This window comes from Ascaphus truei, chromosome 3 (genome assembly GCF_040206685.1).
Source record: "Ascaphus truei isolate aAscTru1 chromosome 3, aAscTru1.hap1, whole genome shotgun sequence".
Classification (NCBI taxonomy): domain Eukaryota; kingdom Metazoa; phylum Chordata; class Amphibia; order Anura; family Ascaphidae; genus Ascaphus; species Ascaphus truei.
The window spans coordinates 54,414,252-54,558,430 of record NC_134485.1 but is presented as its reverse complement, the minus strand read 5'-3'; the positions used below and the strand labels follow the sequence as shown (position 1 = coordinate 54,558,430).

General features: G+C 42.0%; 1 long non-coding RNA gene across 2 annotated transcripts; it reads left to right on the top strand.

Moving 5' to 3' along the window:
• Positions 1 to 52,139: 52,139 nt before the first annotated feature.
• LOC142490909 (uncharacterized) lies at positions 52,140 to 124,885 on the top strand. 2 transcript variants are annotated; one of them, XR_012800145.1, is made up of 3 exons: positions 52,140 to 52,250; positions 52,697 to 52,740; positions 124,782 to 124,885. It is a non-coding gene; the product is annotated as an uncharacterized LOC142490909 (long non-coding RNA). The 2 variants fall into 2 exon arrangements; XR_012800144.1 differs by lacking the exon at positions 124,782 to 124,885 and adding an exon at positions 91,669 to 91,753.
• The last annotated feature ends 19,294 nt before the right edge of the window (positions 124,886 to 144,179 follow it).

Genomic DNA, 144,179 nt, shown 5'->3' with positions numbered 1-144,179 from the left:
TCATTTATTTGGTATCACATGCTTCGTCTTTCGCAATAAGTGATAAATGTTAAGATTTGTCAGATTCAATCTCTTTCTTTTGTAATTTCCTATCAGGGAAAATGTGATACAAGGCAGAGATCCAATTTCCCTTTTCTATTTAGCATTTATATTGACAGAATTAATTATTTTATTATCATCTGTGACTTGCCGCTAAGCAGCAGACACCATTTAACCCACTAGAGTAAAGGCAATGTATATGGATATTATAAACTCCTCGCCTCTCAATAAGAATTCTATTTCCTCTACCTTTGTCTTGCAGGTACCAATGTAAAACATTATGAAACAAGGCAGGAGCAGTAACAAGACCCTATAAATTACTACATTTATAAATGTAAAAGGAAATTAAAATGTTCCTTAGCCATTTATCATGAAGCAAATGTGTGTACAGAGGGGTTCATAAGGTGAAACACATTCATTTTGTACTGGTGGGACATTTTAATGTTTCAGAATTGCAGTGGGAATTCTGAATGTTGTACATGTACAGTACATTTGTCAAAAACAACGAGCTAAAATTCTTCCATCAAGCACAACATTAATAATAGAAAACATCACTATCTGTTGTGAAAATAAGGAGCTCATATATTAATTGAAATGTATTTATTTTTCTTTGCCGTATTTATTTTGATAATAAAATTGTTAGAGATGATGTAGGGACATTTTAACATAATTACAAGAATACTGGCAAAGAATGCATTTTAATAAGCAGCCTTTCCTGTTGGGTCATATTTTAATTCCTTATGGTTCATACTGCCAGATGTGGATTTGTGTGCTATTCATAATAGTTTTGTTACCAGAGAGGTGTGGAGCTAATGGTATCAAAAGCCAACTTTTCAGGGGAGAAGGGCAGGAAAAGTATACAAATGTTCTCTGCATCAACACTTTTGCCGATATGTGAGGTTTTTTCTATACCGTTTAACTTTATGAATTTTCATATAAAAAAAGTCTGTGTAGACAATGTCAAATGGAATAAAAATGTCAGATGGACCCTGATGCCAGGTGGAATGCTGCATTACTTGGCTAATACTATAAAATAGTGTTAAATCCAGATATCAATGAACACATTTAACTTGTGAAACTAAATCCCACGGTCCCATAGTTCAACAAGGAATCCGGTGGCTCCTCCTTCTGTTACTATGCACCTTCTGACTGGAACAACCTACAGCTGCAACTGCCTGTTGTAGACTGATTGCCTTGAGAATTCTGCACTAAAACCCATCCAATGCCGCAAGATTTCTGCAGCCAGACTAATGGCCCATCGGATTAACACAGCGGGGTCCCTGCATTTGAATGGGACTCAAGCAGTGTACATCCTACCATGCTGCGAGTCCCATTCAAATGCAGGGACCCCCTTTGTGTTACTCCGATGGGCCATTACAGCTTTCTGTAGACAATCTCACGAGTTGCTGCGAGATGGTCACAGATTTCCCTTGGCAAGTGGTCTAAAACTGGCAGTTGCTTCTGTACCAGAGTCTCTGCAAATCGCCTCCAGTATAAGTCATTTCAAGACTTCAGCTGTCTCTCATTTTAATCTTGTCTGTAACACTTACATACACACCCATAATGATATATTATCTCTAACTGTCCTGAAATGTCTGTAAATTCAATGTATAACTTTTGTTCATGTAATGTAACCATGTATTTGTCATCATAACTCTGTGCCCAGAACATACTTGAACATGAGAGGCAACTCTCAATGTATTACTTCCTGGTAAAACATTTTATTTATAAAACTCAATATTCTCTTTGTATTTGAATATGTAACAAGTCCATAAGCTCTGCAAGCAGCCTCCAATGTGAAAGTCATTAGAAGACGTAGCACAGGCTGTTTATCAACATTTTAGCCAAATTCAACCTTAAAATTGCTTCTTGTTCAGAGGAAAGTGCCATCTGGTCAATCAGTTGACAAATGTATTTTACATTATCTAACATAATAAAATGTCATTGATAAATTATTTGCAGGTCATGAAGGTTCAACCTACATAGATCACGAAGTCTTCCCAATACAGGTTACATTAGCATAATGTATACATGCTGCAGCTAAATGGCTGATCTTGAAAAATATTGACACTTAAATAAGTAATTTTGTCCCTTTCTGACACTTTGTGAGTTAGAAAATCAGTCTAATAATCTTGACTTGCGTACCAGTGAACTTTGAAGTGTCAAGTCTAGTTGGACTATTGAGGGGGTCTTGCTATGGCTACATGGAAGACACCAATGTACTTATAATATTCATTTGAAAAAAAGAACTATAGGAAGGGGAACATCCCTAATGAATAGTCACAATGTCTTCCACCAATGCCCCATCGTTCTCTTCCATTAATTATATAATTTAATCACAAATCATATCACAGACACTGTTGTGGGATTCTCTGAAGGAGGGTTTTGCATTTATAATATGATTTCTTTTCCTCTCTCCTAGTAATACACAAGGGGTAGTGTTATTAGTGGGATATTCACAACTGTATTTACAAATATTCAATGCCACCACCAATTTAGACTCAGAGAAGTGTTAAAAACCTGCTCTGTAGTTTTCCCCTAGGCAAGTGTCTAACTTTGTATATTATCACCCTGTACATTAATGAGTGGGACCCAAGAGGAAAGACTAGACACTGCTCTCATTAAAAATTCAGCAATTGTACATAAGCCTCATCAGCCTTCTGGTACTAAAATAAATACAACTGAAAAGGAGGTTTTATCAACATCATTGCTCAGAAAAAATCTGTGTGTTTCTGCCACTTTAAAATGACTAAGAAAGATTTGCCATCCATACCAGAGTAAGCATACATTGATAGTGTGAGTAAGAGGGGATAACCGGTCTTTGTATATACTCACACATTAGAAACACCAGTTAATCACTGTCAGGCTAATATGGAGTTTCTTGATCACAGAGGAGGAGGACTCTGTTAATGAGTATTTTTCTTAATCTACACATACCTTAACCTTTTGTTGAACAAGGACCTCAACTATTTGTGAGAGAAGGTAGGGTCAGAAACATATTCCTCATCGAAACATGAGGGATGGATGCTGAAATGGCCTAGCTCTTATACTGCAAGATTCTGAGGAGGTGAAGGGAGAAGGAATGGCTGAGGCATTGCACAGTATTAAACAACATCAAACAGTTGAGGAAGAGCAGGAATAGCATATCGGATAGCATGATGATGTACAGTACAAAACAATGTTTTATGCGACTGTTGCCACGGCAGTAGGGGTAGTTTTAATAGAAATAAGAAGTGAGTCTGACACTAACAAGTTAGGCTAAGGCCCTGGTCACGACGCTGTAACGCGCGCCCGCGCTTTTGGCGGCGCGTTCAGCCGATTCCCCGGTCTGCAGCTCACTGCAGGAGCAGAGACCGGGGGGGGCGTGGTGGAGGAGTGACGGGGGCGCGGCCATGATGTCACCCGGCAGGTTCGCCCTCATTGGCTAAACTGCCGGGGGGCGTGCCTAATCGCTCGACGCGAGTCCTGCTCTCAATTCTATTGAGAGCAGGAGTAGCTCTCGCGCGAGCGCTGCGGCCCCCCCTCACAGCGGGCCCGGCGCCATTGCGGGGAGGGCTCTCGTGCGCGCAGCGTCCGCCACAGCGGACGCTGTAGTAGGCAGCGGGGGCAAGGCCACAAGCTGTTAGGCAACAGCAGCAAATGCTGCATCATTTGTCATCAGCATAATCATGATCAAAAGTGCATTACTCTGGTAGTGGCACTGCATGGAGAGAGCAGAAAATCTTATCATCCTCAGCAGCAGCACACCGTATTACACAAGATAAAACTTGAGGAGGAGGAAGATAAGGAGTAGCATTAATAAAGATTGAATACTTTTTTTTACCAAAACAGCCATCAACCACCACGTAGCTGCTACATTATGGATAATTGAAGGTTTGTGGGCATGCTGTATGAAAGCACCCTCTCAATGTTCCAAATGTCAGCAATACCCCGGTGGTTTGTTTCTGGAGAATTGCAGCCAAGATTTGGTTCCCCCCTCACAATTTCATGACATCACCTGCTTAACGGCCGTGTAGCATGAGCAACGGGGGAGTGGAATTGCTGCTGTTTGTTTCTATACAGTGACCCAGGGTGGTCTGAATGCCTATCTCAAAGTTACTCATGTAAGTGCATCACTTTGTGATTTTTTTTATATAAAGCAAGCCTGGCTGAAAGACGAAGCTAAGATTAACTAACCAGTGCCACTGTTCCATTTGTGGTAGTGCTCACCACCACCATCAGTAGTGCCACATGAGACTTGCTGGCAAACATATACCAAATTAGGTCACCCACTAATATCAAAGAGCAGGATGGATGTCAAATACATTGCATATCATGCCACAATTCAGTACCAGCTATGCCATTGTGTTCATCCTCCTACGAATAACAAGAATGCTAGCATATACTGTATGCACACATGACGTGACTGTGACTGAGTTAGAGCATGAAACTTAGAGCTGTAGATGAGTATGTATGTATAATTTTATTTATATTGTGCCAACAATGTACGCAGTGCTTGACAACATTACAATACTAGGGAATACAGTTCAAACAATAGGCATAATCGCAGTATGTAAATGATAAAATAAGGCACAGGAGACCCTGTTCCAAAGTAGGAGTAAAAGTAGGAGTAAAAAATATTTATTAAAAGAGCAAGGGGAGGTCAAGTCCACTGGGAGGTCAAGTACATCTGGAATGTAAGTGTAATTTATTTCAATAAGATGTTTCTTTAAAGATATGATTTTTCAGCTGGGAAAATAAAAAAGTGCTTGGCTATTGAGTGGAAGAGAGTTCCATATGGACTATAAGGAAAAGAGTGAAACAGATTTAAGATGTGAGAGGGCTGTGCAGGTAAAGGTGCAAAGAAGAGACATCCTTTGGTCAAGCATAGGAGGTGAGTAGGGCTGTAACAGGAGATCGACTTTAGCTATATGGAGCTGCAAAGGAATGTAAATCCTTAATAGAAAGGAGAAACATGTAGTTTGAACAGAGATTAATGGAAGCAGCCAGAGAGATTTCAGGAGGTAATAAGTAGAATTCTAAATATGATGGAAAGGATTCTAGCAGCAACATTTTGAATAGATTACAAGGGAATGATGTGTGAGGCAGGGAGGCCAAATAGAAGAATGTTGCAGTAATCAATATGGGAGAGAAGGAGGGCATGCATTCATGGTTTAGTGATTAGTGAACAGAGGTAGAGGCATATCTTTCCAAAATTGCTATGGTAGAAATGGCAAGATTTAGTAGTTTACAGTATACAGCAAATTAAAATATAATTTCTGAGCACATTCACATGTCTCAGACAGGTCTGCTACCTTGCTTTTCATCATTATCTCTTAGGCTACAGCCCCAGTACCCATTGTTGCACGCGCGCCTGGCAGGGTGGCGGCGGATGCACGTGAAAAATCTGCGGTCTTTGGTCTCACCACTTTGCGATGGGACATGCGTCGAGTGGTCATGACCATGACGTAACATCCTCTTCTGTGCTCTGATTCGCTGCTATTTCCTGTGCTATGATTGGCTTGGGAACTCTGCCCTATGATTGGTTGTCACAGTTGTGATGCTGTCGCTAGTTCTAAAGACAATTTTCTTGTCTTCAGAAAATCTAGTCGTGCAACACGGCTGCAAATTGCGCACCAAGGCAGCTAGTGGACTCGGCCCCATTGAGGCGCGGTTCTTGTTCCTGCAGTGCATGCTATAGGGTGCGCTGCAGCATGTACTGGGGACCCAGGGCTTGCCCCCGCTGCCTACTACAGCGTCCGCTGTGGTGGACGCTGTGCGCACGAGAGCCCTCCCCGCAATGGCGCCGGGCCCGCTGCGAGGGGGGGCCGCAACGCTCGCGCGAGAGCTATTCCTGCTCTCAATAGAATTGAGAGCAGGACTCGCGTCGAGCGATTAGGCACGCCCCCCGGCGGTTCAGCCAATGAGGGCGAACCTGCCGGGTGACGTCATGGCCGCGCCCCCGTCACTCCTCCGCCACGCCCCCCCCAGTGTCTCCTCCTGCAGTGAGCTGCAGACCGGGGAATCGGCTGAACGCGCAGCCAAAAGGGCGGGCGCGCGTTACAGCGGAGAGACCGGGGCCTTAGCCCTAGCCTTAGAATACAATTCTTCCACTGGAGCCAGGAATTCTGGGAAATGAATGCACACATGTCCAATTTAACATGGACCCCTATAAGAAAATACCGGCCTTATTACACAGCTTTTCAGCATGGCATGGGTTAAAATAGTGCATAGCATTTAAAATCTACTCACAGACAACTGTTTCAACCTTTTTGGTCTCTTCAGTGTGATGCCGGTTATACTGGCTTTGCAATGTGAAGATGGAATAGTTTCAACCACACATTATTACTAATGAATAATATATTGATATATACCGTGGGAAAGGAGGGGGGGAAGGTAAGGGAAGGCAAGTGGACCCCTGCTCAGCTAGAATGAGAATACTAAATTATATGGATAAGGTGCTGGACTGAGAGTTGTATAGTTAATAAATCAGAAGAGAAAAGAACTCAGTAAAATATAGCACTGTAACGTACGTGCTTGCCACAAACTGGTACCGGACCGCGGGGCTGAGGTGGGGATGTATAAGCACCGACCTTAAGCCACGGAGTCAGGTCCGGAGTGCGGATTCCGTAATCAGACAAAGCCAGGTCAGGATTGGAGAAAGTAGGGTTAACGTTATCCAGGCAGGGGTCAAGGCAGGCGGCACATGAGCGGTGGTCGAGGAAACAAGCCGAGGTCATCAACAGGAAATCTTGGGTGAAAGTACTTCAGGGATAGGAACTGGAAATCCAGTGCTACAGCATAGAACGGCACCCCCTTGCCGGGTACAGCCGAGAGTGGTGGAGACCACTACTGCACCGACACACTTTATTCAAGCAAATACCCAGTATGTACCTGGCAGATACCTGGAATGCGCCGCTCCTCACCTCTGACAAGCCCCGTTGCATTTGCCTCCCAGCCTGGGTTCATGCCTGGCTGACGGGCGGCTGATCTGTTAAATGATAATGATTAGGATTTAATAGGCTGCAATGCTTCGCGTGTCTACCAGATGGCATAAATTCATGAATTGTAATGCAGTATATATATATATACTGTGCAGTATTGCAGCCAGCGGGAATAAAATGCTTCAATCCCTGCCTGGAAAATAACCCAATGCACTCGGGCAGAAAACAGTCACAAACCTCAATACACCCGGGTATACCCGAATTTGTGGGACTAGCCGAGCTCGAATAAAGTGTGTCGCCAGTGTAGGAACAGGAACTGCAGAATCCACTGCTACAGCACAGAACGGCACCCCCTAGCCGGGTACAGCCAAGAATAGTGGGGACCACTTGGAACAGGAACTGCAGAATCCAGGGCTTCAGCACAAAATGGCACCCCGTAACCGGGTACAGCCGAGAGTGGTGGAGACCACTGGGAACAGGAACTGCCAACAGGAAGGCCACAGGAACCAGGGGTGCAGACACGCCACAGGAAACACTGAGGACACCAGTGTAGCCGCTTCAGCGTGGCGGCAAAGTATGCCAGGAACAAGGGAAGCAGTGCCGGGGCTGCTAAGCAAGAAGGCCTTGTGAAGCAGGGGACTGGAAGCAGGATACCAGGCACAAGGAGGCATAGCAGGCCAAACAGGGAGTCTGTGACAAGCAAAGTCACTTGCAACTTGGATTGCAAAGTCTTTGTCCAGCAACTTCCTGAGAGCGGGGCAGGCACTAAATAGCACAGGAGGCCAATCAGGCCAGAGCAGCACAGGAGGCAGAAAGAGGCAGGTGATTGCAGAAGCAGGGAATAGTTTGTCTGGAACCTGCAAAGCTCCGGATGGATGGGCTCCAGCCAAAGCCAGGAGTGGATTCCTGACAAGCACTCAATTATCGCTAGTGGTGAATGTCAATATTAAAATAATCTTTATTTGAATTAACTCTTAAAATAAATAGTGCATAGAATGGGATAAAAAAAATAAAACCTGACTAAGTATGTCAGATAACTGGAACTATGCCAGTAGTAGCGGGTCGCTACTAATAGATAGACCCCTATTGTCGGTCTACAGGAGTGGCAGTGTCTAGTTATTCAATTTGATATGTATGAATAATTGTACTCCCCCCTGGCCAAGGAGGGGAGTAAGGTGGTGTAATGGCCGCAGATCGTATATTTCGTCTAGTGCTCTATAATATAGCCTATAACAGCAGTAAATGCTGTGGTGATAGGTAATTGTATTAACCTCCAAATCAGAGTAGCATAGCTATGCTAAACAAATGGGGTACAGGTCACCTGCAGCTGTGCTGCTGATCCTCCCAGAAAAAGTAAGTGGCTGAAGCTTGCTGTGTTAGCAGCAATGCTCAAGCCTTAGCATATAGAACTATGAACATCCGTGGTCACAGCTAGAGTGAATAATATACTCTGGTAGCAGCGTGCTAAAGAAGGCATTCATACTCTTACTAATATGGAAATAGTGGTGTATAGCAAATGCCTATCACCCCCAATGTACCAGCTGTATGTCCCTGTTGGACAGAGTTGTACACGGAAGTGAATCCTGCATCTGCGCTGCTAAACTCCTCAGTCAGTGTTAGAGGTTCGTGCTGTAATGGCTATGAAACTATATCGATGGCGTTCAAAGCCATTCACCTCAAAATCGCAGCCTTAGAGTATCTATAGTACCACCACTTGTCAAATAAAGGAAAGCTGACACTGCCACAATTTAAAAAAAGCCCCATCGACGATCGTTTCGCGTTTTCCGCATTGTCAAGACTCTTGGGCCCAATTTCTGACACAATGCTTCCCACAAACCTGCGTTGGAGACGAGACAGTCGGAAAGCGGGACCCATGTTAATCAACGGCGGTTTCCGTCGGATGCGCGAAAAACCACGGCAGATAGTGAGTTTTAGACGGCATTATGCGCCATCAGAAACCACATCCGATGGAAAGCAAAACGTCGAAAAGCGAGGACTACCTGTATACATCAATGTAAAAAAGTGCCCTATAATCTACTGCACCGACACACTTTATTCGAGCAAATACCCGGTATGTACCTGGCAGATACCTGGAATGCGCCACTCCTCACCTCTGACAAGCCCCGTTGCATTTGCCTTCCCAGCCTGGGTTCATGCCTGGCTGATGGGCGGCTGATCTGTTAAATGATAATGATTAGGATTTAATAGGCTGCAATGCTTCGCGTGTCTACCAGATGGCATAAATTCATGAATTGTAATGCAGTATATATATATATACTGTGCAGTATTGAAGCCAGCGGGAATAAAATGCTTCAATCCCTGCTTGGAAAATAACTCAATGCACTCGGGCAGAAAACAGTCACAAACCTCAATACACCCGGGTATACCCGAATTCGTGGGACTAGCCAAGCTCGAATAAAGTGTGTCGCCAGTGTATGTCTGTGGTGCTCACCTGCAGTCCTCAAGGCCACCCCAACAGGTCAAGTTTTAATGATATTGCAGCTTCAGCACAGGTGGCTCATTACAGTCTTTGCTTCTGCACAGGTGGCTCAATCATTCCCTGCTTCAACACAGGTAGCTCAGCTGGGATACCCTCAAAACCTGACCTGTTGGAGGGTTTTGAGGACTGGAGTTGAGCACTGTTGCTCTACACGATACATTTAAAGCAGAGATAGCTACTGTAGGTTGGAAGCACACGAAAAAAATTAGGAACTGAAATATTCGGTGGACTCTCTAGTTTTTATGGAAAAAAGCAATAGTTAATTACCTGTACGGTATGTCCAGATCCTAGAGATATTAATAAAGCTAAAAAATAAAGAAAAAAAGCACTTTAAATTGCCAACCAGAGGAGAGATTATGGCGTAGTTTTCAATTGCAGTTTTTAGTTAATTAGATGCTTGGGCTGCTTTTGGCAGCTGAAATGAACAGAAGTTCAAAATATCCTTTAATACCCCACTTGGAAGATACAGATTCTTACGCCTAACTATACAGTACATAGGATTCATGAACATATTGAAGCTGTCAGACCCTCCCATGGATGACAGTTACAGTATCTGGGTTCAACTAAACAAGAGCATCAACTTGTTGGAAACAAAAAAAAAACTATTGGTAATGGGGTCCAGAGCAGGAGGAATTATGGGAAATTTTGCAAAAATAATTGGAACAGGAGCCAGAGATTTTATTCCCCAGAATATTGGGAACTGACTTCAAAAATTCTCCAGAAACACCATGATTGTTGGCAACACAGCTTATGCCCCCAGATCATTTACTGATGCGAAAACCATGTATGCACAGATTGAAAATTAGCTTTTAGAAATATTGTTTGCCTGTGATCAATGTAATCAGTACATTCATGGTCAGACAGTGGAAATAGAAACAGACAAAAAGCCCTTAATAGCCTTATTTGGTAACTTACTAGATGACTGAACTTTGAGGTTTCAAACAATGATAATAACATTGCAGGAGTATGATTTAGTTGCAATGTACAGGCCAGGAGAATGCATGCCCACAGAATAAGCACTGTTCAGAGCAATGGCTCTATTATAACAAAAACAGAAATGCACGTTTATGTTGTTCTAATTGTAAAGTAAATCCCTGTACCTAGCCCCCCAACTACAAAGAATCAAATGCGAAGCAGAGAAGGATGAATCACTAAAGGTCTTTGCAGATGTCATATTGAAAGGGTGGATTGATGAAAGGGGAAATTGTTCTAGAAGTGAAAGAGACTAAATGAACTGCAGACATGAACATTCAGTGATAGAATGAATCATTTTAAGGGCAGTAAGATTGTAATGCCAATCAGTCTTCAATAAATTGCTACAAAAGGCCCATGAAAGTAGTTTAGTAGTGCAAGAAAAAAGAAACAGCATGGGAAGTGATGTGTTGGCTGCAAATCAATTAAGACATTGTTCATGCGGAATATATATATATTTTCCATGCTTGAAGCACAATTATTGCCAACAATCAGAGCCACCCTGTTCCACATAGAGTTGATGAGGACGGAGGTGCTGATTTATTTACCTGGAACTCAAAGGACTATTTAATGGGCACATATTATTATTTTTATTAGCTTAGATAAGCACAATAATAAATACTAGCAACTCAGTCAAGACAGTAAAGAACCTTCTGAAAAAAAACTTTGGAATGTGGGTGTGATTTGCATAAAGCTTTATTAGTTTACAGAAGCTCACCTCTGGGCACTAGTTATTCTTCATCCCGACTGTTGATGTAGAGAAGGAATGAAGAGGCAGAGGCCCCAGCATGGAGTCGTAGGCTCATAAAGTGCTGCGATGTCCTGATTGGCGTGAGCTGGGGGGGGTGGCTAACCACCCCCCTTCCCCCTCAGAGCGTGGAAGGCTGCTTGTCCCCTCCCATGCAGGGGGAGAGGGTATAAAGAGTGGGGCCCCAGTGCAGAGAGATAGAGCTAACGGAATTCCCACCCACCCCCAATGTGTTGCTATTGTATTGAGCTGTTTGGAATGTTATATTAGCTTGTCCGGGATGGGAAGGGAGCGAAGATAGCAGGGATACACCATGAAAAATAAAAAATAAATGCATACAATAGTGTAATAAGTTCTTTTCAATCTGGATAAAACATGTATGTCTTGGCTCTATAGCAATGCCTACTTACAGCAGGACAAAAGGTAAAAAGCATTGATCTACACAGCAGGTAGAAAGGTGTCAGGATCTTCAGGAACAACAGCCCAGGTTTACAGCATAAGAAATCAGCACCTCAGCTCAGACGTCAGTAGATGTGAGTGGATCAGAGACATGCAAAAGAAAGGCAGACCATAGTGTCGATCGTGCATAAAATTTATATAAACAAACAACAAATTTTAGGAATTGTACTCACATTTCATTGCTGCAGCTGCTCTTTCTACTGAAGGCTTCAGAGTTGCTGAGTTCCCCCACCGTTTGCCTCCAAGACCGGATGCCGTCACCCCAACAGCGGATGTGACGTCAGACGCCATCTCCCACCCGGTCTGTTGTGAGTCTAAGGAGAAGATCCCCGGTGAGCTGCTCCACACTGAACCAGCACTCCATTTGCCTCAAGTAAAGCCTTATGTGAACTATGATTATGTACACAATGTGAGTACAATTCCTAAAATTTGTTGTTTGTTTATATAAATTTTATGCACGATCGACACTATGGTCTGCCTTTCTTTTGCATGTCTCTGATCCACTCACATCTACTGACGTCTGAGCTGAGGTGCTGATTTCTTATGCTGTAAACCTGGGCTGTTGTTCCTGAAGATCCTGACACCTTTCTACCTGCTGTGTAGATCAATGCTTTTTACCTTTTGACCTGCTGTAAGTAGGCATTGCTATAGAGCCAAGACATACATGTTTTATCCAGATTGAAAAGAACTTATTACACTATTGTATGCATTTATTTTTTATTTTTCATGGTGTATACCTGCTATCTTCGCTCCCTTCCCATCCCGGACAAGCTACTATTGAAAGGAATCTGTACACATTCCTGGAAGGTTGAGAATTTGATCAGTGATCACCTTGACACATTTTATTTTGAATTTTAATTTTGTGCACTATTTTATCACAGATTGGGTGTGGTTAGCGCCGGTAACAAATCACTTTAAGTTCACTTGGAATGTTATATTAACATGTTTTTGTATCAAACAGGAGCTGTTTGTCTCCTCGTCACAGCGGAGCTGCTGTGCCAGCCAAGCTCAGGAGACGGAGAAAGGGTGAGGACTTTAGGGTCCGTCCCTCAGCTGAGCCCCTAGAACAGCTCAGCAGGCTGGAGGCACCGGCTTTAGGGCCGGGCCGGCCTATGCCCAATCAACGCTGGTAAAAGGCTGGGCGCCAGCTTTAGGGCTGGGCCTAATCTGACCCTAGGGGTGGGAGGGGGAGGGAATGCAGCCCAACATCGGCTGATAAGGATCTCCCCCTCCCATCTTACAGTGCTTTGGGCGGGGGGGGGGGAGCGCGGCCAATTGCTTGCTGCTGGGCAAGGATCTCCCCACCATGCACATGCTCCGGGCGAGGGTAAGGGAGCACGGCCAATCGCTGGCCGCTGGGCAAGGATCTCCCCCCCATGCATATGCTACGGGTGGGGGGAGGGATGCGCGGCCAATCGCTGACCGCTGGGCAAGGATCTCCCCCCCATTTTGCATAAAGCATGCTTGGCTGGCGGGCCGGCTGGTAGGATTTTAACAGCGGATGTTAAAAGAAAGCTGTGACCTTTTCTTCCAACATTGTGTGGTCTCCATTATTTGGTTTAGCATCACAAAGGAGGGGCGGCTCATAAAGCCTTCATAGGTCTAATCATTTACAGAGTACCCACTTGTGTACTGGGACCTTTTGCTTGAATGTAAATAACAAATGAAAATGTGTATGCTACTGATTGGGAAGTAGACATTGCAAGTGACAGCTGGGTGCAAGCGGCATTTCATGGATATATTGCAAGGAAATTGACGGGACTATGTATAAAACTGGCGATATTTGCACCTGGATAAGAATTTTCTTTAGTGTCAGTTCGTGCAGGGGTCAACTGAAATGTCAGAAAATTGCTAATCCTGTTTAATGTATTCAACATTGATCTCTTAGGTGAAAATGACTGTTGGCATCAATTTTATAGCTAAACAGCTGTGATTGCAACATCGCCTTATAGAAATTCGAGTTTTTCAGAATCTGAGCAAGCAGTAATTCTCACAGCTACAATACAGACTACATATATAAATATATTAAACTGTGTAATTCCACAACACCTTCTTGTGCGGGAAGGTGTGTTGTTGTATAGCACAGCTTAGGACTTTGGACCTAGATGCACCGGAGTTTAGGTGGCTTATGCCATTGATTGGAGAACATTTTGAATAGGTGTTCCCCCTGTGCTCCTCTTCACATCCATAACATGTCACAATGCTGATGCACTGTGAAGTGCTTTGAGTCCCATTGGGAGAAAAGCGCTACATAAATAAAGTTATTATTATTATCTTGCCTGGGTGCTTAAGGATACGTGCAAATAATATAGGTGGAGGTGGGCATACCAGTCTTACAAAGCCATCTAGTTAGACTGTAAGCTCCTCGGGGCAGGGACTCCTCTTCCTTAATGTTACTTTTATGTCTGAAGCACTTATTCCCATGACCTGTTATTTATATTATCTGTTAATTATTTGATTAACACATGTATTACTACTGTGAAGCGCTATGTACATTAATGGCGCTATATAAATAAAGACATACAATACAATACAATCTAAAATGTATTCAGGACAGAAGAAACTGAATTTGGTGATTCATAGTCGAGAAAAAACACTCCTGGGGCTGTAGAGTAAGTTACTGGAAAAATGTATTGGCACATGTAGCACAAAATATAAACACTCTTACGCCTTTCGCGCCCGCAGGCGCTTTATCAAAGAGTAGAGACTCCTAAATGCCTGTCTTCCCCATTGTAGCATATCTGCATTCCAACAAATTACCTTCTGGCCAATGACTGGGCAGCAGCACAGATGTACAATCAAATATTTAAATGAGAATGGCCATGATTGTATGTGGATAGCTGTTAAGGAAACGGGAGCAATTAACATTAACCATGTAAATGCTGCATGTCGAAAAGAGAAAGACTGACAACTAAACATAAGTAAATTACAAAACAATGATCAATACATAGCATACAAGAAATATATAGTCAATATATAGTAACTCAAAAAGTTAAAAATACCGTGCTAAGACAAAAGATGAAACAATTATCACTTAGAGTACACAATATTGACTTTATATATAAATGTTCTACTGTTGTGTAGTGATTCATTTGTATGTTAATATTTTTCTCTCTTATAATGTAATTTCACTAAAAATAATAAAAAGACCCTGCAAAAGACCAGCAAACCCAACATGCAATCTTAAACTAACATATGTACTCCTTTGAAAAAGTCACTGTATAGTGACGAAACACTTCAGGAATCCAGGAACGACGTTACGACGACACAACATTATCAAGCAGGAGTGCGGTGCCGGCTGAATCGCGCTTGGAGCTGAATTAGAAGCCGCGAGATTTGGAATACTCTGCGGGCAGAGTCGGTGGTTTCCGGAGTACAGCTGGAGACGGATCCCGGTTCCTGCAGGCTGCTGTATGCACCTAGAGCGGATCTTCACTGCGGATTCATACAGTTGGCGGTGATATTTGTATTCACATCTATCTATCTATGTACCAAGCATACATATTCTGAAGTTTTCCATTCAAAAAAGTTAACAGCCAGTCTTGTTATTATAGTGAGATTTTTTTTTGTTTGTCCAGTAAAATTTACTGCTGGTATTTTTATTTCATTTTTGATACATGCGTGCATTGTGTGACACTGCAATGGAAACTTTTTAATGCAATTGTAAAAAAGATTCCTCTTAAATAATAAAACTTTATTATTTTTTGCTTTTAACTGAATATACCGATTCAACAGCCTCAAAGGCAATAATAGCACACTTGTTTTGCTAGGACAATTTTGTCCTATACCTGTAAAAATAATATAATATAGAGTGCAATAAGACAAATCTTTTTTATCCCCTTGGATATTTTTTGTGTGCTTCCAATTTATCCTCAAGCACCTTATTACTACTACACACTACTACACACATACTTTTATTAAATAACATTTCATACAAGGATGAGCGGTTCAATAATATTTTTTTGGTAACTAATGCAATTGTAATAAATATTTATAGTGTTTGCAAATAAAGAAACTCTAAATTTACAGATGCAGTGAGTTCCTGCTAAAGTAAGTTTATATACGCACTCCTTCTAATAGTTAATTCACCTGAGTGGTTGCAGTCTACAATTACAGTAATACTATACCAATTTTCCACCCTATTTTAATTTAGTTCAATTGCACATTTGATTATATTCATTGATTTTATTATCTATATTGAGCGCTGTTTTTTTCATGTATATAAATATATATATAAAAATACAAGAAAAAAAACAGCGCTCAATATAGATAATAAAATCAATGAATATAATCAAATGTGCAATTGAATTTAATAAAAATAGGGAGGAAAATTGGACCCTCAGCATCTCCTGGAACCTCAGAGGTATGAAGCCCCATGACATTGGTAGCAGAGCCAGATCTCCCAGAGGGGGGTGAGGGGGAAGCAGCGCTACACACATATAAAACAAAAAGGAAAAAGCGCACAATCCTAGTACATAATAAATGTATAACAAAATGTATTAAAGTAGGACAACGTAGGTCCGCTAGCAGAGATAATAAAAATACATAATATATAAAACAAAAGATACAGATAGGACACCAGATATACTGATTCTATCAATGGAAAGGAGTAAATATATAACAGGCTGAATATAGTCTCTGTAGCTGAGAGTGAAATATATGTGAGATGCTCCCAGATTTCTGGCATTCAATGAAGTACCGGCCAGAGTCTCATAATGATTCCAGTCAGTAAAAACAAGGTAAAAATAATGCACCCAATCCAGCAATAATTACGCTGATCCTAATGCTTCTTGATGAAATATTTACTAACCTTCCTGCTCCTGGAGGGGAGACTACCTATTAAGCGGATCTGGGATGTCCGCCAATAGCGCACCCATCAGCTGGGACCTCAGTGAGCACAGCAATGGCAGAGAAGGTGGAAAAAGCAAATGGTCTTCTGTATTGAGTGTAAAGTAGAGCCGGAAAAGCCCTGCCACTGGCTTCCAAAGGATAGCTGCGATGGCATTACGTCATCACCCTGGGACGGAACACACGTGGTGAGCTCCTGTTCCTGCTGCAAGGAGCCTCAATGTTGGTTGCGGACAGCAAACAACCTGTTTTGGAAGGGCTAACAATCATGGACTTCCACATGAATCATCCTATTGCTTACCACGAGTTCTGAACATTTGGACGGGCAGCTGGCAGCTAATATCATCTTTGCTGTGGGGGACACTCCGTGCTGATCCGTGGTGGTGATATACACAATGCTTATATTTTATCTCTGTTTGTGAGTGAGCTTGTTTCCCTCTCCTCAACCTTTATATTAAATTGTATTTGCTTTTTACGCTATGGCTGCACGTTTTCTCTTTTGTTTCTATAGATTTATCTGGATGTGGTTCTCCACCTTAAAGCTGCCCCTAACCCATAAAAGTGCAACCACCGGACTGGACATTACAGGAGTGGATTAGTATACATTATTTTTCCATATCTTCTGTTGTCATCTATATTTATTTTTTGAGTGATTACATTTTGTATTAATATCATTTACTATTACAATATTTACTGGCGCTACTATTCTTTGTTTCATATATATATATATATATATATATATATATATATATATATATATATATATATATATATATATATATATATATATCTGTACCGTGTTGGCAGAGCTTAATAATCAAAAAAAAAAACAATAGTCGATACCGTTCTGTGGCTAACAAAATGTGTTTATTTGTGCAAGCTTTCGAGATACACTGATCTCTTCTTCGGGCGATGTTAAAATGGGTTAAGCCAAAAAAATTACTTTCAAACAGGGCAGCTAGGAATGTTATCTGTGAGTGAAGCCTCCCCCTCCCCCTATGCAGTATGTGATTTATGACTTAAGGTGTTAAATGGTCCCTGAATGTTAATGATGTTAGAGTAAGTGTGTGTGTGTGTGTATGTGTGTGAATGTATGTGTAAATCTTAATTTATAAAGCATACACCCTGTATACAACGCTTTACAAAAGGTGTGTGTAGAGGGGGAGTGTATAACAATTGTGTGGGTAGGTGATGAAATGTAAGAGGGTGTTGCATTTCTGTGCATGTGTGTGGCTACTATGTAGTCCCTATTGGTATACAGGGATAGAATTACATTGTGCATTTGTATGTGTAAGAGGCAGGTGTGTGTGCATTCATACAGCGCAGTATTTATAGACATGTGCCTTAGCACTCATGGGAAGAGAGTTCTCTTGTGTCAGGGTAGTGGCTCATGAAGCTGCGGACTCGGTTTAGGCCCCTGGTGAGTGTCCTAAATACAGTAGTTTAATCAATTTGTATTCAAGCAACCGTCTCTCTTTCGGTGTTCTAAGATTACCTTTGAGTATGGCCACCTTCAGATCATTCATTTTATGGCCAGAGTCAGAGAAAAGTTAGCCGACAGGACTGTCTCTTGTTCCGTGTGTCATGCTGTGGCGATGTAGATTCATTCTCTTGTTTAACCCCTGTCCTGTCTCACCTATGTAGTAGCAGCCCCCTGGGCATTTCATGCACATGATAAGGTACACGACATTGCTGGAGGAACAGGTGAACTTCCTTTGAATTTGTACTTCAGATTCCTGTGTGGTATTTGCATTGTGTCCGCTGTGTGGATCATTGCGCAGGTTTTGCATCTTGCGTCCTGGCATGGTCTTGTCCCGCATTCAGATGTATTGTTGAATACTTTACTTCTCACCATCATTTCCTTGAGATTAGGAGGTTGTCTGTATGATAGTGTTTCAGGGAAGACCTGTGTCAGTCTTGTTTCTTCCTTGAGAATGGGTTGTTGTTCCCTGGCGATCTTGTGTAGGGCTTCAAGGTGTGGGTTATATGTGACCACCAAAGGTACCCTGTCACTTGTCTCTTTCTGTCTGTATTCAAGGAGATCACTTCTTGGTATTCTGGTGGCTTTGTGGATTTGCTGGTCTACAATTCTGTGGCTGTATCCACGGCTTAAGAAATCCGATCTCAAGGCTGTAAATCCGCTGGCATCGGTCTGCTGTTGGAGCATATCCGGTTTTATTTTATTGCTTGACTGTAGATGGTTGTATGCTTAGTGTGTGTGTGGGGTAGAAGCTGTTGTCCCTCAAATAGCTGTCTCTGTCTCTAAGTTTGTGCTATATAGAGGTCTGTAGTTGGCTGTTCTTTGTAGTAATGGTGGTGTCTAGGAAATTTACTTTGTCCGGGGAACGGGTGAGTTTGAGGTTGATAGTCGGGTGGAACGTATTATAGTTCTCATGGAACTGTATGAGGTCCTGTTCACCAGAAGTCCAAATCAGGAGGATGTCATTGATGTACCGAATATATGTAAAGGGTTTCAAGTGACAGGTGGATAGAAAATCAGTTTCCATTTTTGCGCAGAACAGATTGGCATACTGTGGCGCTGTAGACGGACGTTCACAGAGGTACACAATTGGAGACTTTATAAGGTGAAATTATAACGAGGCTTTATTGTGCCTTTTCCTTAACATTAGGAAACCATCCAAACAAGGGGGAAACAAAGCTTCTATTCACTTGGGAGTATTTCTAGTGAAATACTATGCAATTTCACAACTCCCTTAGTTAAGCATGTCTCCCAGCCCCAAACACATAGCATGAAATGAACAGATATAAAAAGTCATGTAATAAAAGTCTTATCTGTTCCTTGTAGTTTGGAGGGAAAATCTTCTCTATTCCTGATTCAGCTCCCTTCCCTCAGGGTGTGTCAGCATTCAGGTTTAGAAGTTTTCCCTGTGTCTTGAAATCAGCTACTGCACCGACACACTTTATTTGAGCAAATACCCAGTATGTACCTGGCAGATACCTGGAATGCGCCGCTCCTCACCTCTGACAAGCCCCGTTACATTTGCCTTCCCAGCCTGGGTTCATGCCTGGCTGACGGCAGGCTGATCTGTTAAATGATAATGATTAGGATTTAATAGGCTGCAATGCTTCGCGTGTCTACCAGATGGCATAAATTCATGAATTGTAATGCAGTATATATATATATATATACTGTGCAGTATTGCAGCCAGCAGGAATAAAATGCTTCAATCCCTGTCTGGAAAATAACCCAATGTACTCGGGCAGAAAACAGTCACAAACCTCAATACACCCGGGTATACCCGAATTCGTGGGACTAGCCAAGCTCGAATAAAGTGTGTCGCCAGTGTATGCTGTGTCTTCTGGCAGAGCTCAAGACAGGTTGTGAGAGTAAAGAGAATCTCTCCTCTCTCTCCAAAGTTCAGCTCAGGTATGAGCTAAGGAGACCCACACTTCCTGTCTCAACAGACAGGCTTTTGTAAGCAATCTAAATCAGGCAGGTGGTGTTTATTAATTGACTACCAGCAGTTAACCACCACACTGCTAGATTAAAGGCACACTACTTGAACAGGGATTACTCCCCTGTTACATACCTCCCCTGTTTGTGGGCAGCTCGGGCTTGCCACGGCCAAAGCCCATCCTTCCACTCTCATTCTAGATATCTCTGTGACTTGAATGAGAGTGGATGGAGGAAGAGAACCCTCAGTCCTGCTGGGATTGGAGCCCTTTCTCCAGTTTATTCGTGTCTCCTCCTGAAGGTGCTTGAGATCAGCACCACTCTGTCGCTCGAGGAGGACTTTTTCCAAGTATAGTCTTTTTTCTACGTGCGCGGTCATGAGATTTCCCTCGTGTCGGGTGCTCGTCCTATTATAGGCTGTATGGCAGCAATTGCAGAGCATTTAAAAACAGCCCTTTGAGTTTTCCGCTCTTGAAGCTGTCTCTCTGCCCTTTTCCCACTCAATTGGGTTGCTAGTTCAGCCTCTTTGAGATTAAGTAGCAATTCCACACCCACTTCCAGAGAATGTCCCCTCTTTTCAGCTTCATCAGCTAAGGATTCTTCTGGTTTTAATTCAGCACGTGTACCTTCTTTTGTTGCCTGCTGGGTGGCTGAAGGTTTTGCTAGTGCTTGTTTAGGTGGTTCAAATTTTGCAACCTTGTCTTTCAGATGAGCGGTATTCCCAGCTCTCACTGCACCCTTGTCTTCATGGGTTTTTAAGGCTGTGGGATACTGACGCTCAGTCAGGGTCAATACTTGTCCTTGTAGGACTGTAATCTCATCCGCGAGAGATCTTGTTTTTTGAGTGCGTCTTGCAAGTCTCTTCTCAGGGAATTTATCTGCATGCTTTGCTTTCTCTGAGCTTGCTTCCACATTTTTATTGCATTGTGAAGCACTATGAACTTCTTTGCTTGGGCCACAGTTACTTGTTTTTGTTTCTGGACCTTCTTGTGCTCCCTTTTGTGCCGCGTCACCTGGGTTCAAAGCTTGGCTTTTAGCGTTGCTTTGGTGATGCTCAGGGTAGCCTTCAGTTTCTCATGCTGCTTTGCGGGGACATACTGGGTCATCAGACGTTCCTGCAGCACTTGAATTTCTTTAACAGCCTGCAGATTGTCATCCTGCAGAGTTCGCTGCTTCTCCTCTGCCTTCTCGAGGTGCGTACGCAGACCTTGCAGTTGGTTCTGCAGTCGGTGCTCTGCTTCAAACTTCTCACCTTCCAAAAGTCTATTTATATCTTTAAGCTCGTGCAGCTTTTCATTTTTTTCCTTGATGTCGTTTGTCAAATTAAAATTTTCTTCTTTGAGTTTTACGTTTTTTCTTTGTAATCTTAAATGTTCTCCTTTATCAGTCTCTGTACTATTCAGGGCCTCCTTGCAGTCCTCCTTCCATTTACACACATCTGCTTTGAGACTGACAGTCTCCTGGCATGAGACATCCTTCTCTAGGTTGAGGGTCTGAAGCTCCTTCTGGGAGACTTGGAGATTTGTATTAAGATTGGCAATCGTTTCTTTAGAAATGTCCAGCTCCTCAGTGAGAGTGTGTAGTTCCTTTCTGGAAACTTCCAGGTCTGTGCGGCAGCTGTTGGTCTCATGATGTGAGGCATCCAGTGCTCTGCGGAGTATCTGAACCTCTTTCTGAGATACATCCACCTCTATCTGGACACTGTTGTCCTCCTGTTGTGAGGTATTCAGCTCTATGCGAAGAGTGTGAACCTCTTGCTGGAAGACTGTCATCTGCTTCAGTGCCTCCTCATACTTCCGCTTTAGCGTAGCCAACATTTGATCAGATTGGCTCTGCTTTTCATTCATGGCGGAAATAGTAGCATTTGCAGTATCTAGCTCAGTCTTGAGATCGTCCAATTCTGTCCTGGCTAAAGAGTACATTGCGAGCACATATTCCTGTAGCTTCACGTTATTTTTCTGTAGCTCTGTGTAACCATCTTCCTTTTGTTTCAATTGTTCACGGAGCATATCACAGTTATGCCTGGCATTTTTCAGGGCATCTTCAGGGCTGGTCAAGGGATCGTCACTCACTGGTTCCGGCTCCACTTCCCTGGGATGGTTGGTTGAGGGTTCCTCACTGTTGGCACCGGACAAACACTTCTTTGGGGTACACGACTTCTGCCTTGGGCCCTCTGGATATTCGGTTAACCGCAGGACGAATTCTCCATTTTCTCTAGGCTGCAGGGCAACTCGGTCCCCCTTTACCTCCACAGGATCTGCGGACGTGTCTGTTCCTTCCACGGTAAGTGAAGAACCGCTTTTTTGTTTTGGATTTATCCGTCCCATCAAGAATACTGGGGTCTCCTTCTTTATTTGATACTTTAGCAGCTTCATTATATACGCCAGGCTTTTCTTGCAGTTGCTTTCGCTGACAGAAATATTGGGTGATCTGCTGCTCCTGCTCTTTCTCCTGCTGATCATATTCGTCATCAAAGGGAGCGGTCTTTTCTGTTCGTGCCGAGTTCAGGCACCCCCACCATTCTTGTGGTGTTTTGTGGGTGTGACTCGGTTCGGGTTCCCCATAAGAGATGTCGTCCTCTTTATTGGACTGGAAGGGCCACTCTTCCGTGGGGTAGGGTTCATTACAGGAACGCTGCATCTTGTCCTCCATTTTTAGGCTATCAGGTGTAATTTTCTTCCTGACCTCAGGAGGTGCTATTGCAGCTGTTGCCACTGTATTTGCTAGAATCCCCAATTGTGGTAGTCCTACAGATGGGCATATTTTGCTTGTAGAGGTCGTAGCTCTCACAGTCATCTCTGTAGACTTTTCTTTCTTGGGTAATTTTTTTTCAATATCATCAGTACTGTGCATGCATTTTCTCTTATCAGGTATACAAGATATGCAGTTGCTAGGTAAAAACGTCTATTTGCTTTACACCATTTACTTGCTAGGTTTAATCTCTCATTAGGTATGCTGAATGTGTGGTTGCTAGGTAAAAACTTCTGTTTGCTTTACACCATTTACTTGCTAGGTCCAATCCCTCCGCTTCAGCAACAGAATTTGGTTTTCTGCCTGAGTTCAGTATTTTTCAGTCTCATCTTTGGGTATTATGGCATTCACACTTCACACTTTGGGTGTCTATTTTGCTCCCAAGATATATAGGCAGACTTTTTTACTTGCAGGAAAAAAAAAACATTCTTTGCAGTGGACTATTTCTTTCATTCCCGGCAGGGTGACTCAACACTCAGCAATTGGCTTTGAAATACCTTTTACACAGTTCAGCAATCCCTTTTTCCCCTATAGGGCAATTTTACACTCAGCATTTGTTTGCTAAAAATTCCCCTGCTTCAGCACAGTCTTGTATCAATTTTCACACTTTTCTGCATATACTCCATTCACAGCTGGTAGCCCTATGCGGTGTGGCAACCTTTATTTGCAAAATCAGTACTGCTCGTGGGTCACCATCTGTATTCACTGCTTCAGCGAAACTTTTGAAAACAACAAACACCTATCCCTTTTTAAGGGCTGACTCACTTCTTGAACCCTGACTATGGCTGGAAGGCAAAACCCCTATTTCAATGACCATATTACACTTTGTGATAGGCAAATAAGGTTTAGCTGCTTCAGCAGTCTCTCTCCTCTTGGGATTGGGGAAAAGAGTCTATCTGTGGTTTTGTAAGTTTCAGTGCAGTATATACGTTTCAGTGGTGTGTATCACTTTAACTCTGGTCTCTGCTGCATGAGATTTTTTTTTTCTAAGTTGCTCAGATTGTTTGTAGGCAAAAAGCATTAAAAAAAATTTCACTTAAAAAATCTCTGGTCCTTTTTAACTTCAAAGACACCTCTCATCCCACTTCTTACACCATATGTAGACGGACGTTCACAGAGGTACACAATTGGAGACTTTATAAGGTGAAATTATAACAAGGCTTTATTGTGCTTTTTCCTTAACATTAGGATACCATCCAAACAAGGGGGAAACAAAGCTTCTATTCACTTGGGAGTATTTCTAGTGAAATACTATGCAATTTCACAACTCCCTTAGTTAAGCATGTCTCCCAGGCCCAAACACATAGCATGAAATGAACAGATATAAATAGTCTTGTAATAAAAGTCTTATCTGTTCCTTGTAGTTTGGAGGGAAAATCTTCTCTATTCCTGGTTCAGCTCCCTTCCCTCAGTATGTGTCAGCATTCAGGTTTAGAAGTTTTCCCTGTGTCTTGAAATCAGCTATGCTGTGTCTTCTGGCAGAGCTCAAGACAGGTTGTGAGAGTAAAGACAATCTCTCCTCTCTCTCCAAAGTTCAGCTCAGGTATGAGCTAAGGAGACACACTTCCTGTCTCAACAGACAGGCTTTTGTAAGCAATCTAAATCAGGCAGGTGGTGTTTATTAATTGACTACCAGCAGTTAACCACCACACTGCTAGATTAAAGGCACATTACTTGAACAGGGATTACTCCCCTGTTACAGGCGCCATCTGAGTGACCATAGCAGTCCCAGTTGTCTGGAGGTATGTGTCATTTCCAAATGTGAAGTAGTTATGGGTCAGAATAAATTCAATGCATTTACTCACTGTCTCTGTGAGTAGATTCTGCTGTCCCAGAAAGTATCTGTAGGCTAAAATCCCATCTTTGTGGGGGATGTTTGTGTAAAGTGATTCTACATCCATGATTGCTAGTAATGTTCCTGTTGGGAGTGGGCCAATGGCATTAAGTTTGTTTAGCAGGTCAGTGGTGTCCTGGATATTGCCGGGTGTGTTCCTAACAAGTGGTTTTAGAATGCCTTCCACCCAGCCAGAGCTATTTGTAGTCAGTGTGCCAGATCCAGAAATGATCAGGCACCCAGGGTTACACTCTTTGTGAATATTAAGGAGCATGTAGAATGTGCCAAGTTTTGGGTTAGCTGGTATCCGGTCCAAAATGTTTTCTCTTGTGTCGATTCTGTTGAGTTCTCTCATGTATTTTTTTTGGTTGGATCCTCCTGTAGTTTGGTGTAATACTTTGCATCAGATGGTTTTCTGTGCACTTCCCGCAGGTAGTCTGTGGTGTTCATTATGACCATTGCTCCTCCCTTGTCCGCAGGTTTGATTGTTATGTTGTGGTTGGCCTTTAGCGATTCTATGGCTCTCCTCTCGATCGGTGTCCGATTATACGTTTGTTTCCTTACTTTGTCCAGGATGGTGGATTTGGCTCTGTGTCTAAAGCTTTCGATGTACCGGTCCAGTTTGGGGTTGTGCCCACTCTGTGGGATCCAGTTGGATTTTTGCTTCTTCCTGCTCATGTGCAACGGCCCTCCTTCTGCAGTGTTGGTGCACTCTTGGTCGTGTTTGTCATAGAAGAACTTATAAAATGCAATCTTCTGAAGACCTCTTCCAGGTCACTGCACAGCTCAATCTTGTCCATGGGCATGATAGAGCAGAATGCGAGCCCCTTTGATAATAACTAGGACTTTATTTTTCTGTTGTGGAGTGCCTGCTTCAATCCTTCCTGTATTCCAGTCCCCAGCGGTTTGCACTGATACTACTTTCAGTGGCGTGCCACTATATACACACACTCTGACACTCACTAACATTCAAGGACTCTTGGGAGACGGAGTGGCTCAGTGAGTAAAGACACTGACTAAGACTGAGATTGCTGGTGTCGGCTCCTTGTGACCTTGGGCAAGTCACTTTATCTCCATGTGTCTCTGTAAAGCGCTGCGTAAAATTAGCAGCGCTATACAAGAATATGCTATTATTATTATTATTAGTCATAAATTAAATCACACACTATACAGGAGGGAGGGATGGGCTCTAGTCACATTCCAAAATGCACTGTTTTGGGGTAAACCCCTTGCCTGCTTTATTCAATGTAACATCGCCAGAAGAAGAGATCAGTGTACAGTAGCTCGCACAAATAAAAGCATTTCGTTAGCCACAGAACGGTATCATCTATTCATTTTTGATATATATATATCTAATCACCAACCTGATTCTCCAACTTCAAGGACCATGGTGAAAGAAATGTCCTTATATTCAAGCATTTTAATTAAGTCATATGAAATACAGTGGGACCTTAAATACTTCCTTTCTAATCTGAAAAGTAACAAACTGGTCAATTCTCAAAACTGTGATTTGAACACATCCATAAGTAAAATAATAAATAAATAAGCTATTCGCAAAATTTTATTTTAACAGTTATACTGTAGAACAAATAGTCCCACACGTCTTCAATAAGACTAACAACAAAAGAGTTATATTCAAGCTAATTTCTCCTGATTTCAGGAACAATGTGATAAAAAGATCTAGATGCAATAAGAGCCAATGGGGAATTTAGATTGAATACATTAGATCTAACATTCCATTTTGACAGGATACAAATAATATGGAATTAAAGAGGTCAGATGGGGTAAAGCTTTAATTGAGGGACTGATCTTTGCAATTTGCAACTCATTTAATTTTGACCCTTATGTTTAATTCATTAAAATATGCAATTGGGTCAAATAGCTGAAATTTTTTTTTCCATGTATAAATTTGAATATAAACAGCATAACTTAAAGTGTTAACAATGTTTGTCTGCTCTTTTACACTAGTTACTTTCTGCACATTAGGACTTTCTCCCAATTCCCCTCCTTTGTCTCCTATATTGTAGTTGAGAAGAACGGCACTTGACTCATTTGACGTATGATCCAGTGTGGATAAAATCCTCTATTCTATTCACTCTTATGGCTGAGATCCCCTTAACATAGCAGCTTGGAATATCATGTTCATTTGTCATCCAATTAAAAAAGATACTTGATTGGTATACATGTTCTTTTTTTTTTTTACTATGAATGTAGATTTTGTTTTACTGCTTAATGGTAGAAAATGAATACTTGGAAAACAAATCGTAGTAGTTTGCTGAATATGACAGGTGCAAAAAAAGCATAGTGCTCATTACTAGTTAGGTTAAAATTAGGTGCTTAAAAGCTGTGGTGTAATTTAGGTCATTTATCATTCTCGTCAAAGGCCCCTTTGTACAACTGAATTTTGAAGAGCTTAGTTTACTGTTTGACTGTCACAGCTGCTATCACTAAAAGCAGATGTTTTCTAGGCAAAAAGAGCTTAGCTAATTTCCATGGAAAGGCTGTAAAAGGCAAGCAACATTTTGGCAGATATTCCAGAAGTGGATGGAACTGCTTCGTGCAGGTGCAATCACAGCCTACCTAGTGATGTATAAATGCAATAAGGGAGAAAGCTGATATTTGTGGGAGAATTCTAAAATATATATTTTAAGACAGCGGCAGGAAATACAGCAGTGCTAAAATTAAAAATAACAATTATTTTAATGTCCTGTTTCAACAATTGTAATTCTTACATAGGTAATTGCTTAACCCTTTCCGTTGTATCCCGTGGAAAAAATTATTCCATCCTGAAAAAGAAGAATATTTTGTTTCATAAAACTGTTTCTTAAGGATGTTATATTATTATTTAATTATTATTGATATCTCACTAAACATTTTTTTTCAAAATCTTAGCTCTTGATGTTATGCATTCTATGTTCATTTTGTTTTCATGTCACTAGGATGAAAAAAGGAAGTATATTTTAATAATAACACAATATTTGAGAAATATGATTTAATCTTTAACTGATGATTATCTTTTTTTTTCTGGATAATTTTTAAACAGAACAAGTTGGAAATCAGGAAGAGACTTACAATTTCGTGTCATGCTTTAAAAATATTAATGATGATGGGGCGTGGCCTGGACGTGGAGCTCGGCTTATTCCAGAAGACTGACAGAGGAGTGGGGGAAAGCCCTAAAAACAGCACCAAACCCTAAGGAAATATCCCCGAACAGATCAGCAGGAGGATGGGGCGGTGTGAAACGGCCTGACTACATGTGAGCCAATCGGGAAACCGCCGATCTGCCTGCGGAGGAGACAGAGTTGTCGCGAGGCAAGGTGTAGCAGGCATCTTGCCGGGAAGAGCGGCCTGGCCCACCTCCAGAATCTGACGATCAAGATCTCCGGTGTGTGGCGAGAGGTGAATGGGGTTCCGACAGACGGGTAAACAGCAGGGCGAGTGACCACGTGACGGAGTCCCGGCACGGCAGTGAGAGCGCCACCGGTGGCGTGCACAGCAGCAACGGTGAGCCGGAGAAAGAGAGGGGGTGGCCATTTTGTCCCAGTACTCAGCTGTAGTGCCGACGGAGCCTGTGGACCATACCCCCCTCTCAGGCCGCCGACCGATGCCTCCTTGGAGTTAGAGGGACTCTGCCATAGCATCCCCTAGAGAGGGAGCTATCACTGCCATACAGCACGTGTGTGGATCGGGTCTGACCGTGACACCCAAGATGGTGGCTGCAGGCCTATGAGTCACTGATACAGAATGCAGGCCGTGGAGGTACCACAGACCTTGGTGGACAGACACTGGACCTAGAGATCCCTAGTCCCATAAAGAGCCTGCAGTAGAAAGATCCTCATCACTTTGGAAGTGGAAATACAGATAAGAGTCAGAGCGCTGGGTCTAATAATACCAAATGGAAAAATGAGGAACAGACCTAAAAAAAACGATGCTTTATCAATAGCAATGATGTAGTAAAAATATTGTAAAGCAAATGTCTCTGATTCCTTCGGTGGTGTCAGCGTGTGGGGGGGATTAAGTAAGTAGGTAAAATGTCTTCGGTGTGTTGAAAATGGACTCAGCCACGGTGGGGGGGTTAATAAGCTTAAGAAATCCAAATAACAAGAAATTTCAATGCCATGTAGGCAATGGGATACTCACAATGTCCTCAGATAGCTACCCTTACCGCACCCTGTGTCCCACACCATGTATCAGCTGGCCGGTATCCACGATTAGCTGCCCATGTCCGCCTGTTGTAGCTGAAGAGTGATGGAGGACCCCCACACACAATCCGATCACCTTGCGTGCTCCAACCGGTAAATAGCCTAGCAAAAATGGTAGAAATGGTGGTCACTGCTCCCAGAATATTCGGAATTAACCAAGCGCCAAGTTAATAAAAAGTATTATTTATTCATGAAAAAACAAGAAAGCATACAGGTGTACAGCTCTAACGCGTTTTGTCTCAGCAGAGACTTTATCAAAGCGTGGGAACAAAATCCCAAATCTGATTGGCTCTAGTATACCATGTGACAGAGGCTTTGTGGAAAACGGACGTGACGTCATCCAAAGCCTGTCACATGGTACTTCAGCCAATCAGAGTTGGGATTTCGTTCCCACGCTCTGATTGGCTACTGTACCATGTGAGGGCGGCCATCTTTCTTTCATTCTGATTGGCTGGCGTCATTGCCGTTATCAAAATGATTTTTTCCCCCCAAAATCACATGGTTTTCACGGCCCAATCAGGGTCGTGGGAACCATATGACAAAAATGTGACGTCTTAGGCCTATAAAAGCCTATGTTGTCTCATTTTTAAGCCAGCCGCCGAGGAGGACGGACCTCCTAGAGGAAGAAGAGAAGAGGGCGTGGCAGCAGATGGTAGGAAGAGCCCAGAAGAAGCTGGAAGATGAAAGAACACAGATGAAGATGGTGAATGAATGGATTACAAATAAAAAACAAACTTCGTTTATTATTTTATGGTTTATTATTTTATGTTTTTTTATTTTATGGGTTCCTGTGCATGGATTGGTTCGAGAGTAAGCGGTTCAACGGGAGTCGGTGAGTGGGTCAAGTAATGGTAAGTCAACAAAAGAAATGTATTTTTTTTAACTTGTACATGTTTTTTTTTTTAACATGTGATAGTTTTTGTTTTTTTAAAGATAATTTCTTGCCACTGTATGTATGTATGTATGTATGTATGTATGTATGTCTAGATCGATATATACATACAGGGTGAGAAATGGTTTTGTTGGAAATGCTTGTTTTGCAGTATTTAAATTGTATTTTGCTATGCTGCTATGCTTTCATGTGTGTAATGTACTTTTTATTTAGATAGATGTCATTTTTGGTGTTGTATGCTGTACTTTAGGTCAGGGTGAGGCTTGTTTTTTTATAGTGGATTATTTTTGGTACTTATATTTTGTCAGATGGTAACTTTTTTGGAGAATGGTTTTGTTTAACAATTAAAATAGTTAATTGTGTAATTGATTTGGATGGTATTTTAATTGTTTTGGGATTTGAATAATTAATGGTAATTTATTTCTGTTGCCTTGCTTGGTTTAAATAGTATACTTGTTTAGATTTCATTGTATTTTGTTTGGAATATTTTATTGTTAACATTGATTGGCAGAGTGTACATGGTGCACAGATTTTATGCATCATGTTTACAATGTAAATTAAATGTTTTGATTGGCATTTGATGATATTGATTGGAAGATGAGAATGATTTTATTAGGAAATAGGATTTTGTTTTATTGTGGCTATATAATATTGTAATTTTCATATGCAAGGTGATGTATTGATATGGAGAAGTGGTATTTTTATTTGTGCATGTTTTTGTTAACCCTTCGTCAGGAAGTACTTGGTACGAAACGCATAGAGGTCACGACAGGTCATCCTGCGCGTGTATGCTGGTAAGCTGAGACGGAGCCTGCAGGAGACAGCAGCGGTTTTATCCATCTCCGCGGTGCCGAGATCGGGACCCTGTGCAGACACCGCGAGTCTGCTGACTGTCTCAGTGTGAGTGTCCGTTTCCCCTTGCCAGTGCCCAACCCTATGGCGGTTTCTATACAAATCTGTTGATAGGTTGTTTTCATGTTTGTTTTTTTTCTTTGATGTTTTTTATATAAATTTTACTGTATTTGTATACTGCGCAGCTTAGGGTTTAGTCACCATTAGGTGTTCTCCTTGGTAGTACTTAGCCGTCCAGCTACACAGCTGTTCTGAGGTGGGGTTGGATCCCCTCAGTTTTTGTGTATTTTTAATAAATCACCTTCCACTAATCCCTGGTGCGCATTTGTGCATTTTTTATTATCTTGTTTTTCAGGGTGCCTTCCCCCCTTTCTAAGGGGGGTTCACCTAGATTTGAGAGTTTCTGGGAGACGCTTTATGTACATGCTGCAAAGGGATCATCCACACCATCACACAGCACGAGCGCTGAATATCCTGTTTTTTCTACCTTAACAGATTGTATACCTGAATTTCTGGAGGGACATCTGACTGTGATGCACCGGTAGCAGTGAGGTCTGATGTACTGAAGTAAACATTCGGCGAGCAGCTACTTCTTGGCGCATGGGTTTACCCATACAATGCTCAATTTGCATTGACAAATTGTGAGTGTGCATTTGTCTTGTGATTTTTTATTAAAATGTTGTTTCCAGATTTTACACATGGATCGGGCGCTTTTTTTCTCTTGTTTCTCCAATATATATATATATATATATATATATATATATAGCAACTGTAAATATTACTTTATGTTCATTTGCATGTCTTAGACAGGTCTACAGCCCTGTCTTTCCCCATTGTCACCCAGCATACAGCGCTTCCACTGCAGCAAGGGATTCTGGGAAATGACATGCAAATGAGCACTCAGTGCCACCTTTTGTCTCAAGCTCGTATTACACAAGCCAATCCTCAAGCCAATGCATGCTGTTTTAAACACACCTTTTAAACAGAGGCTGGGATGAGATGCAAAGCCATTAGACCTACTCACATACATGTTTCAACCTTGATGGGTATCATCAGTGTGAGGCTGGTCTTAATGGCAAGCAGGTTTGAGACTAGACTAGGTAATCACCACTGTCATTAAGGTTATGGTGGGTAAAAAAAGTGACAAAAACCTTCCACAGTAAAGCATAAAGCAACTGTAAATATTACTGTATGTTCATTTGCATGTCTTAGACAGGTCTGCAACCCTGTCTTTCCCCATTGTCACCCAGCATACAGCGCTTCCACTGCAGCAAGGGATTCTGGGAAATGACATGCAAATGAGCACTCAGTGCCACCTTTTGTCTCAAGCTCGTATTACACAAGCCAATCCTCAAGCCAATGCATGCTGTTTTAAACACAGCTTTTAAACAGAGGCTGGGATGAGATGCAAAGCCATTAGACCTACTCACATACATGTTTCAACCTTGATGGGTATCATCAGTGTGAGGCTGGTCTTAATGGCAAGCAGGTTTGAGATTAGACTAGGTAATCACCACTGTCATTAAGGTTATGGTGGGTAAAAAAAGTGACAAAAACCCTCCACAGTAAAGCATAAAGCAACTGTAAATATTACTGTATGTTCATTTGCATGTCTTAGACAGGTCTGCAACACTGTCTTTCCCCATTGTCACCCAGCATACAGCGCTTCCACTGCAGCAAGGGATTCTGGATATATATATAAATTCCCTGTGTCCTCCGTTGCCAACAAAATACATAGCCAATACATTGCAATTACATTCTGATATCAATTAACCCCTTAATCACCTTATCGGATAATAACCGCAAAGGTAATTAAGGGGTTAAGCCACCCTGGCCCGATACCCACCCTTCACCCATTCATTTGTACAGTGGCTTCATTATACAATTATATATAGTTAACTCTCAATGTATTACTTCCTGGTAAAACATTTTTATAAATAAATAAATATATATATAATATAATAGGAAGATTGCACGTTTGGTTGGCCCCCTGGTTAACGCGAGTATCACGTTGCAGTGTTACGCCCACCTTTTTAGTTTTAATTTATATATAGCTCGTTGCTATATAGATATGTGCTATTGTTGTTGAACCACAAATATGGTGCCAACAGACCCAAGCCCTCCTGAATTTGCGGGTGTTAAACATGTTTTATATTTCTTGTTATATGTTCTGTTTTTTCCCCATGTGTTCCCTCACCCCTTCCGCTATGATTATATCTCGACATCTGTTCTACAGTCTGTTCATACTCTGTGGTCCCTCTCCATTATGACTCTGGCAAAATACCAGGTTCCGGTTGACTACAGAGCCAATATCATTTTCAGGTAAAAATAAATATATACCACAATAATGACCTAGGCGCAAAGAAAGAAAAGAAAATATATGGTAGTATGTAAGGACAATTGACACCTTTTAATGGTAAGATATGCACTCACAGAATAGTAATATTAAAGGGCCTTTTATCCACCCTGGGATCTGGACCGGATAACGATCTCCCACTCCTCATCAGACTTCTTGTTCCAATCAACTATGCATGTAGCTGCTACAGGGTTCCAATTGCATGTCCTCCATCTCACAGGTAAACTATATATACAGTATAGGGAAGGTAAGAGACACAAATATATTGTAACACTTTTTTATTAAAAAACATTAGTATACCATGATAGGTATTAAAACTCACATTGTATGAGCCCTTTAAAAGCAGTTGAGAATGTTAGGAGTATCTCACACTCGTCCTATGAACCGGATTTCACAATGTCCTGCAGTCGGTATCTCAATATACCCGACGTGTTCTGCGGAATCTCTGTAGTTACAGCTGGTCTGTGGACTCCTTCTGGTGCTTGCTATTCTGCACCCGATCACTCGGTACACCACTTCCACTTCTGCGTCTCGCAGCTGCGAGACTTGCATCTGGGTATCGTAAGACTTGCACGCTCCTCCTCCATTGACGTCACTTGACGTCACATTGGATCGCTCCCAGAGATGTGGAGGATGTGAGAGACATTCTACAAGAAATGGAGATGGCGGGCATTGTGACAGAATCCCGTAGCCCCTACGTGTCACTGATCGTGGTGGTGTGTAAAAATAATGGGCTGGTCCGATAGTGTCGACTATCGGACCTTGAACAACCCCACAGTACCCAACCAGTATACTCTTCCGCAGATTGAAGAAATTCTCAACGCTCTGTCGGGAAGCCAGTGGTTCAGTGTACTGGACCTGAGATGTGGGTACTACCAGGTACCAATGAGTGCAGAAGATCAAGAGAAGACAGCATTTGTTTGTCGCCTGGGCTTATACCAGTTCACCCGCATGCCCCAAGGCATTTGTGGTGTATCGGCAACGTTCCAGCATTTGATGGAGAAGACCATCGGCGACATGAACCCACGGGAGTGCTTAGCCTACCTTGACAATATCATTGTCTTCGGCAAGACAAGGAAGGCTTGAAGCTGTCCTTGGACAAGAGCCGGTTCTGCCTTACATCAGTGACCTACGTGAGACACATAGCGTCCGTGGATGGGATAGCTACCGACCCCACCAAAGTCGAATCCGTGGTGAACTGGCCAAGACCTGAAAATGTAATGGAGCTCTGCTCCATTTTAGGATTATGCAGTTACTATTGCCGCTTGGTGGAGGGATATTCGAGTAAAGCGAAGGTCCTCAACAACCTTCTCAAGCTTTACCCCGAGGATACAGGGCATAAATACACCTCTGCGCGACTGCTGTTCGATGACAAGTGTATGGCCACCTGTGAAAAGGCATTCATCGGCCTAAAGCAAAGCTTAACGGAGGCACCCGTTCTCGCTTACGCTGATCCCGAGCAGTCCTACATCCTTCATGTGGATGTGAGCTTCAACAGCCTAGGTGCAGTCTTGCAGCTTTACCCCCAGCAAGCAGAATTATCCCATCCACAAGTTGGAATTCCTTGCTCTCAAGTGGTCAATTGAGGACAAACGCCATGACTATCTGTATGGAGTCACCTTCGAAGTGCGTACCGACAACAATCCGTTGCCGTACATATTGACGTCCGCCAAACTGGATGCCACCGGTCACAGATGGCTGGCGGCTCTCTCAAACTACCGGTTTACGCTGAAGTACAAACCCGGGCCCCTGAAAATCGGAGCCAATACTCTATCCAGAAGACCGGGTCTGTGTACCACCCCGGAAAATGACCTTTGGGAAGAAATCCCTGGACCAGGGATGTGGGCTATGTGCTCGACTGCAGCCATTGTGAAAGATAAAGAACTCAGAACTAAGGGTCGCGGACTCCCTGCGATGCCAATCCAAGGCTATCCCTGCCACCTTTTGCCACCCAGATGGAATGAATATCACCCCAGACAAGATCATCAGCAGGAAAATCTGGTGTCGTACCCGATATGGGATCCAGTAGCTGGAGCTATCCATCAGGCCATCCAGCAGTACAAAACCGTCATTAGTGAAATGTGCTCCCAGCGACACGGTTGCAATACTGATGTGTGAAATGGACAAATTCGAAATTGACAAGGGTTTACTCTATCAGGTGGTTCAATACCATAACCACCCAGATAGAAGGCAACTGGTTCTACCCAGGAACCTACAGCATATGGTTCTTCAATCGCTTCATGATGACCATGGGCATCTTGGAGTGAGCAAGACCTTCGGCTTAATACGCGACCATTCTTCTGGACTCGGATGAAAGAGTCGGTAGAACACCATTGCCGCCGATGGTCACTGTGCATCCAACAAAAGACACTCCCTGCCAGAGCCGCTCCAATGGCTCATCTGAAGAGCTCGGGTCCCCTGTACCTCGTATGCATGGACTTTCTATGTATCAAACCAGATGTCCGCGACATCGGCAACGTACTAGTGATCGCAGACCATTACATTCGCTATGCCCAAGCCTTCCCCACCAAAGATCAGAAGGCCATCATGGTGGCGGAGATTCTGTGGGAGCGGTACTTTATACAGTGGCGACACCCTTTATTCTAACTCGGCTAGCTCCGCGAATTTCAGATTATCCCAGTTATGTGCGGTTTTGTGTCGTTTTCGCCCGGAGTGAGTTGCGTTATTTTCGCGCCCGTGATTTAAGCATTTTATTCCCGCTGTCTGCAATACTGCAATGCCGTGTAAAAACTCATGGGGGCGTTTGCGAGCTGTTGTCTTTGAAGTCTAATACCTTCGCGGTTCAACCTACGTCAGTACACAGTCTGTGCGTGCGCGCGCAGTAATAGTAAAATTGCATATTTAAAGTACATGCATTTGCGTGCTGTGCTGCTGTACGGTACTGTACTGTATGTCTCTTTTGAAAATTGTTGAAATGCATAGGCGTGTACAGTACTGTAGCAGTGTAAAGAGAACCCTCGCTACTGACATTGTTTGAGTAGCCCTTTTGGCAATATTGTATTTCCTTTCACATGTCAGTGCTACACACTGTATCAAGCATTTAGAAGCATTTAGAAACCATACACTGTATCATTGCATATACTTACCTGCCCTGTTAGAGGGTATAGAGCTACAGTAGCCTAGAATTTATTTGGGATACATACTCCTTTTTAGTCTACCCTTCCTCCACCTTATTTGTAATTCGCCGCTAACATAGGATTTATGTACTGTATTGAGGACCGTATATTTTAATTGAGGATCTCTCCCAATAAATTTGTTTTTAACTTGATTTCATTGGACACATTACATCTCTCCCACACCATTCCTTTGAACGTGTGTCTGGTTTGAATCACATTGCTGCTTGACAGCAGTAATTTGCTGCGCTTGTAACTTCGCCCACCACTGCTTGCTTACTGTACAGTACCTGAGTGAGTGACCAAAAATAAATTTAAAATAAAAATTTTTTGGGTTCCAGGTTTCTGCTCATTCTGACTTAGCCGTTTCAAAGCAGCGCGGCTTTCTCTGCCATTACGGTCAATGATAGGACCCTCCTCGCCGGCGTGACCCTTTCTCGCCGCCATTACTGGTCGGACCCTATTGGGGTCAAGTGAGGGGGTTCCTAACATCTATGGGCAAAATGAATTTTATTTCTAGGTGCCCTAGAACAGAAGTTCCCATGCCAATTGCCCTAGTTCCCACGCCCATTGCGCGATCATTGCTCTTTTTTGACAATGTTGCCAATCTTGCGGCTTTGCGGTCTGGCAGTAAAAAAACAGTGCAGTAAGCCTCGACATTTGTTACACTGTCAAAGCAAATGGAAACAATGTAAGACAAATCAACATGTTCATTTATCGGTGGAGTAAGTACAAAAACATTTATTTACAAATACTGTACAATGTTGAAACATTTTAAGTAACATCTCCTTTATTAAAGAAACACAGTATACAGTACAGTACAGTGGGATGGTGCACAACACTGTCAGTCAGACCTGCACCAGTACAGTCCTAGAGGGCAGCAAACAGGGCAGGTTTTCAGGGCAACCTTGAAAACCGTGCCTGTTTGCGGCCCCCAGGGACTGGAGTCATGCATGTCCTGTGTAAAAAAACACACAACAATGCTTTGCTCATTTTCTGCAGTTACTTTAGTCATTGTGTTTTTAATCTGTCCCTAAACAAGCGTCAATCGGCTGACTGCGCCTGCGTGTACTCTAATCCTTTTAGAGATGGGAGCTTGCTGCTTACAGCGCATGAGTCACCCTACCAACCCCCTCTCTCCACAGCGTCGTTAATCTTCTGAATATTGCCATTGTGTTCTTAATCCGTCCATAGCCGAGCTACAAAGCCTCAGTGCGCCTGCGTGTAATCACACCATCCCTCCCCCAACCCTTAGAGGTTTTGTTTACGGTAACGCTTTGGAAAAATCCCTTCTCGATTTTGAAATGTAAATCCGATTTGCACAGCATTGTGAGAATTGAGAGTAAAAAAACCATTAACTGATTCATGTTGTTTTGTCATTCATTCTTACAATATACTGTACTGCCGGGGGGGGGGGGGTGTGTGGTTGTTGTCAATGATTACGATAACCAGGAATGTGAATATATATTTATTATATTTCATCAGGGAAAAAAAATACAAAGATAAAAATAATCATGAATAATATATACTGCAGCCTTTATTAAATTCTTCTGGCATATTGAAATCGGAGAAACATTTACAAAACTTTGTAAAACATGGAGATACATGAAAACTGGACATTTATATGAATATTAATTAATAATATATATATATATATATATAGAAATATTATTTTTTCCGTCTGTACAGTATCTTGTTCCTCATTCTGTGAACAGTACAGTACTTCATTGAGAGAGGAGAGGTTTTGTGTAGAGTATACGTGGCGCTTTGCATATACATTTTGCAGGCACAGGTCCCTGCCTGTCCGGTGGAGCTAACAATCAACTGTTTGTTTTTGGTGCCTGAGGCACGGGGAGTTCAAGTGACTTGCTTTTTATGTACTGTTTTTGGGGGTTGTATTTGGGGGTTTATTGATCAAATTATTATGATGAACTGCCTTTTGAAATTACAGTACTGTTAACTATTTTAGCCACACACCTCCAGAGTCATTCATTTTCTGCAGTTAGTTTAGTCATTGTGTTTTTAATCCGTCCCTAGCCAAGCGTCAATCGGCTGACTGCGCCTGCGTGTACTCTAATCCTTTTAGAGATGGGAGCTTGCTGCTTACAGCGCATGAGTCACCCTACCAACCCCCTCTCTCCACAGCGTCGTAAATCTTCTGAATATTGCCATTGTGTTCTTAATCCGTCCATAGCCGATCTACAAAGCCTCAGTGCGCCTGTGTGTAATCACACCACCCCCCCCCCAACCCTTAGAGGCTTTGTTTACGGTAACGCTTTGGAAAAATCCCTTCTCGATTTTGAAATGTAAATCCGATTTGCACAGCATTGTGAGAATTGAGAGTAAAAAAAACATTAACTAATTCATGTTGTTTTTTCATTCATTCTTATTCATTGGTGTACTGTAGGGGTGGTTGTCAATGATTATGATTAGCAGGAAAGTGAATAAATATTTATTTTATTTTATCAGGAACCAAAAAATACAAATATAAAAATAATCATGAATAATACATAATGCAGTCTTTATTAAGTTCTTTTGGCAGATTGAAATTGGATAACCATTTAGAAAACATTTGTAAAACATAGGGAAACATGAATAATGCACATTTATAAGAATAGTATTTAATAATATATACTGTAATGTACTGTATAATATATATACTGTATACTGTATATATAGTAATATTATTTTTTCTGTCTTTATCTTGTTCCTCATTCTGTCTACAGTACAGTAGTTCATTGAGAGAGGAGAGGTTTTGTGTACATCAGTACTGCTGTTTATATACTGTACATTTTACTGTACAAACAGATTAGACGGGACACAAAAACCCACCTCCCCCCAGGCCACCCTTTTTTCCTGAAACAACAAGAAAACAAAAAATTAGTGCAGTTACTGTACTGTACTGTATGTGCGTACTGTATTATGGCATTGTGTGATGTGTAGAACTACTGTAGATGGCTGGTGCTGCTTTCTCTGGAAAGAAAAAAATTGAGCAGTTAGTAGGCAGTTACTGTAGTACTGTCAAACTAGTCTACTGTATACTGGAACTACTGTATAATCTGACTACTGTTAAATTCTATGTAGTGTAACCTGATGGCTGGTGCTGATCTCTCTGTAAAGAAAAAACTAACTACTGTATACTCTGACTATCTGGAAAGAAAAAAATCTGTGCCATACTTACCTGTATCATACTGTACTTACAATACTACTGCACAGTACTACTTTCCTGATGCTTGCCCATTACGCGCGATGACAATCGGCAACACAGTGGCAATATGGTCTATATATTTATTGCAGCGTTCCACGGTGAGTACATCGTTCCAAAAACTCATTATGCCTTTCAACAACTCATCCTTTTTGGAGGGTTTCGCCACTTTCCGGATATGGTCCTTCAGCTGATGCCAGACCATTTCGATCGGATTGAAGTCTGGCGATCTGTCATTGGAAAAAAAGGACAATTGGTTTAAGAGCTAGAAACAGTGGGGAACAAAAATGGGACACGGTCTACTGCACTTACTCCGCTGGCGTCTTCACCCAGTTGATGCCGCGCTCAAGGATATGCGCTGTTGACGCGGTGTGCTTCGGATCGTTGTCCTGGTAGAAGCGGTGACCATTGGGGAACTCGCGTGTGATGTATTGCACTCGGGCACAATGTTGTCTTGGAAGAAAGCTTTATTCATGATTCCTATAGCACGAAAAGAAAAGTGCTCAAAAAACTGCACAATAGTACAGTACAGTGCATACAGTAAGGCAACACTAGTAAAGTACAGTGCATTAGATGACATTATATTTGATAAATTTTACCTTCAAAGATGACAATGCAACCCGGTCCATGCCTAGAGATGGCACCCCACATGCAGCTTCACAGGGTGTTTTGGCCGCGGATTCAAAGATATGCAGCCTTTTTGTGAAATGCAAAGCTTGCAAATCTCTCCAGTGACACAGTAGACTCATCAGTAAAGATGCAATCCTGGAAAGTCTCCCCACTGTCGATCCATGCCTGGGCCTGGAGCACTCTTTTGATTTTGTTTGCGTCCTGTATCATGGGGTACGCTCTGTAATGACAAGGAATAAAAAATGTTAGCGGCACAGTACAGTACAGTTTGCTAAACAACACTTTTACCTCCTGTAAGGTCCAGTACTAATGTCACACGTCCATATTTCCATCCAATGCTGCGTCTCATCTTCTTTATGCTGCTCTCGGATACAGTCAGATTGTGCTTTTCCTGCAGAGTGTTTTTAACCCTTAATGCACTCCTCTCATCATTCTCCTCACTTATTTTGTCCACCAGAAGAGTTGTCTCCCTACAATGTAAAGAAAATATATTGTTTTATTAATATGCAGCAATATAAAATGTATATAAATATAATGTTGTAATATAAATATACCAAAAATATATACTGTTGTACTATAAATATACAAAATATATATACTGTTGTAATATAAATATAAATATACATCCTATTTATACCGTTGTACGATAAATAGAAATATACAAAACATGTATACTGTTGTACTATAAATATAAATATACAAAATATATATACTGTTGTACTATAAATATAAATATACAAAATATATATACTGTTGTAATATAAATGTAAATATACATCCTATATATACCGTTGTACGATAAATAGAAATATACAAAAAATGTATACTCTTGTACTATAAATATAAATATACAAAATATATATACTGTTGTACTATAAATATAAATATACTAAATATATATACTGTTGTAATATAAATATAAATATACATCCTATATATACCGTTGTACGATAAATAGAAATATACAAAAAATGTATACTGTTGTACTATAAATATAAATATACAAACTATGTTGTAATATAAATCAACAGAAATAACAACAGTATTAGATACTGAACTGTACTGTAGATGTACTGTACTGTATGAACAGTACAGTACGTACAGTTTTCTATATTTTTTTTGTTGTTAAATTTTATAAATATACTTACGCGTTAGTTATCCTTGGTGCCCTTTTGCGGTCTCTGTTTTTTCCGTATGCATGATAGCTCACGGTGGTTGCTGGCACAACGAGGTCAGAAAGTGGTCAGAAGTAGCTAACCAGCGCTGGATAGCAGCAATTCGGTGTCTGCTCGTGTACATCTCCTTAATTCGCATGCTGAGCTCCTTTGAAATCTTTTTAACAGGCATTGCTAGGAGTTGAAAGAAATACAAACACAAGAATGTATATTCGATGTTTAGTCGATGTGTATTCTATGTGCAGTCAATACACAAAATGGATGGTGTATTTATACGGTAATGACTCACATTAGAGTACGCCCACTTTCAACACCTGTACCTGGTCGCCATGCATAAAAGGTTACACACTTTGCATAGCCCACCACTCGATGATCTTTATCTGAACTTGCCCTTGTCCAGATACTGTACTGCATAGTGCCACCTGCTTCCATGGAGCAACCCGATTCTATGGACGCAGGAACCCACTCGCCTCTGCCGTGCCTGTCAAGCTGAAAAAGCGAAAGGCGGTTGCCATTTCCACGCCAAGGCAAAAGCGACAGGCTAAGGCCAATAAAGAAAACCTTCTGCTGACCCCAAAGGCTAAGGGTTTTCTTAGATGTAAGCCTCATTATGTCAAGAAGATATACGGTGATGTACTCTCGACGCAAAACGAATGGGAGCCAACTCATCGAACCCGCAGACCACTTCCTCCCATACGCTTCGACGACTCTGCTGTAGCTGTCCCGGAAATCTTCAGCCCGTCTTCTCCACCCCCATCTTCTTCGGTTCCATCCGAGGACGCCGCTGCCTCTGAAATCCACGGGTCACTGTCTCCTTTGCTCTTGGACGACTCTGCTTCTCGCCCGGAAATCCAAAGGTCACTTTCTCCATCCCTCTTCGACGACGCTGCCGCTTCTCCTCTACCGGGTATCCACAGGTCACCTCCTCCACTCTTCCTCGATGTCGATGCCGCTTCTGTCCATGGAACCCCCATCTCATCCTCCGTTGCACCCATTCCCCCAGATGTCCAGACGCCATGCACAAGAAGCAGCTCGTTAGACCGGATGCTGAATGGGATAAGTGTGGATCTCCCCGGGAATTCTATTGTGCTAGCAAAGATAGATCTGCATCTGGAGACCATGTTAAATGTGGAGCAACGGATGCTACAAATGGATCAATGGATGGATCGACGGATGGTGAAGATAGAGGCTGACATAGCGGGCATACATTATTTGCTCTGTGCTAATGCCCCTGTTTCCCCGACGCCAGAGCAGGGGGGTGACATGGATGTGATGAATGAGACCTTCGACCCCCTTCCATCACCAAGCGCACCCCCTCCACCAGAAGATGTAGTGTACATGTATGCCGTTGAGGAGCACATGACAACCCCGTCAAGACCACGCCAGGAGACAACACGGCGACCATGACCACAGGAAAGCTTCCTCCCAGACAACCTACCATCGCCCGTCGCCTCAAGCACACCCACTCCCTAAAGACCTACACCCGCTCGCATCGATACGGTTCCCGACATCACCCTGTGTGATCTGCCACTGAAGCTCAGGGAGAAGTATAGGGTGAAGAGTGCTGGTGTACCCCACAAGTATGCCTTGTTCATTTTTAAGCACCATGTTCCCTACTCGTTGTACTGTGACTGGGCCTTCAAAGTGAACTACGATGGGAATCGCGTAAAAAAGGTGCTTCCTGTCAATTTAAGGAAAAACATTGTGGATGAAATGCGGCGCTTTTATCCAATTACAGATCCTGTAATGAAAGGCGTTCGAGACTGCATTAATGGCGTTTTGCGCCATGCAAGGAATCGGCCATGGACGGACAATGTGGAGGACTTTCTGTGAGACCATACTGTTGTGCTGAACTGTATTGTACTGTACATGTTTTGACCTACAGTACCCGCTGTACTACAAAAAAGGAGATGTTGTTGTGTGTTTTTTTACACAGGACATGCACGACTCCAGTCCCTGGGGGCCGCAAACAGGCACGGTTTTCAAGGTTGCCCTGAAAACCTGCCCTGTTTGCTGCCCTCTAGGACTGTACTGGTGCAGGTCTGACTGACAGTGTTGCGCACCATCCCACTGTACTGTACTGTATACTGTGTTTCTTTAATAAAGGAGATTTTACTTAAAATGTTTCAACATTGTACAGTATTTGTAAATAAATGTTTTTGTACTAACTCCACCAATAAAAGAACATGTTGATTTGTCTTACATTGTTACCATTTGCTCCTTTGATAGTGTAACAAATGTCGAGGCTTACTGCACTGTTTATTTACTGCCAGACCGCAAAGCCGCAAGATCGGCAACATTGTCAAAAAAGAGCAATGATCGCGCAATTGGCGTGGGAACTAGGGCAATTGGCGTGGGAACTTCTGTTCTAGGGTACCTAGAAATAAAATTCATTTTGCCTATAGATGTTAGGAACCCCCTCACTTGACCCCAATAGGGTCCGACCAGTAATGGCGACGAGAAAGGGCACGCCGGCGAGGAGGGTCTTATCATTGACTGTAATGGCGGAGAAAGCCGCGCTGCTTTGAAACGGCTACGTCAGAATGAGCAGAAACCTGGAACCCATAACTCCGGTTCTGTTCAACCAAGAGGGCTCAGATTCGGTCACCATGTAGTCCTAGTTCCGGCAGGATTGCATGGCAAATAGCGACCCTCCAGTGGCAGGCAACAGAACGGAGTCAGGGTAATGGTAAACTTTAGGTTTCTGCCATTGACTTGCATGGCAGAAAAAAGCCACTTTTGTAATGTGCTTTTAAACTGTAATTTTGTATCTCCGGTTCCGGGGGACGTGGAAGGCTTATATTTGGCCACTATGGCAAGGGCCCTTCTGCATTAGGACCAGGCAAATTTCAACCCGCTCAGACCCACAGAACGGATTATTTTAAATTATATTTATATATTTATATTTTAAAGATATTAAAGAATGTATTGTATTTAAAACATGTGACTGTAAACCATACTGATTGATAAATGTTTTCACACATGTACTGTACTGTAGCAGTGAACCATACACCTGTTGATGTTTTGGATTGCTGTGCACTTAAAATGTTTCAACATTGTACAGTATTTGTAAATAAATGTTTTTGAACTTACTCCACCAATAAAAGAACATGTTGATTTGTCTTACATTGTTTCCATTTGCTCCTTTGACAGCGTAACAAATGTCGAGGCTTACTGCACTGTTTTTTAACTGCCAGACCGCAAAGCCGCAAGATCGGCAACATTGTCAAAATAGAGCAATGATCGCGCAATTGGCGTGGGAACTAGGGCAATTGGCGTGGGAACTAGGGCCAATTGGCGTGGGAACTTCTGTTCTAGGGCACCTAGAAATAAAATTCATTTTGCCTATAGATATTAGGAACCCCCTCACTTGACCCCAACAGGGTCCGGCCACTAATGGCGGCGAGAAAGAGTCACGCCGGCAAGGAGGGTCTTATCATTGACCGTAATGTTGGAGAAAGCCGCGCTGCTTTGAAACGGCTAAGCCAGAATGAGCAGAAACCTGGAACCCATAACTCCGGTTCTGTTCAACCAAAAGGGCTCAGATTCGGTCACCATGTAGTCCTAGTTCCGGCAGGATTACATGGCAAATAGCGACCCTCTCGTGGCAACAGAACGGAGTCAGGGTAATCGCGCAATTGGCGTGGGAACTAGGGCCTCGGTCAAGTTCACGGCCAATTGGCGTGGGAACTTCTGTTCTAGGGCACCTAGAAATAAAATTCATTTTGCCCATAGATGTTAGGAACCTTGCACTGTATACTGTAGAAGACACATAATGTAAATGATACTGTACATGTAGAATAAATGCATAGTTTTATTTTTTCGGGTTTATTACACAGTATACTGTACGGCCGGAAAACATAAGCATACAGTACTGTTTCAGGTACAGTATTCTATCCTAATCAATAACAAGGGCAAAAAAACTGGAGTCGTGGGGTTTTAAATCCGATTCAGCAATGTGCAGGCATTGTCACACAACGCGATATTATCCATCGAAATCCCCCCATTAGCCGTTTTCTTTTCTGAGGAAAAACAAAAAGAAAAGTTTTAATGTACAGTAATGGTCAGCCCCCTAAAGAAGTACCCAGCCAGCCCCACCAATAATTTTCTCCTGTTCACATGCGCATGCGGCTAGCGTTCCACCAATTGTTCAGTATCTGCAGTACAGTACTGTAGAAGCCGCTCAGCCAATGATATTGCTTACAGGAGAATCACTTGACTTTGGAATCGCACCGATATTTATACAGTATTGTCAAAATAAAAACAACACAGAAAATAATACGGCAACAATACTCACCATAGTATTTCCCATTCAGCTGGCGCCGGCGCCGGTCCACTGCCAGTCCAGCTTTCTTGATCATCCACGTCGATAGTTTGCAGCGGGACTAGTCCACCTGTAATCAGCTGTTGAGGCTGGAAATTGCTTAGGTACATGCAAGCTTCATCAAAACTGCACGCGAAATCCGGCTCAGCCTCAGGCTCAGGCTCAGGGTTGTCACTGATGGCGGGACCGTCATTGGAAGCCGGTGCTGGTGCATTGCTTGGCAGCGACTGTCGTTTCTTAGTTGGTTTTAACACGACCCTTCGCCTTTTGCCGCCTTCATGATCATAGATACCGGAAAAATCCGGTGATACACACCAATACCCTCCAACAAATTGTGGCTCAATACGATGAAAACAGGGATCGCTACATAACCTTTTCCTTACTGCACGCTTCCACGTATGAGGAGTTGGCGAAAATTTGTTAGTCATAGTTTTCGATAAAATACTGATAAATTTGAACAACTGTTGCCATCTTATCCTCTGTTGCATTAATTGCGGCACATATCTAATACGCGTAACTTCTGTCGGGTTTTTGGAAAGCGGGCTGCACTTGAACACTCATGGCGGGCGGGTCTCAGGGGAATACTGTAACCGAAACTGGTCTTTGTCTTTCTTTAATATGAATAGCCTAAATTGATACATTTTTGCAACCTCTTCCTTCAGTCTCAAGGCCAAGTTACAATGGCACACTGTGGTACACTAGCTTTATTAAACGAAACACCTGCAAGTCGACACATTACTGAAACGCATGCGCATTACAATTCATGAATATCTGCCATCTGGGGGACACGCGAAGCATTGCAGCCTATTAAATCCGAACCATTATCAATAAACGCATCAACCGCGCTTCAGCCGGGCATGACCCGTGGCTGGGAATGCAAAATGAACGCGGCATGCGCCAGGTGAACAGCGTCGCATTCCAGGAACAAGCCAGGGAAAAAATGGTGATTTGTTAGAATAAAAGCTGCCGCAGCAGTACATTACGGCCTACCCAATCGCCTACATTCGGATCAAGTCCAGGACATTGAAAGTAACCTCATCCGGGAGTTGCTGAAATTGCTAAATATCACTAAGGCCGAACGACACCATCTTAATTTTGTTGTGTTTACTTCTTAATTTGTTTTTATTTTGTGATTGTATGGAATGCATAGGAAATTGTTTGTGATTGTTTTTTTTAAGTTGACCATTGACTGGCATAGTGTTAAATCGTGCTCATATTATATAGACATGATGTACCCACTGTGCCATTCAATTGTTTTATTGCCATTTGTTATGTATTTAGTTAGCTATGTAATGTGTTTTATTTGGCAATGTTATGTGTTTTACTTGGTCCTGTTTTTTTATTCCTTTACCATTTCTTGCTATAGGGGTAAATCATGCCCATATTATATGAGCATGATGTACCCACTGTACCAATGAATGGGTGAAGGTGGGTGATTAGGCCTTCCCGGGTGGGTAGCGGGGCAGGGTGGGTTAACCCCTTAATTATTATGGCGGTTATTAACTGCTAAGGTGATTAATGGGCTAGGGGATATTAGATTGTATTTATTTATGTATTCTTGCTGGCATCGGAGGACATGGCCCTGCAATATGCTGACGAGGACACCCTTCACATTGGCAAGGGTAAGTAGAATGATTTTTATTTACTTTATTTATGCTGCCTGGCTAATGTTGTGTTTAATAATGGGCAAATAATCTATTATCCATATCTGGATAATAGTTATTATACCCATTACTGTACTGTATGTGTGGGGGTGGGGGGGAGGTATATTTATTGAAATGTAGGCCATGTTTATTTTATTTAAATACAAGTTTGGTACCGTAGGCCAGCGGTGATCCACGGGGACCACCCGAGGACCCCGGGATGCCAACGAGGACCAAATGAGGACTCACGGACACCTGTGGGCAGGAACCGGGGCACTACAGCTTTGGGGACCCGCGGGGACCACCTGAGGGCCCACAGACACCTGTGTGGATGACCCGGGGAGCCCCAGACACCCGCGGGGACCATTGTGGCCCCGTTAGGGCCCACAGACACCCGCAAGGACCACATGGAGTCCCACGGAGCCTAGCGGGGACCACCCGAGGGCCACCAGACACCCGTGGGCACTCCCTGGGGTGCACTTTGTGGCCTGCGGATACCTGTCGGGACCACTCTGGGACCTCCACTGGCCTGGGGTATTAATTGTGTGTGTAAAAAAAAATATTGTTTTATGTGGAGAGCACAGGGGGTGGGTGGGTTGTGTATTGGTGTTTATTAGATATTGTAATGGTTAATTGGGGGCCTAGGAGGTGGGTAGCAGGGCTGTATTTGTGTTTATTGTGGGTAGTGGGGGTGGGTGAAGGGGTGTATTTGCCCCAAGGATGGGTGATTAGGCCTACCGGGTGGGTAGCTGGAGGAGTTAACACCTTCATTACCTTAGCAGTATTAACCACTAAGGTAATGAAAGGGTTAACTCCACCAGCAACCCCCCCCCCCGCAAGGCCTACACACCAATCAAGGACCAAATTCCCCCTTCACCCATCCACGCTGCCCACAATAAGCATGGTATGGGTGTTTAACTCCTTCATTGCCTTAGCGGATATTGTACAATTTAATAATATATCTAATTATGTATTTAAAAGTCACAGTAATTGATTTTAAGATCAAAGGTGACGTCATTTCTTTCATGTCAAATAAAAATTGTCTGGATATACTCATCCAAATTAATATAGTTTGTGCTTTTGCTCTTATCTGTTACATCCTGTAGCTTTAATATTGTTTTAGATATTTTACTAGGGTAAACTCATATGGAGGTTCTTATAAGTCTTGGCATTCAAGCTAAGATCCATGAATAGCATTTTAAAATATTTAGAACTGAACTACATTCTGTATTAAAATAAACTTTGTTGGTATTCCCAACATACAAATATTTAAAGAAAATAATAACAAGATATTTATTAACAAAAAAACTTAGATATATTAAATTAATGGATCTCCTTTAAACAATAACAAACAAAATATAGAAATGCAAGATTATGGGTCTTAACCTGTACCCTTTGCCACCTTTTCCTTAGGCATAATAGATAGATACTATAAACAAAATATTCAGATACCATATAATAATTTTCATATATATATATTAAAATCACCTACAATTCAGCTTTTGGGGTGTTATTTTTTTTTTTTTTATAAAAATGTTGCTTATCCGATTAGGTGAAAAAAATGTACACATGTTTACATATGTATATGCATATGTTCAGGACGGTCACGTTCACGGGTTCACAATCCAGACTTCCCGAACTTCAAACTCGACTCAGAATTTTGAGTTGGTCTTTGGAATCAATTTATGCATCAAAGCAAAATTCAAACCAAAGTCCAAGAAAGTTTTGCATTTGTTTTGTTTTGTTTGCGTTTAATAAAAAAAACCTAATGAACTTAAAAAAAAAAGAGAAAAGAAACTGCAAACTTTTGCTAAAAGTTCAACATCTGAAAAATGTTGTCAAAATTGCAAAAAAAAGAATGTGAATTTTATTACAGTATATCATTAGGGAGGCCTTGATCCAGCAGTGGATCCAGAAGGCCTGCTGCTCTGATATATACATATAGCCATGCATAATAATGGCATACTACTTTCCTCTCTGTTGGCAGTAAGTCCTGATAAGTACAGGTATGCCAGCAGTAGTTATGGAGGTTTTCCCTCACAACCTGGTGAGGTGCCCTATGTATGGAGGGGAGTGGCTGTATGCTCTGAGTCCCTGGATAGTGACATCAGGGATGCGCCTGCCTCCTGAAGTATATAAGGCACAACACTGTCAGTTAGTTAGTCGTTCCAGCAGTTATGTGAAGTTGCTGGTAAATTGTATTCTCCTGCATAAGGGATTGTAGGAACACTTTGTGACCCTAGTGCAGTAACTAGTGGTACAGGTTGACCAATCAAGCCTGTCTAAGCCACTCTGTGTCCAGGAACCTGGCACAGAGAGGGTCTCCCTAGGAGAAGAGGGAATCCCACTTCAATACGGGAGGGCGTACCTGGCAAAGGGACAGCACGAAGAGATGTGCGGATAGAGCCGGCAGCTGCATGGGGCAGTCTGCTACACCCCAATCTACAATAAAGATGACCTTGTTAATGAAAACCCCACTGTGTGAGAGTGAGATTACTCAGCAGTGGCAGTCACCACCAAGAAGGAGTTCCTCACCAGGACCATCTCCCTGCGGAAGCACAGACCCTGATGAGGTGGAGGCGCTGCACATGATGTAAGATGAACTCGCACCCACTACCTCAGCTATCTGTCCTGATGACATCCCCTAATACCATCAAGCGGGAGACTCAGGAGTCCTGTTGCCTACAGGTGCACCACCAAACACGTAATGGGGACTGGTTAGACCACCCGGGCCAATGTGAGATTGGGGAGGGAAAAACCGTTACATACACAATATATATTTTTTCATCTACCTGTCATGCTGTGTCTCCTTCTCTGTTCATTTGATTTTGGTGAAGTATATTTTTTTTATTTACTATTTGTAGAGCACTTTCCCCACCCCCTGAGAGATGTGTGGCTACGGGGTGTGTATTTGGTGCAATACCTGTAGTGCATAGGAGATCTAAGTCTCCGCTACTGGGAACCTGGGGTATACCTGAGTCGATGTTCGGTCAGTAGCGCCTCCACCTGTTCAGGATTCTATGATGTAGAATAACCCAGCTACAGGACCTGCATACAATAAAACACACACTTATGAAAGATAACAGTTTTATTGAACATAAATAACCTAGGATATATATATATCACCACCCAGACCACGCACGGCCGTACCCTCCAATGCTCCGCTCACCCACCCAGGATGTGTGACAGCGCTGCCCCACTATAGTGTTTGAGTTGGTGCACTGATGCATTGGGTACCTGCCACGTGATGCCACACACGCGAGCGCTGATGCCGCGATGCTGGGATCCACGGATCCGATGCTGATACTGCGAAGTCTCCGCCTCTACGTTGGGTGGGTCCCTCATGGATTGTACCACTGTAAACAATGTCTTTATTAATGTAGGGCGATCTGTGTCCTGGACCACAGGCCGCAGCCACCGTGTGGTGTCTCCCTGTGTCCCTAACACTAATATTGCTAAGCAGGGCAGGGTTCCTATCTGAGGGGCAAGTCCCTATCGCAGCCACAAATTATGTGGGAGGTGGGGCCTAGCTGGGGCCTAATAGGGGGTATCTAGCTGTGATGGTGAGGGGGTACACAGGCCAGTAATAAAGGTATTTGACCCGGCTGGGTGCCCGTGAGGCATATAGGGGAATTGTGATTGTCAGCTCTTCAATCCAATCATGGCATGTAACTGCATTTGTAATAAAGGTGTATGTGTATTTTTACTGTTCCAGGAGTGCCAACCAGCGGAGATGTGCAGGGCGATTTTCAGGGGTGACCTTACGGTAAAATGTTGTCAGGGTGTGTTTGAGTAGAAGGGGGCCAGTGTTGTGGGTTACCCCGAAACATGTACTCAGGAATCCCCCCAGATTCTTGAGGACATGATGAACACAGACCACCTGATAAAATCCTCCCTAGAAAGCAGTTTGCAGCTCACTGCCAAATCTCCCTGCTTCAGCACAGACCAGGACAGTAAGAACGGGCAGGGAACTGAATTACATTACAGGTCCCGGTATATGCCCAAACCATAGAACCCTGTGCGGGGTTCTGTACATCTCTCACCAAGTATAAGGTGAAGAGAGTTATAGGTGTTTTAAGTTAAAGTGTAGTGTCAGTTCTGCGACCCAGTGATGGCTTTAATACTGTCATTGTATTAAAAACTGTCTGTATGTCTCCCACCAGGGATAAGGTGGTGAGAATCATATCATGTTTTAAATGTATGGGAACTGTATGTATGGGAACCGCGCAAAGTGAAAAAGGTTTTTAAAAAAGCAGCAGCTTGCAGCACAGCGCATAACGTTTAGCTAACTTCGGCTCGGAAGGTCCTGGAGCGCTGAGTTTTGCTGTGAGTGCTGCTGGAGTAAAATCATTAAAAAGGTTATGCCGCAATTTTTATAAACGTATATAAAAATTGATGTATAAAAGTCCTCAAGGGTTTTATTTTTGTTAAAGTAATGTTCAGAGGAAGTCATTCAGTGTGGATGAAGGCCCATTTGCATGGGAGCCACAGTGGCTCCCCTAAGCTTCAAAGGACCAGTTTCACAGGCCGTCCAGGATATGAAGGTGTTAACCATGTGTTAGAAAGGGTATGGAAGTGTTAGACGCTGTGTTAGCAAGAAGGGGTGAAGGAAGAGACTTCAATATGACATCCTGCCAAATGGCTGCTCTGTCCAGACTTTCCGGCGCTGAGTCGGCTGGGGGTCTAGCATGACAAATGGGGAAACATGGCGTTTCTCGCACATGCCCAGTTGCTATGCTGAAGCTCCCAGTGCCAGGCTACACAGGACTGGCAAATTCCAGGATAGGTGTGATAATTTATTCCCATGCAGAGATTGGGTGCCCAGGTTAGGTATAGGGAGTTTTAACCCTATAATAATCTGTGCAGGCCATCAGGGATCAGTTCCATCTAAGTTCCATCCTGTAACAAGACTTAACATCATAACTAGTAAGAGTATTTTTTTTGTTGTAATTGTAAATCAAGCTGTGTATGTTAATTGTGTAAATAAATAACAATTTATTTTTTCTCTTGCTTTGCTCAATCAAAGAATCCGGGTATTTTGGTATTAAAAGCATTGGTCTCCTGTGACACTGGCCTAGTGCAGATGGCACTGACATCTGCACATATAACTTACTCCTTCCTTGTCCCAGCTCCAACTGCCACTCTCTAAACTGTCAGATCAAACTTCAAGCATACCCAAAGTTCCAATCTCCCCTCAGGAGATTCTAGCAGCCCTATTGGCTGTACTGTGTCATGTGTTGTGCAGCCCCTGGGGCTGCTGGAACCTTTGCAGGCGCAAACCTTTTCTGCGCATGTGAGTGCACAAACAAAATGGCGATGCCCTTACCGGCTACCCGCCTGCAGCGAAGGTGAGGAGAGCTAAAGGGAGAACCGGGCTACATATTTATGATGCATACACTTGGCAATTGTGAACTACATATTTTTTGTAAATATGGTGTGCTTTCTTTTCCATTTTTTATATACATACAGTATACATATTTATAAAATAAACATATATTGTGCTTTCTCTTGAGGCCTGTTACCATTTGAAGAAAACAATTGACAAGATTAATGAATTTGAATGGATAAGGAAGCATTTTGAGAAAAAAAAACCCACATGTACTGTAGGTGGAAGTAATAGCTTTTAGGGGATTCAGATTCATACTATTTTTAACATTGCTGATGTACTTAGATAAAATGCAATTATGCACTGAATAATTCTCATTTTGTAACCTCAAGACATTCCTATACATATATTTATGGTTCATGTGGAGTGAAGCTTTACAACATCTGCCTTAAATTTCCCTTTTTTTAGTTCGTTGTGATCTCTATCATAAATGTCAAGCCAAACAGAGTATGGTACGTATTATCCTATAATATTTTGTGAGCATCAATGAAAACTAATTTAAATGAATTCCCAATGTATCTGTTAAAATGTAACTTGTCATTACAGTAATTTGTTGTTGACCTTAAAATGAACTATAACTTAGTTTAGTGTTACGATGAGAAACATTTGTATTAAGCAAATCTGCAGCACAAACACAGAGGAGGGTTTCGTGCCCCTGTGAAAGCGCGCTGTTAAAATCCTTTGATAATGCAGTTTCTATTTTATAAGCCATGGGGCATACCAGATAATTTAAATATTTCTGCTGTCTCATGGAAAAGCAAAAACAGGTGTAAGGTTTAGTGAATGAGTTAATACCTAGTCATTTGTTTCTATTTCACAGTTGTAAAATGTGGATCAGACCTGCATAAATTGTTGCTTTTTTCTTCTTATTATACTTATCCTAATTAAGTAAAAAAATATTACAGAGCTTACTGTACAATGGGTACCACTGTCCAAGTTTTGTCTAGCAATATTTAAAGCTGCAGTTCAAGCTGCAGTTTAAAAAACGTTTTTTTTTAATTCAATATTTTTTTCCATACAATCTGCACGCTGAAGATTCGGCTTGGGTGTTCTTTAAATCACTGTTGCAAAGTTCTGTGTGGCAGATCATGTTACCAGGCAGGCGCTAGATACAATTGGTGCACTGCTAGAGAGAGAGCAGGGCTCAAGAACCAGAGCCTGTCTCAGAAGAGGAAAGGGATATGACTTGGTAAATGGCTGCTATAGAAATAAAAATGCTTGTTACATTAGAATACATTGAAAATGTCTCTAACATTTTTATTTTTTTATTTTTGTAAATGCTCAAAGTATTTTCTCATAGTACAGAACTGATTTATTAAAAATAAAAAAATAAAACACGTTTAGGATATTGCTTGAACTGCAGCTTTAAACTACTCCAGAAAATCATGAATATGACTAATCCTTTGGTATCTTTCGTCCCATTTCTACCTATGAGATTATAAACTGCATGGAGCAGGCTGGGAGCATCTGACCTCTTGTATTATCTTGCGTAAAGTGCTGTGAGTCTGTTTATTATGCTTGTTATTGTCTTGGCAATCCCATTGGGCTGTACTCTGTATTATAAAAAAAATCATGTTATTAAATTACTCAAAGCAAATATTATATCCAAGACTCATACAGCTACTAGAACTTTGAACTTCTTTGAAGGACAAGAAACAGATTTCTTTGCAATGGTTGAGAAATTGCTACCTGCATGTTAATTTCCTTTTGAATAAAGTGTAAACACATATTTTCATATGTCTCATAACTATTTTAGGTCTCGGTACTGTAGCTGCACTAAGACTTTTGTAATGAACAGTAATGAAAAAAGTTTTTTGTTGGCTTATTATATTTGCTTATACCAATCAAAGGTGTGCTATTGCTATAAATACTATTTTCCTAAACCTAACCCCCTGAACATATAACTAGATTGGTCATCACTTGAGCCTAGACGCAAAGTTCATCTTTCCTGTCTTGCCTTCAAATACTTTTGAAGTATGTAATGTACATATCATTCCCTTCAGAAGACACAGGCAGGTTATACACATTTCTAAAATTGCATTTTGGTGCCACGGACATGGTAGATGATTGTAACCAAGGGGACAGAGGCCGATACTTATTACCTAGGGCAGGGGTCTCTGTGCAGGTGGTGGGTACATGTTACTGGGAATAGGGATTTGGGTTGCATGGGCATTATGGGGTTGGGCTGGCACTTTTTTGTCCATGATTGGCTTAGCGTCAGCCACCTCTGCAACCGGAGCAAGTACAGTGTCCTAAGCCCCAACCCGGTCAGTAGTGAAGTAGGACAGTTCCGGTGGGTCACTCTCCATATCCATGCCAGCATAGCATGCACAGATGAAGACATTCAATTGTTCCCACCCGCAAGCTGCTATGGACATCGCACCGTCCAGGTCTAGGCCTTTCAGGTCCCGAGGCTCGGGGACAAAAGCCTCAGTAATGGCCTTAGCCATCGAATGGTCTTGCTCTTACTCCCGGCACCACAACACAAAGGGATGTACTGTGGGAATACTCACTGGGGCAGGAGTGTCACTTTGGAGATCCCCTTGGACGGAGGTGTCATTGGAACAAAACCCCCACTGGCAGCGCCACAGGAGTCGTGGATGCTGGAACGGAAGTAGTACCGGTCGGTACTATGAACGGGGATGCCTTTGGATCAATCCGCAGGGCCAAAGCACTCCCACTGAACTGCTCATGCCACATATATTCCTCCAGCTACTCTTCAGAGGCGGCCATGTAGGCTGCTGCTCGCAATCAGGCCTGCTGAAATTCCTGGTACCGCTGCAGGAAGCAGATGGCATTTAAGTGTCCTGCCTCCCAGACAGGATCAATATACTAGATCACTACTCCGGTGTAGTCATCTGGCACCGGATCTGCGGAGACAACCATCACATCGGGAGTGATGGAGGCACCGTCTGGTACCTCTATATAGACACACCCCTGCCGACCTTCTGCCCGGAAGCTGTGACCACCATCGAAGTCACCTCGCACTGGGAACCGGTCACCAGTTACAAAGTCGAGAGTTTCCAGCAGGACGACTCCGGACAGTGACTAACCTCCGCCAGGGCACGGCATGGCACCGACTCTACCATGGTGAAAGAGAAGGACATGGGCCTCTCACGCCAGCAAGTGTGGAAGCGGGTATGTCCCCCTTTATTTCTTTTAGCTCCGCAGGGCTAGAAACATTGCTCTCCTGGGTATGATAAGCACCCAGGGACTCCGCTCCTGAGTTTGGGCTGATGTTGTAGTAGTCAACACGAAGGACAATGCTCGGAGCGTTGCAGCAAGGGTGGAAGAGATCGGAAAGTACATCAGATAGTACCTCTCTGTGCCCGCAGAGGAATTCTCAGCCACCCCGTGGAGTTTGTGAATTCGATGGACACGACTCTGCACTTCCTCCAGGGATAAGGCCGTTATAGGCCGGTCACAGGCCAGCAGCCACGCTTGCAGGAAGGACATGTCGCACCACTGGCAACGAGCGTCGTCTCCTATCTCTCTTCCCGGCAACCGCAGATAAGGCAAACTTAGTGTAGGAAACTCTCCTCCTTGTCCCACAGCAGTAGAATGCCTCCAGGTAACGCATCTCTCTGATATGGAAGTTTATCCATGATGGCAGATCAGTAGCAGCTTTGATATTTTATTTATTTATTTATAAAAATGTTTTCCAGGAAGTAATAAATTGAGAGTTACATCTCGTTTTCAAGTATGTCCTTGGCATAGAATTAAGATGACAAATAATACATGGTTACAAATACAGTTACATAAGTGAACAGGGTTATACATTATATACAAGACATTGCATGCACAGTTAGAGATAATATTTATTATAGGCATATGTAACAGTTACAGACCAGATTAAAATGTGAGACAGCTTTAATTTTGAAAGAACTTAGACTGGTGGTTGCTGTGAGAGTCTCCTGTAGATTGTTCCAGTTTTGGGGTGCACAGTAAGAGAAGGAGCAGCCGGATACTTTGCTGAACCTTGGGACCATGAACAGGCTTTTAGAGTCAGATCTCAGATGATAAGTGCTGCATGTTGTAGGGGTGGGGACTTGTTCAGATAGACGGGTAGCTTGCCCAGAAAGTATTTGAAGGCAAGACAGGAAAGGTGAACTATGCGCCTAGAATCGAGTGATGACCAATCTAGTTCTTTGAGCATTTCGCAGTGATGTGTGTTGTAATAGCATTGGAGAACACAACGACAAATTGAATTGTAGAGGGTGTCAAGTTTGCTAAGGTGGGTTTGTCGTGCCGAGCCATATACTATGTCTCCATAGTCTATAATTGGCAGTAGCATCTGCTGTGCGATACGCATCTGACCAGCAGGCTTAGGGAGGATTTGTTCCTGTAAAGTACACCTATTTTGGCATAGGTTTCGGATGCCAGGGTATCAATGTGCATCCCAAATGTTAAATGGCATTCAAACTAAATGCCCAAGTATTTAAAACTAGTAACAGGATTTAGAGTGGTGTTAACGGTTGTTCTGATCTGGAGCTCAGTCATTGGAAACTTTAAAAATGTAGCCTTGGTCCCAAATACCATTGTTACATTCTTGTCAGTGTTTAAAAATAGTTTTGGGAAATCCAATTTTCAAGTCTCAAAAAGTCAGATTGAAGTAGGTGTTCAAGGTCGGAGAGGTTATAGCTGTGTGCATATAAGATTGTGTCATTTGCATACATGTGTATTGAAGCTTCCTTACAAGCTGTAGGAAGATTATTGATGAACACTGAGAAGAGTAGGGGCCCAGAACAGAGCCTTGCAGGACACCACTGTAGGTCTCACTGTGCTGACCAACACGTGCGTTGGAGGCTGGCAGGCTCCACATCCGGCCACACCCCACACTCAGCCATTGGCTCTCTGACTCCTCCCTCTAGTGAAATCAGGAGTCCCAATCAGGATAGAAGGGACGTGGCTACGGACTTTGGTGCCAAGCCCAGATACTTCTTTTGGAAATTGTGAGCTTGCATCTTGCAAACTCACCATGTGGTTCTCCAGATTTTGGCGGTAATCGCTCTCAGACCTCAGGATCCTCCACAGGGACCCTGAATTCTCCTCCTCAGTTCCCGGGGTGAGCTCCATCTTGGGGGTGCTTATTTTACAAATGGCTACACCGGCTGGCATACTCCACAGGCAATATAATTCCTCCCGAACTACAGGCAGATAGTCCCATATTGGGGGCGCTGTCTTACAAGTAATTCCTACTGGCTGAGCAGAAAGTGGGTAACCGGTGCATCAAAGCATAAGAGTCCCAATAATATTGTAATAATTCTTCCGTAAGGAACCCTCCTAAATGATGGTGAGCAATGATAACATACCCTAATAGGGCAAGGGACTAGTACCTAGTGCTAACCAGCACAATGAACAGTACAAAGATTGTCCCAACCATGATAACTAGGCATAGTATGTAAGAAAAACAGATACACCTTGATAAAGGGCGCACGGCATGAAACGCGTAGGTGTGCGTTTTCTGGATGACCCAGGGGTGATGTTTGATCCTTTTATTCATTAAAAGGTTGTTTTGGCTACCATTAGCCTCCTCCATTCATTACAGGCAGTGCACTGCCTTTTTTCACCTGTTCTACTGGCTGACCATACTATGATGACCCTGCTTATCCAGGACACTTAGTTGAGCACATGCTGCAGTACCATCTTGGAGGGTGCTGTCTTTCAAGCGGGCCCACCTTGGGCATACGCTGCAACGTGTACTCGGCTTATACCATAGTGTTCAGTCACATCTCAGCCATGGATCATGTAACAATAAGAGTAGCCCACAGATAATTCCAAATTGGTGGTGCTGTCTTTCAAGTCATTTCCCCATAGGCATACTATCTGCGGGCACTCGGCTGATACCGTGGGGTTCAGGCATGTCTCAGCCTTTTGAAGGTGAAGGGATCTGACACTGATAAAGTGGTTTTCAGGCACCTCTCAGATTTTACAATTGTCCATGGCAAGGTAATTAAATAGCCCTGATACGGTGTGCTTCAGATACCTCTCATTTGGCAGCGGTGAGTTTGCACTCTTGAGCTGGATACCATCCCCAGGTATCCTGCTTGCAAACTGCTGGGAATATCTGGCCTGGATACAGTGAGTGCCCCCATTCAGTTCTCCCACTGCATATATCCCATCCTTTTAGACTGCCCCTGTTTCTTCAATCTCAGCAGCGCCTCCAAATGTATACAGAAAAAAGGGAATATCGGCGCCAAAAATTGATTGTCATTTGAAGGAAATCCAAACCATAACAGTGTGCAGTCCAACTGAAGTCCTTACATAGGTTGATGATATGGAAGTGACCAGACAATTCTCATTGAAATGCAGTGCAATATAAAAGGGGAAAAGAAAAGAAACAGATTATGGTGCAGTATGTCAATGCAAACAAAAAACATACCAGACTAACAACACATGACAAACAGAACAGATGAAAACAACACTAGGAAGGCTATATAATGATTAAAAAAGCTATTTATTAAACAACTACTATAGCTGGATGTGGGGGGGTGGCTGGCACACCAATCCGGAGGGGAAAAATTGTAATGCTTTTTGACTGACTGTACTGTTAGTTTTTGTCAGGCTGCCAGTATTTTTATCAGTTCACCTTATAACTAATTAGGTTAATATTTCACGTTTGTTCTGTAGCGCTGTTTTGCACTGTCTTTTTTTGTTAGCGCCTCCATATGTAGCACCTGCTCCCCCCCTGAGAGATTTGGTATCTACAGGGTGTGCTCTGGTGCTGTTCAGCTCACCTGTGTCTTCCATGAGGTCTGAGGGCTCTGTTTGATGTATATGGGAGCAGCAACAGGGCAGGGTTTCTTCTGGTGCAGCGCCTCCATCCTATGAGGGTCCTGGCAGAGACAGGATAGGTCCCCACAGGCACATACTTCCACCCCAGTAACAAGCTCACTCCAGCTGCCAGCTGGGTCTTTATTGCTGGTATTCAGTCATCCTCCACAGTCTCTGGAGCAGACCCAAGAGGCTTAAGGCCCCAAGAGCCCCTCCTTAACTACCTCACCCCCCAGGGGAATCATTCCCACTCCACTGAGGGAGGGAACACACACACCAACACAATTTGCCAGCTTTTATATCCGGGGAGGGGCTTGTAAAAAAATATAGATATACATATACACAGTATATATTATGCAGTTACCTTAAATACTTTATTGTATTTATTGTATGGGGCTTGTAACCCTGCCCCATAACAGGTCAAGTCCTGTTGCTGACAGGCATAACGCCATCTGCATGTGACCCAGTCAGCACCCTACCCAGGTATGACACTCCAAACTGCCGGTAGGCCTGTCCATGGATATGACAACATTGTAGCTATCCAGGCTGAAACTGCAGGCTAGGCCTTGTGCAGGAGTTTAACCCCAACGCTGCCTGGTCCTATCATGACTTATAGTGTTGAGGTAAGTGGAAAAGCTATAGCCAGGACCACTAGGCTACATATATTTTAGAACCCAGTCAACACTGTGCAATGGTGGATCCCCAAAGTAAATTTGCCAAGCCACCCAGATATACATTGAATGTAACAAATACATTTGTCCACAGAATAAAAACTCAATAAGTCATCCAAATAATGTCAGACTCCCCTGTTGCTAGACTTTTCCAGAACCATCCACTCAAGAAAATTAGCTGAATGCTTAATAATAATGCAAGAAAAGGAAATGATCTCTATAGAATTGCCCTTTAACTGGTACCACTGCCTATATTTTCAATGCAGCATTTCCCAGAGCAATACTCCAAGCTCCCAGCACGATGCTTAACTTGGAACCAGTCACGAGTAACAAGAATATTAACTGTAGTAAAGGCATTGTCTCTGTCAATTACGTATTTAAGGATGGGATGGAAAGTTGTGTTTGAGCACATTGGGACTCTGGGAGACCTCTTGGTTTTGAATAGAAAAAAATAATTAGGAGCACATTTTGCTGCTGGAACCATCAATGCTGCATACAAGTCTGTGTCACTTTAATGAAAGAAAATGCCACTCCAGCAGGTCACCAGTATAATTAACCTTTTATCTAGTTTTCAGTTCAAAAGAGGGATTTCTTGTTCTTGGACAAAAATGAAAGCCATGCTAAAGTAAACCCTAGTGGCAGATCCAACACTATCATGCTCACCGGATCTGAACTATCATGCTTTCCAAGTTTTATTTTATGAAATATGCAGACTGTATGACTCATGCATTGAAATAGTCTGATGTATATTCTGTCCATTAGTTCATCGCCAGGAAGTACTCTCAATGGCAGCCTAACCCAGTGACTTCTAAATTTTGTATACAGTAGGTAACATGCTGCATAAAGCTACAATTCCTTTTCCTTATTCATTTTATTTCCAATTGCAGAGTTACAAATGTTTACAGATAACATTGCAGATCTATGTAGGTAGTGTCTGAACCTCTTCATTTGCGCAGAGATTAAGATTAGAGAGATAATGTGTTTTATAGATGTTTATTGATAGTTTATAGCATTCATCATTTTTTATTAATAACTTAACTTGTTGGTCACTTCATGTATATGTAAATCAGTAAATGTAATGATGTTAATACTAAGCTTTCTGCCTGCTCATAGATATACAGTATTAGTAAGGTATTTCAATATCATTAACTATATTTGGAAGATATAGCACCAAAATAATGTTTTAAATACGGTATATAATTATGATGCAAAAGGATCTGTAGTTAATCCTTTTTTATTTTAGAAAGGAGATACAATCACACTCACATGCTGTAAATAGAAAGGGACCTTCCATTTGCATATTCACATTATTTCTACAGAAATAAATCAACTTTACAAATCAATCTTTCATTGCTTTATAGTAGAGTAGACTAATAAAGAGTGGAAATATTTTCTAAATATATTTCCCAGTCCCCTATTTTGTTTAATTAGAGGGCAGGCCCACTATTAAATACATATCTTGAAAATATTTGACATGTGAGAACTTTGCTTTCATGTCTTAAAAGAGTCTTAAATTAAATATTAAAATTATTAATTTACAAAACTAATTTATTTGTTTAACGTTCACATCTCGTTTTGCTTAATAGAGATGTGCAGAACGCTCTCCCAAGGTCAGGAACCAGGCAAATGTTACCCTTTTATGTCAATGTGCATTGCAAGTTTGCTTAATATGCTAATTTGTTAAATTCTCTAAAATTGCTAGACAGGCCTAATGCTGAAACTATAAATAGAGCGCACAATGTTTTCATTACTGTCTGGTAATATTTTGCATAAGGCTTTCAAAAGTGCACCACCTAAGATCAGTTTTGCAACATCGTTAGCCCTTGGAGGAGAGGTAAAAATATTTTTGCAAGGAGACGAAATTGGAAAAAGATATTCTACACATTTTGGATGGATTAGCACATCTTTTCTCCCTAATCCTATCCTACATTATATAAACATTGGAACTGGAAGTCAAAAGATCAGTGAAATGTTTCCTGTGAATATGCATGAGGCAATTTTATATGATTAATCCAAGATATCTGTTTCAAATACATCATTTATCATTAAGGACTAAAACTAGTATTTCTAAACCACACAATCACATAAATGTTAATAGTTTTTTTTTAAATTTATTCTAATTGATCAATTTCCTAATATTAACACACCTAAATTGTCTTTCTTTTTACAGCACAATTTTGTTAGTTTTATATATAGTATGCTTTTTTTTTTTTAATTTACTGCCTCTCACTATAACTCATTCAGTATGCTTCCATTACATAAACCCTGCACCTGCTAGACAAGTTTACAATAGCATTAATGTACCCCCGGAGGCTACCAAACACTTTATTATTCATGCATGTTAATTCAAATCTCTCCTTGTAGTTCCTATTCAGTGCTCTCCGGTTATCCACTTGCTGGTTAGATACTTTTATTCACAGGAGGTACCTACTACAAAATAGTAGGAAGCTGGAAAAAGGTGTTTTACTATGTACCTTCCTTCACAGTCAATTAATTGTGGAAAATTAATAATGCCTTTTTCATACATGAACTGAGAAACTGGAAAGTCTTATCAAAACCAGAACAAATGTATGAATGGAAAACCAAGTAATCACAAGTAAATATTTTTTTTTAAAGTTTTATGGACATGTAAAATCATTTAACATTTCTAATGTTCTTGTATATGTTATGAATATAGATTAGACAAATATTTATATCTGCTCTTTCAAAATTTCTACTCCCTCATTTTGGGTTTGATCAAGTTCCACTCCTGATTTTATATACAGTATGGACTTTACACATCTTGAGTTCAAACACTGTGAAATACAATTGAATAGCCAAACCAACAGAATGACCTAGAGTAATCAATCTCAGTTGAAACAGAGTTAATATTGCACCGAAAAACATACATACCCAAGTCATAATATTTTCTGGGGTGAGATATTTTAACACTAGTTGTAATGTGGTAATTAGAAGAACTGAATAAACTGAATAAAGCGTTAATTACCACAGGCGATCTGCCTCCCTAGGTGTTTCTCTCTAGCTAACTAACAAAGATGTGGGCCATACGTGGTATCCGCTAGTTGAGCTAGGAATAGGTCTTTGAGTATCTTAGCTAGGGCACCTATCTGTCCCCTTGAGGGATTGGTTTAGTGACGGCAAACGCATAGGGACATTAACAGGTCAGTTTTGATCACCCTGAGCATCGTTACACCACTAGAATCACCACATCCTGTGACCAGTTGTATTTAACAGGAGCTGTTATTTTAAGCATTTTGCATATATCCGAGACAATACAGATAATAGAGAGCAGGCTATCTAGCCACATCTACCCTTTGCTTAGGAGCTATTACGTTACTCCTAGGGCTGAGTTACTTAGGATTATATATGTGTAGAGGGATAGGGGGTTGGCCCGGTATTAAAGGGGTTGCACCCCATATGGCCACCCCCTGACCTCACCAGGGAGGCAAGGGGTTAACTGGACTGCGGTCTAGGAATGTGGCTTACACCTTGTCATGTCAGGAAAATGTATGTTCCCCTGTTCCCATGTTTCATTATAATCCTGGATTTTAAAAATGTTTTAAAGTGCATTTCTGTATCTCCGGTTCTGGAGGTTGCAGAGAGTTGAAATTTGGCCAATATGTAGAGTCACTGTAGGCATTAAAAACTGGCAAATTTCGACCCACTGGGCCCACCAGAACGGAACTTATTAATATGTGAAGATATTAAAGCGTATATGGTATTTTGGATCTGCTCTGAAAATGCAGACTCCATCTGCTATGCTAATAGGTTAGGAAGGGCAGCCGGATGATTTAGCATAAGCCCTGTGATTAAAAGTTAACTGCCCTGATTGTTTACACTAGGAACCAAGTACTGATCAAAAGACTCTGCCACTCTAACTGTTTACCTGAGGGCAGAGAAGCATCAAACTGGAGTGGTTTGTAAGTGTTATATCTACACCTACAAACAATGAAGATCCTGCCAGATTCTTCATCTGGTAGACTGGTCGTCGCCCCTGATTTAATTATGGGGCAACAGAAATAAGACCCTCAGAGTCCCAGTACGCATGGGCTAACTAGCTGGGGGCATGGGTTAAACTGTGTTTCCACGTTAGGGATTGGATACAGATAATTGTTCACCAAAAGTCTGTATTCAATGTTAAGAATGGGGTTACAAAGGTTTATAAACTGTGTCAACCCTACAGTTTTTGTTGTTCTGATTTCAACTTGAATGTCACCGGATTGCTGGAGAATTGCTAGCTGATACTTCTCCATTCCCCAACCCTAAGTAAGTGTTACCTTCTTGAATGTTAATTGTACTATATTGCTGTGTTCACCTTTTTAAGGAATAAATATATTTTATTATATCTAAGCCTCGTTCAGTTCAACCCAGATATTTGGTGTTTGTTATATCTTGTCATAAGTTACCGTGACAATATGCTAGTACTTTCTAAATGTTTTTTTTATTCTCTACTGTATATCATTACTAATACCTTCAAGCAAAGCGGAGCCTCCTACTGACTATATACTGTAGGTCTGTGGAAGGGCTGTTTTTTGCTATAACTATCTCCTATTACTTTGACTATGTAGGTGTAGTTTGCCCTGTTTGTGTGCATGTTTTGCCTAGTGGATGATATATACTGTACTTCACTACATCGGCAACCCTTCCAGTGCCACCACATTATTAACATACTCTTACATTTCAGACACTTTTCTGAGACACACCTCGTTTTTCCCTTGTTCCTATGTCTAAACTTGAGGACACTGATGGATTTAGGCTAATATATATGGCTATGTTGATACCTATATGATTAACAAAGCCTATATAGTAGAGACTGTGCATTGACTTTATTTCACTCTCTTGTTACTAAGCCTTTTACTACTATCCACAACCCGGTTACATTGTTAACTAGGGAGAAGGATAAGGGAAATAAACCAGGCTTGGAGTCCAGTCACACGTAGTTCAAGCCCTATTTTATTTTGCGTCTGTGTTTATGTTCATTTCCATTAATTAATAACATTTATTTATTTTACTATTAGTAGAGGTTCGTGTGCGTCCCACAAGGGTCTTTTCCTTCCCGTGTTATCATGAATATAGATTAGACAAATATTTATATCTGCTCTTTCACAATTTCTACTCCCTCATTTTGAGTTTGATCAAGTTCCACTCCTGATTTTATATACAGTATGAACTTTACACATCTTGAGTTCAAACACTGTGAAATTCAATTGAATAGCCAAACCAACAGAATGACCTAGAGTAATTAATCTCAGTTGAAACAGAGTTAATATTGCACCGAAAAACATACATACCCAAGTCATAATATTTTCTGGGGTGAGATGTTTTAACACTAGTTGTAATGTGGTAATTAGCAGAACTGATAATAAAGCGTTAATTACCACATTGCAACATAGGGATAGTAATGTTATATTTCTACCATAGGGTTATGAAATATAAGTTTTATAAATATTGTGATACCATCACAGTCTCTAGGTGCTGGAATAGGGCAGCTACGGAACTTTCCAGCGTACAGAGAGTTAATTTTACCTAGAGTAGCTAGTTCAGCTGCAAATAATCTGGATGAACTGCTGAATGAACAAGAAAGTGTTTTAAGGCGGACACAGGGAGCTGCCATGCAAATAGAGACTGCTGTTCCCAGAGAAGGGAGACAGAGAAGAGTTCTCCCCAGCTGCGGAAGCTGGCACAGTCCCCTAAACCCGCTGGATGGTGGTCGCAGAGTCTGCTGGGACTGCCTGGGTCTTAATTCCAGGATGAGGAAGGAAGGACACTAGACTGTGCTGAAGCAGGGATGTCCTGTCCTTAACATTGGACTTACAGATGAGAGATTCTGAGCTCCCCTAAGAATGAAGGACCCGAGACCGTGCTGAAGCAGGGACACCCGGTCCATAACCTTGGAACTACAGAGGAGAGATTCTCTGGTCCAGAGGGAACTAACTGGTGCCCCAACAGAAACAGATACGAAACACTATATTGCTGTATTCAGAGACTGTGTATGTTTAGCTATAATTGTACCTGTTTTGGTAACCAGCTTTGCTGTCCATCCAGTTAGTAAGGGCTGAAGCTGCAAGTATAGTTAGTCTCCTAATTGGGGTAGGCATTTATTTTATGATTTGTTTTTACTTAAAGGGAAGGTGGGTCTGTTAGTGTAGTATTTAACCCAGTAAACAAACCCCATGTATAGAGAAATACTAAGTTTTCTGTCTTAATCTGGTACTAAAAGAGACTGCAATGTGGTGAGCATCACAATATATAATTATTACACAACCCTATGGTAGAATTACCATCAACCCCTTTAATGTTTGTGGCTACCAAGATATAGCCCAGGAATTCAGGAATTAGTATTAATAAAACTGTACTACCTTCTCCCATTGGCTAACTATGTGGCTAGTAATGCATTGCCATGGAATGCTTTACTAACTGCTAAGGCAAACACGTGGTAACCCCTAGCACCACCACCCCAGGAGGGCCTAACCACCCTCCCTGTGGCAACTACCCTCAACATCCAGTCCTGCACCCCCAATACCCTAACAAACATAACCCCGAGGGGCAGCGGGGGCCAGCATAATAAAGTTTAAGCCTGCTGGCTGCCCCTACTGGTCCAGATGGCGACCCAGGTACCTTGTCAAAATTGCCATCTCAGAGTAATAAAATGACTGCCAGGCCCGTTAATAGGTTATTCCTCAGTCAATAATCGCCAAGGTGATTAAGGGGTTAGGGGCCTAGATTGTATTTTTTCATGTACTCTTGCTGCCCTCGGAGGACATGGACCAGGAGTATGCTGAAGAGGACGCCCTTCATGACGGCAGAGGTAAGTAGAAAGTTGTATTTACTTTATTTATGCTGGCTGGCTAATGTTTGATTTTGAATGGGCAAATTAGCTATTATCCATATCTGGATAATAGTTATTTTGTCCATTACTGTACTGTATGTGTTGGGGGGATGGGGAGGAAGGTTGGGGGTAGAGGAGGTGGGTAGTAGGGTTGTTGTGTTTATTCTTGTTTATTGTGTGTATGTCAGGACGAGTTCACCACAAACTAGGCGGGACCGCGGTGCTGAGATGGGATAGGATATAACGCCACCCACAGCCACGAGGGCACGTCTTGAGAGTAGAGTGGTCTGGGAGTCCGAGTCGGGGCAGGAGAGGTACGGATGGTAGAGGGTGCTGTTCGCCAAGTCCGGGGTTAGAGAGAGGAACGTAATCGTTTACCGTTTGCCGGGTTCGGGATGCCAGAGGTGCGGATAGTCGTAGAGGAAGCCGGTTCGGTACACGAGGAAGACTGCAAAACAAGACAGGACAAGACAGGACTAGGGAGGCAGAGAGTGATGAGAACAACTGGTTCTATGCTCAGCCGACGAGTTAATCAAGCTGCAGGGTATATATAGGCAAGAGGGTCCAATGGCAGAGTAGCAAGGTGGGGGTGTGTGAATGGGCCAGGCTGAGACAGGGATAGGTCCAGAGGAGCTCCTGGAGGAGGGACTAGAAGAAAGGGTACATTTGATTGCAGCATTGAAAAGAGGAGATGTGCCTTTAAGAGGCTGGAGCGCCTCCGTGTGGCCGCGCCTCCATGTGGCCGCACCTGCGGGCACGTGACCGGGCACACGCCCAGACCCGGCACTAGAAGGGGAACGCTGACGTGCGCGTGCGCACCTAGGCAAGATGGCGATCGGCGTCCTGGAGGGAACCGTGGGTAAGTGGGGAGCACGCCGAGGGCGGCATGACTCCCAGATCGTTACAGTACCCCCCCATTCAGGGGCGACCTCTGGGCGTCCATGACATGGCTTGGAGGGATTCCTACGATGGAAAGCCTGGACGAGTCGAGGTGCGTGGAGATCTCAGTGGGGAATCCATGAACGTTCCTCTGGTTCCGAACCCCCTCCAGTGGACCAGGTATTGTACTCCTCCTCTGGAAATCCTAGAATCCAGGATAGACTGGACCTCGTACTCCTGTTGACCTTGGATCAGAAGAGGAAGTGGAGGAGAAGTGGTCTTAGAAAAGCGAGGACTCTGAAATGCTGGTTTAAGCAAAGATACATGGAAGACTGAAGGAATCTTCATCGAGGGTGGAAGGCGCAGGCGATAAGCCACAGGATTAATCCTCCTGACCACGGAAAAGGGACCAAGGAACTTGGGTGCTAGCTTCATGGTAGGAACCTTTAGTCGTATATTCCTGGAAGAAAGCCAAACCCTGTCTCCTGGAACGAACTCTGGGACCTGGCGTTGAACGCGGTCTGCCTGGAGTTTCTGTCTCCCTGTGGCCACCTTTAAGTTCTCCTGAATCCTCCTCCATAAGTCTTTCAGCCAGGAGATGCGCTTGTCCACCGCTGGTACGCCTGAGGATAGAGGGGAGAAGGGTAAACGGGAAGGATGAAAGCCACAATTTATAAAGAAGGGAGATTCTTGAGTGGAGTCATTGCGAAGGGAGTTAAGAGCAAACTCTGCCCAAGGAAGCAAATCCACCCAGTCATCCTGTGTATCGGTTATAAAACATCGAAGGTATTGTTCCAGGTTTTGGTTGGCCCTCTCCGTCTGCCCATTAGTCTGTGGGTGGTATCCAGAGGAGAATTGCAGTGAAATACCCAATTTTCGAGAAAAGGCTCGCCAAAATCTTGACACGAATTGGGACCCTTGATCAGAAACAATGGTTGAGCGCACTCCATGAAGACGAAAAATTTCCTGGACGAAAACATCAGCAAGCCTGGAGGAATTCGGAAGACCCCTCAAGGGAACAAGGTGCGTCTGTTTGGAAAAATGATCAATTACCACCAGAATAGTATTGATCCCTTTGGAGGTTGGGAGCTCTACGATAAAATCCATAGAAATATGGTTCCAAGGCCGGTCTGGAATGGGTAAAGGAAGGAGAAGACCTGCTGGTCTGATGGGGTACCTTGTTGCGAGCGCATGTGCCAGATGCTTTTACAAACTCCTCCACATCTTTAGCCCTCTCTGGCCACCAGAAGGTACGCTGGACAAGGTCGTTGGTTTTCCGTATCCCTGGATGTCCTGCCAATTTAGAGGAATGGCACCACTCGAGGACTCTCTTGCGATGTTGGGGTGCAGTGTAGAGTCTTCCCTCCGGAACCTTGAACCCCATCGGAGCCCGTGATTGCTCGGATCGAATCTTGTCCATGATATCAAAGGAGTTGGCGGACACAATAAATTTAGAGGGAATTATCGTCTCTAGCTGCTCTTCAGACCTATCCTCTGTAAGGAACTGTTGAGACAGGGCATCCGGCTACAAGTTTTTGGTGCCAGGAATTGAAAGAGATGAGGTAATTGAACCGTGAAAAGAATAGTGCCCTGCGGGCTTGTCGAGCGCTCAAACGACGTGCCCCTTCTATGTAGAGATGGTTCTTATGGTCTGTGAGTATGGTTATGGGTGTCTCCGTGCCTTCTAAGAGGTGTCTCCATTCTTCTAATGCCAACTTGATTGCCAAGAGCTCCCGGTTACCGACATCGTAATTCCGTTCTGCGGAAGAGAATTTCTTAGAAAAGAAGGCACATGGGTTTAACCTGGCTAAGGGAGAAGTCCTTTGGGACAGGACAGCACCAACCCTGATGTCAGAGGCATCCACTTCCAGAGTAAATGGAAGTTTAGGGTCTGGGTGGGTGAGGATAGGGGCAGACACAAAAGCCTTTTTTAGAAGATTAAATGCCCGTATGGCGATTTCGGACCATGATGAGGGATCTGCACCTTTCTTGGTTAGAGCAGTGATGGGAGATACCGTAGAAGAAAAATTGTGAATGAAGCGCCGGTAATAGTTTGCTAAACCGAGAAAGCGTTGCACGGCTTTGAGGGTGATCGGACGGGGCCAGTCCAAAATGGCCTTAAGTTTCTCTGGATCCATATTGAAGCCGGAGTCAGAGATAATGTATCCCAGAAATGCCATGGACGTCAGATGGAACTGGCATTTCTCCAATTTCGCAAAGAGATGGTTCTCCCGGAGGCGTAACAGCACCTGTTGAACGTGTTTGATGTGTTCTTGGGTGGATTTAGAAAAGATTAGGATGTCGTCTAAGTAGACGATAAGGAATTTGTTAAGAATGTCCCGGAAAATCTCATTGACAAAATCCTGAAAGACTGCTGGTGCGTTGCACAGACCAAACGGCATGACCAGGTATTCATAGTGGCCGTCATGGGTGTTAAAAGCAGTCTTCCACTCGTCCCCCTCACGTATCCTTACTAGATTGTAGGCGCCTCTTAAATCCAGTTTAGAAAAAATAGTAGCTCCCTGAAGGCGGTCGAAGAGTTCCGATATCAAGGGCAGCGGGTAGCGGTTCTTGTGTGTGATGTTATTCAAACCCCGGTAATCGATGCATGGACGAAGAGAACCGTCCTTCTTTTTTACGAAAAAGAAGCCTGCTCCGACTGGGGAGGAAGATTTTCGAATGAAACCCCTCTCTAAATTCTCTGCAATGTAAGTGTTCATGGCTTTAGTCTCTGGGACAGAGAGTGGGTAGGATCGTCCCCTGGGAAGAGCTGCCCCGGACTAAAAATGATAAGAATTACATATTTGTATCCGTGGGATTTAGCATATCCTTTTGAGTATAAACACTGTATATGTAACTGCTGCGAAATGCCAGATATTAATATCTCTATTAATTTTCATATTACACTGTAATGTTTGGTCTCTCTGCGAGCATCAGGTGTGACGGAATGTATTAATATGTCTCACCTGCTTGTATGTATAACGGAACGGAAGTTAGGCAATGATTTGCAGTAAATATGAAATTTTGGTTGAGTTCTGAGAAACTGAAACCCCCTGTTATGATAATGAGCAGAAAAGGCTAGGATTCACATTGCCTGGTCATCAAAGGCTAAATTGCTAATTGCTTATGCTTGGCCCAAAGGACAAAAGGAACTAATCAGAAAAGTGTGACCTTTCACACTGGACACTGGAAGTCCAAACTGAGCTTCAAAAGCTTCAAAGGGACTTTTGCTAGCCGTCGCGGCACCTAGGGTAAAAGAGATGAGTTTGACATAGTATATAAGTCAAAGCCACCCTTTACCCATTGTTCTTCATGCAAATGTTCTTCATGTTCTTCATGCAAATGTTCTTCATGTTCTTCATGCAAATGTTCTTCATGTTCCTCATGCAAAGTTCTTCATGCAAATGTTCTTCATGATCTTCATGTCTGCATGCCATCAGGCCTGTGTCTTTATGCAAGGTCTTGGGATGATGCAGGTATTGCTGTATGACCTGCCTGTCTTGCTGTGATGTCAACTGAAATATATGGGAGAAGTGGCCCAGTCTGTATCCTGATGGCCTTCAGTCCTAATCTTTAAGTAAGTGTCTATATTTTGCCTGTTATTTGTACATATCTGTTGTGTTCACCTTTATCAAGGAATAAATTACATTTTATCATATCTAAGTCTCGTCCCAGTTCAAACCCAGGTATATATATATTTATATATAGTTTTGGTGTAAATTACAGCCTGTCACAAGCTACCGTGACAAGCTTGTAATTAACTGGTGGCAGCTGGCAGGACTGAACTGGACCTGGATTACAGTATTCTGCGGGGTACTGTGATCCAGTGGGAACTTGATGGTAATTGCAAGTTCCTGGGACTAAAGATATTGAACACACAGTGTACAACATATAACACAAGATATGGCACCTCCTCACTGTTCCCCTACTTGTGAGAAGCATTGCCTCCAGAACCAAAGTGCCGGCCATCTGTCTGACTGGAGCCGGGCACTGAGAACGGAGGAGTGCATCTAGTCGGCGTGGGGACCAGCAGTCAGCAAGCCTGAGAGAGAGACAGCAATCGGTGAGCATGAAACCCGGCAGGCTGAGCAAAGATCCACAGCTGCAGCTGCTGTAACCATCACACCACCCGGAGAGCAGGGAAGGGACCCAGCTCTGGGACGGCAGAGGCTTGTGGAGGGAGCGGGTGGTCTTGGAAACCACGGCAGTCTTGCACCAGGAGAGGTATTGGCCGTTGCGGCCGCCAGTCCATTTTACCCAGAATTGCTGGCCCTTATGTTTGCGCAGGGAGAGATGTCCCCAGCAGAGCGGCTCGAGTAGCTGAAGCTGGCAATGATCCGACCCGCTTATCCCCTCCTAGAGCCCGGCGCTCCAGCAACTCCGCTCTGGACTCCGTTACCCCTTGCTGGGATTAGTCCACCGGCGGCGGAGAAGCTCTGGAATGCGCCCGGCGCTTCAGCAACTCCGCTCTGGACTGCGTTGCCCCTTGCTGGGGTTAGTCCACCGGTGGCGGAGAAGCACCGTCAGTTGCTGCGGCACTGCCAACAAATGGGCCACAATAATGCCCAGTGCCCTGACCGTGCGCGGTCAGGCAAAGAAGCCCCTCAGGGCCAACGCTCACGAGCTGCGGAAAAGATGACCCAGTTAGCGGCATCCTCTGATGGCTCCCGCCCAGCCGGGGTGACAACCCTCCTCGGGACGTCTCCTGGAGAACCTGGACGGGCTGCATCAGCAACAGCGGCGGAGAGCAGCGGCCATCCACCTGATCCCGGCGGAGAACCAGCGGCGGCGGCAGAGAAGAAGCCGCCACTCCGGCATCCTGCCGGCGGCAGTTTTATTTGGGGGGAGGGACAGGGTTTGTGAGAGGGGGTTATTTTACCAAGTTTGCATGGAGCTGTGTTCCTCCACAAAAAACTGGGACCCTTGTCCTGCACCGTTGTACCTGTACCCAACCCGGGCGCTGTTGCAGCAGCGGCCCGGTGCTGCCCAGCCCAGATGGGACCGGCGGCGACCGCTCCAGTCCCCCTGCAATTGGGACCAACGAAGGCGGCGGTCTCTGCGGGGACCAGCAAGGTAAGCCAGACCAAGTCGCAGACTGACTCTGACTTATGTTTCCCTATGACTGTACCCTGTGGTTTCACTATAGGGGTGACTGGGGGGTGGCAGGAGATAGGGGTACCAGGGGAGGGGAAGGAAGGGCAGCTTGTAGGGCAGCTAGACTCCCCCATTACCCTGGCAGAGCAGCAAGGGGACTATCAGTTAAGAGCCCCACTGTTGCAGCCCTGCTATGGGCTGGAGGTATCCGGGGTTGTGGCAAAGTTAGACCACCCCCAGATTACTTGCCAGCCAGGAGCTAAGGTGGGTGCAGCTGCACCAGCAACCCTGAGCTCATCCCCGGTAATGGGGAGACAATGTCAGGGAGATGGCCTCACTCAGATGTCCCTAGGATCCAGGTTAGGATTAGCTAGGGAGAAGTGGAGTGAGGGGAGGCTGCAGGTAGGTAGCCAACATCAGTTACCAGGGGAGGGGAAGGAAGGGCAGCTTGTAGGGCAGCTAGACTCCCCCATTACCCTGGTGGAGCAGCAAGGGGACTCTCAGTTAAGAGCCCCACTGTTGCAGCCTTGCTATGGGCTGGAGGTACCAGGGGTTGTGGCACAGTTAGACCACCCCCAGATTACCTGCCAGCCAGGAGCTAAGGTGGGTGCATCTGCACCAGCAACCCTGAGCTCCTCCCTGGTAAGGGGGAGACAGTGTCAGGGAGATGGCCTCACTCAGGTGTCCCTAGGACCCAGGTTAGAGTTAGCTAGGGAGAAGCGGAGTGAGGGGAGGCTGCAGGTAGGTAGCCAGCCTCAGATCTCAGTGAGAGAAGGAGGGCTAGTGGTAGCCAGGGAGGGAAAGCAGCAGGTATTGCAGCTAGAGTTTCCCGTTACCCTGGCAGAGCCTCAGGGGGTGTCTAAGATCAGCAGCCCCCTGTTGCAGCCTGGCTATGGGCTGGGGGTATCCGGGGCAGTGGCAGGCTTGTGCCAGGGATACCTGCCAGCCAAGCGCTAAGGCGGTTGCATCTGGAGAGGTGCCCCTGAGCTCATCCCTGGTAAGGGGGAGACAAGGTCAGGGAGGTAGGTGCACTCAGGTAGTTCCAGGGTATGGGTTAGGATTGCCCAGGGAGGAGAGGAGTGCAGGTGGACTGCAGGGAGGTAAGCAGCAGGAGTCATCAGCAGGGGCTGAGGTCCTGGGCCTAGGGGAGGCTAGGCAAGGAGACCCTGGGAAGCAGGGGAAGATAGGAAGTCAGTGGGGTGTCAGGCAGCTGGCAGAAACTAGGGATGGGCTAGGTAGGCAGAAATTCCCTTGCTCTGACGGGCCAGGAGTGACCCCCCTGACAGATTCCCCATGGTCCCCAAAGGAGGGGCTGTGGGTAAATAGGCAGCCAGGGAGGAGAGTCAGGAGTATAGCAGAGCAGCTACAGGTTGGCACAGAGCCAGGGCAGGTAGGGTCCCTACAGAATGGTGACATAGCCCTGTCCCAGACTTGGTTGACAGGAAAGCGACGGTCTGTGCTGGATAGCTGGTCTCCTGTTGGTGCAGAGATATGCCAGTCTCTGGGCAATGTGCAGCATAGTCTGCACAGGAGCCCCTTTCACCATGGACTTGGTTCCCAAGGCACTGGGTGGGGGGCAGAGGGAGGCAAAGGAGAATGCCCGGCTTTGCAGGATCTGGACTTTACAATCCACTGTGTACTGGTCATTGCCGGAGGACAATTTTGCCAGGCCAATCCCTCAGGACGTATTGAGTGTGTCAAGAGCGCCAGTGCTATCCCAGGGCCAGGGGGAGGCCGCTGGGGTACCAGGGCCCCTTGAGCGGGGGAGGTGTGACGATAGTGAGGGTTTGGCCCAGGATTAACGGGGTTACTCCCCAAGGCCCCCCCTCTAACCTCGCCAGGGAGACAAGGGGTTAACTGGGCTGAGGTCCAGAAATGTGATTTAACCCTTGTTATAACATGAAAATGCTTATTCCCCTGTGTAAAATGTATTGTTGCTGGGTCAGTATCTGCATAACACACCTACTGGATCATAAGGGGTTAATAAGCTACAGTTTAAGGAAATTCCACTGTATTGTGTCTTTTCAGGAAACCTGGACTTCAAAGGGCTTAATTGAAGTTGAATGTGAAAAGCAGAAGGGTTTTTTAGTGTACAGTATGTTAATACATGTTTGCAGCCAGCCCCTGAGTCTGGGGGTGCAGCCTCCGGGGAAACCCCCCCAAGTACCCACATATGAAATATATAACTTTGTCAGAAGGGGGACATATTATTTTGATATTTGTGCCTCTCTGGGGCAGTCTTACAATGTACATGCCAAATGCTAATAACATCTGCTGCCTTTGTAATGCGTACCAGGACCAAATGGTTTGACTCATGAGTCTATTCACGTTTGATATGCGAGCTTCCTCACTGGAAGTGTATATCAACAGAGAAGTCTGGGCTAGGTGTGACACCTAGTGATCAAAAGGTAATGACCTAATTGCTATGCGAGACCCAGGAATGGAAGTGCTTGTTCTTCACACCTTCCAGCAAAAGGTATCCCAAGCAGGATATCTGAATGGGTGTCCTTATTAAATATAAGAATATTATGAGATGTCCTTGACTAAAAATGATAAGAATTACATATTTGTATCCGTGGGATTTAGCATATCCTTTTGAGTATAAACACTGTATATGTAACTGCTGCGAAATGCCAGATATTAATATCTCTATTAATTTTCATATTACACTGTAATGTTTGGTCTCTCTGCGAGCGTCAGGTGTGACGGAATGTATTAATATGTCTCACCTGCTTGTATGTATAACGGAACGGAAGTTAGGCAATGATTTACAGTAAATATGAAATTTTGGTTGAGTTCTGAGAAACTGAAACCCCCTGTTATGATAATGAGCAGGAAAGGCTAGGATTCACATTGCCTGGTCAGCAAAGGCTAAATTGCTAATTGCTTATGCTTGGCCCAATGGACAAAAGGAACTAATCAGAAAAGTGTGACCTTTCACACTGGACACTGGAAGTCCAAACTGAGCTTCAAAAGCTTCAAAGGGACTTTTGCTAGCCGTCGCGGCACCTAGGGTAAAAGAGATGAGTTTGACATAGTATATAAGTCAAAGCCACCCTTTACCCATTGTTCTTCATGCAAATGTTCTTCATGTTCTTCATGCAAATGTTCTTCATGTTCTTCATGCAAATGTTCTTCATGTTCCTCATGCAAAGTTCTTCATGCAAATGTTCTTCATGATCTTCATGTCTGCATGTCATCAGGCCTGTGTCTTTATGCAAGGTCTTGGGATGATGCAGGTATTGCTGTATGACCTGCCTGTCTTGCTGTGATGTCAACTGAAATATATGGGAGAAGTGGCCCAGTCTGTATCCTGATGGCCTTCTGTCCTAATCTTTAAGTAAGTGTCTATATTTTGCCTGTTATTTGTACATATCTGTTGTGTTCACCTTTACCAAGGAATAAATTACATTTTATTATATCTAAGTCTCGTCCCAGTTCAAACCCAGGTATATATATATATTTATATATAGTTTTGGTGTAAATTACAGCCTGTCACAAGCTACCATGACAAGCAGCCTCGATAATCTTATCGAGGCTACTAGAATTGCACGAGTTTCAAAGCCTGCCGATAAGTGGCTTATCGACGCTCACCCGATGATGTGTTCTGGACGGCTGCAAAAATTGGCGATTCATGCCTTTGTCACCCACTTATCTAGGCTTACAGAATAGCAGTAGGCAATTGTGCTGAAAAGGCCTCGATAAGTGGCTTATCGAGGCTTATAGAATAGGCCCCTATATCTGATATGCAAGCAGTTCCGCAACCATCATCTGCTTGTTATGTAGAGGGATTTTAGTAGTTAGGATAGGGAACGGGAGCTAAAGCTGAGTGATTGAAATCTGAATGATGAAGTTTTTTTTTTTTTTTAACGAAATGTAATGTCAGGAAGTTTCATATGTGGAGTTGGTCTGAGGAAGTTTCATGTGATGATGTTTCCTGTGATAAGGTTTCGTTTGATAAGGTTTAGGGAGATTCCATGTCGTATGATGAAGATTTAGGATGGAATACCTGTTAGCGGTCCAACATCAACGTTTTTCATAGATTAAATTAGAGTGTGCAGAGCTTTCAAAACACCATAGGTTTGTTCTTCAAGTACAAAATAATATAGTGAAATTCACCACAAATTCACCACATGCATACGGATTCATTGATGGTAAACCATGTGGTACTTTCCTTTGTGGCACATCTGACAGTAAAGGGTTTAAAAAACATAGTTATGAGTTTAGCTACTTACATGATACTTTCTGTACTAAAAAGGTTGCCTTTGAAATGGTACAGATATGTCTTGGGTTATTTCTGTGAATATGTGTGATGGTAACACCTGTTTAACATGTCCCCATCACTTTTTCCCCACTCAGGACCTTTAACTGACAGCTGCAAGTACATAACATCTTGTAAGACTTTATGCAAAGTCCATACAAGGTTTTAGTTTTAGTTTTTAGTCAAGACTGCTTGTGCAGAATAACCCGCAGGGACTTTGCCTTAAGTCTGTACCAATAAATGTAGGAAATAAATATCAAAAGCAATGTACAATTTTTATTTCCTCTTACAGTATGAATTTGTGTTCAATTTCCTTAAAAAAATTGTGTACTCAAAAACTTTGATGTACTGTAACTAAGCTTTACTTATTTACAGTGTTTCTGCTGACTTTACGCAACGTCAGTAGATACTTTTCCACATTGGTAGCTTTGTGTGGCTATGGATTTGTATAGTTTTAACATTGACAAACCCTGGAGTGCCCGAGCACACGAATCCGGCAAATAAAACAGGAGACACATCTATATCTTAGCAGCTCTACTGTACCTGTACAATACATCCTATTGTCCTTCAGTGGTCCTGCTTGCTTGTTTTGAGTTTGGAAAGTTATACGTAGAAGTAGAAGTTATTGAGTACTCTCCTAAAGTTCAAATGATGATGCCATTTATAAATTGTTTATACTGCATTTATTTGGTACCAAATATTGAAACGGATGTGACTGAAGACTAGCAGTCTAACAGATCTCTGTCAGTTGTAAGAAACCTGAAGCTCAAGTTTATTAAATAAATGAATAAGAATCCTTTTATATGATCTTATGTTAAGCCTAATAAATAGACCCCCTGTTTTATATTGTTGAAAATTAAACTATTTGTGTTTAGGTTAAAATTTGGAAAGGAGGTAAAATTGGCTTCATTTAAGTTTCTCTGAGAGCTCCTCTTAACTTTGAATATACTTTAGAAGGTTGGCACAAAGCAATGTCTTTAATTTGCCCTTATTTCAGTGCTCAGTATAACACAGAAGATGACAAGTGATGACATACTGTACAGTGGGGAAAATGCAAGGACTTTCCGGTCTCAAAGACACCTAGAAATTCATCATTTTCTCTTGTCGTATGTTTTATTGTGTGATTGAAAATGAAACCCTTCATTTGAAGGACATCACACAAAGAAAATCTATCATTTTCACCAGCTCCATGTTACCTCCTTCAATTATAAATGGTATCTGTTAAAGTAAATTGAATACTGTAGATTACTTATTTTTATTTTTTTGCCATTCTAATTTAGATAATTGATTATTGATTATTATCCTTTATTATTGGCATGCAATACTAAAATTGTTGTCTATTTTAATTATTAAGCATTTGGCTTAAAAAACCTAGTCATAGTGATATTTTAAATCACAATTCAGGATGGTTGGCATGTAGGACACAAACAAACAGCTTCTAGTAAATGATAACAAAATATATTAATAGAAACAATAATATTTTATTATGTCTATTAATATAAATAGTTGAAAAACTACTGTAATTATTGAATTTCCCCCAGAAATAAAATAAATCTCATTCATTTATTTTTGGAAAAGGAATATAATATATATATTTTATAATTTGTACATATTTCATGTTTCAATGTGACTGCCAAAAAGAAGGATGATAAAGAAGGAAGTATGTTTTTTTATGTTTTTGTAAAATAGGGAAATAAAAGTTACTTAGATCGACAAAACTATTTCGATGAGTTAAATATGTTCACCAATTATTAAGAAACTATCAAAATGAACTGTGGTGAACTGTGGATTCTGAAAGGTAGAATCCTTCCCATTGTTTTGAAGAAACAAAATAAAGTGCTCTTTGAATCAGTTTGTGTAATGATTTGAGTAGAACCACACACCTTTCTAGTGAGAAGGTGCTTTCACATACAGCCATTGCACTCCATACCTCCACTGAAGCTTGCATGAATTAAAAGAAAAAAAAGATAATTAGAAATGTCCCCAATTCAGGGAGAATCTTCCAATATGATCACATTCAAAAGTGGGGTTAGGAGTAGGGTGGACACATAGTTACACCCCTAAAAATGAAAGCCCTAAATGTGTGCTTCCTTAAATATAGTGTTACTAAATATTAATTATTTGTGTAATATTGTGTAATGCCTTTCCCCCGTCTCCCCCCAACCTCAGATAGGGTCCTCTAGGGGAACTAACTCTCCCGTTACATGTCTGTGTGTGGTGCATACCTGTTGGCAACAGGAGGGCCTGAGTCTCCCGCGGTGACATTGGGTACAACAGGACAGGCTTCTGGGGTTGTGCCTTCATTCTTCTCAATGGAGCAGCGCCTCTATCTCCTGCAGCCCCCAGCAATATGGGCTGGAGTACCTGTAGAAGAATTGTCTCCCCCTCCTCCTGATATACTCCACTCTCAGGCAGGGTCTTATATAAAAAGTGCAGTCCTTTATTTGCCTTCTCAGCAGCAGTTACAGACAGTTGCACTCTTTAATTTTTTTATTTATAAAAATGTTTTACCAGGAAAAAACACATTGAGAGATACCTCTCGTTTTCAAGTATGTCCTGGGCACAGTATGCCAGCTGTCCTCCTTCAGGATGTCCCCTGACGCCACTTTGGGCCTAGGGCCACCCAGTGTGGGTCTAGCTTTTCCTCTACCCCGTATGCAGGGTAGGAGGTATTTGGTCCACCTACTATAACTATACCAGCTCTAATCATCCTTCTACTAACTCACTCTGAACTCTGACACACTGAACCACTAAATAGGAAATGCAACTGCCCTAAGTAGCTTCAGCCGGCACCACCTCTGTGTCTCATGATTGGACACAGAGTCACGTGACCTACCTTCACTTCCTTAGTGCAATTGCTTGAGGTGGGGGAAACACATGATAACTCCTGGCAAACCTGCCCTTACACAGGACTTACTGCCAGGAGGAGGGTAGAAATATAGCCCAAAACAACACAGGGCTACCTTTGTTTGTAATAGCCAACCGGTGAAATTAATAGATTGTGTTGCCCTATATAATGAAACACCCTTGCTGTCTCGACCATATTTTTGGTTGATACAGATGTAGTCAAACTTACTGTCCCGCTTCCCCGGAAAGCGACGGGAATGCAACCTGAATGCAATAGATCGCTTTGCTTTTTTTGCCGAGCCTCCAGGGACAGTAAGTCTGGCTTCCCTTTTTCGGTCTGTGTATTTTGCGCTCCCCTACTTCGCCGACAACATTGTAGAAGAACCAGCAGAGCAGTTCTATACAGGGTTATGAGCTGGGTTTCCTGCCTTATTTTATTGACACGTTTGTGTATTTTTATATTTCACTATTAACGTTTTGTACTCCTCACGTAGTTTCATTATTGGTGTTAAGGGAGTGCCCTTTAACATGGTTTGGTTTGTGTACATCTTTACATAGCAACTTAATTCTGCGCCAACACAATTGACAGTATTTTTAGGGTTTATGCCAAGTTAATCTTGGCAGACGATCTTATCGCACTTTTTACATTTATTTTGCCGTACAGAAACATTCTTACTCTGTATGTGTAGTGCAGTCCTTTTCTGTGCACCAAATACAGTTGTAAAATAATTTTACGCTAATGGTGCAGATTGAGACATTTCTAGTTAATACTGTACATAATCGCACGCAGGCGCAATTTTATTCATGTGCCAGTTTTGCGCCAGAAAAGCCATCTGCAATGCCTTGGTATAAAGGCCCCATAGTCTAGTAATCTGGTATCACTAATCTAGTTCATTAGAGTGAAATCAGTAACATTATAATGTATTATATATTTTCATAACAAGTCTATTACATCACTTTAATGTTTTATAATATCTTTAAATATATTGCAGTCTCTTGCATACATAGTAGATAAATAGTACAGTAACATAGTAGATGAGGTTGAAAATAAACATATTTCAATCAAGTTCAACCTACTGTATGCTAAATTTAGATGAAAGATACCTATATTTGTATTTACAGTATATTGATCCAGAGGGAGGCAAACAAAAAACTTCAGTGAAATATCATCTAATAATATCTCATAAGGGGAAAATTAAATTCCTACCTGACTCCTAACAATGGCAATCAGATGTCTCCCTTGATTATTTGGGACCAAGACTAAATTTGTAAAGCTTCCAGTGACTGAGCTCCTGATTAGAACCAACGCTAACACCACCCTAACACCTGTCACTAGTTTTAAATACCTGGGCTTATGGTTTGACTCCCACTTAACATTCGGGATGCACATTGATACCCTGACAACCAAGACCTATGCCAAACTAGGGGTACTTTACAGGAACAAATCCTCCCTAAGTCTCCTGGTCAGAAAGCGTATCGCACAGCAGATGCTAATGCCAATTTTTGACTATGGAGACATAGTATATGGCTCAGTTCCTCAAACCCACCTTAGCAAACTTGACACCCTCTACAATTTAATTTGTCGTTTTGTTCTCAATGCAACTACAACACACATCACTGAGAAATGCTCAAAGAACTAGATTGGTCATCACTAGAGTCTAGGCGCAAAGTTCACCTTTCCTGTCTCACCCTCAAATACTTTCTGGGCAAGCTACCCAGCTACCTGAACAAGCTCCTCACCCCTACCCCATGCAGCACCTATCACCTGAGATCAGACTCCAAAAGACTATTCATGGTCCCAAGGCTCAACAAAGTATCCGGACGTTCCTCCTTCTCCTTCCGTGCACCCCAAAACTGGAACAACCTACCAGAGACTCTCATATCCACCACCAGTTTAAGTTCTTTCAAATCTAAGGCTGTCTCACACTTTAATCTGGCCTGTAACTGTTTCATACGCTCATAATATATATTTTCTTTAACTGTGCACGCAATGTCTTGTATATAATGAATACCTTGTTCATTTATGTAACTGTACTTGCAACCATGTATTATTTGTTTTACTCTGTGCCCAGGACATACTTGAAAACAAGAGGTAACTCTCAATGTATTACTTCCTGGTAAAATATTTTATAAATAAAATAAATAAATAATTAACGTCCTACCCATCTTTACTTATTTGGTATATCCCTGCATACCTTTCCAAAAAGATGTCCAACCTTTTTTTTAAAGATATCTACATTGTATCTGCCATCACAGTCTCTATGGGTAATGAATTCTACATCTTAACTATCCTAACTGTAAAGAACCCTTTCCTTTTTTTACTGGTGAAACCTCCTTTCATCCAACCTTAAGGGATGACCCCCATATCATCTATACTGCCCTTGCGTTGAATAGTTCGGGCACATATACTATGTGTCTTTCTGTTGGAACTGTTTCCTATATATTGGTATGCATCTGGTTAGTCTTTCCACCTGAGCAGCAATTCTTATCTTGTGGTTAAGCAGATGAAAGGGCGCTGGAGGCAATATTAAATATAATGCAATGTGTCTCATGAATAGCACAAATACTGTGGAATGATCCATTTTAAAACATTGAAAACAAGAACAGCACATGATGCAAATCCATCTGCGAGTTATAATTGTTGACAAGTTTATAATCTGCAACAAGCTTTGATGTGACAATAATTTTGATGTGTATTTTTACACATATACATTACACTGATAGAAGTAAATAAAGTTCCAATGAAAGCAAAGCTAAGTTAACAAGCCACAAATCTGTTATCACAACATATTTTCTGCTGCATAAATATATTAAAGCATAACAATGAAAAAAATATATTAAAACTTGTCAATGTTTCATTTTCCAGGCTCAAGACTTTTTTTTTTTTAATATTCAACCCTGATTAAACATGCCATTGGCAATAAATGAAAATGTTGTCAGCTGATTATTTCTCCCATATGCAACTTAAAATTACTAGAGTTCCTTCCTGTAGAAAAGGACATCTGACACATTCATAAATTGCCTTTTTTTTTAAAGACTGCAGCTGCAATGGATATTTTTCTGCCATTACATTAAAAACTCGTGGTCTATACTGTATTTACTTTCAATACTCCCTTTTTATTAAAGGACATACAGTACTTAGCACAACCATTTCTCTGGATATGGACATATTGTTTCTGTTATTGCTAAGTGAAGGAGGCAATTGACTAGTTACTCCTACAATGAAGCAGATCATCACCGTAGATTATGTTAAAGGAGAAACGTTCAATTGATCAAATTAGACTTGTATTTTTACTATACATGTGTAACCCCCTAATTCCCGGCTCCCAGGGCCACCTCAAATAAATTAAATTAAAAAAATGCATGCTCCGTCTCTCAGGGCAAGACATTGGTTGTGGTTTGTGATCAACACGTAGCAATTATAAAACACATCAAGTAGGTTGAGTGGTGAATAACCCTCTAGGGCAGGGGTGCGCAAAACTGGGGGGCGCTAGATTTGCTGCGGGGGTGCGAGTTTACAGAGGCACCGCACGCTTCCCGAAGACATTTAATTTAAGTGCCAGGGAAGTGGCGAAGGCCTCTGTATCCTCACTTACCTTACTTGTGTAGATGCGTCGCCATGGCAGCGAGGCGTCAAATGATGGCGCGAGGTCATGTGACGTCACGTTGCCATGGCAACGTGATGTCATGACACCGACGCCGGAGGCAAGGTAAGAGGCTGGGGGGCGCGCAGAGAGAGGAACAGCCGGCAGGGGCGTGCAGGGAAAAAAGATTGCGCTCCCGTGCTCTAGAGCAGTGATTCCCCAAAAGTGGGGTGCATCAGGATTTCAGGGGAGGCGTGTGTAGTTTGAAAAAAACATATTGAATATTGTAATATATTTATTTATTTGGAAAACGGGATTTTTTTTTATACCTATTGCATGTTTACTATAGAAAGTGCGCAACTTATTGTATCATCTTATGACGTACAATAGTGAACCTATTTCATTAGTTAATATTTTAGTACAAAAATACATCATAAAACACACTGTAGTATTTGCAGTGCGCACACAAAAAGAAGTCTATGATGAACATGTGAACATATTGGGGCCTATGCAGAGAGCTGCGAGAAGCCGAAATCTCGCCAGGTTTTTGCCAAATATGCCAACAGCAATTTAGAAACTGGCGAAAAACTGGCGAGATGAGGAAAATCCACCAGTTTTTTTTTTCATACAGTACAGTTATGGCCACAATTACTATTATCCACAAAGGGATAATAGTGAATGTGTCCTTTTTAAATACATGAACAGCAATAAATACATTAAATACATATAGTACTCACCCATGTCCGGCTGCCACGATGAAGGCCATCCTCTTCATCCTGCCCATGTCCCCTCCGCTGCTGCAAAACAGACACAAGAATGAAAACATCCAAAGTAATGTCCCCTAACCCCTTAATCACCATAGCGGTTATTAACCGCTTCAGTCATTAAGGGGTTAACCCACCCTCACCCACCACTCGGGACGCCTACATACCCTCCCACACTAACCCCACACCCCGTGAGGCCTAACCACCCTCACCCACTACCCACAAGGGAGGCCTACCCACATACCGTTGGGGAACACCCCCCCCCCAGTACCCACAATAAAAACAATACAGTGACCCACAATAAACTTCATTCTATTTATTAAATACATTACCCACCCCCTGTGCCCCCCCATAATTACAAGATTTATCCTTTTACAAACAGGGTTCATAACACAGCCCCACGCGAGTCCCCGGTGGGCTGGCGGGGCACCTGACAGACCTACAGGGTACCAGCAGCCCTTTTCAAACAGGTTCTGGAGGCCTGTTGGTGGGTCCCGCCAAGCGCTGGGCCCCCAGGTGGTCTCCTTGGGTCACCGTGGGCCACAATTGGGTCCCCACGGTAGGCCCAAGGATGTCTGAGAGCCACGGGTCAGACCCACAGGTGTGTGCGGGGCCTCGGGTGGTTCCCACGGGGGTCTGGGGAACTCACGCGTGCTCACTATGGGTCTGCGGTGCCCCCACGGATGTGGGACCACCGCTTCATCCCCGCACCTATGGGTCGGCGGTGCCCCCACGGATGTGGGACCACCGCTTCATCCCCGCAGACTACGGGTCCGCGGTGCCCCCATGGATGTGAGGCCACCGCTTCATCCCTGCATGTGTCACCCGTGGAACTACCAGCCTGATACCCGTGAGATACCCGAGGACACAACAGGTGGTCTCCATAGGTCTCACGCAGAACCACAGAACAAACCCTGAATGTAAAAAAATAAACCTGGCCTATACATTCAATACATAACCCCCCCCCCCAACACCTACAGTACAATAATGTGCAAAATAACTATTATCCAGATAGGGATAATAGATTATTTGCCCATTATTAGAAACATTAACTAGCATATTCAAATAAATAAAGTACTACTGACCTCATCAATAAGAAGTCTCCGTCGCCAGCACCATCCTTGTCTTGCCCACAAAAAACATAGTCAATACAAAGCCAATACATTGCAATGACATTCAGATATCAATTAACCCCTTAAACACCTTATCGGATAATAACCGCAAAGGTAATTAAGGGGTTAAGCCACACTGGCCCGATACCCTCCCTTCACCCATGAATTTGTACATTGGCTTCATCATGCAAATATATATATATATATACAGCGAGAGAGATATATATATATATATATATAAATATATACACACACATGATGAACCAATATACAAATAAATGTAGAAGGATTATCAAAAACGCCCTACAGTCTGCATTTATACTCCAGAGGGGTTAATACCCTGACTTTCAGTATCCACTGTCCTGTCAAACCCAGGAATATTGCATTTGGGTTTGCACAATCATACATTTATTGACAGGTTTGCACGCTATTGAATATTTAATTCATTTTTTAAAAACACATAGTACACTACGTTTGGTAATATATGTTTTAAGTAAATTTATTAAAAGTTAGATTTTACAATATGTAGGTGTGCAGTTAGTGAATTCTTTAGGGGACTCATTCATTTTGTGTTCCCCTTCCCCCTCTTTTTGCCTGATTCACTTTTCAGTTCACAGTTTGCACCCACATTTACAATTACCATTATTATTATATACTTTTTCACTTTACTCAATTAGTGTGGCCCTGTGATCACTCCCCAACCCTCCCCTTGTTTTGTAAGAGCTTCCCTATCTTTCCTAAAGCCACTGACTGCTCAAAGGGTTACTTTACTACAGGCAAACCCCGCATTAACGTACGCAATGGTTCCGGAGCATGTATGTAAAGTGAAAATTTATTTAAAGTGAAGCACTACCTTTTTTCCACTTTACGATGCATGTACTGTACTGCAATCGTCCTATACGTGCATAACTGATGTAAATGACACATTTGTAAACAAAATAAATACAGTAGGCTTTATTGAAAGACAATCTTTAATGTAAGCTGATTTTTCTTACTATGTGTTATGTACTGTACATTTCCTTGTTTTTACAATTCCTGCATGGTGTATTATATAGAGTATATAATATAATATGTATTATTATACTACACCATGCAGGAATTGAACCCCTGAGACTTCATATGCTAGTGCAATTCTCTAACTGCTACGCCACAGGGTGGTGTGATAAAGCTAGCTCTTTAAACAAATTAAAAATTATACTGCATCACCCAAATAGAATATATCTTCCAAACAACCATAGGGTTGTTAAAAGAGGACAACCTTCCATCTACACTGTGGTGTAGTGCTTAGAGCAGTGGACTGGTATATGAAACATCAAGGGTTCAATTCCTGCATCGTGTGGTATAATATATAAATAACTGAAATTTGAAGGAGAAGGATGCTGGGTTGGTAAGAACACAGGAGTATGGTGCAATTGGAAATATGTACTTGTGTAAAATGGGGTATGCCTGTATAACTAAAAAATAAAAAAGGATGAGATGGACAAATCACAGACTTATTAACACTTACATTTCTATAACTATCCACAGATAATAACGACTACGGGAATAAAGATGAACTATAGCTATTTATACTAACTTCCTCCACATAATTACATCATTAAGCTTTTAGGAGGGGCAGTATTTGATAACTCCACAACTTACTCCCTTCTATTACTTAGGCCCATTACCCCATAGTAGCCGTGTACGAGATATGTGCAGAGCTATAACCAGGGAGACGTATGTGAGAGAAAAAAACATTGGATTTTATTTAACCTGCTTATTTAGGCTTTAAACATTACAGCTTTGTGTTAGCCCTGCAAAATAAACAAAACAGGACTATCCATTAGTAAGGGCTAACTCACACTTCCCAGTCCCTATCTGCAGGGCTGGAAGGCTAGGCCACTTACAAACCTCTGACCTCAAAGTCCAAAGAGGTACCTGTAAGCAAGGGGCTCCTTATATCTGTCCGGGGATGGGTTGGTGTATGTGGGGTGCCCCATCTGGTGGGTTCTAGGGTCTGCTGTGCACTGGAATAGAGGGTCTGTTCACTGGGATCTCTCTCTGGCAGCACAGTCCTGCAGGGCTAGAGAGATCTGTTACTCGTGGTCTCTCTGGCAGCACAGTCCGTCTGTGCTAGAGAACCCTGCTCAGTTTGTTCAGAACATCTTTAAACCTGCTTGATTAGACAGGTGGAGACTGGTTAATTGACACTAGTTGCCATTAACCAGATCCTTGCTGGACAGCTACAGACAGGATTTAGGTTTGTTACCCTTTAAAACCCTGGAAAGGCCATGTGACGAGCTGACTATGAGGGGTCTACTTACTCCCCTGGAAAAATAAATGTTGGTCCCCAACATTCCCCCCAAAATATACTGTACAATTGGTTACAAACAATGATTATTTATGTTTCTCACTCATATAAATACACATCATAAAACTATAACAATAGTTAGAAAACATTATAAAACTTAACATTTTCAGCAATTGTATTACTGATTTCTAATGTCAGAGTGCTTTTAACAATAATGTGACAGACCAGGTTTTTTAACTACACCCTCCCCCCCGTGTCCATCTGCTACTTCTACAAAGTGCACTCATTTAGACCCATCATTATATACATACTCTGCACGGTCTTTGTTGATACTACAGCCAATATGCTAGATCTTGACTAATTTATCCAAACTCCCATCTGGATATAAGCATGGTATGACCATGATCAGTGATACTGTTTCTAAACACTTTTTATCCATCAATGTCTAAATTGCTCCCCCACCGTCATTACTTCTTCTTGAAAATACAGTAAGAATATTTACAACGTGTACGTAGCCCTAACCCGGACACCCAAGTTCAACTTTACTCAGCCGAGTCAGGTTGCTTTTATTAGGCACTCCAGGAAGAACGCAACACAATGAGTCCATCTTTGTTGATACAGACACAGTTATGACTTGTAGCACATCCTCACTGTAAAACATTCTATCATACAACGAGAATAAGTACTGTTCATAAGCCTCTATCTACTCCTTAGGATCTAACCGACCCTCCCACCAATGAATAATCTTATCCCGTACTGATTCAGTCATTGGTGTAAATTGAACCAGAGTGGGCCGCTATGCCATCACTCTGGGATTTTCTCCTCAGTCCGAAATAGCAAGACTAGTGACAGTGTTCACTTAACGCCTCCTGGTAAAATACGAGGTTATGGCAGTACCTGCTCCAGCAGAATCTGGATTTGTAATATATGCTCTGGTAGTGTAGTGTTCTCAGCACTTCAATGGCAATCACTGCTTGGCTCCACAGGGGATTAAATCTCTGATGGGTGGCATCTGGTGCTGCATGCACCTCTGCACCTTCAGTTCCTCCAGCCAGAGTAATCTCTGCAGATTTTTGCTTCACTCCATCAATTTTCGAATGGAGTGCATCAATTACTGGGTCAGTGTGGTCATGCTCTGCTACTAATTCAACGTCCTCCAGCCTCTCAATACCGTTGTTTTTCCCTCCGTGAGAGATTTATGGATTCTAGGTTTTATCATCCTTAGCACAGGATTTCAGGTCACTTTCCACCTTTCTGGATCCTACTGCATGTGTAGTCTGTCCACGATCAATAGGAGGTCGTTCCAGGTCACTCTCAGACAAAACTGATATGTGACATTAGCCACACTGGAGGCTTCATTACCCAAAGAAGATAAAGTGGCATCCTGTATGGATTTTAAATCCCGCAACTTTGACTTCTGTAAGCATTGCGGTCTATAATCTTCACACATGGCATTTCGGGATAACTCACACACTGTTTAGAAATTCTTTCCCTTGCACAACGATCAAAAATATTCCACCTAGGATATCATAGTGAGTTACTGTTAAAGTTGACACAGTGGTCTCCATCTTTTAACATGGTAGCTCTGTTGTATTTCTGAGATACATAGTCCAACTCAGGCAATTAAGAACATGAGGCAAGGTGGTATTTGATCACACGTTTACCGACACATGATTTCTTGCAACATATTCTCTACCCATAACAGGATCAGTAGGGGTGGCTTATTGTTGTCCTCCACCTTGATTTGTTGGTCTGAAACAGGCATGGCAAACGTTTTCGCCACTTGTGTGGGTGGACACTCCTTGCGAGTTGCAACCTAGGAAACTGTTGAAATAATTATCTTTAAGGTGGAAATCTTGCAGAAACCCCGCAATAAATCTCAAAACTCTTTCTTCGCTCTGAAAAGTCCCAAAAAGAGAAAACAAATCACAACACAGCTTTCAATGCTCAGCCACACGTTGGGCACCACATGTAACCCCCTAATTTCTGGATTCAAGGGTCACATCAGATAAATGAGAAAAAGGCATGCTCTTTCAGGGCAAGAAATTGGTTGTGGGTTGTTTTTTGAGGCCAGTCGTGTTAAAGATATAAACATGCAATGGTGCCAGGAACATTTATAAAAGTCTTTCAAGTCAGTCTTTATTAAAATTGTCTAAAGCTCACATAAAAGATCGACACACAGCAAATAAAAAACACCTAAATATGTTGAGTGGTGAATCACCCTCCCAGGCCTTACCCAGATATGATTAGTATACAGGAGTTCCTTGGAGTCAGATGTGCATACAGGAGATGCCTTCTGCAGAAGTCCTATATATACAGCTCCATCTTGTAGGAGACTATTGGATATACTGCACTATATTTCAGTAGTTAGCTTCCATATCTTTCATAAAGGTGCTTACTGTTTAAAGGGTTACTTTTCTATATCTTTAAAATAAAAAAAGTATGAGATGGCCAACTCACAGACTTACAAACACTTAGGGGCCTATTCAGGTAGCTTTGATAAGTGACAACGCTTGTAAAGTGCACTCATTGGGTGTAAAGTGCACTTTACAAGCAATTGTACGTGTAGCTTTTCAGAAAGCTGTGATAATTTGTCAAAATCGCTTGCAAACAGCGCTTTTCCAAGCGTTATCACTCTTGCTCTGACAAGCCGCGCGGTACGTAAAACAAATACTGAAATATACCAAACAAAAGGACAAGTGCTAACCAAGGGATTTCTAGATATCTAAACTAAACAGAGCATGAGTGCTGCATGATGTAGACTGTTCCCAGTCCAAGATGAAAATGGTTCTAGAAAAATATCAGCACAACCTCAGAATAATGGAAAAATAAGTATGGTGAAGTACAGTATGTCCAAAATTTGGAAAGCTTTCAGTATTGATGGTGAGATATTCACTTACATGAAGTGCCCAGATCACAGGCACTTAAAGGTATCTTTAGTGTTTAGTCTCTCTGGTTTGCAGTTTCTCCATGGGATCATCATATGTGAAAAAAAAAAACCCTGAGGAAGCAGTAACTTCCAGTGAAACACATCGGGTGATGGAGGACTGTAATCAGGGACGTGACGTCAGACACCGGCGGATGAAGGCTGTCCTCATCCTAATCTTCAGTGGCACCAACATTTACAGCAACACTACAGTAGCTACTGGCCAGTAACATCTTAATCACCTAAGCGGGCAGTAACCTCTATGGTCATTAAGGGGTTAAATCCCCCCAACCCTCTGCTACCCACCCGGGAGGCCTAACCACCCTTCTTTGGGCAACTACCCCATGACCCACCCCCTCTACCCCCATCACTACATACATAAATGGGCAATCGTCCTAATAGCAACAGTATATGTATATATGTGTAATGTAATATAATATATGTAATGAAGGTATTAACCTCTCCAGCAACCCTCCCAGGAGGACTTACTACCCGCCCTGGGCCAACAACAACCTTCACCCACCCCCTGTACCACCAACAAAGCAGGTACTGGTGGTTAACCCCTTCATTATTTTAGCTGTTAGCCACTAAGGTAATGAAGCTCTCTTTATTTTAATTTTAATAACATAGGATTGAAGCCTAGCTTCGGGGATCCTAGCTTCCAGAGTTACTGGCCCCATTATGGGGGTGCCGGTATCTCCTGCAAGTTTAAATGTCCCGGTCACGTGGGCCTTGATGCGGGACATTTAAACTTGGAGGAGATACCGGTACTGATATGGAGGTCTGCAGCTCAGGAAGCAGGGGGCCCCTGGACCTGAAATGAATGCGGTTCTGGTCCGGACACCCCCTGCTTCGATATTGTTTTATAAAAATGTAAATAAATACAGCATGATCGCCTGTAAGAGCTGTTCGGGGAGATGCAGTTTCTCTCTGCTCTCTAGGCAACGCTATTCCAGACTGTTGGAGGGAAAACTAATGTTATAGGCATTTAGCTTGTAAAGCAACTACTAACTTGTGCGGTATGTCATTTTATTTTTTCTAATATACAATATACCTTACTGAATACCGTTTTGTCAAAAATGTCATACCGTGTGGTAGTAACATGCAAACACGTTATATGTTGCGGTGATAACATAAAAGCTACCTGAATAGGCCCTTTAAACTTCTATAACTATCCACAAAACAACCATCTCTACCACCACCACCACCACCACACTTTGCTATACACAACCACAATGGGAATAAAGATGTAACTTTTTATGCTAACTCCCTCCCCATAATGACATCACTAAGCTGATAATAGGGGCAGTATCTGATGACTCCACAATTTAACCCCTTCTCTTACTTAGGAAAAAGGCAGACAAAAAGGCAGTGCACTGCCAAAAAAACAGGAGGAGGTTCACAAACAAATTAAAACGATTTATTCCATAAGCGGATCCAACATGACCCCTGGAGCAGCAGCTCAGGTAACACACCTATGCATTTCGGGCTGTGTGCCGTGTGTCCTTTATCAAGACCTAAGTAACTCCTCGAGAAAGCGCAACATTTGCGTGAAACGTGTGAGAGGACACTACTGTTCTGACTACCACTATGTTCTAATAAAGCCTTTTTCTACAGTAGCTTTTCACTAACTGGGTTCACTGTTTTTTTTTATTGTGGACTTTTTGGATATCATGTGAGTGCCCTGGAATACCTTCACAGTTTTGCTGTTACCTCCATGTTTTCAGCGGCACCCGGGGTGGAGGAAGAGGCTTCTTGGTTGCCGTGGATGTGTGGTTTGAATCTCCATGGATGGCAGGACTCAGAGCCATATGAGAGGGTCTATACTAGGAGGTAGATATCCAAAAGAACCGTCTGTCCACTCAAGGTTGACCCGCACAGCTAGTAGCCAAATAAGATATAAGTGCGGAGCAGGAAAAAAGACCTTTTGAAGATGCGGGGTAAGGGCCACTTGCAGACTCGCTTCCCATGTGGGGCCAGCGGCCGCAATTGCAGCAGCCCACGGATGGAGCTCACACAGCTCACGAGAGTCCGTCCCCTCTGTGTCTCCTGGTCTTGTGATACCTGAAAGGGTAATGACGCACTTCCTGCGCGACCACGATCCAGAAGTAACAAAGAAAAAATGATCGATATCAGCGCTGCTCCTTGGAATGACAGACTCACCAGGTAGGTAATAAAATCAATTTATTAAATCTACATCAAAAGATACTAGAATATAACAAAAAAGACCTCCTCCCACATGTTTCGGGCGAGTTCGCCCTACCCTCCTTGGGAAAGGGTGAACTTGCCCGAAACATGTGGGAGGAGGTCTTTTTTGTTATGTTCTAGTATCTTTTTATGAATATTTAATAAATTGATTTTATTACCTACCTGGTGAGTCTGTCATCCCACGGAGCAGCGCTGATATCGATCATTTTTTCTTTCTTTTTTATAATAGGAGGTAAGAAGGTTTCCTTTGCCTCCATTACCCCTGTCCCCCAACTGAGCTAAATATATTTCTTACATTCATGGGACTTTGCTTGTGTCTGGATTTTGAGATCAGTCGCAATACTGCAATCTCCAGGACTCTACATTTTTCCTGACGGACCTCCCATGATTCCTCCCCCTTTCCATACTTACCTTCCCTTACCGGAATCAGCGCACTCCAGAGCGCACGACAGCGCTACTCTCTACCTGGATTGGAGGTCCTCTAGATCTTTAAGTGGTATCTAAATGGGGAGAATACGGAAAAAATACATTATACGTGGTAGGAGATTTATTTTAATAGATATTATTTTGCCGATCCATGAGATCTTGTATTTGCTTTTATTTTTACAAAAATGACCAGAGAAGCGTTCACAAAAAGAAACCCACTAGTTTGCACACAGCCTTCAGTAAGATAGACAATAGTAGGGAACTGATTAGTCCCAACATACAAGTGATGAATCAAGCAGGGGGGATATATATAATCCAGAAAAAACAATAATATAAGAGGACTATAAATGAGTATACACACTAGGTGTTGGCAACCTAGTAATCCCTGAGCTATAATAAATAGACGCTCCGTGTTTAAGTGCTTTCTCCACAAGCATAGATCTATATTATTGGACCTTGCTTAGGTTTGAATAAGAATACCCTCGTATATAAAACAACTGAGGTTAACTATTCAAGGCATACTTTAGTGGTTTCATTTTTAATTGATTTTATCATATTTTCACTTAGAAGAGTTAACAAGTAATTAATAACATTTTATTGTTTTTTCTGGATTATATATATTTCCCCTGCTTGATTCATCACTTGTATGTTGGGACTAATCAGTTCCCTACTATTGTCTATCTTACTGAAGGCTGTGTGCAAACTAGTGGGTTTCTTTTTGTGACCGCTTCTCTGGTCATTTTTGTAAAAATACATATCCATTCCCCATGCACCGCCAATATATTTTACTATGTGAATATTAAGGTAGAGATATGATTACAATCTCTTGATCCTATGATCTTGTATTTGCTCCAGGATTCCAAATCTTTCTTTAGGTTTTTAATTAGTTTCGTGTAATTAAATTTGTATATTGTTTCATATGATTTTGAAACTTTAATTCCGAGAGAGGGAATGTGCAATAATAAATGCGCGCTGGCGTCCAAGGTATTTTCTCCCAAATCCCTCTTGGTGCTGCTCCCCGTCTCCCGTGATCAGCGGGGCTAGAGAAGGCTCAAACATAGACAAACAAACAAATGGGGGCGCAAAAAAGAGAGAGAAAATGAATCAATAATTGTTCTTCAAGTATAAGTTTTTATGGGGACATAAAATAAGCACAAAGACTTACAATAAAATAGGGATCTTAATAGAGATCTTAATGATCCAAGTACACCAGGCAGGTATCAACCACAGCAGTAACTCCGTAGTCCATGGTTATATGTTTTTATTATATGTTGTAATGTATGCTGGTTTCTTGTCATCCTTAATGATTGGAGGGCTGGTGACATCATCTTTCCAGACAAGTAACAATGTTACTCAATGGTTAGCCTGCTGTATTTAGTGTGCTCCAATGAGCATTATGGCCCTGCCCTGACGAAGTGTCCCACGTGACACGAAACGCGTAGGCGAGCCAATTGCAAGCTGGGTATGAAGGTCACGATGCTATAGACCCAGAGCTGCTTACACGAGTGCAGGGAAAACTTCAAGTGGACGCCGTCTGGAACTTCCCCTCGGCATTTACCATCTGCGATCTGGAGGAGGGGGGGTTCATGGACTACGGAGTTACTGCTGTGGTTGATACCTGCCTGGTGTACTTGGATCATTAAGATCCCTATTTTATTGTAAGTCTTTGTGCTTATTTTATGTCCCCTTAAAAACTTATACTTTAACTACAATTATTGATTCATTTTCTCTCTCTTTTTTGCGCCCCCATTTGTTTGTTCGAGAGAGGGAATGTAATGAGTTTGCCATGTAAAATCAAAGTTAAGCTTGACGGTGTCACTGTGTATGTTCACCACCAATGCCCGGGATTTGGTGTGATCGATTTTAAAGCCCGACCTACTTCCAAAGTCTTCAAGAGATTGGTAGAAGTTCAGGAGGGATATTAAGGGGCATGTGAGGGTCAGGAACACATCGTCCGCAAATAAAGACATTTTATAATTAACTTTATCAATAGTTACCCCTGAGATGTTGGGATTCAATCTAATAGTGGCTGCCAGAGGCTCTATTGAGAGCGCAAACAGTAGAGGGGATAAAGGACAGCCCTGTCTAGTGCCATCAGTTATTTGGATTTTATCAGAGACAAGGCCAGCACATCTAACTGTAGCTGAAGGGTGTTGATAAATAATTATGGAAACAAAAGCTGTTACGAAAAAAGAGTACAGGGGAAAGAGCTACAACTGCAGGACAGAGTCCTGATCTGGAATCTGGGGATACCAGAAAAAATTAGCCTTATGTGGTAATAGAGAAGCTAGAAGGACTCCATGTCTATCGGTAAGATGAGACGGAACAGGCCTTATATATGAGGAAAAGTAGTTCGAGATTAATGCGCTCCAGCGCTTTATCCATGTCATTCAAATAAGACAGGTAGATATAGGATTGGGGCTAGTGAGGTATGTGATGATGTAAAGTCCCCCATAGGGCCAGATGATCCCTGGAGATAGGGTTGATGGTGAAAGCACCTATAGATTCTTCATAGGGATGGTCCCTGGACTCAAAGTTTAGCACAATAATCAAATAAAGTCAGAAATACTCACATATTGCCCCAATCTGAATGTCCTGAATGGCGTGCAACCAAGTATAGATGCTGATATGATGTAGAGGAAGGAGAACTGGAGCACAGCCAAAAGAGTGGGTCACCAAAAAATTGAATGAAGAATAATCCTTTATTAATCCATAAAATAAGCGGAGGTAGACACCCTCCTACGCGTTTCGTGTATCAAAATACACTTTATCACGTGTATTTTGATACACGAAACACGTTGGAGGGTGTCTACCTCCGCTTGTTTTATGGATTAATAAAGGATTTATTCTTCATTCAATTTTTTGGTGACCCACTCTTTTGGCTGTGCGCCAGTTCTCCTTCCTCTACATCATATAGGCCTTATATATGGCCTGTGACATCACATTTTAGAGTCAGATGGTACAGCTCCAATTCGATTGGATGCTGTATCATGTGCCCGCCTCTTTTTTTTTAAGGAGGTCACATCCTTAAAACCACGTCTCATATCACATGATATTACAGCCAATGGCATTGAAGACAATACTATTGATTCCTGTACCATCTGACCGCTTGTAGGAATCGACCTGTAAATCTGGTCTGTTTTAGTACAGAGAACAAGAAATCCCAGTCGAGTCTATCAAAGACCTTTTCGGCATCTAGAGATAGGCAGAGAAGAGGGGTACCCCTCGTATTTGCTGAGTGTGTCGGGTCTACTATACGATGCACATTGTCTGCGACATGTCAGGAGGGAACAAAACCCACCTGGTCATGGTGCACTAAATGCAGCATATACTCATCTAACCGGTTGGACAATATCTTGGCAAATAACTTCAATTCAGTATTTATAAAGGAGATAGGGCAGTATCTTGAACAGTCAGTGGGGTCCTTTCCTTTTTTAGGTATCACCTCTATATTGGCTGAAGACATAGTGTGGGGAATGAGCTTGCCCTCCATAAATGTATTAAATACGATGGTAAGCTTGGGGGGGCTATAATTTAGTAGAACTTTTTGTAGTAGAAACTGGAAAAACCATCCAGACCAGGAGATTTAAGGTTTTTGAGGCCTTTAATTGCCGACACTACTTCTTCACGTGATATTCTTTGGTTAAGTTTCAATACCCGTTCTAGTGTTAATGTGGTAAGGTGACTTGACCGTAGGAAATGGGAGAGACTGGTTTTGGGGGGTGGGTGTGAGATCGTAATAGTCCTACCATATAGGTCATGATAACATTTTTGGAATTCTTCTACTATTTTGGCCAGGTTATGTGACAGGACCCCATCCCTTAGTTTTATTGTCCGGACTCCTCCCAGGCTGCCCGGGCCTCTAAACTTCCTGGCTAGCATGGTGTGGGCGTTGTTCCCCCTCTCGTAGTATTTCTGAGGTGTCCATCTCATAGCTTGCTCTGTTTTATTTCCAAAGCAAAGGTTTCATTCCCCTCTGGTTCTAATTATTTTGGCCAATATCTCAGCCGTTTGAATAGATTTGTGACTCTTTTTGAGTTTCGCTAATTCCACGGTTAACTCCACAGATTTTTTTATCCTCTTTTTTTTCCTACTGTATATGAGGCTACTCTCATAAGTGCTCCTCTTATGACAGCTTTGTGGACCTCCCAAACCGTGGAAACTGGGACCTCAGGGAATTGTTGTTTTCAAAATAGAATTTGATGTCCTCGTTTAGGGGAATAACCACATCCGGGACACTAAGAAGAGACTCATTACGTCTCCACTGGCCAGCCACCCTGGGAGCGGTTAACATATTTATTTTTAAAGAGTTACTGTACATTGTTGATGACAAAATGTAATCATCTGAAAGTTTCCAAATTGAGCCAACAAATCATTTATGCCTCGAACAGATGTTTCTGCTTGTTGGATTGAGTTAAACTTCTTAGAGGTTTTTTCTTTCCCAAAAATGTATTACAGAATCACTATAAATCTGAAAATAAACAACAATAATCTTTCAGGTACAGAAATCTTAAATTACGATTGATTAATGCAAATAAGTTATAGAATTTCAAGCATATGACTCTATAATTGTGTAGAATATACAAAGATTGATATACTGTAACTATTGGTTGTGTTTGCATTTAAAGCAAATGCAATGCATTAACATAGACATTTTGTGATATTTATGAAATAAAAGCAAAGCTGAGCAAAGAAAAGGCAATATTTTATTTATATAATGAGCTCTTGGAAGGGCTGCCAATTTGTTCTATTACAGGAGGGGAAAAAACACTCCCTACACTATTTCTCTCAACGGCCCCCAATCAGTTTGCAGTGAAACTACTTTGCAGGCTAATGAGGAATTCTACGCTATTGAAATGAATGGGACTAAAAGTTTTACCAGCACAGGATAGTGACTTCATAGCATATTGAATAGGACCAAACCAAAAAAAACAAAACAACATGTTGTTGCAGTACAGCTTAAAACATAAGGTAACAATATGGCCCATTTATTTTACTTTCTTGTATAGTGAGCCAACTACGGATATAACTACCTGTTCTATACCGCTTGCCTTGCGAGTTCTGCACGGCATCCTCTCCCACACCACGATATTCTGTCGGTCAGACTAATGGCCCATCGGATTAACACAGCAGGGGTCCTTCAGTTTTAATGGGACTCACGGTGTGTGAATCCTACCTGGCTTCACCTGTCTGTAATAGACGTGCAGTGAGAGACTGAAGCAGTCACTCTACCTGTGCACCTCTAACAGGCGATCGCAGGGCTTTCATTTTATTTTAATAATACAGTATTGTAGCACCGGGTCTCTGGATCTGAACCGCATTGATTTCAGGTCCGGGGACCCCCTGCTTCCCGAGTTAAAGGCCCCAATATGGGGTGCCGGTATACTGGCAGCCATGTTTAAATTCTCCTGTGTCACAGCCCACGTGATCAGAGGATTTAAAAAAAGAAGAGGGATACCGGCATCCCATAATGGGGCCTGTAACTCGGAAAGAAGGGGACTTAAAATCAATGAGGTTCAGCTCCGGAGACCCCCTGCTACAATACTGTATTATTAAAATAAACTGAAAGTCCAGCGATCACCTGTTAGCAGCGCGCAGGTAGAGTGAATGTTCAGTCTATATCTTACTGCACCTCCATTACAGACAGGTGGAACCTAGTAGGATTCGTACAGTGCGAGTCCCATTCAAACGCAGGGACCCCCACTGTGTTAATCCGCTGGTCCATTACAGCCTGCTGTGGACCATCTCGCTGAGTTTTCGGTGAGATGTACACGCTTTTCTCTCGTGATGTGGTAGAGAACCGGCAGTTACATCTGTATGGTAAAATAAAGCCAAAAAAAATGTTTAATGTATCTTTAAGCAGGTGACATTTTTATACATATAATAATTGTGTTTTGGTTTGGTTAGGCTAGCCACTAAAGCAATGAAGGGGTTAAATATGGGTACCTGGTTTCTTGGGGGTACAAGGGTGGATGAAGAGGGTAGTTTCCCCAGGGTAGGAGGCTAGGCCTGCCGGGAAGGTTGCGGGAGGAGTTAACTCCCCCAATCTGAATGGCTGGTGTACCATGTGACAGCATTTTCTTTTTTTTTTTTTTAATTATGTGACGTCATTTTAAAGGGAGGGAAGCAAGCAATTCAGGACAGCTATGCTTCTCTCCCTTTAAAATGACGTCACCAGAAAAACAAATGGCTGCCATCACATGGGACTACAACCAATCAGATTGGGGTTGTACCATGTGATGCCTCAAATGGTGTATCTCCCAATCTGATTGGTTGGATTACCATGTGATGGCAGCCATTTTTTTCTGGTGACGTAATTTTAAAGGGTGGGAAGCAAAGCTTTCCTGATTGGCTGGCTTCCCTCCCTTTAGGATGACGTCACTTCCTTTAAAAAAAAAACCTGTCACATGGTACACCAGCCAATCGGATTGGGGTGTAGCATTTGACACTCAATGTGACATAACAAGCCTTATATAAGGCCTGTCCCGTCTAATTTGAGTTGAAGAAGCCAACGGGACAACATTCGCCGCATTGGATTACAAAGGAAGAAGAGAAGACGGAAGAAAAGAAAGAATAAAAGAAGAACTCACCGGGAAGACGTCTCTTCAATCAAGATATTATCACGGACTTCTTCACAATGGCTTTTGAAGAGCATTGCGTTGAGGGTCAAGAGTTGGTGCTCGCATAGGACGGGGGTGAAGACATCAAAGGTAACAAAAACATTGATTGTATGTTATTTAATTGTGTATTTTTTTTAGGTTGCCCATTGACTGCCAATGTGTTTATCTATGCCCCTTTCATTCTATAAATAAGCACAGTGACAAGCAATGCATTTTTGGCAAATGCCTGTTTTGATTTAATTGCTATGTGTATTTTGTGATTTTTTTTAGGTTGCCCATTCATTATCGGTGTGGCAATCCATGCCCATATATTGTGAGCATGGTTTATCACAGTCACAATCAATGGCTTTATTGTGAAATGCTTATTTTATTTTAAAGTCATGTTTTAATTTGTGCCTTGTTTTTTTTTAGCTTTGTCCATTCATTGCCACAGTGGCAAACATAGCCCATATTATATGGCATGGTGTACCACTGTGCCAATCAATAGATTTATTGCCATTTATTTTATTTTTAATGAAATGTAATGTATTTTATTTGGTGCTTGGTTTTTAATTGGTAGGTTGCCCACTCATTGCTACAGTGGCAAACTGTACCACTGTGCCAATCAATGGGTAGCAGGGTGGGAGGTTTGGGTAGTTGCCCCGTGGAGGTTCATTAAGTATCCAGGGTTGGTAGTGGGGAGGGGGGGTTAACCCCTTAATTACTATAGCGGTTACTAACCGCTAAGGTAATTAACGGGTTAGTGGCCATTAGTTTTTTTTTACATTATTATTAAATTGTTGCTGCCCGCTGAGGACAAGGATGTGGAAGATGGTGATGAGGATGGCCTTCATCCTGGCAGGTGTAAGTAGAACTTTTATTTACTTTATGCTGGCTAGATAATGTTTTATTTTTTAATAGGCAAATGAGCTATTATCCAGATCTGGATAATAGTTATTTTGCCCATTACTGTACTGTATGTGTTGGGGGGGGGGGAGGGTTTGTTGGGGGGTAGAGAGGGTGGGTAGTTTGGTGCCCACTCATTGCTATTGGGGTTATTTTTGCTCCCATTGAGGGCATAGGTAATCACACTGGCAATCAATGGGTGTATTGGATAGTATTGTGTTTTAATGTTTATTGTGGGTAGCGGGGATGGGTGAAGGTGGTATTTATCCCGTGGTGGGTGTTTATGCCTACTGGATAGGTAGCGGGAGGGGTTAACCCGTTCTTTAGCTTAGCGGTAGTAACTGCAATGGTAATTAAGGGGTTAACCACTCCTGCAAACCGAGAAAAAAATAATGCACAAAAGCGCACAAGGGAAGGAATTAGTATTGATTTATTAAAACAAACACATAAACAGCTGAGGGGATCCAACCCCTCCTCAGCTCAATGGATTAGTTGCCCAGAAATATAAACCATATATAAGGTCTCTAAACATAGAAAAATCTGACACAGTAAGCCATACACAACATAAGAAAAAAACACACACAATCAATGTAAAAATAAACAGAGAGAGTATTAACAGCCCAAGGAAGTTAAGGTTAAAACTGCCAAAGAGGGCTACAATACTGCTGACAGGGGGAAACGAACACTCACACTGAGGCAGAGAAGGGGGACCTCTGATGACCGTACAGGATCCGGATCACGGCATCAAGGAAGATGGAAACAACCGCCTCTGGAGCCTCAGGCAAGCTCCGTTTCAGCCTCTCAGCAAACACGCGCAGGATGACCTGTCGTGACCTCTACGCGTTTCGCACCACGTGCTTCGTCAGGAGGTCACGTACAGCGTCATCTGCGCGTATTTGTAGGAAGAAGGGAATCAGTTAGGACGGCCCCCTTCCGACGCCAAACCCAATGCCCTTAGAATGCCAGTAGTATGCTTAAAGTGATGCTACCTCTTTCCCTTACAACGTCATGTGTTACAGCGGTCACGTGTTGCAGGTTTAACAGACACATATACAAATCCGAACCTGCAATACTTACATAGACATGAACATAACATAACTTGAGATCATCAACTTATATACATACACTGAATTAGAGCAAAAACAAATATATATTTTACAAATTAATTGCACATGCTGAAACTATAATTCATCCTTAAAATACCCAATTAATTAAAATAGATGCATATAGTGCTTTAATTAAAACATACAATGTTAATACATATACCATAAAAATGAGAGACGAATATAATATTGAATAATTAATGAAAATAAAGATAAAATTAAACAAACATTGAGCCAAATATTCTATCTCAAAAATGGAGTAAGCTCAATAAGTTCATTAAAACCAATCGGATGTCTAGTTTGCATTTCTGTTAAACCTGAAACGCGTAGAGGTCACGACAGGTCATCCTGCGCGTGTTTGCTGAGAGGCTGAAACGGAGCTTGCCTGAGGCTCCAGAGGCGGTTGTTTCCATCTTCCTTGATGCCGTGATCCGGATCCTGTACGGTCATCAGAGGTCCCCCTTCTCTGCCTCAGTGTGAGTGTTCGTTTCCCCCTGTCAGCAGTATTGTAGCCCTCTTTGGCAGTTTTAACCTTAACTTCCTTGGGCTGTTAATACTCTCTCTGTTTATTTTTACATTGATTGTGTGTGTTTTTTTCTTATGTTGTGTATGGCTTACTGTGTCAGATTTTTCTATGTTTAGAGACCTTATATATGGTTTATATTTCTGGGCAACTAATCCATTGAGCTGAGGAGGGGTTGGATCCCCTCAGCTGTTTATGTGTTTGTTTTAATAAATCAATACTAATTCCTTCCCTTGTGCGCTTTTGTGCATTATTTTTTTCTCTGTTTCTCAGGGTGTCCTCCCCCCCTTCGAGGGGGGATCACCTCTGAAGTGGGAGCTCCTGGGGAGACGCTCCATGCACGTGCAGCACAGGGATTAATCCTATCCAAACATCTGCAGCACGAGCGCTGAAAATCCTGCTTTTTGCTTTCAAGATAAAGAACTGTTTCCAGATTCATTTAGTTGGACTTGGGACATTGGTTTACCTTTTCTCCCCTGGATTTTTAGCTGCATAGATAAGACTGTATTCTGCGTTATATTTATTATTAATTAATTGTGTATAAGTGCATTTATTTTATAATTGAGAGACCTTTTACTGAGGGGCTTTTTATCAATTTGTATTTTTATCAATTGTATTTTGATACTACTTAGACTATAAGATGGCTGTACCACTAGATTTCACCACCTTATTTTTGTCTAGTTTGAATAATAGGAACAATAGAAGTGCGTTAGTAGGTCAAATGTTTTGTGATGATGTCAATTTGGAAGATGATTCCACTGATTTACCCTCATTAGTACTTGCACTTACAAAATTGTTGGAGCAAGAAACTAAGGCATTTTGGGAACTTGTATCCTTTGAAGAATATATTAAGCATAAAAGGATCCCTAGAGGGTTGCGACTGTTAATTAAACCCACGTATGGCAATGAAAATCCAGCTTTTTTAGCCATTTGGGAAGAAATTCTTGAGATCAGTTCCACTAACCTCGTCAAACTCCTTATGGGAGAGAGGAAAAAGGAACTACAAGAATTGTCCGTCAAAATTGATAAGGTCAAGACGGACATTATCAGTTTGCCAACACTAGAGGGGCTGCCAAAACTGGTAGAAGATATGGTGGGGAAACTGAAAAAACATGAGAAAGGGATTGTGTTGAGGAAAAATAAAAAATTCCTAAGAGATAAAATTGATTATTTGGAGAACAGGCAAAAAGATTGGAAAGACAAAACAGTCAAAAGTGCTAATAAGGAGATAACCTTACATGATCAGACTCCACAAAAGTCAGTTAGCACAAATCCATCTAAAATAGAACCAACGAAAAAGGATCAAAATAGGTCCGGTGCCATTCCAAAAACCAATAAATCTCTAAAAAATCCTCAAAAAAATGAGAAAGCCAACAAAGTAAATAAAAACTCAAAAAGACCACACTATGAGAATAAGAAAGATCACTCTAAGGAAGGGCCCTATCAACAACACAAATATAGAGAGAGAAGCCATAGTGATAATTGGTCAACAGTGGGCAAAAATGGGAAGCCAAATGATATCAAACATAAATATAAACACCCAAGGAGAGAACAATATACTCCTAAGGAAGACAAACATATAGAATTTGATATCCCGGTTTCTAACAAATTCTCAAAACTAAGAGGTAAAGGAAGTGTCAGTGAAAATGATGATAATAATGACTGTTTTTTTCAGAAAACAACAAAAAACAAGCTCAAAAGACCGAGCTGGGATCTAGACAACCCTCCCTCAAATCCCCTGACAAAAGTGAATCACAAAAGGGGATACTCAGACGAGGTAAGAGAGGAGGGAGAAAGCCCGCCCACAAAGAGGGGATCCCTGAGTCATTAACATTAATCGCTAGCGGGATATTTAACTTATCTTCGCTCACTATAGATCACCATCTCTTTCAGGTGCTAAAGAAGGGGCTCACCTTTGCACCCACAAGAGATGCGAAAGAGTTTGATCTATACATTGACCTTCAAAAATATTTGAGGAAAATGACATTACAGCGTCATTTTAGTAGCTCTGGTGACAAACTAGCTAACACTCAAATTAAAAAACCTATAGAGCATGATATCGAAGATGCAGCATTAATTGAGGACCTTGAAGCCCTTTTAAGAGAAAGTGACCCAGATTTTGTCAATTTCAGTAGTTACCTTCATACAGGATTTAAGCCCAATTCAGTCTTCTACCCATATGCCTCTAGAGGACATAATATTGACCTATTTGGTAAAATGGTGGAGAGGGACTTTAAAGAAATGTGTAAAAAAAGATCCTCCAAACATCATTCCAACCTTACCTGGGAGGAACGTAAAAGTATAAACACCTTGAAAGCCAACCCAGATATTGTCTTGAGGTCAGCTGACAAAGGGGGTGGAATAGTCCTCTTGGATAAAGAGGACTATTTTAAAGAGGCTTATCGCATTTTGGAAGATAAAACTACTTATGTTTCTTTGGAGAGAGATCCAACTCGAGAATACTTGGGACTCATTAAAAAACATTTGACTGAGGCACTTGCAATTGGGATTTTGTCTAAGTCAGAATATGAATATATACTCATTGAGACACCCACAGTCCCCATCTTTTACTACATCCCCAAGATTCACAAATCCCTCACTTCCCCACCTGGACGCCCTATTATTTCAGGAATCGATTCTATTACTTCTAATTTGTCCACATATATTGATTTTTACCTACAATCACTAGTCACATCACTTCCATCTCACCTTAAAGACACCACTATGGTTTTACAGGTTTTGGATAATTTTGTTTGGAATGATAGTTGTAGATTAGCCACTTTAGATGTGCAAGCACTATACACGAGCATCCCCCACAAAAAAGGTATAGAGGCAACAAGATATTTTCTTATGAACCCACAACTATTACCTATAACCCAAATTGATTTTATTCTTACATCAATTGAATTTATTTTGGGTCACAATTATTTTATGTTTGATTCCCTTTATTTTTTACAAATCTTGGGGACGGCGATGGGGACTACATTTGCCCCATCGTTCGCTAACCTATATATGGGACTGTGGGAGTCGCTTGAGGTATTTCGATGTTCTCCTCCACAGCTGAGGCTGTGGAGGAGATATATCGATGACATCATCATTGTGTGGGAGGGAACTGAGGAATCCTATCTTGGATTTGTTGATCAACTAAATGCAAATCAATTTAATCTAAAATTTAGTGGTGTTAACAGCTCAGTTAGCATTAATTTCCTCGATTTGGAAATATATATTGAATCCAATACAGTTCAGACCAAAACACACTTTAAAGCTACTAACGTTAATTCTTATCTTGACCCTCTTAGCTGTCATGACAAAAGATGGGTTCAGAATATTCCCTTTAACCAGTTTCTAAGACTAAAGAGAAACAATTCCAAGGTTGAGGAATTTGATATACAATCTAAGTTCCTCAAGACAAGATTTCTCGATAAGAAGTATAATGAGGAACTGATAGATTCCTCAATAAAGAAACTGGAAAAAATAGAAAGGAAATCACTGATGAAATATAATAAAAATAAGAGGGACAAAAGTAAAAATACAAAAATCCCTGCTTTTATAACTCAATTCAGTGATATGCATAATGGGGTCAGGAAAATCTTAAAAAAACACTGGGGAATACTGAAAATGGACCCTGTATTGGGCCCTCAGTTAAATTCACAACCTGGGATAGTGTTTAAACGTGCGCCAAATATAAAAAACATGTTGGCCCCAAGCCAAATCACCAGAAAAGCCTTTGCATCTGGTGACATTAAAGATCGCTTGGGTATTAAAGGCACATATAAATGTGGGAAGTGCAAGGCGTGTAAACATATCTGTAAAGGAACTACAGTCACGTCTTGTGCCACTAAGCGGAGTTACAATACCAAAAGTTTAATTAACTGTCAGACTACGCATGTGGTTTATGTCTTACAGTGTAACTGTAATTTACAGTACATCGGCAAGACTAAACGGCCACTAAAAATGCGTATGTTAGAACATTTGAGAAACGTAAAAAACATACCGAAAATTACAGCTAAAGGTATGCCGCTTACACCACTTTTAAAACACTTTAAAGAGATCCACAACAATGACCCCAGTTGCATTACATTTAAAGGGCTTGAACATATCCAAATGAACAGCAGACAAGGCAATAGAGATAATCATTTATTAAAATGTGAACAGTATTGGATCTATGAAATGCAAACTAGACATCCGATTGGTTTTAATGAACTTATTGAGCTTACTCCATTTTTGAGATAGAATATTTGGCTCAATGTTTGTTTAATTTTATCTTTATTTTCATTAATTATTCAATATTATATTCGTCTCTCATTTTTATGGTATATGTATTAACATTGTATGTTTTAATTAAAGCACTATATGCATCTATTTTAATTAATTGGGTATTTTAAGGATGAATTATAGTTTCAGCATGTGCAATTAATTTGTAAAATATATATTTGTTTTTGCTCTAATTCAGTGTATGTATATAAGTTGATGATCTCAAGTTATGTTATGTTCATGTCTATGTAAGTATTGCAGGTTCGGATTTGTATATGTGTCTGTTAAACCTGCAACACGTGACCGCTGTAACACATGACGTTGTAAGGGAAAGAGGTAGCATCACTTTAAGCATACTACTGGCATTCTAAGGGCATTGGGTTTGGCGTCGGAAGGGGGCCGTCCTAACTGATTCCCTTCTTCCTACAAATACGCGCAGATGACGCTGTACGTGACCTCCTGACGAAGCACGTGGTGCGAAACGCGTAGAGGTCACGACAGGTCATCCTGCGCGTGTTTGCTGAGAGGCTGAAACGGAGCTTGCCTGAGGCTCCAGAGGCGGTTGTTTCCATCTTCCTTGATGCCGTGATCCGGATCCTGTACGGTCATCAGAGGTCCCCCTTCTCTGCCTCAGTGTGAGTGTTCGTTTCCCCCTGTCAGCAGTATTGTAGCCCTCTTTGGCAGTTTTAACCTTAACTTCCTTGGGCTGTTAATACTCTCTCTGTTTATTTTTACATTGATTGTGTGTGTTTTTTTCTTATGTTGTGTATGGCTTACTGTGTCAGATTTTTCTATGTTTAGAGACCTTATATATGGTTTATATTTCTGGGCAACTAATCCATTGAGCTGAGGAGGGGTTGGATCCCCTCAGCTGTTTATGTGTTTGTTTTAATAAATCAATACTAATTCCTTCCCTTGTGCGCTTTTGTGCATTATTTTTTTCTCTGTTTCTCAGGGTGTCCTCCCCCCCTTCGAGGGGGGATCACCTCTGAAGTGGGAGCTCCTGGGGAGACGCTCCATGCACGTGCAGCACAGGGATTAATCCTATCCAAACATCTGCAGCACGAGCGCTGAAAATCCTGCTTTTTGCACTCCTGCAAACCTTCCGCAAGGCCTAAACACCCCCACATTCACCCACCCCGGCTACCCCAATAAACCAGGCACTGATATTTAACCCCTTCAGAAGCGTTCATTCGTGAAACGCGCGCGTCAGCCACTTACCTACTCCTGACACGCGGGAAGCCCTTTCATTTGAATGCAGCATTGACTGATACTGTATGTTCCTAGCTGCAATACTGCTGGCGCCCCGTGTGCTGTCTATATACTCTGTTCCTCTGTGTTATTAGCACACAGTAGGATCTTGTTTAATATAGGTCCGTTCTGAATCCACCTTACAAGTTAGACTTGCCCTCGAGCACATCAGCGCTGATATATTCATGATCAGCGCTGATGTAGGGGACAAATCATGGCCAGATATCACTGTGCTACCTGCCTGTATGTTTAAATTTTACTTACTTGCTCGTGTGGGCTCTGAGTAAACCCGACCACCTGACATCTGCTTCAAACAGCTGTTACATCCCGGCTGGGTAAGGAGCATGAACAGAGCTATCAACAGGTTTATTGATCCTGCCGTGATACTTCACGGATGAGCCACTCAGCAGTGCTTCATATAGTACACTGCCTGCCTAAACCTACTGTCTAGGTGGACATTTGGGTTATTTTGCACCTATGTTATATACCCACCGAGTGTCAATATATACTGCAGCTTTTATTCCGCGCAGAGGCTATACACTATCAGATGTCTAGGACTCTATGGAGACTCTCTCTTATTATTAACACAGCTCCTAGTACCCTCTATGGGTGTGTGCATTAACCCCTACAGACACCCTAGACTTTGAACATTGAGGGCTCTAGGGAGTGCAATCACTAAGTGCCTTCTCCAGTTCTAGGACATGCAGCTCTGAATGTGGGTATTTAAGCATACAGCAGTTATAGGTGGATACACACAGCAATTGCTGTGTCTGGAATAGTTATTACCTCTCACTACTTATATGTCACCACAGATTCAGAGCACATACTAGCTCTGAGATATATTTTTATATGTGGATGGACATTTAGTTTATGGTGGTTACTCTACGGACCTATTTCCAAATTCAAGGAAGCTATATATATAGTCACAGATCCTGAATATCCATAAAGGATCTCAATATGTATACATCACTTAACTACCCTTGGTTAAGTTACCAATGATTACAGTCACGTGCTGTTTAACACATTCTCTGATTTTAAAGCCCATTTTTTTATTCATTGTTTATTAATAAAATTATTTTAATTATGTCACTATACATTCAGTTTGATAGAGTGCTGGTATATTAGGTTTCTTTTTCTCCTGTGTACCTTATCCCTTACCTAGTAAGCACCTCAAACACGGTTCACATTGTAGCAGTGCGGGAGTTCTCTCTGTGTGTAGCTGGCTAGATAATGTTTTATTTTTTAATAGGCAAATGAGCTATTATCCAGATCTGGATAATAGTTATTTTGCCCATTACTGTACTGTATGTGTTGGGGGGAGGGAGGGTTTGTTGGGGGGTAGAGAGGGTGGGTAGTTTGGTGCCCACTCATTGCTATTGGGGTTATTTTTGCTCCCATTGAAGGCATAGGTAATCACACTGGCAATCAATGGGTGTATTGGATAGTATTGTGTTTTAATGTTTATTGTGGGTAGCGGGGGTGGGTGAAGGTGGTATTTATCCCGCGGTGGGTGTTTATGCCTACTGGATAGGTAGCGGGAGGGGTTAACCTGTTCATTAGCTTAGCGGTAGTAACTGCAATGGTAATTAAGGGGTTAACTACTCCTGCAAACCTTCCGCAAGGCCTAAACACCCCCACATTCACCTACTCCTGCTACCCCAATAAAGCAGGCACTGATATTTAACCCCTTCATTACCTTAGCGTTTAGCCACAATTATCATTCAGTTTGATTCAGATTCAGTTTGCAGGTTCGGATTCCAAATCTGTTGGATGGATTTTCAGTAATCGGAAAACAAATCTGCCCTTTTAAGACTAATCTGTGAAATATCCGCAGCTCAAAGGAATCTGTCAATCCGCGTTGGATTCGGATTTAGGCGAAATATTCATCCATCTCAACCATAAACAAGGTATAGCGTTAGAGTAGTTGCACCCACTGGGCTTCATTAGGCACACAAAAGTGAACCCTTGAGGACCAACAAATTACATGTAAGGCTATGTCCCAACTGCTTTCATCTATAGCAGGCCTGCACAACTCATAACGTGAGAAGGGCCGAACTGTTCCAAGGAAAAAAAAATTGGGCCGCACGGGTAAAATCATCATCATCATCATCATCATCTCTCCTCCAGCACCTCATCATCCTCATCCTCATATATCTCCCCCAGCACCCCTCATCATCATCCTCATATCTCCCCCAGAACCCTTCACTATCAACCTTTGCGATACGCCCTATCAATCTCTCGTACACCCATCTCTCCCCCTCACCCACACACATAATACTCCCCCTCCACATCAAACACACAATAACCCCCTGCACACCACACACATCCCACTCCCCTGCACCTCACATCCCTCTCCCCCAGCACCTCACATCATTCACCCCCCTGCACCTCCCATCATTCTCCCCACTGCACCTCCCATAACTCTCCCCATGCACCTCACATCATTCTCCCCCCTGCACCTCCCATAATTCTCCCTCCTGCATCTCACATCACTCTCCCCCTGCACCTCATATGGCAGCACAGGAGAAGGATCATCTGGCAAGAGGTTACACTGCAGACTCTGCCCTGGATAAGGTGTGAGGGGATTTATATTGGAGGCCCTGCTGAGTGGGACCCGATCCAACACCACTTCCCAAGTATTCCCTGGTTGGGCCCTTAACCAGGAAGGTACCCACCGTGCACCACCACTTCACAGAGGGGTAGCGCTTCCTCACATTTGGTGTGGGGATTGGTCTGCGGACATCAGATGTTTAGGTGCCCAAGCCACTCTCAGAAATTTGGGAGAAACACACAGGGGTATTGTGGTACTGTATTATTGTGTTATTGTATTGTGTATATTGTATTGTTTGCATACTGTGGGATCGCAGTAAAGATTAGTTATATATATCTGGTGTGATATAGTTATTACCGGTTGTATTGGTTCCTATGAGGAGTTATCCCGCCAACGCTGGGATCCCTCATAGGTGAAGGCGCTGCACTAAAAGATAGAAGAAGCTCACCCCAGGCTCCCAGAAGTGGAGGCTCAGGCCTCCTGTGAGCGTACAGGTACCAGCAGCATGCGTAGTGGCCCGCAGTTTCTTTTAGGCATAGGGAAAGGGGGTTACATATGTATAGTTATTGGAACTTTTATTTTGTTTTGTATGCTTTGAGTTTTCATTTAATTCATGTTTTAAACATCAATATCCCAGATACTAGAAGTTAGTGAATAAGGGTAATGTTTTTTTATCATCCTCCATTAGCACCCACATTTAATTCTAAAAGCTTCTGGAACAGCTGAGTTACTGTAAATAATTGGAGATCAGATAAGTGTCTTGCGCTAAGTGGGACTGTCCTGCATTGGGGAGGGTGGAGGAAATATTAATTTCAGGCACAGTAAACATTTTGAGATTATTTTGGTGAGCAGGGAAAAGATTGCTTTGTTTAATTTTTCTAATACAGATTATAGACGAAACAATTCGGGCATCAAAAAACCTTGTGTGCAAATATCAAAAATATATACAAGTATGGTTGGAATAATGTATAGGATAACACATAGGATAACAAAAAGTTCACATAAACTTGAGGCTACAGTAATTAATCCCACAGACAACAGTAAGTCCTCATGATTGAAGTAACCTAAATCAGTAAAGCCTATCAACATGCATCAAATGTGAACAAGAGAGACGGAGGTCTAGGCCCATAAGGAAGAGACTGATGTGAATGCAGTCTCTGTTACTCAAAATCTAATGATATACATGCAATAAGGAATTAATACAGACCGCAATATTTGAGTAAACAGGATCACTTTCATAGAGAAAGAGACTGTAGAACAGGCCTGCACAACTCCAGTCCTCGAGGGCCACAAATAGGCCAGGTCTTCATGAAATCTCTAGGTCAGTCATACTGAGCCACTAATTGAGCCAGCTGTGGTGAAGTAGGGATATCCTGAAGACTTGGCCTGTTTGCGGCCGTCGAGGAATGGAGTTGTGCAGGCCTGCTGTGGAGGTACTCATGGGATCCCTATAGGTGTGGGCTTCTGTTGGCATGCTCCTGCCATAAGAAAGATGTACAGCAAAAAAGACAAAATGGCGGTGCACAGCGCATTTGAAAGAACCAAGGGCTGGAACTTGCAGCGGTATGAAAAATGGATTGCCAATACGGTTTTCATACCGCTGGAAGTTCAAGCCCTTGGTTCTTTCAAATGCGCTGTGCACCTCCATTCCGTCTTCATTGTAATACATATTATACCGGCATGGCATATGTATACCAGAGCACATTACTTCTACCAGCCTAACTTGTAAATAGATTAGAAATACATTTACATATTTCTAATATAATATGTCAGGTGGGTGGAAGAAATGCATTCTGTTATACATGTAGCCCTGTTTCCTAATGAATACAGTCCGCTACCATATACTGTATAACCTGTAGGCTCGCAGGGCCTGAGCCTCCGCCACGGAGAGCCTGGGGCACGTGTAATATTATGTGTAACCCTATACTTGGTGCAGCGCCTCCACCAGCGATGGCTCTCACCAGAGGGGGAGTGGTTCCTCGCAGGACACTTGTATATCACTCCACACACACTCAGCATATAAAACAAACGAATGACTTTACTATACAGTATAAGCATATATATATGTATAATTCAACAGGTGTCCCTCTCTAGAGGAGACACTATCTACTGCGTCTCCCAATATTATGTCCCCCCACCTCAGTGAGATAATGGATAGATATATGGGTGACTGCGCAGCCACTATGTCCCGTGTGAGTATAGTATAGATCGTTGGTGCACTTGGTGATGGTTACCTGCCGGGCACTCCTGTACCCGGGCCTGCCAAGGATCTTCACAAAGGATCAGACGTGACTGGATTCAGCAGGGGCCGTCCGGGTTGATCCCACCCAGCTGGCTGCAGCACAATAGAGGGTCTGAGCCCAGACCTCTGTACTATATGCAATGTCTCTTCACTTTTGTCTCTGAACCTACACAATAAGGGACATCGGAACCTGTCTAGGGCCAATCCCTAGCTCCGCTCCACACTACAGGGACTCAGCGCCTAACTGGGCCAGGGTATGAGGCCTAGGTAGGGGCTGTGTGCCTCCCTACACCTGGAGCTCCGTCTCCTTCCTCCTCCTGTTAGCTCTGACCCAACGTGCGCACCGTGCGACCCTATCTCCCGATATCCCAACCACCCGGTTGGTTCCCTGGCGTCACATTGGCTCGCGATGGCTATTGGGACTCGTAGTCCCATACGCTCCACCCTATCATAACACTTCCTCCTTCGCGGGCTTTTGCAGCTATGCCCGCGCATGCGCGACCTCTGCGCACTAGCCAGCTCCGCAACCTTCTGCGCCTGCACCTGTATTAAGATGGCGATGGCATGAAGTCGCGGAACCTCCACTTTACCGGAGCATCACCTGCCCTGCTGCAACCCTCCCATCCAACAACATTGCGAGAAATGGAACCTGGCTACATACAGAAGGGTTACATTCAGTAGCAGTATTTATCATGCCAAACAGAACATTTACAGATAGCTTAAAGATTTCAGACTGGACTTGCAGCACATGTACACAAAATGGATTTCCTTTACCTTACAGTATCATTTTTTTTATTTCCATATGTATCAATGCTTAATTGTGTATTTTTCCCTTTAACTTTTCTACATAATATGATATATGGATATATGGGGTCTCGATGTATTTGATGCATTGTGTCAGCTCCTTGTCACCTTGGGCAAGCCACTTTATCTGGGCCTCAGGCACCAAAAACATAGATACAGCCGCGGCCCCTTTTATTCTCCAACATCTCCGAATTTTTTCTGTGATTTTTGCAGAATGCCATGCACTTCACCGCATTTCACCGCACTTCACCACGTTCATGCCGCATTCATACCGCATTCATGTTGCATTCATGCCGGCGTCACCCGCGGTTGATGTCTTTATTGATGTGTTTATTGATAATGGTTCGGATTTAATTGGTTGAAATTCTTCACGTATCCGCCAGGTGGCAGATATTCATGAATTGTAATGCGCATGCGCTTCAGTAATGTGTCGACTTGCAGGTGTTTAAAAACATACCACAGTGGTCCATTTTAAATTGGCCTTGGTACTGAAGAAGTTACAATAATGTATCAATTTAGACTTTTCATATTAAAAAATACATGCACAGTGTCTGGTGTTTTATTGTACTGAGAGTCCCGACATGAGTGCACCGCTGCAGTCCGTGTTCCAAAAACCCGACAGAACGTACGCTTATTTAATATGGGCCGTGATTAATGCAACAGATTATAAGATGGCAACAGTTGGTCAAATTTATCAGTATTTTATCGAAAACTATGACTTTTACAAATTTTCACCAGATGCGCATGTGTGGAAGCGTGCAATAAGGAAAAAGTTATGTATCGATCCGTGTTTTTTTCGTATTGATCCCAGTGTTATTAGAGGGTATTGGTGTGTATCACCAGATTTTTCCCGTATCTTTGATCATGGAGACTTCAAAAGGCGAAAGGTCATGTTAAAACCAACTACGAAACGTCAGTCGCTGGCAAGCAATGAGCCAGAGACTGCGCCAGCATCCAATAACGGTCCGACCGTCAGTGAAAACCTGGTGACCGAAAACCCTTGCTGTCTGTCCCCGTCTGGATACCTGCAGCCTGAGCCTGATTTCGCGTACAGATTCCAGCAAGCTCGCATGTACCAAAGCGATTTCCAGCCTCATCCGCTGGCACCTGTCAACTACGTGTATAATCAAGAATACGGGACTGGCAGTGGCTCGGCGCCAGCTGATTGGCAAAATCTATGGTGAGTAATGTTGCCGTATTTTATTCTGTTTTTGAAATATCAATGCACAGTCAAGCGATTCTCTTGTAAGCAATATCATTGGCTGAGCAGCTTCTACAGTAGATACTGCACAATTGGTGGAAAGCTAGGCGCATGCGCATTGGAACCTTCTTGAAACGCATATGCGTGTCATCACATCTACAGTAGGCGCATGCGCATGTGAACAGGAGACGCCCCCCGTGAAAATTATTGGTGGGACTGACTGTGGGAACTTCTTTAGGGGACTGCCTGACCATTACAGTAAAACTTGTACTTTTGTTTTTCCTCAGGAAAGAAAACTTTGTCATCTCATGCGGAAAACGGCAAATGGAGGGATTTCGATGGATAATATCGCTCTGTGTAACAATGCCTGCACATTGCTGAATCGGATTTAAAAAACCACGTACCGGAGTCTACAGTTTAGTGGCCGTTGTTATTGATTAGGATAGAATACTGTAACTGAGAGCTTCATAGAAAACCTGAAACAGTATGCTGTTGTTTTCAGACCGTATACAATACTTTTTTTATATATATATACTGTATACTGTATAATAAACCCGAAAAATAAAAAGCATGCATTTATTCTACATGTATTCCAGTACATATTTGTATTCTATACCCGTACAGCATGTATTGTTTTAATACTCTTGTGATGTACAGTACTGAGCATGCCTACAGTATACAGTACAGTACTGTACAATATGCCTGGACAGTACTGTATGTTCTAGAAACACTGTATTTTGTTACAGTATAAAAGGAGACAATGGAACAATTTAAAACAAATCAACATTTTCTTTTATTGGTGGAGTAAGTACAATAAACATTTATTTACAAATACAATTTAAAAACATTTAAAGTGTACAGCAATTCAAAACATTAACAGGTTTATGGTTTACTGCTAGTGAAAACATTTATGTACAGAAAGTCAAAACATTTACAGCACAACAGTATGGTGTTAGTAAAAAACATTTCTTTACGAATACAAGTTAAAACACGCAATATATCCTTAATTTAAGTACATAAAGTCAAAACATTTACAGTAGGATGGTGTACCATACAGTAAGTCATGCCTGCACAACTCCAGTCCTCGAGGGCCACAAACAGGCCCGGCCCTCAGGATAACCTTGAAAAACGGGTCTGTTCGCGGCCCTCGAGGACTGCAACCGCGCAGGTCTTGTGTAAGTTAAAACATTTCTTTATTAATATAATTTAAAAACAAGCAACAAGTCTAAAATTAAACAACATTTGAACAGTCACGCAAATTAGATCCCCACCAGATTATCCTTCCAGGGCCGATGCCGTGTATGATGCAAAATGCCATTAATGGAGTCTCGAACGATTTTCATTAAAGGATCTGAAATTGAAAAATAGCGCCGCAATTCTTCCACAATAGTCCTTCTTAAATTTTCAGGAAGCGCCCTTTTTTCGCGATTTCCTTCGTAGTTTACATTTTTGGCCCACACGCAGTACACCAAGTTGGACACGTGGTGCTTAAAAATTAACATGACATACTTCTGGTGTAAACCAGCACTCATCACCTTATACTTCTCCCTGAGTGCCGGTGGCAGCTCGCGCAGGATGATGTCGGGCACCGTATCGATGCAAGCGTATGTAGGTTGGATTCTGGGAGCGGGTGTGCTTCTGGGAGCGGGTCTGCTTGTGGCGGTGGGCGAGGGTAGGTTGTCTGGAAGGAAGCTTTCCTCCTGTCTTGGTCACCGTGTTGTCTCCTGGCGTGGTCTTGACGGGTTGTCATGTTATCCTCCTCGTCAATGGCATACATGCACACAAATTCTTCTGGTGGAGGGGGTGTGCTTGGTGTTGGAAGGGGGTCAAAGGTCCCATTCATCACATCCATGCCACCCTCCTGCTCTGGCGTCGGGGATACAGGGGCATGAACACCGAGCAAATTATGTATCCCCGCTATGTCAGTCTCTATCTTCTCCATCCGTTGATCCATCTTCTCCATCCGTTGATCCATCTTCTCCATCCATTGATCCATCTTCTCCATCCATTGATCCATCTTCTCCATCCGTTGATCCATATTTAGCATGGTCTCTAAAGAAGATCTATCTTTACCAGCATATTAGAGTTCCCGGGTATATCGACACTTAACCCATTCAGCATGCGGTCTAATGAGCTGGTTCTTGTGCATGGGGTGCTGTGGACATCTGGGTGGATGGGTGCTATGGAGGATGAGATGGGGGTTCCCTGGAGAGATGCGGCAGCATTGTGGAAGAAGGATGGAGGAGGTGACCTGTGGATTTCCAGGAGAGAAGCGGCAGCGTCGTCGAAGAGGGATGGAGAACGTGACCTCTGGATTTCCGGGCGAGAAGCGGCAGAGTCGTCTAAGCGTAATGGAGAAAGCGACCCGTGGATTTCCGGGAGACCAGTGGCAGCGTCGTCGAAGAGTTGTGGAGAAGATGGGTTGTGGGTTTCCGGGAGAGCAGCGGCAGCGTAGTGGACGAGTAGTGGAGAAGATGGGCTGTGGATTTCCGGGAGAGCAGCAGCAGAGATGTCGAAGCGTAATCGAGGAAGTGGCCTGCGGGTTCGAAGGGTTGGCTGCCATTTGTTTTGCCTTGAGTGTACATCACCGAATTTCTTCTTGGCATAATAAGGCTTACGTGTATTAAAACCCTTAGCCTTTGGGGTCAGCAGAAGGTTTTCTTTATTAGCCTTAGCCTATCGCTTTGGCCTTGGCTTGGAAACGGCTGCCGCCTTTTGCTTTTTCTGTGTGATAGGCATGGCAGAGGCGAGTGGGTTCCTGCATCCATAGAATCGGGGTTGATCCATGGCAGCAGATGGCACAATGCAGTATCTGGACAAGGGAAAGTTCAGATACAGAACTGGTGGTGGGCTATGCAAAGTGTGTAACCTTTTATGCATGGCGACGAGGTACAGGTGTTAAAAGTGGGCGTACTCTAATGTGAGTCATTAACGTATAAATACACCATCCATTTTGTGGATTCACTGCACATTGAATACACATCGACTAAACATCGAATATACATTCTTGTGCTTGCATTTCTTTCTACTCGCAGCTATGCCTGTTAAAAATATTTCAAAGGATCTAGCATGAGAATTAAGGAGATGTACACGAGCGGACAACAAATTGCAGATATCCAACGCTGGTTAGCTGCTTCTGGCCTCGTTGTGCCATCAACCACCGTGTGCTATCATGCACACGGAAAAAACAAACAACGTATGAGGACACCAACGGTAACTAACGCGTAAGTATATTTATATAACTATATAATACAGTATATCTATTATTGTTTATATTGCTGCATATTAATATAACTATATAGTATAGATCTATCTAATTTTATAGTTATTTCGGTATAACTACAGTATATTATACAGTATATCTATCTATTATTGTTTATATTGCTGCATCTATAATTGTTTACTGTAAATGATGTGCTGTACTTGAGGCCTACCGCACTGTAACTTACCGCATTGTTGTTTTTCTGTACACTGTAGGGAGACAACTCTTCTGGTCGACAAAATAAGTGAAGAGAATGATGAGAAGAGTGCCTTAAGGGTCAAATACACTCTGCTGCAAAATCACAATCTCACTGTATCCGAGACCAGCATAAAGAAGATGAAACGCAGAATTGGATGGAAATATGGACGTGTGAGGTTAGTACTGAACAGTACAGGAGGTTAAAGTGTTGTTTAAGAAACTGTACTGTACCTATAAAATTATTCCTTGTCATTACAGAGCGTACCCTATGATAAGGAACGTTAACAAGATCAAGAGAGTAGTCCAGGCCCAGGCATGGATCGACAGTGGAGAAACTTTCCAGGATTGCATCTTCACTGACGAGTTTACTGTATCTCTAGAGAGATTTGCCACATTTGCATTCCACAAAAAAGGTCGCATATCTATGAAGCCGCGTCCAAAACACCCAGTGAAGATGCATGTGTGGGGTGCCATCTCTAGGCGTGGACCAGGATGCATTGTCATCTTTGAAGGTAAAATAAGTCACACGCTTTTGCCTTATGCACTGTATTGTACTAGTGTGCAGTTTTTTGAGCACTTTTCTTTTCTTGTTATAGGAATCATGAATAAAGCTTTTTTCCAAGAGAAAATTGTGCCTGAGATTGTGGAATACATCACACGTGAGTTCCCAGATGGTTACTGTTTCTACCAGGACAACGATCCAATCACACCGCGTCAACAGCGCATATTCTAGAGCGCGGTATCAACTGGGTGAAGACGCCAGCGGAGTAAGTGCGGTAACCGTGTCTCATTTTTTCCCTCTGTTTTTACTGTGTACTGTATCTCTTTAACTAATTGTCCTTATTTCCCCCTCCAATGACAGATCGCCAGACTTCAATACTATTGAAATGGTCTAGCATCAGCTGAAGGACCATATCTGAAAAGTCGTGAAACCCTCCAAAAAGGATGAGTTGGCGCAAGGCATAATGAGTTTTTGGAACGATGTACTCAACGTGAAACGATGCAATAAATATATTGACCATATTGCGACTGTGTTGCCCATTGTAATCGCGCGTAATGGGCAAGCATCAGGAAGGTAGTATGGTATAGTACTGTATTGTCGTATGGTACTGTAAGTACAGTATGATACAGGTAAGTATGGCACATATTTTTTCTTTCCTGAGAGAGCAGCACTAGCCATCTGGTTACAAAGTATTTAACAGTAGCTACAGTATACAGTAGTTCCAGTATAGACTAGTATAACAGTACTATCTGCATACTATAGTCCAATATGGAGTAGCTATACAGTACACAATGCCATAATACAGTATGCACATAACTACACTATTTTTTTCTTTTCTTGTCTTTTCAGAAAAAAAGGATGGACTGTGTAAAGTTTGTGAACTGTGTGTACAGTTAAGTGTATCTAAACTGCAGTCATGATTTACACAAAACCTCCCCTCTCTCAATGAACTACACAGAATGAGGAAGAAGATAAAGACGGAAAATTTGTATTACTGTTTTTATTATTATCAATGTGCATTATTCATGGCTATCCACCGGCCCTCAATTTTCATCCCCCCCCCCTCTCTCAATGATTATTTGTATTTTTCTTTCCTGATAAAATAAAATACATATTTAATTACATTAAGATTTTATTTCTTTGAACTTTAAATTCACTGTGAATGTGTGTGGGGGGGATTCTTCAAGAAGACATACAGTTTTAATAATTGGTTACCTTTTTAATAATTGGTTACATAATCAGATTAAAATAAGGGAAAGCCAACAATAGGAAAATTAACGAATGGTGTGAGAGAGGTTGAAAAGCACAATGACAAGCTTTAGAAACGGAATGGTTCTGGAGAGGTGTCGATAAGAGGTTGTAATCCTTCAGCGAGCCCTGTGTGTGTCTGCGGGGGGGAGGGGGCTAAAGCTGCATGAAGGATTAGCTGTATTGTAGTTCAAAGACATGACATATTTTCAATAGGCAGGTCATCATAATAATTTGATCCCCACACCCCCAAATACATAAAAAAAACACAAATCAACCATGTGCAGTCAAACGCACAGTGTCGCAGTCAAAAGCTACAGCACAGATTGAATATCGTAATATCAAGATGGTTTAGGCAGGCTTGTGGAGAAAATAAAAATAAAAAATGACGAGAATTTTTTTTTTTTTTTGTCACTCACTCTTGAACTTTGCAAGCAAGCAGTGGTGAACTTATAGACGCATGCGCAGTAATCATCAGCTAGCAAGCAGGAATGTGATTGAAACCAGAAAGACACACATTCAAAGTAATGGTGTGGGAGAGGTGTACTGTACTGTAGATAAGATAAGAAGTTGAAATACTGCAGTACTGTAAATTAGCCTGTGTGTGTGCGGGGACGACCGAGGGGAGAGCGCTGTATATGCCGAAATGTGATACTGTTACAGTACACGCCTATGCGTTTCAACAATGTTCAAATGAGACATACAGCACTGCCATGCATGTATACTGTAAATATGCAAATTTACAATTACTGCGCGCGCACACGCAGACTGTGTACTGACGTACTGTAGGTTGAACTGCTAAAGTTTTAGACTTTGAAGACAACAGCTCGCGAACGCCCCCCTGAGTTTTTAGGTATTGCATTATTGCAGACAGCGCTAATAAAATGCTAATATTCCGAGCGCTAAAATACCGGAACATATTACGGAAAAAAAAAAATACTGCATCTGCCCGTGGTTATCAGAGTTGCGCCGATACGGCCGCATTAGGATAAAGGCGGCCGCAGCTGTAGTAAGTTCATCTGGGCAGAGACTGTGTCTGTAAAACTTCCTATGTGCTGCGTACACTGGAATTGTGAACGCTTTGAGTCCCATTAGGAGAAAAGTGCTATATGAAATAAAGTTATTATTATTAAAGTTATTATTGTGTTGCTCCCTTATTGAGAAATCAGAATGATTATTGATGGAGAATATATTAACACCTTAAATATTTAGTCAAATTAAAATAGTTCATGAGTCTTTTGCATGGCCTGTTCCTTCATCCTATACTTTTCTGTACTTAAGGACTGGTATTTGTGCTAATAATCAGTATCAAACAGCTCACATATGCAGAGGTATCACTTATGGTAGAATTATTGGTTAATTGTGTTATGGCATTTAATAGCTCCCTGTCATAGTGGATGAATTAATAAGCTACATTAGTAATCAAATGGATGTGAAATTATTTATTCTGCGGAAGCTGTTTAAAGGTTCATAGGGAGGCCAATATTTGACTGGGAAATAGTGTACTTACACAGTGATATTTATGTATTGTCATTGTTTCTGAATTATGAGATAGTATAAAAGCACATGCAGTACATATTTTAGCTGACTAACTATATTTGCAGTCTATTGACTGAGTTGGATGTAGCATTATGATTGATATGTAATTCCCAGAGCTCTTACTGTCTGGTCTGTATTTCACCTGTTTGCCAGGATTCTGTCTGGGGTATGGATTTGTTGGTATGTTCCCACTTTGGTAACTATCTCTGAAATGACTGCTTGAAAATAAATGTATGTTTTAAAATCTGAGGAATATGATTAAATCCAGGATGCATAAATAATATTTTAGGATTGTTACATTATTTGCTAGCTCTTATTAAAAATTGTACTCTATTTTCCAGTGTAATGTAAGTGGATACATTTTCGTCATACTTTAAGGAGAAAGCAAAATGATTTTCTCTGTCACTGCACTGCCATTTTTGTCACCCTGCACCTTTGCATGACACATTTCCGTGTCTTTCTATCAGTTTATCTGTAACTTAAAGCTAGGGCGAGCAGTTTTTCAATAGTAGAAAACAAGACACATAAAAAGCTATTTATTAAACAAATGACATCACTTAATAATAAATATTTAAATGGTATTTGTCGAATAGTGTCCCCATTTATGCTGTATAATTGATTTCTTTCAGTTTCCTAACATAACACAAACTTCTCAAGAGTAGCAAAAGTGTTGTGTTGGTCATTAAAATGATGATCCAGTTATATGCTTTTCTCTTGTTGGGCTTCATTTTCTCATTCTCCAACATATTTCAGTAGACCAGTCGTCACCCTATCATTCTCCCATATCTCTACAAAAAATACACACTCCACACTCATGGAGCGAGCATGACCATAAACTTTGTATAACTTGCTTGTCTCTGGCATTTTATTCTTTACACATTTATAGGGCATGAATGTCAGAGTTATGTATCAAACTTGTTATCTCATCTTGTTCTTTTTATTCATACAACATTTTCTTAACTCACCATCTTACACTCGCCTACCACCCTTGGAAAAATGGGTTCTCCCAATCTCACGAGCCTCCCAACACTCACAATACCGAGCAATACTGCTGTATTACACACAGCTACCTTTAATTAGAGTTTACCAATTCAATTTAAATGTTTACTCTTTGATCTGAGCAATCGATTGAGATTATTCCTTTTTTAAGAGATTGATTGGAAAATGTATAATTGATGTATGTTTATATTAATGTGATAGCTACCCACCTATCAGTATAGGCAAGTGGGTATTTATATATAAAAATCTATTCACAGCCGGCACACACATAAACATTAGGAAATCCAGATGCTTGTCCCATAGAAAATCATAAAAGATGTATATTACCAGATGATGGTCCAGTAAGGAGAGACAACACACACGGGTAGAAATGCAAAAGTGTATTAAAACACAAAAAACAACGTTTCGGTTCCTACAAACGGAACCTTCCTCAAGGTCATACAGTGTTAGAATGAAGACCACTGCAACTTATACCCCCACTAGTGCACACAAATCATACAATCAACCAATGAGAACACTTCTCAAAACCCCACATGACACATCAAATGGTAGCTAAAACCCAATGTGCCAATTGCAATGCATGTTCTTACTATACATATACAAAATGCTAAATCCCTGGCGCTAGTGAGTTAAAGTCCACAGTACCATGATCCAATAAACAGTCCTTGATGGAAAAGGCAGTCCTGGCAATGGGTGGATTAACCAATAAAGTTCTGAATAGCTTGGATGATCTTCAGAATGTGATCCAGATGTTCTCTGTAATGAAACAACAAAGACACTCCAATTGTGCAGTATATAAGGAACAACAGCCCTAGCTAAGATGGGAAAAACCCAAACTTACAAGATAGAATCTTGTTTGTTCAAGGGAGAGAATCTGTGCTGCACTGCGTGTCCACCTCGATATCCATGAACCCCACGTGGTTAAACGGGGTGATTTCTCTTGTGCTTGATGGCGCCCTCACGGATCCAGCATAAGCCGCCGCAGCAAGCGTGCAGAGAAATAAAACACAGCCTAGTGTAATACGTAATTACACTTTATTACATTTAAAAACAAACATACTACAAACACTTACAATTTGTATTGGTTGAAGGTACAGCCAACGGATGCCGTCCGCAGCCTGCTTCCACTCTGGCTAAGCGAGGGACCCACACAATCGTGCACAACTCGCCGATTGATGACGTCAGCAGCGCGGGTCACTCACGGGCGCCGTATGGGCTCAGCAGTGGATTGGCACACACGTGGGATACGTGAAACACATATCTATCTAAAAAACCGTGGGAATAAGATTAGAAAGGTCCCCCCCTGCAAGCATCAATGATGATATAAACAGACATAACACGCTGTCAGTCTAAGAAACATTTTCAATGCTGACACCAATTTCATCCCCCTTGTATGTTTAACCCATATAATAGTTATTATATATAAAAAATAAATACCCAATATCAAAGAATCTGGAGCACACACAGTGAGTGCTTCAGATTCTTTGATATTGGGTATTTATCTATTTTGTGTTGCTGGATGGTGATCCTGGCCACACTGTGAGCACCACGACTTATCAGATAAGTTTTTTCCTTTTCCTTTTTCCCTTTGAGTGCCCTGAGCATTCTTGTTAATGTTATATATATATATATATATATATATATATATATATATATATATATATATATATATATATATACATATATATATATATATATATAAAGTATATCTATATCTATATCTATATATATCTATAAAATCAAAAAATAAATAGACAATACCGTTCTGTGGCTAACGAAATGCTTTTATTTGCGCGAGCTTTCGAGATACACTGATCTCTTCTTCCGGCGACGTTACAATGAATGAAGCAAGCAAAAGCTATACTATAAACAGTGTCTATTGGAATGTTATCTGTGCTGGTCCTTCCCCCGGTGTGGATGTGTTTTATGGCTGGAGGTGTCAAAAGGTTCCTGAAAACAAGTGATGAAAGTGCTTTACAAAAGCACTGTATATACTGTGGGCTCTCCATTCATGTTAATTCACACTGATACACATACACACTCTTTCATCACTTGCTTTCAGGAATATATATATATATAAAAATGTAAATACAACTGTATGCTCATCTGCATGTCTTAGGCAGGTCTGCAACCCCACCTTTCCCCATTATCACCCAGCACACAGCACTTCCACTGCAGCAAGGGATTCTGGGAAATGACATGCAAATGAGCACACACTTTTTGCTTCAAAAACCATTTTATATATATATATAAATATATATATATATATATATATATATATATATATATATATCTATATATAGATATATATAGATATATAATCATAAAATAAATAGATGATACCGTTCTGTGGCTAACGAAATGCTTTTATTTGTGCGAGCTTTCGAGATACACTGATCTCTTCTTCCGGCGATGTTACAATGCCGGAAGAAGAGATCAGTGTATCTCAAAAGCTCGCACAAATAAAAGCATTTCGTTAGCCACAGAACGGTATCATCTATTTATTTTTTGATTATTGAAGCTCGGCTACTGATACCTCTACATATAGATATATATATATCAGTTGCTACATCTGTGCAAGACAAAGCACGTAATGTTTGAAAGGCGCATTGAGATGTTCACTTCCAGTTCTACCTTTCTTTCTAGTTCTGGTGGCGTTCAAGCAGTGGAGACTGGTGTGGGGACATGGACCACCTCTGGAAGCCATTATGCACGTGAGACTCCCGGTTTTCACTTGTGGAGTTACATTTTAAATGAAATAGTAAATTTCGATTTATCTTTTTGTACCATTGGACTGAACTTTTTTCCTATATGGGACTCTGTAGGCGCCGGTTTGTATTGTTGTTTTTTGCTTTGTACTAACTGTGTTTTGGGTTAGTTTCACTCAGCAGCCTAGCCTTACATTATTAAGGTATAGTGTGTAAGGTCACACACATTTTTTATCACCTTATATGTTTATATACACTGTTTATTATATATTCACAGCCTTTTAGCGCTATATACACCATTCTTTTTTTCCTTTTTGTACCATAAAACTTTCTGTATACTTACCTCTTGCGCTCTGTTCTTCTGGCAGTTTATTATGATTAATTAATAAGCATGCTGCAGCAGGGTACTCAGAAAACCTGGGCTGGAATTACTTCTTTCCCATACAACAAATACAGCCTATTTCTATCCCAGTAAATCACTAACAATAGAACCAATGTTTCTTAAACATCTCCTCAGGGCCCTGAGACAGACCAGACAGACATCTAACCAGTACTGATTCAATGCAATTTAGGTGCATTCACCTGCATACAAATGCACAGGATGTGCCTAAAACTTGGAATGAGCGAGATGAGGAAAAATATACTTAGATACTGTACATCAAACGTCATTAATATTGCACCCAGTAATAATTAAATTATACATGTTTTTACCACATTGTTATGGCCAAATTCATCAACATTGCAGAAAAAGTTTACGGGGAGCGATATAGTAAAAATTGTGATGTGGTGATTAACTCCACCAAAAACAGGAGTTAATTATAACAAGTGTTATAATGGGGGAGGACAATGTAAAATACTTGTACCATATGGTCATATAATAATTTATTAGAACCATATGGCACGGTAAACATTAACACCTCTGATGCCTGCTGCTCTCAATGTAAAGAACAGGGACCAAAGGAGTTAATATGTTCCTACTACTACCCTCTTTTTTAATTTTTTAAATACAGGTTTAAAGCTGGGGGTCTCCAGAGCCGAATTTATGTCAGATCTGGGGACCCCCTGATTCCGGAAATACTTACCTCCAAAGGGAGTGCCTGTATCTCTGAAGTTTTCTGCAGTTTAAAGCATCCTCATCACATGGACCCATAGGAAGCCCCACCAGAAGATGTCAGAGCTTCCTACTGGCCCACAGGGCCCGGAAGCTTTGAAAAGCAGCCATAATGTGAACCATGCACCTACTAAGGAGGTAAGTACCTCCAGAAGCATGGGGTCCCCAGAGCTGAAATCATTTGGGTCCAGCTCCAGAGACCCCCTGCTTCAATCCTGTATTTTAAAAAAAATGAAATGAAAAGAAATAAAATAAACGCCTGGATTGCCTTTTAAGTCAAAAGGACTTTCCTTACAGTACTGCCAAATCGCTACTATTGCAATTTATTGAGTAAGCCAATAATATAACGTAATGTGTGACAGTGCATACCACAACACTTATGGGGTCATGTATCATAATTTCCAAGCTGCAAAACTGGAACAAAAAAATGCGCAAAATACATCAGAAATGGAACCCTTTTTAAAAAAATTAATCTGGTGCAATGTTTTTGGCTCCACTTTTGCAGTCAGCAACATATACGTACAGGTAAGGTTTTTGTTGGTTATTTTTAGTAGAAAAGAATGCTAGTACCAATATTTGAAAAATAATAATAAATAATCCTCTACTTGTGCTATTGATATACACATACAGTGAGATTAAAGGGATAAAGAAAAAAGAAGAGATGTGCAAATGTTTTCTCATTTGCTTTGCAAAAATGTGCTTGTGAAAGTTCACATTGCTCATAATTTCCTTATTTTTGACAGAATGTTGCCACCTTTTAGTAGAAGTTAGTGAAAATTCCAGTAAATGGCATTATATAAAGGGCCATGTGACCATACATATTACCTTTTTATACTTGGTGAATTCGAGTTTTTCTGCTGCAAAGATTGCAGTTTTTGAGAAGTCATAAAAAAAACCTACAAGTTTTACCATATTCGCAAACTTCTGTAAAAAAAATTGAGCACATCTGTACAAAACAGGGAGAGGAGCATGCTCTAAAAAATGTAAGCCCATCAGAATGATCACCTTCAACTTTAAGAGCAAAAATATTACATTGTAAGTGTAGAAAGTGCCCCTGGCTATAGCCTTCTACTGGCCTCAACACTATAAGTCATGATAGGTACAGGCAGTGTTGGGGTTAAACTCCTGCGCAGGGCCTAGTCTGCAGTTGCAGCCTGGATGGGTACTATGTTGCCTTATCCAGGGCCAGACCTAAACCAGTAGTTGGAGTGTCATACCTGGGGAGGGAACTGACTGGGTCACATGTATTAGGTGTGATGCCTGACAGTACCTAGACCTGCCCTGTTATGGGGCAGGGATACAAGCCTTTCCCCCTGGGTATAAAAGCTGACACTCCACCAAATTGAGGGGAGTTGATTATTGGACAGTGTGATACCCTTTTCCCTGCAAGAGGGTCAATGTGATTGGGAGGGGCTGTTGGGGCCTCAAGCCCCTGGGGTCTGCTCTAGGGCTGGAGAACTATCATGCTGTTATGCAATAAAACTGCTGTTGTACCAACTATGGTGTGTGGTTATTAGAGAGGAGTATTGCCTGTGGGGACAATCCTGCATCCAGCAGGATGCTCATGGGATGGAGGCGCTGCACAGTAAAGAGATGGAGAAAGCCTGCCCTGCTGCTGCTCCCAAACTACAACCGCAGAACCACTCAGACCTCCATAACCAGCAGGTGAGCTACTGTACAATAGCCATGCAGTGTCCACTGGGACAATACCCATGTAGTGGCGAGATCTTCCGTGGCAGGGGGGAACAGGTGCTACATAATTTTTAAATGTATTCATATTTGGGGAAGATGTAACTAAATAAGTACAATTTGTTATTTACACTTTATAATTATGAATATTATGCATATTTGTCACTGAGAATTATTTTCAAACCACAAAGCATCTCTTCAGCTGATATTAGTTGAGGAAAATACATATTTTATTTTTTAGAGAAAAACTTGTATGCATATTTTTCTATTCGGACTATAAAAGCTTGTTCAATAAAACTTTGATTCATGGAAATAATAAATACGTTTGTGTTTTATTTACTCTCTAAATAGAATGAAGTAATTAAAAATAGAAGGACGTTTACATGTACAGTATACACAAGACAATTTAGTAGAATGAAACATTGCAAACATCTTCAGATATACAGTATCCACTTCACTCTCTTGGTATAAATCTGCTTCATGATAAAATTGGTGGGTGGTCCCATCAGCATACATTTTCCTTGTGCTTTGACTTTCCTTTCCTGCAAGTTCTTTGTTTGTTGACATTACAAATAACTACACCTTGGGGAACATAACCATTTAAAGCAAGTACAATAAAAGCAACCATTTCCATTTTAAGTACCTTCACCCTACTGTGCAAACCCTGATAAGACATTTGGTAGAATAGGTTTGCAAGTGCATTGTAACAAAATTATTATGTGTAGCTTATTAGTCAGATTGAATAAAGACATATTTGCCCTTGAAATATGACCAGCACTTACCATAACAGCTGAAATTACTCAGCTAAATGTTGTTGTTCATGAAATCATAAATAATATTTGAGAAATATGTTAGTGGTTACTCCAGTTAAAATGATATATTCAGTGATTGTTTTATTATTAGCCATAGAAATCAATGAATTGTATTTAACTTTGTTTAGACAATGGCTATTTTATACATATTGGGTTAGTGAAGAATAACAAGGAGGGTTACAAAGATTTTTAGTACTGTATGTGGTCTGCTCAACAAACATCAACAGAGCCACCTTTTGAAGCACATTTAGATATATAGGGGCCTATTCTATATCAGCTGGGGCAGTCGATCAGGTTGTTTTCAGACGAAATTCTCCATGGCAGAAAAGTTGTTGAAAACTTGAGGGTTGTCCAGAGTATGAACGATAAGTGCAAAATCTTGTTCTTGGCGTAGAAATATAAGAAACAATAGCATGATGTAGGAAATTGGCCAGGTATGAACTGCGAAAGAAAGAAGTTGATTTGAGATTGATGCATTGAGGAACCAGGAGAAAGGGCTTGTGTAGTGATTGGATATCAGATATCAGATAAATAGGTCACTTCCTAGCCAAAAGCGTAAAAATAAAATACAGTACTTGGTGTATATACAAATGTGAGTTAAGTCAGTTGTGGGATTGTCTAGGCTATGGTTATAGGCGGGATCTCCCCCTGGGTGGTTAGAAATACCTGAGGATGAACAAGAAGCAGGAGTGACCAGTGATCAGTGCCACCATCAGACAGTCAGGTGATCAGACTCAAGGGAGCTCATTCTAGTAGCTTTGATAAAATCACCGCCAAATTGAAAGTTTTGGCATAACCCTACCACACGTTCTAATATTTGTGTTATGACGATATTCTGAAAGAATTATCGCAAGTCACAAACCGTTCCAATACCGCTCGGGATTGCAGTGACCTTATCTCAGCCTTTTTCTAAGTTTTACCGTTGCGATCTTCCTGCAGTCTGTAAGAGCGAGAGTGAGAGAGAGTGAGAGAGAGTGAGAGAGAGTGAGAGAGAGTGAGAGAGAGTGAGAGAGAGTGAGAGAGAGAGAGATAGAGAGAGAGAGAGCTGCATCTCCCTGCACAGCTCTTACAGACAATTGCATTGTTTTTATTTACATTTTAACACAGTACTGCATCAGGGGGACTCCGGAGCTGAACCGCATTAAATTCAGGTCCGGGGACCCCCTGCTTCCCGAGTTACAGGTATGAGGTGCCGATATCTCCTGTGCATTTAAATGTCCCAGTCACATAACTCGGGAGATTTAAACAATGCATGGAGATACCGGCACTCGATACCGGGGCCTGTAACTTGGGAAGCACTGGGTCCCCGGACCTGAAATTAATGTGGTTCAGCTCAGGAGACCCCCTGCTACAATACTCTGTTATTAAAATTTAAATAAAAACAGTGTGATCATCTGTAAGATCTGTGCATGGAGATGGAGCTCTCTCTTTGCAGCTCTTTCTGTGCAGCTCTTACAGACCCCCCACCCTGAGCCAAGTACTCACTTCACCCACCCCCTCTACCCCAAATAATCATTAAAATACAACAACCCTACTACCCACCCCCTCTACCCCAACACATACAGTACAATAATGGGCAAAATTCATATTATCCATATCTGGATATTAGTGCATTTGCCTATTAATAATAAAACATTCCCAGCCAGCATAAAGTAAATTAAAGTTGGACTTATCCCTGCCAGGATGAAGGCTGTCCTCGTCTTCCTCCATGTCCTCTCTATCCTCCGTGCGCAGCAACATTACAATAAAAAACAAACTACTGGCCACTAACCCCATAGCCATTACTAACTGCTATAGTAATTAAGGGATTAACCCCTCCCCCACTACGTACCCAGGAGACCTTACCACCTCCCCAGGAAACTACTCCCACCACCTCTATCCATTGATTGTCACAGTGGTAAACCATGCCCCCAATATGGGCATAGATTGCCACAATGACAATAAAAGGGAAACCAAAAAAAAACATAACAAAAAATACAATACCAGTCAAAGAAAGTTCAGTCCGTGCTCTTGCTTCCAAGTGTTGCAGAAATGAATTCTTCTCCCTCCTCTTGCTGCTCCTATGGCTTGAAGTGTATCCCCTCACTCCAAAAAACGAACTCCGGTGGAAGACCCCGCCGGCGAACAGAATGACCAAGAAAAGAAGCACAGGAGCACACCAAGGTAAGGAAAATTTGTAAATGTAATAAACAATAAGGCAGTAAAATAACTTACATGTAAGTAAGAATAAATGAGTATCCAGGTCAGCGAAATGTTCAACAGATCGGCATCATCATCAGTCAGACAGGGGGGCAATTTCAGTTCCATTTATGTGGAGATCCCACGCGCTGGGACTCACTCTATGGCACTTGCTGCAGGAATCGCCTCCGCATGTATGCAGGTAGTGGCGTGGTATCCAAAGCTAATGCACATGTGTGGAAGGAAAGCCCCCTGTAGGCATCTGTGGATGCCAGTTACAATGGAAAATACAATACATAACAATAAAATTATAAAAGAAACATTTGCCAAAAAAATGCATTGCATGTCACTGTGCTTATCTATACACAAAAAGGGGAATAGATAGGCACATTGGTAGTCAATGGCAACCTAAAAAAAATACACAATTAAATAACATATGATCAATGGGTTACTTACCTTTACCGTCTTCACCCCCGTCCTACTCGGACACCATCTCTTGACCCACGACGCAATGCTCCTCAAACAGCAGATACAAAGAAGTCCATGATCATATGCTGATTGAAGAGACGTCTCTGGTAAGTTCTTTCTTCTATTCTCCTTTCTTTTCTTCTGTCTTCTCTGCTCTTCAGCCCCTTAAAGTGCAGTCAATCAGCTTTAATTTGAGGTATTCACGTCCAAATTGGAGGAAGGGTTTAGGAATTACATCTCTTTAATATGTAACCCCTCTTTTTCAAGGGACCAAAAGTAATTGGACAATTGACTCAAATGCTGTTTCAAGGACAGGTGTGGGCTATTCCTTCGTTATTTCATCATCAATTAAGCAGGTAAAAGGTCTGGAGTTGATTCCAGTTGTGGCATTTGGAAGCTGTTGCGGTGAACCCACAACATGCGGTCAAAGGGGCTCTCAATGCAAGTCAAACAGGGCATCCTTAGGCTGCAAAAAAAAAGAAAATACATCAGGGAGATAGCAGGAACATTAGGAGTGGCCAAATCAATGCAAGAACGCACTGGTAAGCTCTACACCACAAAAAGGCCTGGACGTCCACGGAAGACAACAGTGGTGGATGATCGTAGGATCCTTTCCATAGTAAAGAAAAACCCCTTCACAACATCCAGCCAAGTGAAGAACACTCTCCAGGAGGTAGGCATATCATTATCCAAGTCTATCATAAAGAGAAGACTTCACGAGAGCAAATACAGAGGGTTCACCACAAGGTGCAAACCATTCATAAGCCTCAAGAATAGAAAGGCCAGATTAGATTTTGCCAAACAATAGCTAAAAAAAGCCAGCCCAGTTCTGGAACAGCATTCTTTGGACAGATGAAACGAAGATCAACCTGTATCAGAATGATGGGAAGAAAAAAGTATGGAGAAGGCTTGGAACGGCTCATGATCCGAAGCATACCACATCATCTATAAAACACGGTGGAGGCAGTATGATGGCATGGGCATGCATGGCTTCCAATGGCACTGGGTCACTAGTATTTATTGATGATGTGACCGAAGACAGAAACAGCCGGATGAATTCTGAAGTGTATAGGACATATTGTCTGCTCAGATTCAGCCAAATTCAGCGAAGTTGTTTGGAAGGGGCTTCACTTTACAGATGGACAATGACCCAAAACATACTGCGAAAGCAACCCTGGAGTTTTTTAAGGCAAAGAAGTGGAATATTCTGCAATGGCTGTGTCAATCACCTGATCTCAACCCGATCGAGCATGCATTTCACTTGCTGAAGTCAAAACTTAAGGCAGAAAGACCCACGAACAAACAACAACTGAAGACAGCTGCAGTAAAGGCCTGGCAAAGCATCACAAAGGAGGAAACCCAGCGTTTGGTGATGACAATGCGTTCCAGACTTCAAGCAGTCAATGCCTGCAAAGGAATCTCGACAAAGTATTAAAAATGAACATTTTATTTATGACTGTGTTAATTTGTCCAATTACATTTGAGCCCCTGAAATAAGGGAACTGTGTATAAAAATGTTTGCAATTCCTAAACGTTTCATACAATATTTTTGTTCAACCCCTTGAATTAAAGCTGAAAGTCTGCACTTCTATTGCATCTCGGCTGTTTCATTTCAAATCCATTGTGGTGGCGTACAGAGCCAAAAGTATGAAAATTGTGTCAGTGTCCAATTTTTAACGGACCTAACTGTATATACCATTTGATGCCTTTCCTTGTCGCGTCATCAAAACAGGAGGTATGATAGCCAAACAGGTAGTATACCTCCCTCCTTTTGATTATGTAACAGCACTCCAAAAAAGGAAATCTTGTTGCAAGTTGAAAAAGTTGCAATCTACGAGTTTCGATAACATGTCAAAATCGCTTGGAAATGTTTTTTTTTTTTAATGAGCATTAGCAGTCTGGCTCTGACAAGCCGTGCCAACACTCACATTTTTTGCCAGCAACAACTGCTATTCAGATAGCTTAGATATGCACATCGCACCTTAAACCCACCTATTTTGTTTTCGCCATCTAAAGGGTGGTGAAATTAGGTTAGCGATGTGCATATGAAAAAGTATAATTTATTTTTATTACATAAGGTTGAAGCTGGGTTCTCCGGAGATGACCCAAATTGATTTCAGCACCGGAAACCCCCTGCTTCATTCATATGTAATAAAAATAAAATTACACCCCAGCTTCATTAACTTAGTGGCAGTAACCAGTTTGCTGGGGGTAGAAGCTTGTAGTATATGCCCACCAGGGTGGGTGCTTAGGCCTCCCAGTAGAGTTGCAGGAGAGGTTAACCACTTTGCAGTGAGCCGCCAAGGTAATGAAGCTCTGTTTTTATTTTTATTTTATTAATATAGTATTGAAGCAGGGGGTCTCTGTACCTGAACCACATTAATTTCATGCCTGATTACTGAGGTACAGGCCCTAGTATGGGGTGCCGGTATCTCCTGAAAGTTTAAATGTCCCAGTCACGTGGGCCGAGATCAGTGCCGTCTTAACGCATGGGCACGCTGGGCAGTTGCCCGGGGGCCCCACGAGCATAGGAGCCCCACGCTAATCTATGCACAGACCAGAATTTAACACTAATTTTCCGATCACCCGCTTCAACATTCAAATCTCCCGCTAACTCGGTAGAAGGAGAAAAACTACGACTTGCAGTTGGCAGGGCCTAGTGCACTGCTTTGCCCAGGTGCGTATAATGCTGTTAAGACGTCCCTGGCCGAGATGTGGGACATTTAAACTTGCAGGAGATACTGGCAACCTGCCTGTAACACAGGAAGCAGGTGGTCCCTGGATCTGAAATTAATGCGGTTCAGGTCTGGAGACCCCTTGCTTCAATACAATGTTAATAAAATTAAAATAAAAGCAGCGTGATCGCTGTAAGAGCGGTGCAGGGAGAAGCAATTTAGACTGGAGCAAAATCGCACAGGCATATCACTTGAAAAGCAAATTTCAACTCATGCGGTATGTCATTTTTGTACCAAGCGGTATTTAACAAGTGTTCTAGCTTACTGAATACTGTTTTTTTCACAAAATTCATACCATTTGGTAGGAACATGCCAACACGTTGGCTGTTGCAGTGATAACATCGAAGCTCCCTGAATAGGTCCATAAGACTTTACTACACACTTATAAAACATTGGTTACATCATATCAGAGAATTTAGTGGTACAGCTGCAACTGCCGGTTGTAGACAGCTTGCCTTGAGAATTCTGCACTAAAACCCATCCCACGCTGCGAAATTCATATAGCACACTGCGAGATTCCTGCAGCCAGACTAATGGCCCATCAGATTAACACAGCAGAGGTCCCTGCATTTGAATGGGACTCACGCTGTGTGAATCCTACCGGGCTGCGAGTCCCATTCAAATGCAGGGACCCTCGCTGTCTTAATCCGATGGGCCAATACAGCCTGCTGTGGACCATCTCACAAGTTACTGCGAGATTGTCACAGATTTTCCTTGACTAGCGGTCTAAAACCGGTAGTTGCATCTGTACAATCAAATGAGAGAAACTCCAGATCCCAACTAATTTCCAATAATCTTGCATTTCCTCCAATCAAGGGTTTAAAAAGACCTAAAAAAAAGTTTAAATTGAAATATATATTGCAGTCATTATGGTCCTAAGAAGTGAATAAATCCTATTACTCAAAAGTATTTTTTTTAAACTCTAATTCCATATCAAAAAAGGAAAACAACACCCTCCAGAATCCAATTTCCCTTTAGAATCTGACTTTTGAGCTAAGAAAACTGGGATTCTCCAATTAAGCCACTCAGATTTCATTCAAACTGTTATCTTTACAGCATGCATATTTAGTGGTAATCTCTCTAAGAAGGTTGGGGGACATGCAAACTCTATATTGCAAATGTAATCCGGATAAGAACCATATCTCAATTTATTTAAAATGTTACATGCTTCATGTTACATCTTATTTACAAGGTTGTGATTTCTTATTTGTGCCCAATTTATTATTATGCTTTTTTGCATTGGGCTTTTAAGATTAAGGGCCTCATGCAGTAAGCACTAATCGCCATTTTATCGCCAACAAAGCCTACAGCGATTGAGTAAGCCCCGATAAGTCGCGATAAGAGACCCTTTCGGCAAATTGTTTTGCAGAGAAAAAAAATCGCCAGCTTCTCAAACTCGTGCTATTCTAGTAGCCCCAATTAGATTATCTAGGCTAATCACAGCTGTAGAATTGCGATTTTCTCTCCAAATCGCCTCGCCAAGAAAAGTTGGCAAGTAGGTGGTGAGAAGCTGCCGATAAGTGGCGAGATGGGACTTAGAAAAATAAATGCATTTTTCATGCATCGGATTGATGCTGGGAGTCTCTGGAGCTGATATCTATTAATATCAGCAACAGAGACACCCGGAATCAATCCCGTGCAATAAAAATGCATTTACAGTCAACTTCATTACCTTAGTGGCTAACCGCTTAGGCAATGAAGCAGTTAATGGACAACAGCAGCTTTATTGGGGGAAGATGGGGTGAGTGAAGGGGGTACTTTGCCCTTCATTCACCCCCTCTGTCCCCAATAAACATTATAATATGTTAGAATCACCGATACACAACCCACCCCCTTTGCCCCCACATGATACCAGCATTTAGTTTTTGTTTAAAACAAGATTTGTACCAGAGGCCTACAGGGGTCACCGGGTGGTCCTGGTGGGTGTCCGGGGGCCTCAATGGGGTCCTCGGGTGGGCCCCGTGGGCCTTCAGGTGGTCACTGCGGGTGTCTGGGGGCCCCAACGGGGTCCCCGGGTGGTTCCCACGAGTGTCTGGTGGCCCTCGAGTGGTTCACACAGGTGTCTGGGGGCACTCGGGTGGTTCCCACGGATGTCCGGGGGCCCCACAGGGGTCCCCAGGTGATCCCGTAGGTGTCCGGGTCTTCTCAGGTGGTCCCGTGGGTGTCCGAGGGCCCCAACAGGGTCCCCAAGTGGTCCCCTTGGGTTCTGTGGGTCCACAGGTGGTTCCCACAGGTGTCTGGGGGTCCTCAGGTGAACCCCGTGGGTGTCCTGGGGCCTCAACATAGTCCCCGGGTGGTTCCCATGGGTGTTTGGGGGCCCTCGGGTGGTTCCCATGGGTGTTCGAGGGTCCCAAGGTGGTCCCTGTGGGTGTCCGGGGGTCTTCGGGTGGTCCCTGTGGGTGTCTGCGGGCCCCAATGTGGTCCCTGGGTGGTCCCAGCGGGTGTCTGGGGGCCCTTGGGTGGTTCCCACAGGTGTCTGGGGGTCCTCGGGTGGTTCCCGTGGGTGTCCGGGGGTCCTCAAAGGATGCCCTTGGGTCCCTGATGGCCTGCAGTACCAATCCTGTTGTAAAAAAATGAATGTGGCATACAATTCAATAAATACACCTCCTCCCCCACCAAACACATACAGTACAGTTATGTGCAAAATAACCATTTGCCCATTATTAAAACAAACATTAGGCAGTTAGCAATAATAATGTAAATAAAAAACCTTTCCACTTACCCCTGCCATTATGTAAGGCGTCCTTGTCGGCATCCTGCAGGGCCATGTCCTCTGTTGCCAGAAATAATACATGAAATAAAACAATCTAATGGCCCCTAACCTTAGCGGTTAATAACCTCTGTAGTAATTAAGGGGTTGGCCCCCGTCACCCGGTAGTCACCCGGGGGGCCTAACCACCCATCCCGGACGCACAAGCCACTCGGGGGGCCTAACCACCCATCCCGGACCCACTATACCCACCCTGTGCCCATTGATTGGTATAGTGGTACATCATACCCATATAATATGTGCATGATAAGCCACTATACCACTCAATGGTTACCCTAATAAAAAGAAATTGAGGCCCAAAATTCACAATAATAAAAATACACAAGCACCTAGATACCATAATTCAATAAATAAAAACACTAGCCAACCAATTCTATTAATAAAAGCACTAATCAACAAAACTATTAAAGAATTTAAAGTAGTAACCAACAAATCAATTAATCAATAAAAAACTAGCCAACACATCAATTAAAAGCAGGAGCCAACACAAGAAATAATTAATCAAAAACGATAATCAATCCGATCCAAACATATAAACAAGTCAGCATAATGACAAACAATTAAAGCCAAAAAATAAACTGAAATAGAAAATAACCCACAATATAAAGCAAACATTTTCCAAAAAAACAAAAAAACATTGGCTAATACTGTATTTATCTGTGCCCTAAAGGGCCACAGATTAATACATTATCAGTGAATGGGCAATGAAAAACATAAATTCAAGATCCAATCCAAAAACTTGCAAAAAAATTAATTGACATACATTCAATTTGTAACATAAATTTAGAAGCTTTGGCCCTCCGAATCCTGGGGTATCAGAAAGCTCTCATACCGCGACATCATCCAACTCAATCCAATGCATCCACCATGAAGATCCGGAACAGGTAACAAAATTCTTATTTCTTTGATCTCCTAACACTTTCCTCTTTCTTGATTTTTAATTATTTCTTGCTTTTCTTCATTTTCTTTCTTCATCTGTTAATCCAAAAAACTCAATGGTAAATCCTCAACACGATGTTGTCTCGTCGTCTTCTTGAGCTCAAATGAGGCTCAAGGCGTATGGCGTATGGTCTATGACATCACATTTTTGGGTTAGATGGTACAACTCCAATGTGATTGGACGCTGTATAATGTGCCCGCCTCTTTTTTTTTTTTTTTTTTTTTAGGATGTGACATCATCTCTAGGTACGTCACATCCTTCAAACACATGGCTATATCACATGGTATTATAGCCAATGGGATTAGTTACATGAGTTCAAAAGGATGTGACATCATCCTGTAAAGTGACATCACATCCTTTTTAACTCAGGTAAACTATCACATGGTACAGTAACCAATGGGATTGTCTTCAATCCCATTGGCTATAATACCATGTGATATAGCCGTGGTTTGAAAGATGTGACTTACCTCCCTTGGAGATTACGTCACATCCTTCAACAACAAAAAAAGAGGCGGGCACATGATACAGCATTCAATCAGATTGGAGCTGTACCATCTGACCCAAAAATGTAACGTCATAGGCCATATTTAAGTCCTTCGTGCCTCATTTGGGCTCAAGAAGACGACGAGACAACATCGTGTTGAGGATTTACCATTGGGGTTTTTGGATTAATAGATGACGACAGAAGATGAAGAAAAGCAAGAAATAATTACAAATCAAGAAAGAAGAAGGTGTTAGGAGATCAAAGAAATAAGATTTTGTTACCTGGTCCGGATCTTCATGTATTATTTCTGGCAACAGAGGACATGGCCCTGCAGTATACTGACGAGGACACACTTCATAATGGCAGGGTTAAGTGGAAAGGTTTTTATTTACATTATTATTGCTTATTGGCTAATGTTTGTTGTAATAATGGGCAAATTAGCTATTATCGATATCTGGATAATAGTTATTTTGCACATTACTGTGCTCTATGTGTTTGGTGAGGGGGTAGTCTATATATTGAATTGTATGCCAGATTTATTTTTTATGCAACAGAATGGAACCACAGGCCAGCGGGGACCCACGGGGATTACCCGAGGACCTCCGAACACCTACGGGAACCACCCGAGGACCCCCGGAGACCCATGGGGACCACCCGGAGACCCCTGGCACCTATGTAAACCACTGAGGGTCCCGAGACACCTGTGGGGATGATCCGGGGACTCCCAGACACCCGCGGGGACCACCCAGGGACCCCTGCAGGCCTCTGGTATGAATCCTGTTTTTAAAAAAAAATGCTGGTTTCATGTGGGGGCGAGGGGATGGGTTGTGTATTGGTGATTTTAACATATTGTAATGCTTATTGGGGGCAGAGGGGGTGAATGAAGGGTGAAGTACCCGCTTCACTCATGTGACAGGACTGCTTGTAAATTTGTGTGTAGAGTAAAGTGCATATTTGTTTTCTTGCAATTAGTGCACAACTTGTCTGTCTTTTCTGTTTTCTTTTTACTGGGCCCAGCTATCCTTTCTCTATTTTTCTCTAATCTTTTCTAACTTTTCATGTGGTGTCCTGAAGGCAGTCAAACGAATGCAGGAATGGTTTATTAGCTGCACAGTCTTAATATATTTTACACATGCAGGTAGTTCTAGCAGGAATGAAGGGGGAGGGTGTTATGAATGGCCAGGTATAATAAATATAGACATATCCTTACCTGAACTATAGCAGGATTTGTTAAGGTGTCTTGGTGTGGGATGTTGCTTGGGCTGAATCTGTAAAAAGGAAAGGGTGTTTCCTTCCTGCAATACCATACATGGTGGATTATACCATTGTATGGGGTTTAAAGTAAGGCAGGTGATAATCAATTTCAGAAACTTCCTATTTTGCAAGAGTAAAAATGTGCATTTGATATGATGACATGTTGTCAACAGAATTTCAAAATTAAATGGCAATATACAAAGGACACTTAACCTTGCACATAGACTTAAAATGCTTGGTAATTTCTCCTGATTCACAAACTTCACCAAAAAAACATGCTTTGAAGATGCTTACAATGTGAAGAGAGTCATATTTAGTAAAAAGGCAATATTGAAATTGTAGCTAAAGCCCAGGTAAGTTAACGAAAACTGCTGACAATCTCCTGTAACTTCACCCTTTTGAAATCATGACCTGTTACAATAATGTAGGTGACAATCTATCATACAAATAACATGGCATAGTTGTCTATGTTCATTTACACATTGGGGCATATTCTAGTAGCTGCGAGGTGTGCATATCTGTGTAGAAAGGGCCCTTTATGCTTGGATTTACAGGTCTTGCTATTCTGTAAGCCCTTCTCGTATGTTTAAACCGTGTGGAAAAGGCTTTTTAGATGCTCATTCGCGGCTCAATCGCAGTCGCCGCATATGAAAGATGCAAATAAATGCCAGGGATTTACACTTAGATTCCCTCGTCAAGGGAATGGTAAGTTTTGCTACATCTGTATGTTTCAAATCCTGCATTGCTGTCCTCTCGCTGTAGAAATATATACTCCAAACCATGTTTTTACAGGGCTTTCAGAAATTGGTGGAAGCTTGGTGAGAATGTTGGCTGCACAATTCCACTGACTGCAGCCACTGTGCTTTGATAAGACCCAGAGACTAAATAAGGAAATCACCTCAGTAGTTAACAATTCCATGAACTGCATTACTCCTGCTTGTCAGAGGCTGTCAATTCAAATTGTTTATATAGCATTCTAGTTTATAGTCTTATTAGCTGTAATCCATTAAAAAATCTAATAACATCCTCTTCCCTAAATTCACTTTGTTTTAGCCTAAATGATCTTGCCCTCAGAATTTTCCACCTCTCTTCTCTACTTTTCCTCTCCATTTGCCTCTTCCTCTCTCTCCCCTTTTCCTTCATCTCATTAGCATTATGTCTCACACGTACCATCTAAATATACCGTATTTCCTCGATTGTAAGGCTCCATCGATTGTGACGCACCACTGATTTAGTACTTACAATCGAGGAGATACGGTAATAACAATTTTCGGGAAAGAACAGCAACCTCCTGCTCAGCCAAGGTGGGCGGACAGAACAGGACAATCACAGGCAGGGACATGGCAACATCCCCAGAAGGTTGTGAATGAGTGAGGTCAGTGTTTGTGCGAGGTTTGAATGGGACAATTTATAGAGTGACTAGGAAGCATGGTCTCTGCTGCATCAAGTCGTTCAGGGATCCACGTGGTATTGAACAAGTCCAGGATTAACCTCCTCCTTCCACAAACTGCGGGTAACCCAGCAGCTTCAGCTTCAAGCCCAGTCGGTACTACAGCAGCACCCCCTTGCAGCCTCGTTTTTTTAAAACATCAATTCTGAGACGCATCCTGATTTCAAACATGTGAATATGGAGAATTGAGAACATACATGTATGTATGTATGTACTGTATGTATGTATGTATGTATGTATATATGTATGTACAGTATGTGTATATATATATATATATATATATATATATAAAGAAAAAACAACAAATTGGAGTAGCGCCTTAGTATACTGATCCAAATGAAATTTAGCTTTGTTAGAAAAGATATAGCAATCAGGCTATGTAACCAATAGAAACCCAAAGGCGAAATATTAACTATAGTAGCTGTATATAGTAGTAGACTAGACTATAAAAATATTACTAAAAATATATATAATATTGTACTGTAAAGAAAATAAAAAATATATAATAAAAATATAATAAAAATATATATGAACCAGTCCACAAGTTAGAGTCCAAAGATATATATAATCACTGGAGATTTGCAGCCCGAGTATATGGATCACCAAATCCCAAGGATATCTGAAAAAAACAAAAGAACAACAGGCGCACTCCTAGTGTATTAAAGTATATAAAAAATTTTATGGGACTATAACATATAAAAAGCGCACTCACAAACAGAGCATAAAATCAAGCACATATGAGAAATACTCATTCGCCATAGACGAATGAGTCCACGCCAGCCGTTCCTTTGGTGCCTCCTCTGCTGTAACAGGTAACTCAGCAAGATGTACGGATATTCCTGGAATCGGATGATGTCATCACTCAGCGTCCCATGTGAAGATTTCCTCAGGTAACAGCTCTTTCAACTGGCACTATCCACCATGAGTTACTGCATATAACCGCAGTCAGGGGGAACTCGGCAGCCCAAAAACAGTCCTCAATAGCCGCAAAGGTAGTTTCTCTGCTCATGAGCAATAAAAACAGCTGTTGTGCTCGCTACTTTGCGCATCACCTGACAACCCGAATGTGGGCCTGACAGCCTATACCGGACGCACATCAGCTGTCCTAGGTCAGGCTTCCTTTAGTGTCTTTTAACATTGATATGCACTATGATGTTTATGTATTCATCACTTGGTGTCAGGATGCCTATGATGTGTGGTATCATCTTTATCATCTAGGCTATCTTGCTGATACATACAGAACAGATATTTAATTCCAGCATCTGCTCAGCATCATTGCTATTGGTATGCAGTTTAACACATTGGGAAATAGGACACATAGGCATGTTTAATACAGCGATTATGTTATATGTGCATACCACTTCAAATGCTCAGTACACTGTTGGGCTGCCTGTGGCCCTTTATAGAGGCTCCTTTTTTGTATACAGACGTGTGCCTAGATAAACTAGCAGTCACAGTGCTGCAGCTGATGCTCGCCCGGTATAGGCTGTCAGGCACACATTCGGGTTGTCAGGTGATGCGCCAGTAGGGGCGCTAGGGCTATTTACTTTACAGCTGACTGCATGTATTTGGCACTGCGATCGGGACAGGTTGCGTGGAGAGAGAGAGAGAGAGAGAGAGAGAGAGAGAGAGAGAGAGAGAGATGTATCAGTACCGTGTTAGCCGAGCTTCAATAATCAAAAAATAAAAAAACGGTATCATCTATTTATTTTTTGATTATTATATATATATATATATATATCAAAAACTAATAGACAATACCGTTCTGTGGCTAACGAAATAAACACACACACACACACACACATATATATATATATATATATACATATACATTATATATATATATGTGTGTGTGTACAGTGCCACTTTGATTGTAGTATTGATGGATGGAGTATTATATTTGTTTTTCATTCCAGGTTTTTTTGTTGTTGCCTCAAATTGCAGCATATTTGTGAGATTACCAGTTATTAGTTATTAGATAATAAAGGGAAATCAATTCATGACTCAGTAAAAATAAGGCTTAGTGAAACAGAGGTTATAAGTGAATAGGATCAATATCTTCAAAAAAGTTGTATAAAAAGTACACTTCTCTACATTTCTCCTTATCATAAGCTTTTTGTGTTTAAGCTTACTGTATGTTCTGTTCATTATTAAAACTATGCTATATTCACCACTGAATTTTAGCCATTTAAAATATTCCCGCAATTTGTGTTTTCGCTTTACTACTGTTATGTGATGCACTAAGTAAAATAGGAGAAAATCTCAACAAATAAACAGACCCTAATACATGTATTTCTTTATTTTTGTCAGTAATGCTTAATTGCAAGTGACTGCAATTTTTACAGCAGTTCATTAAATAACCTTTAATCAGCTTGAGGGAAAAGCTATTAAGTCTCTTAAATTAGTCAATGTTGGATTCCCCTATGTAAAATAATATAAAGTGAATTGTGAGCAAGTAGAGTACAAGCTCTAAACAAATGTTATTATGGAAAAAAAAGGGCAATTAAGATTCTTTTAATTAGCCTGTCATTTTGTATTTATCATCATAATGTTTGTTTTACAATGCTTTATTAAACCTGGCTTTTTGACAAAGTCTGCTGGCAGTGTCTCCTGCTGTGTAACATATGGTGTTACACCTAATGAATATTAATGCTGTAAAGTACAAACTGTCTTTAGGGACAGAGCTTATGGCAGTGAATCTCCTGCAGATGGCATTATTTGAAAAGCTTACCCCGTTTATTTCATTGGAACCTAACTCTTTCGCAATCCTCATCCTCACCCCCATCAAGCAACCACTGTATCTTGTTTTGTTATAAAAGTCTGACATATAATGTAATAAAACTTCCATATCAGTCCTGCACATTTCCCTTTAAATACAAATAATATTCAAGGTTGCATAATTTCAACATTACATATATATACTGTAGTTAGCATTTCAGTACAAAAAAAAGTACAGTAACTAAATAAATGTATAGTTTTAAGGGGAAAAAATGTTAATTAGTGCTAATAATATATATTTTTTATTATAATTATATTGCGCTTAAAATGTGCACAGCATTGTGCCGGCAAAATGAGTCCGTGCCCACATAGCTTACATCATAATTTTATTGCATGATGCACACAAAGATATAGTGACAAGGAGAGCTGGAATTTGAATCATATTCTTCTGTTTAAAGTCAGCCTGTGATCATTTATTTACTAATATAACTGTAAGATACCTGTGATGTTTCATTTTACAGTAGGTAAGAAAGAAAAATAAGAATGTTGAACATTTGCTGTAACTTAGTATGATTTGTATTGTCACATTGAGTTACTTTGCTTGTGAACCTTTCAAACACTGTTTAAAAAAAAAAAATTAAATAAATATTCCAGTAGTCTTTGTAATAAAGAGATGATGCTCTACACAAGTGAGTAAACCTTTGGAAATGTCTTTTTTAATCTGTAG